This window comes from Cottoperca gobio, chromosome 16, assembly GCF_900634415.1.
Source record: "Cottoperca gobio chromosome 16, fCotGob3.1, whole genome shotgun sequence".
In the NCBI taxonomy this organism is placed as follows: Eukaryota; Metazoa; Chordata; class Actinopteri; order Perciformes; family Bovichtidae; genus Cottoperca; species Cottoperca gobio.
This window is the reverse complement of record NC_041370.1, coordinates 10,412,752-10,543,870: the sequence shown is the minus strand read 5'-3', so window position 1 is coordinate 10,543,870 and position 131,119 is coordinate 10,412,752. Positions and strand designations below refer to the sequence as shown.

Sequence of the window (131,119 nt, the reverse complement as noted above, 5' to 3'; positions counted from 1 at the left end):
CCTGTCCAGGGTGTATCCGGCCTCCTGCACAATCCCTGCTGGGATACACTCCAGCTTCCACCTTGCTGTTAAAAAATGTCTTTAAATATTAATGGATATTTCAATGACTTTTTCCAATTCCATTTTTTATTGTTTCAGCTCGTTAAGATCATTGTATTATAATCTACGTGAGGAGCCTTTGTACAACTCTACAAGTTTGATTAATTACCCTTTTAAAAGTTATTTTCTTTATTCTACATAAATCCGTCAAAAAAGGAAACGCCACTGTTTGGGATCTTTTCTCCCATTTCTCAGAAAAGGAACAATATTGTCAAACGGATGGTCCTTCATGTCTCAATTTCGAGATGGGCAACAAAGTACTGTAATGAGTTTTACTTTGAAGAAGGAGTACATTTAGCAATATAAGTAGTTATTTAATTGGGCGTATACCTAAATAAGGTACAGCGAGCAGCACTTTGCAGTACGCCTCTCTCACAGCCGGTCAAACATTTCCCTTTTGCATTCCTGTGTTTTATTTTGAAAATACTATATCACACTAATGAGATGCATTGTTACACCGGTTTATCTAAAGAACATCAGTAGTGTCTGGAGTTAATACAAAAAAACAAGAGCGTTGAGATCTTTTCCCAAAGCGTTGTTAAATTCTGGCCGGCGTCGGGCAAACTAACAAACAGAAGGAGACCAATTAAGGTCAGACCTCCAACCATATTCAGTGTGGGTGACAGCCATATGTGTATATCTGTGTTTAAATGCTGATTTGTTTATGTGTAGGAGTCAGTGTGACTGTAAATTGTCTGACTCACCGACCAGACTGCGAAAGCACCGGGAAATTCTGAGGCGATATGTCAATTTATATGTAGGTGTTCATCTAAGAGTCTCCCTTCTTCTTCTTCTTCTTCTTCTTCTTTTTTCTCTGTCCTCCCTCTCACCCGTGTGTCTTTATGTAATCGTTTATAGGGATCTGTTGAGAATTAGAGATCGAAAACCCATTTACAAAGGTTACCTACGTAAAGTCAGCCTATTTGTCTGCTGTGAAATCGAAACCTTACCCTCTGCCGCTCTCTTCCTCGCTCCGTCTCTTTTTTTCACCACTCTCAAACTGTCCCTCTCTCAACCTCTCTCTCTCTCTCTCTCTCTCTCTCTCTCTCTCTCTCTCTCTCTCTCTCTCTCTCTCGAAGGGGTCACAACTCCACAGTGCAGGAGCGATAAGAGGAGAGATAAGATGATTGGGAAGAAATGAGTGAATTTGTTAAAGATGGAGGGTTAGACAGAGAGGTCGTTAGTGAGGAATAAAGAGGAGACTGTTGAGGTGAAGCCACTTTTGATGAAGGATGTAGAGCATGGCCACATAAAGGCGTATGCTTAGCTTTTATTTGGTGCTCGACACCAAGCGGATGATTTTCACCCTAAAAACAAAGCTGGATACATTTAAAACCAATATACAGTATTTGGCATTGAAAAAGTTTGAGTGCCTCCTTTTACAAACACATATAGGCTGTCTGATAAATTAATATATTTTTCAACGTGAGATATTTATTGAAAATCTGTGTCCAAAATTGCTCCCTACGAGTGTGAAATATACGCGCTTGTGCTTTAAAACATTCCCAAAATGGAATAACATCTAGTGTCTATGTCATTATCTATCCCACAATGCAATGTGTCACATTTTATGGATGTGAACAAATTCAAACACCTGTCAGTGATGACACAAAATGATGATTTGTAATTATTCAAAATCTAATTGAACTGTTCAATAAAAAAACATTGAGTAATTATTATAGAGAGAGTAATGAATGAATTAACAAGAGAGTTATTTCAGACACAACCCAAGATGTAGTTTAAGTAAATCACTCTTTTGCGGACTCTTAGCTTAATTAACTTGAGTTAATGGTGTTGTATTCATCGCAATATTATTTTGATCCACATCCCTAACCCCTGCATCAGCAAGGCAGCAACATTAAGCAGCTAACTGTCCATTCCTTCGGAATTTCTCTGAACGTTAATTTTCGTTAACAAGCATTGCTGAGGATGCAACACTGGTGTGTTATTGGCATATCGTCAAGTTCACGTCGTCAGATGATGCACAAATAAAACATTGTGTGATTTGATTGAAGCTGCGCAGGATTCATCGAACCCGTCTCTCGGTAGCAGCATCTATGACTCTGCTTAATGTCCCCTTGAAAACACAGATGATAGAGGGGGGGGGGGGGGGGAATTTTGTTTTTGCAAACTGAAAGACAAGGATGAGGAAGAGATTTAGTTGTTTTTTATTGCTTCAGTAAATCTTCAGAAAAAGACACGGAAAATGAAAGTGTGGATGGAAGCCTGCCTGGGACAAACACTGTGTATATCAAATATATCTGCATGTGGTCATGGCTGAAGTGAAGATGGGCTGGAGGGGGGGTGAGAGTGTGTTATTAAATGATGCGTGGCGACCGATGGGTGGTGGTGGTGGGGGCGATTTGAGGATCTATGTGAGTGTGAGAAACGAGAGGTGAGCGCAGAATGATGGAAAACAGGATTAGATAGACAACGCTGTGGGGAAGTGGTTCGGGCCTGTAGCGAGGAGAACTGTGAGGGAGTAAAGTGACAGACAGAGCCAGTGTACGAACGTGAGAGAGGGAAGACAGAAGAGGCATAAATGAGTCAAGGTAGGAGAAACAGAGAGGATAAGCCGGACCTGGGCGAAACAGGACGAAGACGACGATGTGTTGGAGAGAGGGGTGAGGCAGGGAAGGGAGAGAGAAAAGCAGAGGAGGGAGACAGAAAGTCAGTGTAACTGTAACAGAGTCTGACACAAAGCTCCGACCTAAGCTAATAGCCTGTCTATTAATATCCCCTGCTAATGACTGCCACTCCCCGTCACACAATGGCAGAGAGCGTAATCCTTATTCATCAGTTTTTAACTTTTACTTCCTGAATAATGATCCTGATAAAGTCTTTAAATATGGAGGAGAACAGAGCGACCCTGCTGAGTGATAATCATTCTCAAAATGACACCGGAGCTGCAGTATCCTGGACCCAGTAAGAAGACCGGCTGGAAGGCTGGAAGGTTGCTGGTTTGAGTCCCTGGACTGGCAGAACATATGTAGGAGAGGATAGTGATGGAGTACGTCTAAGCCAGCGACCGAAAACAGCAGCACATTAAAGGAACAGTAGGCTAGTAAGATTTTCTTGCCGAGGGTCAGATGAGAAGATTGATGCGACTTTCTTATCTGCCTGTTAAATATGAAACTATTATCTTAGCTTAGCATAAAGACTGGAAACAGGGGGAAACAGCTAGCCTGCCTGTGTCCGAACTTAACAAAATCCACCTACCACTGACTCTAAAGCTCTTTAAATAACGTGTTACATCCGACTTGTTTAATCCATACAAAAAACACAAGACTTAGCTTCATAGTTAAGTGTATTTCACAAAACGTTGAACTATTCCTTTAGAAAACAACATAAGGAGTTGTTAGGTTCTGGTAAAACAATGAAATTCAATCCAAAGGCAAGACAATAATCATTTTGTCTTTCATCTCATACAAAGAATAGAATTACTACATTCACTTTACAAAGTAATGTACCAAGAATGTGCGCTTGCATATCTTTTTATTGGACAATGAATGTTTCCAGATGACGATGAAGTTGAGCCAGGTTCAACTTTGGGCCAGATGACTCTGGTATTTGGACAGAGCCTTGTGTAATTGCAAATCCTGCATTGGGAAATGAAGAAGGGCTTGGAATTCTTCACACAGTGTTAATGTTGGTCTAATACACTCGACTTGCTCTACTCCCACGTAGCAAACGCTGTTTGTATGCCCTTAAGCAAGGCACTTAAAGAGTGATTCCAGGTTTTTTTTACACATATTTTCCATTCCTTTATTGTTTTAATGCACATCGTTAACTACATTTGTTAGTACTTCTTGCCGTACAGGCTCATTAATTCCCATTCAATTACAAACGGCACAGAAATCTCCAGAGACGTCTAAATTCAGTCAGTGAAGGTAATCAGTCCGTGTGAATGAGAAACCAATAATTGTTTTTTTTAAAGTGTTGCATCAGCACACCAGCAGCAGGCAACACAGCTCTGCAAACAACACATTCAGGTCGCCTCTCCTTAGAAACGTACACATTTAGGAAAAGAGTGAATAAACACAACACTGAGGAACACTGAAAAAAGGAGACCTGAAGTTCGTGTTTCATTGTTAGTCAGATTTCTTAGTGGACCTCAATTCATTTCTAGGTCACAGGCTGGAGGAAGGAAGACAGACAACCACCTACGTTACAAAACACTTCCAACAATGTGGCATTTTCCTTTAAATCCCAAAGAACGGCTCTTTTACCAGCAGTCCCTTGAGAATTAAAGATTCAAAATCTTTAATTAAAACATGGCCACAGTAGATTAACCAGTGCATCAAATGGATGCTGTTATTCTCAACATCATTAGTTCACAGAAAGTTTGATTGCAAAATGTGAAATTGCACATGGTTCAATGAAAAGGACAATGGTAATAAACAGTAACCAATTAGGCTTCACCCACCACCTCCTTTCACTCATTGTATCCACCTTCCCACCATTACCCCAAAAATCTTTCATTGGATTATTTTTAATTCCCAGTTTCTGCTTCCTCACGTCCTTCACTTTCATCCTTTCCTTTCTCCTCGAGAGAGATGTGAGGCTACTCGGTTCAACACATGTTTGTTAAGTGGGATGTCTTTGCTCAGCCGAGCGTCGTTGTATACGACACAACATCCAATTAAAGACTTCCGCACAGGATGCAGTTGTGTGTCCCTCTCATTGGACTCCCCTGGGAAGCTTCACCCTCTGAGAAACAGTTTGAATGACCTTGGAGGGTGTAGATCGATTTTCAGCACGCAAGCTCGACGTTGGAGTGTGGCGGGGCTGAAAAAACAAAATCTCTCCTTCCTCCATCTTCACTTCGCTGTCCACACGTCCTGTCTCTCTCCATTTCTTCTGCATATCTCTCCCTTAAATTATCTCCCCGTCGATCTGACCCTTGACACACACGCACACAGGCACACACGCACACAGACACACACACACAAGGGTATGCAAAAGCCAAAACACACACGCTGTAATGTTTTGCTGTCTCTGTAGCTGCCCCACTTTGCTCTTTGCACAGTGGTTATGTAAAGACAGGACTAGTGTGTTTTACTGCTAGCATTTACACACACACACACACACACACCATACATACTGTAGAGTACCATTGTCACGTCACTGTTAAATGGCGCATTAAGCCCTTTGTAACGTGCAGCGAGGGGAGCAGTGAGATGTAGAAACGACATCATATAGGCAGAGTTGCGCCGGGAAGACATGATGACGTGACATCACCGTTCTCTCTCTGCCATAACGACCGCACAGAGAGGGAGGCTAGGAGCGAGTGGGGGAGAAATGGAGGAGAGAGTGAAGCAGTGAGAGAGGAAAATGAACAAGTTGAGAAAGAGAGAGAGACGAGAGACAAGGGGGTAATAAAGGGAAGGCAGAGACATGAAGGCTGACACTGCACATTCATACTCAGCGGGAGGTCCAAAGTGTTTCTGTGTGTTTCTTACACCTCTGAAGTTTCTTTGTCTCATTTAGTCTCTCATAACACAACAGTGATGTGTGTGTGTGTGTTTGTTTGTGAGACCCATATCTGGACCGTCTGCTGCTGCATTTAGGGGCGTGGAGGATCTTTAGAGTCGCCAGGGTGGTATAACACACACACACACACACACAAATGCCTGCTACATATAAATGTAGCAGCAATCTGTTCCTTGTTACAGCTCATATGACTCACTGTAACGGAGCATTGCCTTAGACAAAGGGTCAGACACACACACACACACACACAAGCTTGAAGGTATATGCCACTGGAGACCAGAACAGCCCCCCCCCCCCTTCTTTTTCTCCCTGACCTCTCTGGCCCCTCGTCTCTTTCTCCATCCCTGACCACCCTCACTTCCTCCCCCCATGTCTCGCTCCTTCGTTTCACACGTCACTCACTCTCCCCCCTTTTTTATTTATTTTTATTTTGCCAATTTCACCACCAGCATTTTTTAGCTTAAGGTCTGTTGTTGCAATCAGCAAACAAACAGACGCAACAACAGCGACACAGTGCCTGGTGCACATGCAGACACACAACATAAACAAGGATTTAATTTGTGTGTTTATGCAAAGCCAGCATTTGCTATTCAAACCAGCCGACCACAACCAATTACAACCAATCCAATTACCTTCTACATGCAACACTTGATATCAAGAAAAGGTCCGCTTAGACCTCAGTGAACAATGCTGCGATTTCAACAACCGTGTGTGTGTGTGTGTGTGTGTGTGTGTGTGTGTGTGTGTGTGTGTGTGTGTGTGTGTATGTGTGTGTGCACATGTGTGTGTTTGTGTGTGTGTGTCAGCTGACCCGCAGGTTATTCCCTGTTTGGCTCATCGTCATGTTTGATTGGCTGCCTGCCGGTTTCATCACATTGCACCAGAGACAGAAACAGACCTCATGGCCTCTCACCCGCAGGTTTCTCTCTTTCTCTCCCTTCCTCCCTCTCTTTCCCTCTCTCTCCGACTGAGCCGAGCTCAGAGCACGGCCGGCGTTGGCTGACTTTGGTTTTGTCTGGCAGTCGAACTGTAGGAAAGCACTTTGATTGAAGAGATAGAACAAAAGCTCACACTGCCATCTTTGAAGCAGCTGTCCCACGCACACACAGATAACACGCACACACGTGCCACACAAATCCATGTAGATACACTAACTGACACACACACACACACACACACACACACACACACACGTAGGCATACACATATGGGGACGAGTCAGCCTGCAGGAGCAGCTGTGAAACCTGCAAATGTGTATGTAACCTGTGTGCCGCTCACACGTATTAGCAAACAAACTTCCCTTTCTATTAGCTTCCCAACGCACACACGCTCATACACACCATCTGCTTATCTTCTCTGCGTTAACAGCTAATGTTGCTTCATTTTCATTTGCTTCAATATTAGAAGCTGTTCAGAGCAACACTCACGTGTCTTGTTTTGACATGAAAAAACAAACAAATATTCAATACACAGTTTGCTTGAAGAATTATGAATTATCAATATAGTTGGTGCAGATTAATTTTCTTATTGATGGACAGGCAATCATTGCTGCCCATCTTAAAATAGTGGAATGTGACGGCTAATTTGAAATCAGAACAGCAATATAAATGATGTTCTCTGGTAAATTTTATTTAGAATCCATATGTGGATTTCTTTTTTAAGGGGATGCCAATTAGCAATAGCAATAACAAAAATATTGTCATATTTTAGAATAAATACCTTTAACTTATTTAGCCCATGAGATAAGGGAAATAAACCCAGGGTAAGTGAATCAAGGACAATGGCGTATATAACCAAACTATTTATTGACGAATAAATGAAATATAAGCTCACAAGAAAACCTCAAGAAACTGAAAACTACTTTCCCTAATAATAATAAGAAGAACGCAGCACCAAGTTAAACAAAAGAAAACCCACAAGTTAAATATAGATCAAGACTACAACACAGGACACGCTCCCTCCAGAAGGGAGTTGGATATTACCGACAAGCACACCGACACTCGAGCAGAGATGACACCGAAACGCAGCACAGAACAGCCCACTGACCCCGACTGCCTGCCTCTCTCTTCCTGATGAGCAAGTGAGCTCTGGTGTGTTAATGAGGAGGGAAGGGCCGGTACCTAAAAAGAGACACAGGGAGAGGACAGAGCAACACACCAAACTATAGCTATAAAAGAGGTTATGATGTGGGGATCGTCCCTTTACTGTAATGCTTTCAAACCAGGAAAATGTCGACTATAACCAAATTGCAGATAATATTGAACCTTTCCGACCGAATCCTCAATTCCTCTTCTCATTGTGTCTGATCCACTTTGCTGTGCCCCTGACGAGGAAAATAAAGAAAATAATGGTGTGAACACGTCGGAGCAGAAAATGTGAGAAGGTTTGGTTGACAGGTAGAAACAGAGGAGAATAGATGGAGGTGGCAGAGGGAGAGAGGAAGGAACGCAGATGCAGCCTGTAGGGGAGCTAAATGCAGGTGTGTCGGAGCATTTAGAGTGAGTTACCTCTGGCTCTGAGAGACAAACTAAGTTCAGAGCTGCTGGTAGCTCGGCGGCAATGATAAACATTACAGCAAACTAATGGATGGGCGAGTCAGAGGCCGCTGCCTCTGATGTTGCTTTATCTTCTCTCTGAACACCCAACACCAGATTGCTCACAACCTCCACGGCCTCGGACAGCATCGTGTGCTAAGCAAATCGCCGACCGCACGGGCCGGCAATAAAGCTCAGGTTTGAATTTCAATCAGCCCGTGACCGGGAGGAGGGATGGAAAAATGGATGCGGGCAGGCAGAAGGAGAGCGCTGATGAGAGGAGGAGAGATAGAAGGTTGGAGGGAAAGAGGGGAGAGATGAAGGGGTCAGCCCGGTGAGATAAGGAAGGGCAGGGAATGGAAAGTATGAAAGTGAAAGCAGATGGAGATATTTTACATAGAGGCAGATAGATGGATGACAGGGGGTGCGACGAGGGGACAGGGCGGAGAGATAATTACTAAGATAGAGAGGGAAGTAAACGACAGGAGAGAAAGAGGGAAAGGGATTACGACTTTACACCACGGTGGATAGATTGGCAGTGGTAGACGGAGAGCGAAAAGGAAGACAGAGAGATGCAGGAGCTGGGAGGAACAGGTGATGTGAAACAGAGGCAGAAAAGACTGAAATACAAAGTGTTTGAAGGGGAGTAAGGACAGTGAACGAGGGAGAAAGTCCTTGCCAGAGGGGACGAAAACCTCAAAAAGCAAACACTGTTGATTCATTTGTCTTGTGTATTTTTTTTGTTTTGTAATGTCAGCTGTGCCCATTTGTGTTCTCTCCACTCTTACACACATCTGTGAAGGCGTACACACACTCGCTCACCAACTCACACGGCATCAATCCTTACCCTAACACACACACACACACACACACACACACACACACACACACACATACACACACACGTCGCCATTCTTAAAGGCACCACAGCGGTTTCCCAATACATGACAGCATCTTTTCATATTCCTGAAATTGGCTGAATCAAAGTGCTGTTAACAAGGCAGGGAGTCAGGCTGTCAAAAGAGCTCCACAGCAGCTGAGGTGAGCAGGTGGCACATCTGGTTTCAAAAGAGATATTTTTAAATCTCAAACCAGAAAGCAGCGATATACCAATCGCAGTCCCTGAGTATTCCTGCTTTCACATTCTGAGCAGTATCCAGTGCACTGCAGGTACACTGGAGCAGACTGGAGGTGTATTGTATCCCAGAGGAGGAAGGTGGTTAATTCTGAGAAATAGAGTCGTGTAGTGGGAGGAGATATTTTGGGCGTCCAGGTTTCCGGAGGCAAAAGTCTTGTTCATTTTGTGTATAGGAAATGATTGGTGACTATCAGCTTGGGTGGGCTTAAAACTATCCTGGTTGAGTCATCAGTACAAAAGATGAGCAACCAAGTTAGCAAATATCTGGTCAAACCATAGACTTTATATAAGAAGTGGACGTAGTCACCTGTTGGTTTGTGAACTACCGCTTTGAAGACTTGAGTTTGGCATGTTAGCCGCCGCCTGTTTTTTTGTGATTAACAATTGAGACCATAAAGTCGTCAGGAAAATGTTTACTTAGGTCATAAATCAAGTGAGACGTCATTTTCTCATAGACCTCTATACAACCTGACTTCTTTTTGCAACCAATGGAGTCGCCCCCTGCTGGATATTACAGAGAATGCATGTTAAAGGCACTTCCGCATTGCCTTGGGTCAAACATACAAGCCTATACATAAAAGACGAGATTGTCAACTACGACGTCCAGTATCCAGTCATCGAGCTTGAAAATGAGCTGTGCACGTTGCTAATGGGGAGGCTAATGATTGCTGTGGGTTCCGACAGAAATGCGAAGCAAATTTTACAGTTAGTTCTTTGGCTGTTTGAGGCAAACATATTTGGATGAATATTGCTTCTGTGGTGCAGCGTTTTGTTGCAACAACAAAGCGTTCTGACTGCACTCCTCCAACTTGCTTCTTTTCCATAGCAACAGCAGTTGAGGCTCATGGGTACTGTAGTATTTAGAACCATAACAAATTGATGGGGGGAAAAAAAACACGTCTAAAACTGTTAAATGATCCAGGACTCTTTGTGTATAGCAAATGGGAATTGGCAGTGGAGAAAAATACTTCCCCCAACCAACTTTCCACCTCTATACATAAAGACCTAAATGATTACACCTGCAGGTATAGAGCTTGACTACACATATTGAATTTCTCCAGATTCTGCCCTCTGCTGTGAAGGTGAAAACTGAAGGTGGCAGTTGGAGAATCCTGGAAAGTCCAACTCTCATTCTTGCTTCATTCTTACAAAAAATAAAAGAGAGCTTTTCACCAGGCTTTTTAGGCCACAGTGTGAACTAATAAGCGAACAGTGCCCATTAGCAGATTGATGTTAGCTGCACCTGGGCTGACACGTTTTAGGGGAAGTGGGATGGAGGGATAAGGAAAGAACGGCTGAAGGAGTAAAGAGATTAGATAAAGACGAAGCCCGTCTTGTAGCTGTCCTGTTTGCGTGTGCTCCTGTCTCTGTCTGCATGGATGATAGGATATGACGCTGCCTTAGTGTCAGACTCTTTGCTGACACATAGTGTAGTTAGAAAGAGATTAAAGAGATGTGAGAGAAAAACGAGGAGGGGTGGGGTGAGACAGAGAGGGTGAGGGATGGAGAGAAAGAGATGACAGAGGACGGATGCCTCACCCGGTTGAAGTCTGTGTTCTAAGTTGTCATTTCTGTAAGAATCTGAGTGAATGAGAATTGACTCTCTTCCTGAGTCATTCTGTTTTTCTTCTTCATCTCCACCTCTTTCTTCTTCTTCAACTCCAACCTCTTATTCTTCTTCATCTCTCACCTTCACACTCACACTGTCCATCCCTTCATCCATTCCTCCTTTGTTCTGATGCTCGGGTAACAGTTCCCCTGACTTTGCTCTGTGTCTGTGTATTTGTTGAAAAACCAACTAGCCATGAGTTGGGCTTTTTCAGATTTACCGTCACTGTGACTTTGACTTTCTCTCTCTCTCTCTCTCTCTCTCTCTCTCTCTCTCTCTCTCTCTCTCTCTCTCTCTCTCTCTCTCTCTCTCTCTCTCTCTCTCTTTCACTCTCCTTGTGAGTCTTATATACCATTTGAATTCCCTGCAGTAGAGGGCCAGATAGCCTGATAGTGACAGAGCCTGACAGAGTCATGGTAAAGAAAATATAGACTGAGTGACAGCTTGGAGTTGTGGCATATGTTTGTGTGCGTCTGTGTGTGCATTAGATAAAGAGGAACAAAGATATATGTTCATGTTTCTCTATGTCGACTATTTCTCACTCTTATTATGCCACAAATGTTTGTAATGTATTTAGATTAAGACCAGAAATGTGAAGTGCTTTCCTTGCGCATGTGTCCGTTTGAGTGCGTGTGCCTTTGCCTGTTGTTGCGTGTGCTCTGTCAGCAGAAAGTTGGCACTGAAAGTGATAAAACATTATGCACGATGTGGGAGTGCATGTTAATGTGCCATTTTGTGTGTACATGTGTGTGCAAGCCAGCCTGTGTGTATTAGGTTTAATGATCTTTTTTGATGGTCTGGTGTAGCGGATATTGAGATGGATGGTCCATATGCTCTTTATGGGCCATGCATATTTCATATTCCAGCAGCAAAGCAGAGCAGAGCAGGCATTGCTTATATGGCCAGGATGTTGCGCTGGGACGTGGGGTGACTTTATGAGAGCTCATATACACATCCCACTGCTTTGTCCCCTTTGAATAAACGCCCAAGTACAAATAAATACAACGCAAATTCATAACATTTCCAGAAAGATACCGACAAATCCATAAACCTTAATGTCACGCACAGAATGTCAGATCTTAAAAGGACCCGCGTGACCACCCGCTTTATGATTCACTGCTGTTGTCACTGTTGCATGTCTGCATGAAGGAGTTAGTTAAAGTAATAACCCGCGGTATCTATACATGAATAAATGCTAACTTTGCTACTCTCCATTCGCTTTCATAAAACACAATAGCGATTCAGCCGATACCTTTTTAATTTCCTGTTCTTTCTTGAGAAATACCCCTAGGCACAGAAAGTGGTGTCTTTTTTGTTTCCGGCAGCAGCAGGAGTTTGTTTTGGAATAAACAGATGAAGTGTTCAATAGTTAGAAGGAAATAAAAGAGTGAAACCTGCAGAAAGTCAAACCACATCAAAGGAAAAGTGAAATGACAAAAAGGCATCGCAGCGTTTCATATTTTGCTGCAATATTCCAGTGAAAGGATAATGTTTATTTTTTTGGTTAGTGGGGGGAGTACAGGGCCAAAGCACCCACGGTAAGCAATGATCAGTTAGCGTAGTAGATGTTGCTGAAATAATAAAAAATAAAAAAGGTATATGTGGAGTACCTCTTAAATTAAAGCAGTAAGTCACAGTGAAGCTGCAGTGTGAGCACAGACCCCTGCAGTACACCCACATACAAACACAGATGGGGGGGGGGGGGATCCTTTTTTTTGGCATGGTGAAGTTGCTTTGTCAAGTCCATGATACACTTTGTTAGAGGTGGTTTGTCACCTTCCACTGACTCATTCCACATGCACACATTCCCAGAACTGGTTGTAAACTTGTAAACATGAAAAATAGATTTTCTTTTGTTTCTGATACCTGAGCATTTGTTCCCTTCCCCACACAAGCTCACATGTAAGGTCCACATGAATGCACATGTTGCTGACTTGTCTTATGATGATTGACAGGTGGCCACCACATGGAGAGACATATTGACTTCGAGAGAGAGAGAGAGAGAGAGAGAGAGAGAGAGAGAGAGAGAGAGAGAGAGTGAGAGAGAGCAGATTGACAGGCCTGTAGAGGAAGACAGAATGGGAGGGAGAGGTGTAGGAGGAGGAGGAGGAGGAGGAGGAGGAATGAGAGGACGTCAAAAAGATTGAACCTGAAATGAAAAATTGAACGAGAGACGGATGGAAGGACACTGATAAGGATGGAGAGACAGAAGAGGAGAGGACGGCAGAGCGAGCGAGACAGAGACAGGAGAGAGAGAGGTGAGGGAAACGGGAGAGGGATGTTCCACTGATAGACTGTCGAGTCTGACAGAGTCTGCTCATGTTCAGTGGAGAGAGTCGGCCACATCATGAAACACTGACACCCACAAACACACACGCAGATACACGAGCGTGTAGAATCAACAGGATTTAAAGCTTAATGTGCGTAATCGTAAACAGGTTTCCTCAAACTGCACCTCCATTAACTTACATTTTAATTGCCACGCGAGGACGTGGCACGTGTTCTGTTGTCGCCTGGCCTCGAGCTAAGTACGTTTCTTTGCAAATGATTCCCTTTTCATCATTATCCTGCTCGTTTTTCATTTTCATTATTGTTTGTATCGACTTTCGCGGGCTTTGCAGAGTTGTACGTTTCTGACAGGTAATTTACTGGGGTGTAGGGGGGATAGCGTGCAGCGGGCCGGACTCAGAGCCCAGTGTTGGCGGACTCTGGTAACACTTCCCCAGGCCTGGTTAGGAGGAATAATTGAAGATGGTGGGGTAAAGCTGTTTTTCAGTATAAGCACCCCACACACAGACAAATCAAATGAAATCAAATTTATTTATATAGCCCAATATCACAAATTACACATTTGTCTCAGTGTGCTTTACAGACTGTACAGCACACGACACCCTCTGTCCTTAGACCAGGGGTGTCAAACTCATTTTAGTTCAGGGGCCATATGCAGCACAATTTGATCTCAAGTGGGCCGGACCAGTAAAATCATAACATAATAACCTATAAATAACCAAATGTTTCCCTTTGTTTAAGTGCAAAAAAGTACACGTACATTCTGAAAATGAGCTATCTTTTTACAACCTGAAATTTCTTAAGAAAAAAAGGTGCAATTTCAACAATATTATCCCTCAGTTTATCATTTACACATGTGCATTACAACTTACAGATCACAGCGTGTCTACAAAGGTACAACACATTTTGTCACAGGTATCACAGTATTTTACTTTATGATCAAAACAAACTATTTTTACACTTTGCAAAGTCATCCCGCGGACCGGATTGAACTATCTGGCGGGCCGGTTTTGGCCCCCGGGCCGCATGTTTGACACTCCTGACCCTCGCATCGCACAAGGAAAAACTTCCTAAAAGAAACTTCATAATTAAAGGGGGAAAAATGTAAGAAACCTCAGGGAGAGCAACTGAGGAGGGATCCCTCTCCCAGGACGGACAGACGTGCAATAGATGTCGTGTGTACAGGATAAACAACATAGTACAAATACAACATTTAACAGAAATTATGTTGTGACACTGTTTAGCGAAACTCTGCACATCCCAAAGTTCCACTCTGAGTGCATCACCACTAGTCACTTGTAAGCCTATTGTGTGCAGAGTTAAAATCTGGCATTGATAGATTTTTGGCTCATTCATCACCCAACAGAATCTTTTTGTTTCTGTTATCACTTTGGCCCGTGCATTGTGGAAGGTCTTAGCACTGAAGCATCTGTGCTGTGCTTGTCTTTTATGTTCTGCTTTGATGAAGAATAAAAATAGAAAACTCTCGAGATGAAGTGAGGCTGAACATTGTTAGTTTTTGAGTGCAGGCTTTTTTATTTTTTTATGCTTTCATTGTTTTATTCCATTGATTCCAGGCAGCAGAATTATTTTCCTAAATGGGTAATTGAGCTCTTATCGCTTAGATTAGCATTGTGTCTCAATCAGTATGCTTTACTTTCAGGCCTTTGTGACCAAGTACGTATATGCGGATGCATTTATTTAATTCACAGTGCATTAATACAACATCCATAATGCTTGAAATGTTCAAGCTCAATGTCATCTTCTATCTGACAAGAATACCCAGACGCATTTAAACACTTAAAGACTTCATGCTGATGCCTGTCCTACCAAGTCTGCTATTCATCTCGCTGCTCTTTCGTGTGTGTGCATGTGAGTGTGTGTACGTGTGTGTGTTTATCCATCTGTCATACCCTGAGAGTAACAGAGCTACTATTAGCCCTTAAAACCCAAGTGCTCTGTTTCTGCCCTTGTTGCAGTGTGTTTTCATCTCTTTCCGAGCAAATTAAAAGCTTTGAGAGTTGAATTTTTAGTAGTGACAACGTGACATTCGGTGTTTAGAATAATGCTTCGTTTTTCTGAGCAATGTTCACTTTAGTTCCTATTTCACCTTTGGATGTCCCCTCTAGTATCCACATGAAGTCCCCCTGCACGTCTAGCTGGTCACACAGTATATGACCAATCCACATTTTGCCTGTAGCCCTTAGTAACACACCCCTGCTCCCTCCTGTCTGCTTTTAGCCTGAATTCTTTGTTCCTTTTGCAGCCAAACTCAGATGCAACAACAGAGATCTCCTCCTGAAAACGGTGTGACACAGAATTTGCCACAGTAATAGCTGATGATTTGTGATAATGTGGAATAGTAATAAGTGGTACTTAATTAGCCATTAGAGAGACAGAGGGGAGATGGTGGATAAAGGGGATAGATGGGTTTTCGCACAAAGCAATGAACCCCTGTAGCCCCTTTTTTTTTGTTACAATAGCTGCATAGCTAGGGCTTCTTCTGTCGTCATGGAGACTAATGTTGAAAGCCAGCTGTGGTTTTGTCTCTGGAAGCCCATTAGGCTGGAGCTCAGTTGGCACTCCTCTCTGTCTCGCTTTTCTTTCTGGCTTCGCCTTCTTGAACTCACAATGGGCGAAAATATCCTCTCTGTGTTTAACTTGTCTGTGATATCGGACATGGGTCAAATAGCGGTTGCAAATTATTCCGAGCTTTTGTTTTACCCTGTTTGAAGTGCTTGATCGAGGATTTATTTTTCTCATACAAGCCAAGTTAGGCGCACACACAGTTTGCGGCACAGACAAAAAGGAAAGTGAGTTTTAAATAGTTTTCTTTAGTAGCTGATATATTTTATATGGTAGACCCCACACACCTTGCAGATCAAGTAGGGTAAAACAAGTGCAAGCAGATGAGGAATTAGTTGCATAAAGTACCTGACCTACGTCTTCTTGATGGATAGCACTAGTTCTATTACACCACATTGTCCTTCTGTCTGGAAGCACTGTTTCTCGCCCCGGATCCCTTATTAAATGTGGCTCAGGAGAGGGATCTGAGTAATGTTGTTGTTGTTGTTGAGAATGGTTTATCCCAGCGCTGGAGCTCTTTTCCCCGCAGTCCTGATATTCAAGCCTTGAGACCCTGACCCTAACACATCAGTCAGCGGGACAGGGGTGCCATGTGACTCGGCCAGGAAGTGGGCTGAGACAGGCAGGGAGAATGATTGTAATGCAGCGGATTGATCAGGTTTCACCAGACACCGCCAAACTATCAATCTGTCGGACTGTACACACAGACAAGTGTGTGTTTTTGTGTGGTTTTTGAGTGTTTTTTGCACGGGCAGGGTCATGACTAGTGTTGTGTGTTTGGGGCAGCCAATGCAGAGAATCAATAGATGGGTCAGAGGGTAATGTCTCACTGAGTGCTGAGTCTATACACAGCCATCAGACAGGATCACTATCAATCATTGCTCAGAGCTTAGGGAACATACACTCCCTTTCTCTTCTCTGTGTGTCTCTTTGCCTCTGCTGGCCCAGTGTCTGATGGGATCACTATTGCTCATGTAAGGGCTTTGGGAGCAGAGACAGCGGGAGATGTAGGGAAACCGAGAGATAGAGTGGCCCAGGAAGGATTGATGGGAGCAAAGTGATAGAATAAGATGGAGAGATTGGTTGGTATTGGCACATACTTGGTGAATGACACTTGAGAGGTAGAAGAAGCCTTGAAGTGAAGAAACCCTTGGAGCGTAAAATAGGGGGGACGGCTGTGAAGTGGGCGATAAATTAAAGTTGAAAACAAAATCAATAAACACGCAAATTAAGGTAAAGACCACAACTCCCGGTCTCACTCGCAGGTTAAACAACGTTTTTCTTAATCAAAGAGCACCGTCTTCCCTCCTTCCCGTTCTTATCGTTCATCCTTTCATCCACCCACGTCTCTGATCTCCTCTTCCTCTCGCTTTTTCTCTTTGTCTCCGCATTCTGCACATGTTCCGCCATCTGTTGTTTTAATGCAGTTGTTCATTTTCATTTCCTCACATCCATCCATCTGTGTCGTGCGTGTTCGGACAAACCCCACTAAATAAAGCGTGCGTGATTGATTGCGATCACGCACGTGCAGGAGAACACGTTCGACGTCCACGTAAATGGGTCGAACATGGCTCTGTGTGAAAGCGAGACAGCTCAGTTCTTAGGGCTAATAACACCTACCATTAAGTTTCATGCTGCCGGAGCACTCTCTCTCACACCACATAGTCAATATCTACAGGCAGAGAGAGGAAGAGAGAGGGAGAGGATGATGGATGAGGATGATGAGGAAGGAGAGGAAAGAGAAAGAGTGCTTAAGAGCCCGAGAGAAGTGAGACAAGAGCAGAAAAATGGAGCAAACGAGGTAGAAGATGTAAGAAAAGGGTGGAAATAGAGAGAGAGTGATTCGGAGAGTGCAGCTCGTGTTATGGGATCATGTCAGTGCTGCGTGTGAGGCCGCTTGGCAAGAAACCCTGTTAACTGTAATACTTTGATCAATTACCAATGATGAACCATCGCTCTGCAGGGCAGAACTGCGTGTGTGTGTGTGTGTGTGTGTGTCTGTGTGTGTGTCTATGTGTAGCGGCCTTGAGAGAAGGCAGCATATTCCAGTCTGTTGGACACACGCTAGACAGGTATTGATTTCAATGGGGAGAATTTAGAACCTACTCAACCACTACACCATATCAGACACACACCCTCAGACGGCCCCACACACACTCTCACACACTTGCGCGCCTACAGGCATGTTCCTCGAGTGGTTCAAGGAGATATGATGGAGGGATGAAGAGGAGAAGACATTAAAAAAAGGAAAAAGATGATGAAAGCGAAGGAGGGTATCCTTATTCGGCAACCAATGTCAACCAATATTGAATTAGATGTCTTCAATAAGGGGCATGTACGTATACACACTCAAGTTCTTCTTTTAAATACTCTTGTCTGAATGCTTCCTCTCAGAAACAGAGAACACATGGAGGTACGGAGACAAAAGAGAGAGGCAAAGCAGAGGGAGTGGAAAGAGGATAGAGTAGGAAGGACTCCTGCTTGTGTTTGATGAGGGCCTCATTGATGCTACAGATCTGTGGGAGTCTCCATTCAGCGGGGGAGCCATTCAATTATACCTACCGCTCCGCTGGCTGATTGGAGTCCTCCCGCAACAATGTTAGCATCTCTGTACCGAACTGAGATGGGATTAAGTATTCTGGCCTCAGGAGGAAGAGTGTCTTTTAAGTCCTGATTGGCAATCATTTGCAACACTGCTGGACAAGTTTTAATCCCGCCCAACCTTGTACCCATCAGCAGTGACTCCTTTGATTTCTTTAACCTTGATTTATCTTGGCATGCATGTTTTTTTTGGCAGTTACACACACTTAAACTCTCGCAACCCAATCAGCCACCCGTGGTTTTCTACTTTTTTGATCGTTGAGCACTAAGTAGTTGTAAAGAATACAAAAAACACCTGTCCATGTGTGCCCTGAAGATCAAGTCCTCAGATGCTCCATGCTAACATGTTAGCATTCACTGTGCTAAGTCACTGTTGGCAGCTAGCGTTAATCTCTCATGAGAAAGTAAGTGAGAAGCTCAAGAATCTCTGAAGGAAGATTTTCTTAATGATCTTCAATCTTACGAGGTCGTGTCAGGTCAGGTAACATTACATGATGTCACTTCTGTGAATGAAACACCCGGAGAAAACACACACAGCGTTATCAGACACAGTGTCTGAAGTATAGCAATAGACAAAAGATAATTAAATAACGAAGGTAAATAAGCGGAGAATTGCTAATATACATCATGAATGCGATTCCTAATGTACCATAAAAAGTGCAATTAAACAGACACACATCACCTAACAACTATATATGGAACTGTCTAATGACTGTTTCCATTTCCTAATAATGGAAAATCAAGTAATGGATCTTTTTCACAGCAGTCATTTAAACTTGTCTTGCTCGGAAGGTACCACAGGTGTTACTAATAGCCTCAAGGATGGCTCTGTTCTATTCTCGAGTCCAAGCAAGCCATGATAGTGTGGCAGTGAGCCAGCATGAACAATTCCATGTGGTATATTGACCAATGTGCTATTGTTGCAAAAACATGGTGTGTATTCAGTGTAATACCATGCTATGACTCCGCTTTGAGCTTCCAGTCCACCTCGGTGAACTCCCCCCCCTGCCCCTTTCTCTGCAAAGTCTGCCATCTTACCAACAGAGAACAGCAGAGTAAGCTGGTCCTCCAAGCTCTTGTTACAAAAAGGAATGATTGCTCTTACTGTCAACGTGTTTTATTGATGTACAGTTCTCCAACAGGCCAGCCAGATAATAGGCAGGCAGTGGGTAACTCTGTGGCATTATGTTGCCCACGACTGATTTATATAGGCAACATACCCTCTCTCTCTCTCCCTCTCCCTCACACTCTCTGATGTGATTTTACAGTAGTGACATTGATCCAGGCCCACTTTGATCTTGCTCTTAGCTGTTGCTCCCTCCCGCTATCACCCTCCGCTCCCTGGTGGCCAGACTCTGCAGCTTTTAACCCCGACTACCTCTCGTCTCATCTTATAAAGCCTCCAATCTTCTTCTTTGTTTTCCATCCTTCTATCGCTCCATCCCCTGTTGTTCTTTTGCTCATCGGAGCCTCCGCTGTGCTGAGTCGTTTTTGACGATGAAACGTCCCGCTCCATCTCTCGGGCTCTCCCCGCGATCAGCTTCAACTAACCAGGTGTCACGTACGAGGGAGGAAATTAGTAGTGAGCCTACACAAAATGAAAGGGAGGCATCAGGAGAGAGTCGAGTTAAAGCAACACATCATGACAAAAGCTGCTCCACCTCTTACTTTGGGTATCGCTGTGTCTCTCCAATCTAGTTTGTATTTGTATTTTTCAGGGAGCATTACTATCCAATAAAGTCTAATAGAATAATAGAATAAGAAATCCTCCCAAAATATGTCTCCACACATTTTGGGATAAAAGGAGAATCATGATTTCCTCAGTCGGAGTGGATTTTCTCTCAAGATTCTTTTGTAATTTGTATTTTTTGGAGGGCACATTCCCAACAGACAGTTTATAGCCATTTTCTTTTTATCATTTAGAGCCTTTTTTTATTAATGGACTTTAGGAGTACATATTACTTTACTTAAAACGGACTATGACCAATCCAAGTACCAATCCCATACCAGGGCTCTTATTTTCAATTTGAAAGCTGTATATCTGTGTGATTCGGATCATTCTTCTATCCATCTCATTTGAAAGTTTAACAACACATAATGCTTAACTTAAAAGGAAAACATTCCATCCTCGGGTAATTTCAGGATAACAAATTGCTGTTTCACATCTAATCATATCACCCTGCAGTCAAGCAAGGCTCGTCCATTTTCCTGATTGCTAATCAAATTAACTCCCAACACCTCGCACCTCGACATGACACAGTATAAATCATGAACTTTTAGCTTGTCATGAAACAAATTAAAAACAAATATTTCAGACTAAGGATAAATGTCTCGTTTAACCTACAGTACTTGACGGGAGACGTTTGTAGGACCTTTTTGTTTTGTTCTCACGCACCATAATCAGAAAGCTTCTCTGTGCGTCACTACAAAGAGACTCCTTGTTGTTTTAGAGGCTGAGGTGTTTGCAAAACCTTAATAAAGTATTTAAATGATCACATCATCCGGATACATTTCAGTTTAAAGTGTCTGCATTCAGTGCAATTGGTACAATTATACAGTATTTTTTTTTTTTTACCAACTTTAATAGGCCTGGTGTTACTAATAATATTAACTCTGTTCAATTTAAGAGCTGTATCACTGAACATAAATTAGTACGCCTAAATTCCTCACTTCCTCATTCCTCTGTATTAAATGTTGATCGGTCACTACTGGCCGACACTTGATCCACTAAAACCCAGTAAAGAGCCGGTATGTCAGACGGGCTGCACAGAGTCCGATACTGTTGTATTGGATTGCATTATGCTGTACAATGTTTTCTACGTCCCTGGTCAATTAATGCACATGTGATGTACACACTGGTATACAACAGCAGAGGTATGATTAAAAATATGTGCCGCTTTAAATACTTTTAATTCTCTAAAACATGCTCTCTTCAACACAATCTCACTCTTCAATTGTCTATTTTCTGATTATACACAGCCCGAAGCTGAAGTGTGATGTGGTCTTAGACGGATTATTCAAACTTTCAAGGATCTCCATTCCCCTTTTACATGATGCTGGAGTTACTTTTAACACACTTTTATCGTATTCTATGTAAGTACATGTGTTGGCAGGTGAGATGCTTTGGTGTCTCACACAAACCTGTTCAGAGACACACACACACACACACACACACACACACACACACACACACACACACACACACACACACACACACACACACACACACACACACAGTGGGAATCCTAAAGCCAGCTTTTGTTTTAGAGAAGTGATTTACTTTCAGATTACTCAAGATGCTGCAAGTTGCCCTCCCCCTCATTTTTCTCTCTTTCTTTTCTGCCATTATCCCTTCATCTCGGAGAACTTGCTTTTCTTTGGTAGCGTAAAACTCTCCAACCGCCTCTTTTTTTTTTCTGTCTTCCCTGTTCTGGCTCTCTCTTTTACTAATTTTGCATTCACGCCTCCCTGGTGGAACTAAACTCATCCCTCACTCGTGTTCTTTCTCTCTCTCTCTTTTGCATTCACCATAAATATAGTTCCCTTGAAGCATTTTACACTTTTTTTTTTCTTCCACTAACACCCTCTGTAGGCTAGTTAAATGATGTGAGGAGAGGAGAGGAGGAAGAGAGCAAAGGATGAATGTTGAACAATTAATCTTCCCTTCATGTTCGTCTGAAAGATAGGGATGAGAGAAACGGAGAGTAGGGGGAGAAAGCCAAATTCAGGAAGGATTTGACGAGAACGGTAAGAAGTGATGGAGAGAGGGACACATTGGAAACAGTGTTCGATCTTCATTTAATAATTGAATAATAATCCCCCTTGAGACATGACCTAGAACTGAGAGAGTGAGAGAGGCAGCATCAGGCTGAGGATGACACACTGCTGCCCCCTTGTGATTTTATGATATCACCACTATAACATCTGAGGTTGTGTGTGCGTGTGTGTGTGTGCACATGCTCATTGGCGTGTGTATGATTTACAACTGCAACCTGTCTCTGTCACACAGATACGGGCCTGTGTCTGTGATGGGGAGAGAAAGAGGGCTTTTGGATGTCAGGAAAGAATCTATTTCACTTTGTCACACAAACTACACACACATACACTCCCAGAGACAGGTTCAGACCTTATCTTCCTGTCAAGTCGAGACTTTTTTGGGGTTGACGCTGATATATGAGCTTTTGGGGGAGGAGGAGGGAAGGTGGCCAGGAAGTTGACGACTGACGTGAGCGCAACGTTGCGCTCAGGTTGATGTACGAGCACTGGGGTTAGGGGACAACGCTGCGCTGACACCAGGAGAAGGAGCTGCGGCCCTGGGGCCTTCAGTCCGTACTGAAGAGCCAGCTCCGCATTCTCTGCAGCCCTGCAGCCACAAATACACACACACTCTTACACACACACACACACACCTGCTTTCTTTGTGGTATTAATAACTCAATAACTCTCAAAGAAAGATTTATTTGACCCTGGATGAACATTCAAGCTGAAATGCATGCATCTATGTTGTCTCCGCAGTGATGTATGTGAGTGTTGCGTTAAGGCCCAGAAAATGTGCGTATGTAAAAATGTTGCACGCATAATTGGGAATTAGAGCCGGTTCACAGCATTCATGTTGACGCTAACAAATAGTGCAGTTGGAGTCTGTGTGTGTGTGTCTGTGTGTGTGTGTGTGTGTGTGTGTGTGTGTGTGTGTGATTGGAGATTTGCCCTACTCAGTGTGGACATATTCAAATAGAAGTGCTGTTATTCAATGAAAGATATTGTGTGTAATATGTGTGTAGTGCGAACAAAGTTTTAACTTTTTCAACGACATTGTTTTTAAATACACTTTGAAAAGGATAAGGGTACTGTTCATCATTTCTATCCAATCGTATTAGTTTTCCAGAGGAAGTTTAGACAACATTAGTCAACATTTAATCAGTGTAATATTAATGAATATGCTTATTCAGCAGCTTTGTGATTGTACTCATTCTGACTGTTTGCACTTGTTGTCTCTGTGTCCAGTCTGCGTAGGGAGGGCTACACAATGCAGGTGAACGTCAACGACTACCTGGACATCTACTGCCCTCATTACAATGACAGCCAGCGCATGGTGGGCACCGGCGAGCAGTACGTCCTCTACATGGTCAGTTACCGTGGCTACAGGAACTGCGACCCCCAGCTGGGCTTCAAGAGGTGGGAGTGCAACCGGCCTCACGCTCCCCACGCGCCCATCAAGTTCTCCGAGAAGTTCCAGCGCTACAGCGCCTTCTCGCTGGGCTACGAGTTCCACGTTGGACAGGAGTACTACTACATCTGTGAGTGGAATCAAACCAGCATCATGTTAATACATATTAATCATGTCCTCGTATCATACCTGCTATATCATATATGTATGTAATGGATGTTTTTTAAATGCATTTATTTTTTGGGCCTACAAGAAAATGACACATTTTATACATTATTATATTAAATGTGGCAATTAAATAGCCCAGGTAGTTTATTATTTATTTATGTAAAAATTGTTACATTGTTACGCAATTTATTAGTCTTGTAACAATTATCTTTAAATGTAGTGTCAACAGGTGTTGATTCAACTATGTGTTGATCTTAGACATTATAATTTGTGGTGCGCCTGGATCAGATTGTCCTCATTATAGGGTCTTTCCAGTGATTCAGTATTGCAACTGCATACAGATTGGGAACTTTGGAGAGATAATTGATACAATAAAATCTTTCATTAGACCCTCCCTGACTGAAACCATGATACATTAAACACTCCTTTTAAGATTAAACATGTTAATATTTTATTGTTAAGTGGATTAGATGATTTAGACAATCCTCAGGTAATTTCAGGATAACAAATTGCTGTTTCACATCTAATCATATCACCCTGCAGTCAAGCAAGGCTCGTCCATTTTCTTGATTGCTAATCAAATGAACTCACAACACCTTGCGGCAATATGACACAGTATAAATAATGGACTTTTAGCTTGTCATGAAACAATTTAAAAACAAATATTTCAGGCTAAGTATAAATGTCTCATGCATTAAATGGCTATATAATGAGTGCAGCACTTAAACTACAGTGCTTGACGGGAGACGTTTCTAGAATTTTTTGGAGTCAAGTGAAGTATCAATTTAAAACATGTATGAACGTGGCACAATTAGTTGGTTACATTATTTAAATTAAAGACATTTGACTAATTTGAATGTATGCTTTTTTTTTCCCACAGCAGTAGGATTAACTGTATGTTTTAGTAATAACATGTTTTAATTGTATTATATTATAAAGTACTCGCCCCTAAAATAAGTCAAATAAAGACTTAAATGAATGAAAATCAGTGATATATTTTGTCATAAATCACCAAATGTTGCCTCACAGCAACCCGTTTTTTAAAATGTTCATCCTGTATCTGGGGTGTCCTATTCCATCGTCCACTTTTTATATACAGTCAATTAAATGCACTTCATGTGCACTCATGTGAGTGCTGAACGTGGTTAAATGCACCCACAGTTTGGTTATAAACAAAAGTGTCAAAGGTATTGCATATCAGAAGTCACTACCTGACATTTTCAGGGAGTCACTATCAATTTGGAGATTTTAATTTGCTGAACTGTGCAAAACAATCCGTCTAGACAACAAGTTGTTGTCCACATTACCGAACACATAAACCTACATTAGTGTTGTATGTGTTTCACGTAGAGGGACAACAACGTTTCCAAATTCTGTGCTATTAACTATCCTCCACATTTAGTAACCTGCATAAAAACCCTCTGTAAGCTGTTTTCGGTAGGAGCAACTAAAACTAAGTGCGTTTCCCTCTCGTACACAGAGTGCTCGTTTCACTCCGCAGTAAAATGTTCGATACAGTTTAAGACTATCTAAATACAGTTGTAAGTCACAAACAGTGGCTGTATAATGGTAGCTTGTATGCTCCAGTGCATCCTGGGATAGTAAAAATAACCCAAGTGTAGTGATGCACATAACATTTTATGTTGTGTGCATGAAATTGTATGTTAACTATGTTTAATGTGTAACAGTCACGTCTGGCTGCGATCCGTTTCATGAGGTCAGTATCAGCGCTGGTACTGATCCAGTGGTTGGGATTGGTACATTACTTTTGATATGTTGTAAGCCGCAAAACCAAACATCGGTCTGTTTCTATTTGGGAAGACCACATAATTGAAAGCATTAAACGCATGTGAATACACATATTTATCTTTTGTGCATTTTGTTTTATTACAGCCACGCCCACCCACCATCACGGCCGCAGCTGCCTGAGACTACGAGTGTACGTCTGCTGCTCCACGGGTGAGTCTTTGTGTGTGTGTGTGTGTGTGTGTGTGTGTGTGTGTGTGTGTGTGTGTGTGTGTGTGTGTGTGTGTGTGTGTGTGTGTGTGTGTGTGTGACCTATAATGCAAGGCTTGGACCTGTTTGCAGACTGTACCTGCACCCATCTGGCCACTCTACCCATCTGGCAGGCACCACCCGCCAACCACAAACACACACGCTTATTACTCACACACTCACCGGCTGCATACAGATGCATACATAATCCAAATACAGTCTAAAACAGGCAAAGCTATTAATACTCCTGCTGAGTTTCCCCTGCAGCATTTTCACTCACAGCACAGAACCCCCCTTGCTCCTCTTTTTTTATTCCGTCTCTCTCTCTCTCTCTCTCTCTCTCTCTCTCTCTCTCTCTCTCTCTCTCTCTCTCTCTCTTTTTCTGTCTCTCTCTTTTTTCACTTCCTGCTCTCCCTCCACAGCAGAAAGAAAGGCGCAGCTCCAGCTTTGAAGGCCCTCACCCCCGCCTCTCCTCTCCTCCCCTCTTCTCTCCTCCTCTTTCACCCCTCCTTCCTTCACTCCCTGTCAGAATCCATTTATTGCTGTGTGCGGTCAGTGGGTGGCTATGTATATGTAGTGTTAACCTTTCTAGCTTGCTCTCCTGCCTTCCTTCAATCTCTCGACCCTCTCTCACTTACACACACACTCACACACAGAGACTTTGATCCCTGGCCTGTCCGGTCCTTTTAACTTCCACAGCCCTGTAGTATTAACCTCTCCTCCCTCTCACCCCCCTCCATCGCTCTCCTTCCCTTTTCACACACTGCCTCTCTTCTGTTTGATCTGCCTCACCTCTCTCTCTCTCTCTCTCTCTCTCTCTCTCTCTCTCTCTCTCTCGCTCTCTCTCTCTCGCTCTCTCTTTCTCTCTTTCTCTCTCTCGCTCTCTCGCTCTCTCTCGCTCTCTCTCTCTCTCGCTCTCTCTCTCGCTCTCTCTCTCGCTCTCTGTCTCTCTCTCTCTCTCTGGGATGCTGGTGATGTTGTGGCTTGTCAGTCTGTCTGCTCCAGGGTATTTTCTTTAACCCGTACACCCTTGCCTTGCTGCTCTCTCGCATGTTTCGCTCAAGATGTCAAGTTGAATCTAATTAAAATCTTTTGGGTTGGAGCAATGGTTTAACCCATACTCCCTCACCCTTTCCCTCCTTCTTTTTTCTGACTCACTCAATAACTTCTCCCTCTCTCACTCTCTCTCTCTCGCTCTCTCTCTCTCGCTCTCTCTCTCTCTCTCTCTCTCTCTCTCTCTCTCTCTCTCTCTCTCTCTCTCTCTCTCACACACACTCTCTCTCGCTCTCTCTCTCTCTCTCTCTCTCTCTCTCTCTCTCTCTCTCTCTCTCACACACACTCTCTCTCTCTCTCTCTCCTCTCTCTCTCTCTTTCTCTCAGCCTCTGACGTGGATAATGAGCCAGAGCCTACAGAACCAGACTACACGCTTAGACCAGGCCTAAAAATTGATGATATTGGTGAGTCATGAACAATTACATCCGGCCTGTCTGAATTCATAAAAACAGACATAGACTCATTTTTGTCATTCAGATCAGATCATCCTCAAACCATGGAAACTATATGATTCACACCTTTCAAGCTGTTCTATTGAAGTCAAAGCATAATTATTGTTTTTATCTTATATTCAACAAATGTGTTAGTCCATCTCTATCAATTCTTAAATAATTATTTCTTCTCTTTGTAGGAGAATATTGTGTTTTTACAATGTCACATGTAAAGTAGCTCCACCAATCAGACAGCCTAAGCACATATTTGTATGTGGAAATAAATGAACACATTTTTAGTGACTCAAAACTTCTCTAATTTCTATCATGACAGCTGGAAAATATGAAAGCATTGATCGGACAGATTATAGTGAGTCACGCTTTTTATGAAGCTTTAAATATAGATAGGGTAGACAAAAAATAAGAAATGGAAAAACCCCAGTGTAAATTAATTATAGGACTTATTGACAATAATAATTGCCTTATTATTAAAATACTGACAGAATATTGATCATTGATATTTGATGGCAGAGCGACTTGTTCATTGACCATGCAGTGTCAGAAGTGGCCAGCTCAAGTGAAATGTGCCGTTTTCAAAGGAGACCTTCAGCACAGTTAACTTCACAGTGCCAGCTGGCTTGGCAAGCTGCTGATCCTGCTAAACAACTACATGCATATTCATTTCACACTCGCCATTTTCACCCGGATATGCAAAGAACACAGAGTTTCATGGTTACTTACCAAAAAGAAAAAAAAATCATTCAGATTTCCTGTAGTTAACTTCTAGATCTTGGCAAGTGCTTCCACTTCCCCCTTATGTTGCTCTCATCGGGATTTACAAAACTTTTGAAATCATGGGAATCATGCTAAATCTGTTATCACTGGAACTGCGTGAAATGTTCAGCGAATTTAAGGGAGAAGCTGTGCAGTTAATCAATAAGTGACAGGCTTTAGGATAATCTCTCAGATGATCATGTGGTTGCTTGTTATGAGCAACACAATAAAAACATGTACACTTAGCTTGGCCTAGCTACCCATTACACAAGCAGACGTGTGGGGATCAATCATCATCCTGTCTTGCTTTCACACACTTCTCCAAGGTAGCTTGTAAAATATGGTGCTGTGTTGCTGTTAATCTGTGTGTGCGTGCCCGCTCGCATGCGTGCCTCTACGTTATAAATCAGTCTGTCCTCATAACTGTCATAAGAAAACTCATCACTGGCTGCGGTGAATGGCTGCATGTCATATGAGTTTGTCGAGATACCTCTCACTCACTCCATCTCCTTTCTCCGTGCCCTCCTCATCCTCCCGCTCTTTAATTCCCATCCTCCATTTTTCCTCCCAGAGCACAAGGAGGAACGCAGTGGAGGGGAAAGCCACCAAAACTCAGTTTATTCATCTTTTGATGTGTGAAATTGAGTTTTTACCACTTTTCTAAATTCTTTTGTTTGATATTAATCTGAGGCTTTTTAGTATGCATTTATGTTATCACAGTGATCTAAGCTGTAATAATATGGCTTTCGGTAAGCACGAGTTGAAGTTAGTTCACCAATACTTTTGTTTGTCACGACGTGTACTTTCTCATCACGTGCCACGAGCCAAAATATGCTCCTTCCAATAACCGAAGACATTCCGTTTTATTCAAAATCGCACATTTCGTACTTAATTACAAGTTACACAGTAGAATATACAGAAAAGGTTATTTCCACAGGAGAATAGTGGAACAGATAAGGAATGTAAACTACATGAAAATGCTGCTAATATTAAGTGAATGGCTGACACAATAGCAAATTACCCCAGCTCCTATGGGTCATTTTCACCTGTAGTGCTGTGTTGCCAATTAAATTAATAGGATAACTCAAGTGGTGCAAGAGGAAGTGAGTGAAATCAGTAGGGAGCTGTGAAATGAACTGAAAACAAAGAAGCAGTGCAGTTTCCTATTCCCCTCCCTCGTTCTCGGTCCTCCTGACTGACGATTAGACTCATCACATCGTAGTTTTAATTACTGTTATTCAAAGTTCACATCAGCACATTCACACAAACACGATGCATTGAGCAAACTGCTCAGTTGAAATCTGCCTGATTACCGTGTCTGAAAATGTTTCACTCAGCTGAATGTCGCAGGCTCATATTGTAAACCACCCGTCCCTCTCCCCTTCACTGCTCACAGTTTATTTCCTGGGCGCTGCCCCTTTCAATCAGTGTCTACAGCTCAACAGTGGTTCCCTCCTGAATACGGCCTCTAGTATTAGATTTCATTTAGATCTCATTTACAACACAGATGGAATGGTGCTAGCAGCTCCCCGTGCAGCCATGTGATTACTGATGGCTTTCAGTGGGAGGACACTCATTTACCAACCCTGTTGGCTCAGGTTACTGCATCTGACGATCAGGTCTGGCCATTAGTGGAGAAAATCACAAGCTCTTTCTTTAATGGGGTTTATTGTAGAAATTAGCTCCCCTTTAAGCGACAGCGTGCTTTGGTTACTTTGCAATTGCCACATCAGCTTGATTATCAGTAGGCAGAACAAAGCTCAAACTGAACATCGCCTCTGCTCTCATAACATTTTTAGTTTTAGTTAAAAAATATCCCATATAAAAGGTTTAGGAATCATATATGTAGTAAAAATGTATAATTTGAGTATTAAAATAATTACATTTGTGTATTTTATCTTGCCAAATTAGGATATTATAAAATGTATACATAGGTACATGCTCATTTAAGACCACATGCTCATTAGGAAGCAAGTGGATCCACTAATACTTCAAACGTATAAGAGTAAAATGACCTTAAATAGGACATTGTTGCCGTTTCAAGCTTCCTGTTTTACTTTACAAACCACCAGGAAGAGGCATCATCAGCTAATTAACACCAGGTGTGCCAGCTGATTGCCCAGGTGCATCAATTAGGCTGATGATATCACAACCCTAAACTGCTTCTGGAGGGAAAATAACCACCCGCTGCTCTCAACAACATGCTATTAACTTCAGTTCCTCAGAGGTTAAATAAGTGCTGCTTTATTTGTTTGGTTGTCTCCCTGACGCTTATTAGGGACATGACATGGGACAATATTTTACAATACAAAAATGTGACATCATGGGGTTAAGAAAGTGGACTGCATGTATCAACTAAACAGTTATGATGGTTGGCCTACTCATTATTTTTGCTGACATACAGTATAGTAATATAGTAATACGCCAGACGGGTGCAGTTAAATTACACAATATACAGGACTGTCTCAGAAAATTAGAATATTGTGATAAAGTTCTTTATTTTCTGTAATGCAATTAAAAAAACAAAAATGTCATACATTCTGGATTCATTACAAATCAACTGAAATATTGCAAGCCTTTTATTATTTTAATATTGCTGATTATGGCTTACAGCTTAAGAAAACTCAAAAATCCTATCTCAAAAAATTAGAATAGTTCCTCAGACCAAGTAAAAAAAAAAGATTTATAACAGCCAAACAAAATCAAACATTTGAAAATGTCCATTAATGCACTCAGTACTTGGTTGGGAATCCTTTTGCACGGATTACTGCATCAATGCGGCGTGGCATGGAGGCAATCAGCCTGTGGCATTGCTGAGGTGTTATGGATGCCCAGGATGCTTCAATAGCGGCCTTTAGCTCATTAGCATTGTTGGGTCTGGTGTCTTTCAGCTTCTTCTTCACAATACCCCACATATTCTCTATGGGGTTCAGGTCAGGGGAATTGGCAGGCCAATCGAGGACAGTAATGCCATGGTCAGTACACCAGTTACTGGTGGTTTTGGCACTGTGGGCAGGTGCCAGATCATGCTGGAAAATGAATTCCTCATCTCCATAGAGCTTTTCAGCAGACGGAAGCATGTAGTGCTCTAAAATCTCTTGGTACACAGCTGCATTTACTCTGGGCTTGATGAAACACAGTGGACCAACACCAGCAGCTGACATGGCTCCCCAAACCATCGCTGACTGTGGGAACTTCACACTGGATTTCAAGCAACTTGGATTTTGCTCCTCTCCAGCCTTTCTCCAGACTCTGGCGCCTTGACTTCCAAATGAAATACAAAACTTGCTTTCGTCTGAAAAGAGGACTTTGGACCACTCTGCAACTGTCCAGTGCTTCTTTTCCATAGCCCAAGTCAGACGCTTCTTCCGTTGTCTTGAGTTCAGAAGTGGCTTGACCATGGGAATACGGCTATTGTAGCCCATTTCCCGGACACGTCTGTGAACAGTGGCTTTTGATACCTGGACTCCAGCTTCAGTCCACTGTCTTTGAAGCTCCCCCAAATTCTGGAAGCGACTCTTCTTCACAATGCTGTTAAGGCTGCGGTCATCTCTCTTGGTTGTGCAGCGTTTCCTGCCACATTTCCCCCTTCCAACAGACTTTTTGTGGATGTGCTTTGAAACTGCACTCTGTGAACAGCTTGCTCTTTGAGACATTTCTTTTTGTGTCTTACCCTCCTGATGGAGGGTGTCAATGATGGTCCTCTGGACAGCAGTCAGATCAGCAGTCTTCCCCATACTTGTGATTTAGTTTACTGAACCAAGCTGAGTGTTTTTCAAGGCTCAGGAAACCCTTGCAGGTGTTTCGAGTTAATTAGACGATTCAAGTGATTCGTTGAACACCCTACTAGTATACTTTTTCATGATATTCTAATATTTAGAGATAGGATATTTGAGTTTTCTTAAGCTGTATGCCATAATCAGCAATATTAAAATAATAAAAGGCTTGCAATATTTCAGTTGATTTGTAATGAATCCAGAATGTATGACATTTTTGTTTTTTTAATTGCATTACAGAAAATAAAGAACTTTATCACAATATTCTAATTTTCTGAGACAGTCCTGTATATGAACCCTGTGAACCTTTGGATGTTTTACATGTTGAAGCCAATTTACCAGTCACACGGAGGATTACTCATCATCTTAAAATAGTAGTGTTCTGTGTTCTGTGTTCTGTGGCTCTGCAGGAGTGTTATTAAGTTTAGAGTTGAAAGACATGGGTAAAAACCAGTCAGGGAGGGTCTAATGAAAGATTTTATTGTATCAATTATCTCTCCAAAGTTCCCAATCTGATCCAGGCGCACCACAAATTATAATGTCTAAGATGACCACATAGTTGAATCAACACCTGTTGACAACTACATTTAAAGATAATTATTTTCATGAAGTTTTTGTTACAAGACTAATAAATTGCGTAACAATGTGCAGGGCATTCTAGGTCAATACATTTTACATAAATAAATAATAAACTACCTGGGCTATATAATTGCCACATTTAATATAATAATGTATAAAATGTGTCATTTTCTTGTAGGCCAAAAAAATAAATGTATTTTAAAAAAGTACGACATCCATTACATACAGTTTTATATTTTAGCGCAGGCAGAAACCACTACAGTTGATGGCTACTGACACACACACACACACACACACACACACACAAACACACACACACACACACACATACACAGATACTCTCACAAACACAATCAGAGACTAAGATATCTCCCTGTTCTTGTCAAAATTACATTCAAATTCATAGACGCCTCTAGGTGTCTGAGCTTCCTAATAACAGGCGGATGTTGACTGCTTTTCTGCTCCAAAATATGGCATGCACACACACACACACACACACACACACACACACACACACACACACACACACACACACACACAAACACAGTAATACGCACAGCGTCCTCCTGTGAGCTGATGTTTGGCATGGTAACATGTCAGAAGGTCATGAAGCACGTCACATGGCACAGACATCGTGCCAAGAACACGCGCCAATAAATATGTGTTTATCTGTGACAGTTAGTGAGAGACAGAGTGCACTGTATGTGTGTGGTGATTAGAGCCGCATTTTAGAGCCGGTTTTGCAAGATGCTCCGCAGTCTGCTGTTTGCGTCTTAAAAACCACATTTCTCTGTCACTCAGCGCCAAAGTAACAGCGTCCTGACCCCTTCGGCTGAATGCTCGGTTACAGATCGGTCAAAGCATTTAACCTGAGCTCCACTGCTGCATAGACCTCATTAGATTGGCCAGCAGAGCATACCAGAAGAGGCCATCTCTAAAACCAGGTGTCAGCCAGTCATTACTCTGCTGTCTAACCCGCAGAGCAGCTGGAAATATTCTGGAGCTAGATATGGCGCCGAGTGGAAATACTGAGAATATCCCTACTTCACTTCAATGTCATCGGACCATTAACACAATAATCAGCATCATCCGTCCTGTGTACAGACAGAAAATTGTTCTTCTGTCTGGCCTCCAGTCTCATTAATCACCTGACTACAGAGGGTGTGTCGGGCCGCACGTGTGTCTCATAAGTGTATGCGTGCAGAGAACTGTCTGGTGTTTTTGTACAACGACTAGACATCCCGTGGGGGGGGAGGGGGGTGTTACAGTATATACAGTGTGTCTGTGTGTAAAAGTATGCAAGTACATGATTGGGAATGTGTCACTTTATCAGAACAATAACAGCCCTTGGATAACAGCTGCAGCAGTGTTCCATGGCACTGCTGTTGTGTTCTTTGTAGCGGACTTATAACATTTAAGTGGGAGTGTGACTTTGTGCTGTAAGCTTCCTTTTTTTCAGTCAGTCAGTTTCATTAAAAAGTGTTTTGCTAAAAGCCTTGCTGTGTAAGCAGATTAAAGTGCAATTAGAAGCACAGATAAACCTTTTCTTTCCTTATTTTCCTTTCAAGTATACAGTAGACAAAAACCTCTGGTAGCACAGTAATGAGTTTATATAAAGACATCACTCTGCCTCATTCGTTCCCCTTTCTTTCTCTCTGTTTCTGTTTCTCCAGATGAATTTAACCCTTTTGTTCCCAAGCTGGAGAAGAGTGTCAGCGGAAGCAGCCCATCCAGGGATCGCCTTCTCCTCACCGTGACAATGCTCCTTCTGGCCGCTCTCTTCATCTCCTAGCAACGGCCATCCCATCAGCGTCACCATGCCAACAAGCCTTGGGAGGGTGTACAGTATCAGCGGGTGGGAGAGTTTAGGGGGGGGGGGGAGAATCAGAGAGGAGAGAGAGGAGAGTTAAGATATCACAAATAGAAGAGAAGGCAAGAGGAGCAAGAAATTGGAGTTTTCAAGCATCAGTGTGAATGTGTGTGTGCGTGTGTGCGTGTGTGCGTGTGTGTGTGCGTGTGTGTGTGTGTGTGTGTGTGTGTGTGTGTGTTTGTACAGCTGTGTGTTTGAGGGAGTGTGTGGTTTCTGTGGAGTTGAAAGACCTTCAGGCACTCGGTGACACAGACTGAACCGTATGTTGCAGTAAAGTCGGCCTGTGCATACAGATGCAGGTGTGGTAGACTCTGTGTGCGTGTGTGTGCGTGTGCGTGTGCGTGTGCGTGTGCATGTCTCTGAACAGGCCACAGGTTGCGCTTGTTGAATCATGCACACCACACAAAGCATTTATACACCAGGAGAGGCCGGGCTGAAATCCCAGTAAAAAAGCATCAAATCAACCCACCCAATTGAAAACCATTTGAAGACTTTCCCCTGGATCTGATTGGCTGAAACACTTCCTTAGGGCTAGTTGCCATAGTTTCTTGCAACAAGAATTAAACTGAACTCAAATGAACTGAATCAGATAGATTTCATCAGAACTGAACTGAAATTGCCTTTTTTTGTTGTTGTTGATGTTGATGTTGAAATTGATGCTGGGAAATTTTCCCAGTACACGAATGAAAAAAAAAAAAAGGAACCAGCTGGCGAACTGCGCAGGTCCTGTGTAGGAGACTAGTCAAAGTAGCTGATAGTTCATAAACGCACCCTGGGACTCCAGACGCCAGTGCTTTAGTTGTCATCTCCACTCTGTCTGCTATGTCATCCTGTGTTCACCATCAGTCTCCAGCACGTCTCTGATGACGGGGTCAGGGGGAAATACAGAGCATTTAAACAATGAATAATTCACTCAAACGAAAGAAGAAGGATTTATGTAGATGTGCAATCACACCGAAACTGCAAGGGGTTTGTTGACGTTATAAGTTGCTGTGTACTTTTCTGTCCTCCACTTGAAGTACTTGGTTAGTCCTCTGTCATCTCTGAGGTTAAAGAAGCACATGATGGCTACAGAGCAGCCATCGATACACTCAGCAATACTGCCCTCCTCTCAACCCACTGCAGGCTGTATGGAGGAGAGCAAGAGGAGCAAGGAGGACGGACGAAGGGGGAAGGACAGTCACTCACACAGGCATCTATGAACAGGTCAAGTCTCGGACGATAACAAGCTCACCACTGATCAATGTTGGTGCAGCAGCCGCCTCTACCAATCTCGTCTCTGTAAGCCCATTCGTCAGATGCCACATGTAAACGGTTTTCTGTTAATGTTTGAGTGTTTTGTGTGTGTTTGAAAGAGAAAACATATGTCTGAGTGTGTGTGTGTGTGTGTGTGTGTGTGTGTATGTGTGTTTGAGATTGAGAGAGACTATCATAAATGGTACTAACGGCCTGAAAATACATCCACATTATGTACATCTTATAAGTATGAAAATGCAAAAATAAAATAAAAATAAAAACACAAAACTAAAGCAACAAGTAATACAGACAAATCAAGTGCTTTGGTGGGGAGGTACTCAAACCGCCGTCCCAGTCGGTTGCTTCAGAATAGCGTTTCCATAGCAACTAGCACCTTATTCACCATGGTTACCCCACCCTGCCAACGATGGACTCTAGTAGGGCATGGCTTACCATAGTAGCTGATAACAATGATGATGGTGAAGATTATACTGATGATAAGGATGACGATGGACTGCGAGCTGACCGTTGGCCCACCAGGTCACGCAGCGGCTCACCCACCGGCATGTGAGGCGTTCAAGTACTCGTGTAAATGTCATAACGGACAAAGAATGGAATAACAATGTCTTTACATTTGCCAAGGTGAAATGTGATGTAAGCATTTTTACAAACTTGAAGCTCAGTTTCCTTGTGGTTGGTTGTTTTTTTTTATACGTTTCTGTTATTATTTTGTTGAGTATGCTGTGGTGTATTTTCGGTTTTCTTGAGGGGGAAGATGGGGTTGAGCCATATGTAAACCTGGGCTGCACTTTGTGAGTCTCACTTTAAGGTTAAGCTTTTTGTGTATTTCCAGAAAGATCAATATTGACAAATCACATATAGCCGTGGTTCCCATCCCTTTTGCCTTGTGGCCCCTTTAAAGGACACTTCACCAAGTATACACACGAGGATGAGAGTACGCATCGCAAGGAGTACTAAAATTTGAGCTCTACTGATGTCACTAGGGTTTGGATTGGAGTCCAGTTCAACCAAGGGATAATTGTACTTCCTGAACAGGTAAAAGTATCGAGTAATTCTCAAGAAGAACTGGAGAAAGATTGGAAATCATAAAGCAGAACTTGTATTTACTGCTTAACGATCTCATGAGTCGTCAGATTTGTGTTGCCACCCCCTCAGGGGCTCCAGTCCACCAGGTTGGGAACCACTGATATATAAAACAACAAAGTCATTTCTTTACATCACTGTGTTCTTGTAAATAATGTGGCTTTTTTTCCCCAAAGGTATGTCTCAGTTAGCTAGATTATTTTCTCGACAAAACTTTGGACACGATCAAAAGCACACATTTTTAAATTCATATAAATGTAATAGCTCTTGTCACCCTAGACAAGAGATTATACCTGTGGAAATAAGCGATGATGATTTAGTTCTGGATCATCGTTGAGAACATTACAACCCATGTGTATATATGGCTCGTGATGGGAGGGCGAGGCTGGAAGAGTTTTGGGTTGAAGAGTTGTGAGAGAGGTTAAATCACTCCTCAAGAAGTTGCACTTATGAACTTAGACAGGAGAGTAAGAAAGTGTGTGTGCCCGTCTGAATGTGTGTGTGTGTGTGTGTGTGTGTCAGGGAGAGTAAGAATCAGAGCTTATTTCTGTTTAATCACTTCATGTCTGTGTGCAGGAGCTTTAGCGTGAGATGCTGTCTGTCTTTGTGTGTGCTGGTGTCAATGTGTACATGTGTGTGTGTGTGAGTAAAGGAATGGGTGAGTGTGTGAGCAACAGTCTCTTTGTTTCTGCTCTTCCCAATGTGCGAATAAGCGAGAGAGTGTGACCGATTGTTGTCTGGCAAAAGAAAAAAAAGCATTTAATAGTGTTGGAAACAACAATTACAATCATGTTTACCTTTCGACTGGAATGACTTTAAATGAACTTGAAAATAAAATGTAAACTGAACAAACCATAACAGAGGTTATAACAATGAACATGATAATGAAAATAATAAGCTTACAAATCTTACTTTTAACAAAATGTGTGTTCGGCTCTTTATTTTCCTCCCTTTTCTAACCCTCCCCCCCCCTCCTCGCCCTCCCTGCTCTCTCTGTCTTTGAGGATCTGAAATAAAAGGGGAACAAGCATAGAGCTAATCCAAGACAACAGATGGAGGGGTTGCGGGAAAGGTTTTTTCCTGGTATATTGAGTTCTCTGTAGATAATGTTGTTTGGGAGCTCGCAGATGTGATTTTCCATATCAAAGTTAGTGTGGCGACGCTCTCCCTCAGCAGTAATACCTTTACACGCTCCGATTAGGAGAGATAAGCGCTTCATTCACCAGCCTAACATTTGAATGACAATGGGCCGGGCCAGCGGTGTGTCGCTGTCTGTGATCTTATGCAGCAGGTCTTTAGGCATCCGGGAGATATCTTCGACTGAGTGACGGGACAGCGCGATGAAGAAGATCGACGGATAGAGGTCAAGATAGTGATGTTCACGTAGACAATCTTCTGGCAGCAAAGTCGTGCATTTTGAGGATTGGGTGCTGGAAAGAAAGTAACTAAAAGCTGATGTGAAACAAAGTGATACGTTACACAACATGCGTGTTTTGAATATCTAACTCTCAAGAGGCTTAAAAGTTGGCTGAAATGCGGATGATACCGAATTATATCTATCAATTAAACCAGATGAAACCAATCAATTGGCTAAACTTCAAGCATGCCTTAAGGACATAAAAACTTGGATGTCTAGCAACTTTTTGATGTTAAACACAGACAAAACTGAAGTTATTATACTTGGCCCTAAACGCCTCCGAAACGCATTTTCTAATGACATAGAAGCTCTGGATGGCATTAACTTGGCCTCCAGCACCACTATAAGGAATCTTGGCGTCATCTTTGATCAAGATCTGTCTTTTAACTCCCACATAAAACAAATCTCAAGGACTGCCTTCGTTCATCTACGTAACATTGCAAAAATAAGACACATCCTGTCTCAAAATGATGCAGAAAAACTAGTCCATGCATTTGTTACTTCAAGGCTGGATTACTGCAACTCATTGTTATCAGGTTGTCCCAAAAAGTCGCTTAAGACTCTTCAGTTGATCCAAAATGCAGCGGCACGTGTATTGACTAGAACAAGGAAACGGGATCATATTACTCCTGTATTAGCTGCTCTGCACTGGCTCCCGGTAAAATACAGAATAGAATTCAAAATCCTTCTCCTGACTTACAAATCAATTAATGGTCAGGCTCCAGCATATCTTAAAGATCTCATAGTACCTTATAAACCAACTAGAGCATTACGCTCCCAGACTGCAGGGTTACTTGTGTTCCTAGAGTCTCTAAGAGTACAATGGGAGCCAGAGCCTTCAGCTATCAAGCTCCTCTCCAGTGGAACCTGATTCCAGTTGGTGTTCGGGAGGCAGACACACTCTCCACATTTAAGAGTAGGCTAAAGACTTTCCTTTTTGATAAAGCTTATAGTTAGGGCTGGCTCAGGTTTGCCCTGGATCAGCCCCTAGTTATGCTGCTATAGGCTTCATCCATACTTTCTATTTCTTTTTTTTCCAACACAACATAATTTCTGTCAAATGTTGTATTTGTACTATGTTGTTTATCCTGTACACACGACATCTATTGCACGTCTGTCCGTCCTGGGAGGGGGATCCCTCCTCAGTTGCTCTCCCTGAGGTTTCTTCCATTTTTCCCCCTTTAATTAAGGGGTTTCTTTTAGGAAGTTTTTCCTTGTGCGATGTGAGGGTCTAAGGACAGAGGGTGTCGTAACCTGTACAGTCTGTAAAGCACACTGAGACAAATGTATAATTTGTGATATTGGGCTATACAAATAAATTTGATTTGATTTGATTTGAAAAGGTTGTGATTTCACAATGGGGGGGGAGAAACTTCTCAAACCATTCCTGCAACGTAAACCACTTCTCTGTTGACCATCTTTATGGTTCCAGTGTAGATCTGAAACTATTAGTGAATCAATCTGTTCTTAGACAGAAGGTTCAGCAACTATGTTTTCTAATCAAGTCATCGTTTCACTGGTTTAAGATTTTAAATTGTGAGGATTTGTTGCTTTTCATAATCTCAGTCACCTTGAGTTTTAGGAAATTGTAACTGAACATTTGTATTTTTTCACAGTCTAAACCAAATGGTCTGCAGGGAGTGTTTCCTTCTCAACAAACATATTTTGGCTGCAATGTTTAATGAGATATGAACACAAAGTTCTAGTTGTGGCTCCAACTGATAAGGGATAAGTTGAAAGATGTAGTCCGCTTGTTTGCGTTATTAAGATTGAATCAGTGTCTAGAAACTGTACTGTTCCCTTTATTACATTTAGAAAAAGTACATTGTTTTGAACTCTTCATTAGGTACAGGGGTATGTGGTCCAGATGTTTGTTTTATTAATACTGTAATTAGGTATCCTGATAATCCTGCTGATCTAATGTTTGGGAAGTATCATTATCATTTCTATTTGGAAACAGACACATCATCAGCCCAGAGGAAGATGATCCGGGCAGTGAGTCAGACATTTGTGAAGAAAACTTGATGGATGCTGAATGCTATGACTGGCACTACCCAACAAACCATATTCTGGCAATATTAAGTTCCAAGAATCACCCTGACTCACTTCGGATGACATCAAGCGACCTGATATTTTTGAAGATTTTTTTAAAATACTCAAAACACTCTCTGCCTTATTATTTCAGGCAATTATTCTTCACCATGCTTGCTATTGTCACTGGGTTGAAATCCAAGCCTTTAGGATTTAACACATTAACATAATTAGCTGGTCTGAATAATTGATACAGTTTAATTGAGGCAAAAAGCTTTTCTGTTCTTATATCCCCATCTTGAAGCTGAGGCAGCCACAGTTTGAAACTTAAAGGTGACTGAAGCTTGAAAAAAAAGATTTTGTAAAAGGCCCAAAGTTTGCAGCATAAAACATTGAGAATTCTCCTATTTCTTTTGGGTCTCATAAAGATTTGTACATTTCCACGTGTCAGTAACCAGTGCTGACCACTTGGTGTCGCTGTTCAGTCACATCTCTGCTGAGTAGAGGTGCTGCTCCCTGATGCCCCTGCCTTGTAATCCTTTATCTGAATACATAAATCCATTAAAGCCACAATGGCCATTGTGTAACTGGAGTCATAAGGATTAAACATGCAGATGTATTTTTACTGGGTTATGATATAACTGTGTAGTTGCAGCATGTTGAATCAGGTTAGTTCATGGAAAGGGTTTCCTGTGGCTTCCTAAAGGTTGAAATGTGGCCGTAGAGAACAAGGAAGTGTACTTTTGCATACCAACCATTGAAAAATTATGCAACAATGCATCCAGCAAATTCTTTCAGTCACGGATGTCAAGGCAGCGTTTCCGTCTGCATTCATTTATCACAATGAGTCAGACTGAAGAGAAAATGTTCTGCCTACTCTGATTGTGTTGGTTTAACAGAGAAACCAATGTTATGCATGGGCAGGCTTGTAAATATGAAGCTGTTTGCAATAGGTTTGATCTACCAATATCTGAAATACACAGATTGTTGCCATCTGACCTATTGGTTATGATACATTGTACCCACAAAAGTATTTGCCGAAATCACAAAACGCAGAAACTTCCCAAAAAATAGTTCCAGTGGGGCAACAAATACTAGTGGTCAGACAAATATACAAGATGTAAACCAAAGGGAACACACCTACAAGGATGGTAATAATGCCTCATTACAGGGAAACAAGTAAGGCGAGTACGGAAGGTCAAAGTTTGAACCACAAAGTCTGGCTGAAAGATTTAGTAGATGTTAAAAAAGGAGAGTCTGGGCTGTCATGTTCACCTTTGTTTTCTCTAACATGGACATCTGTGGTCATCTGTCCACTCACACTTGCCACGTTCTGAGATCTCAACAATTACTTTGGTGAGTAACGTGTGATCAGAACCAATAGAACCAATGACCTGAGCTACACATTGTAATAAACTGCAACTTTTGTTTAACATATGGTCTTGATAATGTATTAATCATCATCCTCTCCACACCCATCCATCTACAACACCCAAAGACACGTCAGCAGAAAGAACGACCACAACACATATGAAACGGATGATATCCGCCTGGCTCCCCGTGCTCTCTTAGCGACGTCTGCGTGGTGATGAGCCCTGGGACTGGCACAACGATGAGGCAAGATAAAATCCTCCTACTCTTCCTCATGGCTCCTAAAAAAACACGCTCCTCGCCAAGTGAACACAGGTTTCTGTCTGCACGTTATTAAGCCTTGAATACTGTGTGCCAATAAGTCAGAGGCATTGCACTGAGCATAAGGGTATACAGCAGTAGGTGCTTATTTATGTGGTGAGCATGTAACATGTGTGTATTGGGGCGTGAGTGAGTAATGCAGCATCTTTCCAGAGCCACAAAAGGTGTCTAGCTAAGTCACCGATGTCACGTTGTGGTGGCACATGGTGCCTCTCACCCACCTGCTTAACCTTCAAGTCGGTGTTGATCAAGTGTTAAAAGGAGATTCAGTAAAGCCCACCATATCTCCAAGACTGGGGGACATCAAGGATTCCTTCAACAGTAAGAGCCTTTTAAAAAATGCTTGAATTCATCAACTATTTTGGAGCTTTTCCATGTTTTTATCTGGATAAAAATAAAAAGCAAATATCTAAAAACCTTGTTCTTGTCTTTATTTCTCAACTCTGCAGAAGCCTCACACAGGTTGAAGGTCTGAGAAGAATCCTCCCTTGTACACAAGGCCCATAACTCTGGTCGCAGCTCTGCCTGGTTGACGCCAAAACAGCTCTCACTAGTGGTTGGGAGGGATCCCACCGGGTGTCAACGACGCAATTTCATCACTGATGCCGATCATTCCATTTCTCAAACCTCATGGCAAAAGCATTAAGGCTGAAATAAGTCATTTCATTGATATTAAATCAACTCAAAACCTGTTTACGGATGATTTCACATTTCATTTAAACTTCAGGAAATCCTGGGGAAATGTTCCTGAGCACAGGGAGTGATGTGTCTTTGTTTATTGAAGTAACACGAGGGAGTTCTTTGGAGTAAATAGAGCAACATTCAGAAAGTGTGTTGGAAGTCACCATGGCTGGGTACATACTGAAAAGAGAAACAAGCTGCAGCACAATAAAATACAAAGAAAAAGAAAGAGATTCAGAGTTGGAGCGTGTCAGCTCTACACACACTGCTGTACTTGTCTTTTTTGACGTTACTTGATTCAGGATTTCTGTGTCATTTCACTGAAATATGTTTTACATACCTTTTTGTGTTAACTGCCGACATCGTCACTCTTTCACATTCACACTGTGAGCAGCACTGGGACGACATGTGAACAGCCCACGAGCTTCTCCACTGAGACTTTGGACACGGCTGAACTTTTCATTAGCCCTGAACAAGTAGTCAAACTTTTGTACCTCGTTGCATCTGCACCGATGTAACAACGTGTGTTCCCCTGCAGCTTGCAGATTTGAAGGTCCGTGGAATTTCACCAGTGGCCGAAGAGCATCGCGTTAAATAAATATTATTAGTGTTCAATTATGTTCTGTGCTCTCATGACAACCTTTATTTTCTTATTAAGTGAAATATTTTCATTCTGAAATTCCCAGCAATTTTGCTATAAATCGTGAAGTGATGACTGATCTTGCCTCTGGAGACGAAAACAAATACAGCAAAAGTACATTTCTTTGCATACACTCAGACAGATATGAGCACATTTCCTCCCCGCAGACCAACAACCACATCACCCCTACTTAATTACACGGTGGATATTTTTAACCAACTATGTCAAAGTCTTTGATGAGATGTTATGACAGTGTTGAATGTTATAAGTTTCTCTCTTTACATCTTCTGTCCATCACGCCCCGTCTTCCTTATTTGTACATTTTCCCGATTCCTCATCCCTCACGTGGATGCAACGTGCTTGGCCCCATCACAATCTCGCACTGACTCTTTTGACGTGTCTCCATTTCCTCATCCTCCCCTTTGCACGGCTACTCTGACGCTGTCAGTCGCCCCCAGATTTATGCTTTTGGTGTTAGTCACTGCTTGTCTTTCTCCCCCTCGTCCTCTCATCACATGTTGCCCTCTTCTCTAAGTTAAGTACTAATCCTCTATTTCTGAGACAGCATCTGTACAGCCTGAAACAGATGCGAAGGTTATAAATACTCTTTCTCTCTGTCTGACACATCATTTACACAATACACATTAACACTGCACTTAGATTAAAATGCACACTGGAGTTGAATGACTCATTAACTCTTGACTAGAGAGTAAATATGTAAATGTGTAATTCGAATCCCTGAACTCATCACCTGTGTGGTTATCAGGCAGGTAAACATTAGAAACACATACAGTTTATACATAATGCACCATCTGTGTTTTCACATGCTCATTAAACATACGGCTCCTCTGTGAGTATCATATCTAGATATTAGTCTAGAGGTCTCACATAGACCTATCTATCTCTAGTATCAGATAGACCTAATGGATTCAGATCTAATTGATTAATCAGAGCGGTTAAGCTGTGCTGTTTAAATGTACCTCTAACCAGTCATGTCTTCATCTCTTATCCTCTAATCACCAGATTATCTGATTTAAGATTCCCGGTCGTCATTCTGGAGTTTTTGAATTTCTGACAACAACAACAACAACTTGTTCAGCCTACAATATTTCCCTATCTGCGACATTGTGTATGATTTCTGAATCTTTTCTTATATGTTTTCCCGTAACTGATAGTAGTCACTGTTTCCAAAGAATAGAAAATATAACTTATTAAATCTATTTTAAGGCACAAACTGTCCAAATGTAAACAAAAGAGTTGACCTAAGACCACAATGTACTCATTACCAAACTGATTGACAGGTGTTTTCATACAAAGCAATGCGACTTAACTAAATCTAAAGCTAACTCAATTTTAAAATGATTATTATTTGACCGAAAAAAGAAAGAAATCCCAACTCAAGGTCCACTTACTTAGTTCTTTTCTAGAGCTTTCAACTCGGTCTTCATCAGTTCATGGAGTTTAGGCTTAATTTATAGATGAAATCATAACAGCTACAGAAGTCACATGTCAACAGATCCATGAAGACCAGATGATGTGGATGAAATCACCACTTAAAAAGCTATTGTTTTGTCAAAATACTATTTTCAAGGTAAAGGCCAACATTCACGGGAAACGAGTCCGACTTACTGCCGAGTATCCGGACACAACTCTCGCTTTGGGCGTACAGGGATTGGATGGCCCTCAAAAGTGACCCCCTCACCCCATACTCCCGCAGCACCTCCCACAGTATCACCCGGGGGACCCGGTCATACGCCTTCTCCAGATCCACAAAACACATGTAGACCGGATGGGCGTACTCCCAGGCCCCCTCCAGGATCCTTGCGAGAGTGAAGAGTTGGTCCGTTGTTCCACGACCAGGACGGAATCCGCATTGTTCCTCTTCAATCAGAGGTTTGACTACCGGCCGAACCCTCCTTTCCAGTACCTTGGAGTAGACTTTACCAGGGAGGCTGAGAAGTGTGATACCCCTGTAGTTGGCACACACTCTCTGGTCCCCCTTTTTAAATAGGGGAACCACCACCCCGGTCTGCCAACCCCTAGGCACTGTCCCAGACTTCCACGCAATGTTGACGAGGCGTGTCAACCAAGACAGCCCCTCAACACCCAAAGCCTTCAGCATTTCTGGACGGATCTCATCAACCCCTGCGGCTTTGCCACTGTGGAGTTGTTTGACTACCTCAGTGACTTCCATCAGGGAAATTGACGATGATCCCCCATCAGCTTCCAGCTCTGCCTCAACCATAGAGGGCGTGTTAGTCGGATTCAGGAGTTCCTCAAAGTGCTCCTTCCAGCGGCCGATAACCTTCTCAGTTGAAGTCAGCAGGGTCCCACCCTTGCTGTACACAGCTTGGATGGTTCCTCGCTTCCCCCTCCTGAGGTGCCGGATGGTTTTCCAGAAGCACCTTGGTGCCGACCGAAAGTCCTTCTCCATCCACTTTTATCGTATTCTATGTAAGTACATGTGTTGGCAGGTGAGATGCTTTGGTGTCTCACACACACCAAAGCAGGCGCACACACACACACACACACACACACACACACACACACACACACACACACACACACACACACACACACTCAGTCCGTGATAGATTTCTTCACACATGCAGAACACGTGCACACAGAGTACACTTGCTGCACCCAGTATGCCCTCTGTTAATAATTCATATCACACATTATAAAAAACTATGTTTACTTCACAACCTGAATGTCAGCTCAGGATGACAGAAAAGATTATCCGATACATAACTAGGTGCAGGTTTTCCCCCCCCTTTTATTAATGCGTTAATTAAAACGTTACTTTAATTTACATTCTTCTCCCCTCACAGTGTCACAGATGAATAATGAAAATTATTCTAAACCCAAAATACATATGTTAAGTGTCAAAACACCTTTAGACTTAAAAGGTGGCTTCAGTACGTTTTTAATTTCCTTTTGTGCAGTTGGTTATCACAGATTCCCTTATGCAAATGATCGTGGTGGAAAAAAGTTTTGATAATGTTCATAGAAACTTCTCGAACCAGTCATGCAGAATAATTTACTCATTGTTTTTACAGAGAAATTGGCTGTTGCTGAATGTTGCTTCTATTGTATCCAGTGCACTCTAGCACAACATGGAAGCTGTGTATTTAGCCAGAAAAGTGGATTTGAGAAGTTTCTAAAGACATTTTCATCCTTTTACACTGCTATGAAAACGTGTTACAGTCTATGCTAAAGCCAGCTGTAGTATAATTTACCAAAATGTCAAACTATTCCTTAAAAGCATTGAACTTTCAAGACTCGGGGTCAGTTTTTAATACGTTTTGGGGCGTTTTCACATGTACAATTTCTTCTCCATGAATTTCTGTGAATCCATTTGTGCTTTTGAAAGAATGAACTAGTTCACGTGCAATTTTTTCATCTGGAAATGAGGAACAAAATAAAAGGATTAAAGCTTTACTTTACTTGTTGTTTTGCAAAGTTGAGCTTTGAAAACCCACGGGGTGCACATAAGTGCAAGCTGGACTAAAGCGACGGATAATGGGCCATGGGGCATATGGTGTCGTCTAGTTTCAGATTTGTCCCTAGATTTCCTCTTAATCTCATTTCTCGTGTCTCATTTTGATTCTGTCTACTTTTCTGTCCTGGATTTTTTTTTACTATAAGATTCCCATGTGTACTTTTATCCACCAAACGACTTTGAAACAAACAGTTGAGCCGTCTGCACAACACACACACACACACACACACACACACACACACACACACACACACACACACACGAGTTGATGAGCACGACTGAAGCTGTGAGCACACTGCAACTTGCTGAGTACTGCTTGGGCCAAATAGACGAATTAATGAGGAACAAATTAACAGGCTGTCCTAGTGGGACACTGTGCCAATATAATACATCTCTAAGACCCCAGAGTATTTACTGCATTGGATTTTTTTATTTGATGTTTCATTGCTGTTAAACATTGGATTTGATTTGCAATAACTGTTCTTGAAGCTTCTGCTCTTGTGTACTACATTGGCCTTATTCTTAAGCGATTAAGTCGCCTGGAACTTTAACTTTTGAATTCATCGCCTGGTTGTGGATGCTTATCTGACGTGGAATGACATCATAGTGTAAGTCTAATTGTAAAACACAACGCATGCTAAATATGAGACTGAAACTGAAAATAAATCATTTAACATTTCTAATGTTCCGTAGATAATGTTATGCTGTCAAATTGTAATATGCTTTTAAATGAACCCCAGGTCTTATGAGTTAATTAAAAAAGCTTATCAGTTTCTGCAGCGGGGAGTGATTTCAGTGCGCCGCTTCTTTCAAAGTGATTCCGCCACCGCACCTTTTCATCCATGCTTAATTCAATCCAGCGAGTTTAAAATTCTCGGAAATGCTTGTTTGTCAGTTCAATTTTGAGGCGAAAACGCTGACGATACATCGTTTGTCATTTTCCCCTCAGCTCTCCTCTTTTCTGTCTTCTATTCTTCATTTGTCTCTCAGTGTCTCCTCAAATCCAAATTGTACTGCATCATTTCTTCTTGTTCCAAATGTCTCAGCTGCAACAATACTGCAAAATCAGGTCTAAACTCAAAGCTTTCCGGTTGACTCAGTATAAATTCAACTGCCAGTGCCTCTCTCTCTCTCTTTCACACACTAACACACACTCAGACACTGATTACTAAACATCTCCGGGGCTGCAACCTGCAACATCGTGACGACAATGTAGGTTATTGTGCATTGCCAGGTGGCAAAAACGATTGATGAGAAAATATGTGTCAGTACGCTTGCACATGTGCGTGCTTATGTGTGTTTGGTTTGCATGCCTCATTGCACATGTATTTGTTAGCAGACAGAAGCGCACAGAGACACGTCCTCCCTTGTCCACGATGCTACAAACACACAGCGCAGTGGCCTAAGCCTGTAAAATGAGTGTATCATCCCGTGCCTCATTGAGTCAAGACATGCACTAAACCCTCACTCATCTTCTTATCTCATGTAATTACAAATCCACAATGGCTTAATGCAGCAGGAGTTCCATGTTGAGTTTCTCAGAACTGTTCTTCTTGCGCCCCAAACCACCCTGAAATCAACCCTCAAGTTTTACATTTAAAATCTCTTTAGGATTCGGGGTTTATCTTGAGTTGTATTACACATGATCTGTGCCCTTTGTACATTCTGAAATAAAGTTGTGCTATCAGGGTCAACATTTTAGCATGTGAGGATGAATGCCAGATGTTAGAAACCTACATTTAGCAAAATGGAGATTTAATGTTTTTCTAGGTTTCTAGTTATGTCCTCCAGTTACCGACATTTAAATACGTTTAATGATCTGCATAAATCCTCTGACATGTTTATGCGAGTTGCTTCTTCATAATGGGATTTTGTTCAAGCGTATGGCTCATTATATACCGGTGCTTTCATAACTCAGACTGGGCTTTTCTCCCTGCTCTGACCTACTCTGCTCTGACCGTCGACCTTCACATCAATCAAATGCCGCATGCAAATACACAAACTGTTTTGATAATGACAATGAGAAAGTGGAGTATTCTAGACATTTATTGTTTTTATTGTGATGAATCTCTTTCGGTACAGTAGATGTAACCTCTATAGACACGGGGAGTATTCAGGTAACAGCATTTCATAATATAGATCACACAAATCCTTATCAGTACTTTCTCATACCACAATGTGCTGAAATACAGCGCCACTCACTCAAAGGTTGAATGTATTAGAGACATTTTTTCCCTCCCTTTTCACAATCTGTCAAACGTAACCCCTGTCTCTTGTATCCAGATAGGGCCTCAGGTCACTCAATGTTCAACCTGCTGTACAATTGATCCTTATTGTCGCTCGTTAAATCAAAAGTGTAAGTTTTCCAGATACATCACAGCAAATGTGACTTTTGTCAACATCAGGTGTAATTCTCTTTTTGTTTTTCAAGTGATACAGTTGCAATATTTGAGTTTCCCTACAAGCTGCTTTCTAAAAGAAGCTCATTACTCACAACGCTCACAAAAGCAACCCCTTCAGTTCTCCGTCTGTAATTGGGATTTTCATATTTTCTTATGTAGTGTATAATGTAGTGTGCTCAGCTGTTGTGTCGTTTTCTGTGGATCAAAAGATGCGCTTCTGCTGATGCTACCTTTCTGTCCTGGGCTTCAGGGCGCTGTTTGCACGCCGGTCACATATTAAATACAACAGTCTTTATAAAAGTGGCAACTGCATCTGCAAAATGTAATATTTTTTTTGCCTGCACACATGTCATATTATAAGGGTTGTTGTGATGCAATTTCAAAATCAAATATCCCAAACAGTGTGTGTGTCCCCTCCTTAAGTCAAGACACATTTAGACCCTTCAAAATCACATAAACCTTCACAGAAATAATTTCACCAGCAGATACATTTGCTATGCTAGAATATGAGGCAATTCTTACTAATATTTCTTATCTACGACTGCTGACAGGATATGTAAAGACGTCCCCTTTCATAGCCTTCCAAAAAGCAGCAGCTTTAGGAAAGGTATTCAATTCCTATCTGCAACCTTTGATTTGTAATACACTGTTATGTTTGCCTCATCCAGTGTTTGTCATATAAAACCAGCAGCAGGCTTTAAAAAAAAATGTTTTAAAGTACAAAAAATAAACATAATGTCTTTTGGTACTTTTGTTGATACCAAGTTTATCTACTTCCACAAAGCCTTTTGTTTTCCAGAGAGCTTTCAGATGGTAGTATCCAGGGGCGGCTGTGGCTCAGGAGGCATGTGGAAGGTCAGCGGTTCGATCCCCTGTGGTCAACAGGTCGAAGGTGTGCTAGGGCAAGATACTGAACCCCAATTTTCTCCCGATGGCATGGCCAGCGGTGTGTGAATGTGTTTATTGTTGCTGGTGAGCAGGTGACACCTTGTATAGAAGCCTTCTGCCTCAGTTTGAGTGTGTCTGTGAATTCTGACTTTGTGTGGTCGCAAAGACTAGAAAAGTGCTTTATAAATGCGGCCCCCAACCTTTTTTAGACGGACTGGTTTCATGTCAGACAATATGTTCCCGGACCAGGGGGCGGGGGGGCATAAAAACAAATATAAAGTGCATAAAAAAACTCACCATTACGCTGAATTAGTGGGAACCCTGAGCTTGTGTCTCTGCAACGAGCCGGTCCAATATAGGGGTATGAATTATTCACCAACAGTAAAAGGTTTCTTCTCTTAGTAACACGGTTAGTCACTAAGTACAACGCTCTCAGTGTACTCGCATGTGTTGATGTGGTGACCATCAGTAATTGTTTATGTCCTTCTTGTTCATGCTTTTTTCTTTAAAACAACTCCAAGGGCTTGTCTTTTAATGCCGGGTGCCGGCGTTATGAAGGCTTCGTTGCCTCATTAGTATATTATGCAGAGCGGCGCATGTAGCGATAAACACGTATTGAGGTGTTTATCGCTACAGGTGGACTCCTGATGTTGTCTTTTAAATGTCTCCTCATTGGGTCTTTTCCCTTTTCCAACAAAGCTCTTTAAAGACGTTTGTTTTCCACTCATTGTTGCTTGTGAGCTTATTTTTTTTTAAGTAAATTATCACGTGACAGACGAGCGTCTTGACATGTGTCAAGAGACACAGACGCACAGACAGATGTATCCGGTACCAAATGACCCACGGACTGGTGGTTGGGACCACTGCCTTACACCATTTACACTGAACACAGGAGTTCAAACATGTTTCCACTCATCCTCAGTCTATCGTGATTCAAATATTTCTGGGTCGGAGGTGCATTAGTTCAACAAGCCATCTCCTAATTAAACATTTATTTCTATTATTGGTCTATTTATTTCACGTCAAGTCAAAGTCAGACATGCAAACAGGAGCATAGCTGTGTGTTGAATTGTCCAGTTTATGCAATGATCAAGAGTATCAATCAAGTGTTTAATCAGCTTATTACCTTTGTTTTGTCTGCAGTCATATTATTGTGCATGTATATAAAGCCATTAACTCAATGCAGCCTTTTTTTTTTTTAGTTGCTTGAATCTGTGTCAGACATCGCATTTATCAATAATGATTTTCTCCCCATCAATGTATTTTAAGTAAACCAGTGCGACAATTTTGGTTATTAACTTACCAAAAAAACAAGCAACACAGGGACATTGTGCCTTCTCCTTGCGTTGCGTGCGATTGGTTCGTGAAAATGGGTCCCTTAGTTTTATCTGGCACACATGATAGTCATTTGAAAACATCTATTTTGAGTTGTGCATAAAAACAGGTTAATTATACACAACTTCTTAATGTGATTTAATGCACTAGGGGAGAGTTGATGCCATGTTTTCCCTTAGGTCTTCACTAAGGACGAACATATTAGTTTGTGTACCACACTCCCATAGACAGACCCAGATAAACAATGCATGGCAAAGACACACATACATTGACACACATATAGATCTGCACATTACAATGAATTTAAACGCCTCTTGAACACACACGTCATTCATGTTTAGCATCAACAGCATGTTCACACATATGTCTATTTGGAGGTTGTACCATTCTAGTTTACAGGCTATAAATACACTCATGCTTTCCACAGAAGAATTATACATGACAAATCCAAAAATACTTGTTGTATTAGAGATGAGATTAAATGCTAAGAGTGATGGACAGACGAATACATGATGAAGACACGGCCTAGGGGAGAGAGAAAGGAGATAAATGGTGGGGATTACACAAATCAACAGCAGTAAGTCAGTAGGGCAGGACAGATGAGGATGATAGATGATGGATGATAGAGAAATGGAGAGATAGAGAGAGGAGAATAACAATCTGGGAACATCTGGACAGGCCGGCACAGAGGTGGTGTTTTAGACTGACAAACGCATAATCATAGAGTACATACGCACCAACACGCATCCCTTTTTCTATCGTCCTACAAACAATAACTTAGTTTTATTACATGACTCAAAGAAAATATATTGTTTTAGTTCTCCACCTTGCAGTGCTGTACTGGATATTGTTCTTACTGTTGTTTTGTGTGTTGAATTAGACTTCTTGTCTAATTCAACCCCCAGTCAATGATTTCCTACATTTCCCAGAACCACTTTCATCACCCTGCAGCAAACATGCCCGGACTTATCCAGCGTTTGTTTATATATGTAGGTGTAGACCTCAATGGGGATAGTGTGGAGGTGATAATGATAACAGTAAGAGTGAGAAGTGAGAGTCTTTGTGTCCATTCCTCAAAATATGTGTTGGAAGGAAGGAATAGATATGTTTTGCTTCTTCTTATCCACAGAGGATCTCTTCCTGTTTGGCAGTATAGAAAGTCAGTGAAACATGGTAAGTGACCTTGATCTGTATTTTCTGACAGGGTAACATTAGACAATGTATATGTTTTTCTCTTTTCATTTTTGGCACATTAATCTCCATTGCATCTATAGGCCTACTAAATATTTTATTATTTCATTTCCACATTTGTTATGTTTTGATGCTAATGACAAAGATAGATACTAGCATACATACCACTAGCTATACATCATGTGGCCTGTTTCAAAGCAGACATTTTTGGACTTGTCATGGTAGAAAAAGCACAGGTGTTACTAATTACATTAATGACGGCAATGCTCTATAGACAGGTTTCAATTTACAAACAATCCGGGATGCAGAGGGGTAGAAAACACAATATCATGACAACTTAATCATAGACATTTCTGGAAACCAGTCAAAATACCCCCCCTCCCTTCATTTTGTGAAATATTGAATAATTAATGTATCATATTTTTACCAAAATGAAATACCGTGAGGAGTTTAGATGGAAAATCTCTCTTTGGTGGAACTGTTCACACCTCATAGACATGTAAAATGTGCAAGATGTCCCTGACTAGACACTAGACACTAATGTCCAAAACATTGATCACAGAGTGTGACAAACGTTTGCACAATTCTCTAAATAGCCATGAAAACATTTGAACAGTTTGAGCTGTCTTACGTTAAAGCAAGAGTTTCTTCCTCCTGGCTTCCAGTACTTTGCACTGGTATGTAAAATTCAAGGCCCGGGAATTTTAACTAATAGCTTAAAATGCTGCACTCTGAGCTAACCTGTTGTGGGTGTTTTATGATTATTCTGCCTACTCTGTTCACATTTGGCTGCTGCATCAGCAGCTATGACTGGCAGACATATCGCTTCCCCATTATCTGGACAGGACGCCAACGCACAGTCTTGCAGTCTCTACCATATAATGTTTTACTGATTTTATGAGAGAAATATTATTCACCATCACTGTCGAGTAGCCAAAAAAGAACATGTATCAATATATGATATGATAAATAGGTACTAAGATGATATTAGCCATGTAAATACAACAGAGCAAAATCATGCGTTACTACATTAATATTTTTTAGGGAATTTAGAGGTTACGTACTAAAGTGTGATATTTATAGTAGTACACTGTAAGTTACTAAAAGAGATATTATCGGAATAGCATTATACTCTTAAAAGGATCAATCGTGAACTGGTGTTCCCCCCCTCCCTTCTGTCAGCTGGCCTGTCCGGCCCCTGTTGTCACAGTTTGAGAATAACATGGTGTGAAAGGATCTGATTAGTATCATCAGTTCCATCACGTGTAACATCACATGCATATCACTTGTAATTAGCAGCGATATTCTGTCACACGTGTGTTCAAGTTTGTGTGTTTGTATCCACTGACTCAAAAAACTACGATTTTCCAGCTGACCAGTGATCAGCAAAGGTTCCACAATCATTAAGCCCAAACAAACTTTCGCCCTCTCTTTGTTTTGAATTCCTCTCTAGTTTTCTTTCTCCCACATTAGTCTCAAATCTCTCACTAATTTCCTTTCGCTTTATATCGTGTTTGATCCTGTCTTGCTTCTAACAAATGGCCAGTTAATGAGTTTGTTCAGTGACAGCCTTGAACGCCTGCTCTTCTCACATTGGTACTCACTCCCACCAACCCAGACTCACAGACACACACACACACACACACACACACACACACACACACACACACACACACACACACACACACACACACACGCACGCACATTTAACTAATTGTTTCCCATTGGACACAAACAGCAGAGACAAACAGAGTTTTGACAGAGACACAGAGAGCGCTGTAGTACGAGGAAATGGCAGCAAAGCCAAACAGAGATTAGGGTGATTGATGAAAGTGTGAAATGATGGGGAGGACGGGGAAGAGACGAGCAGAGCCTGTGATATGCTCTGACCTAGAATCGAGAGTTGGGCCACACTGGTTCCTGTAGTGTCAGACTTGCAGTACGTAGATGCAATACAACTCTTTATTCCTTCCCAAAAAGAGTCTAAAAAAAGGTATAATTTGAGCTCTGCTTTCCTACCGTATGTATCATGTGTTTCAAGGAAAAGTTGGACATTGTGGATACACGCTTATCTGCTTTCTTGCTGAGATCTAGATGAGACGATTGACAACAAGATTGATATCCTGACTGTTACATTGTGTGCTTTAGAGGTGCTAGGAGGCAGATTTAGATTTAGATAAAGATTTTTAGCACCTCACAGATTTACTGCATTTGAATGTTTACTCAGCTCAGTCTTCTTGTCTCCCGAAACCAAATCAAATGTCCAATAACAAAGTCTGAGCTAACAAGAACAGACAAGATAGAATGTGCAGGTAGAGACTACTAAACGGGTATCGTGGACCGTGGCGCCGAGCAGAAGGTTTCAAGTTTCAGTGCCTGGAATAATGCTGACAACACCTATGGCATCACACAGGAGTGGACAGATGAAGGAGAGCAGAGCAGGTGGTGAGGTAAACAGGAGTAGTGTTTCTGGGTGGTGTAAACAGTGTAGTATCAGTGACCCGTCTTACCAGAAAGCATGATGTCACCTTGTTTAATGTGCGGTAAGACAAAAGGCCACGTGGAGCCTTGGATAACTTTCTTTCCTTTCTTCCGTTCTTTGTATCTGACGGAAAATGTTCACTCTATTTTTCTGTATTCTTTAGCTTCACACTGTCTCACATTTTCGCATCAATGCGCATGTTTTTTTTTGAGTCTACTGACACCAAAGTCTATGAGCTCCCTCCCCTAAGACATGTTCGCATGCCATCATGCATGCATACATAAACCCACATGCTTATATACACTAACAGATACCTTCCACACACTGGTGCACAAGGCAATAACTATGCACATGCATGCACACACAGAGACAATGGTGGTCTGAAAAAGGGACAATAGTGCCTGTGTAAGCCTCAGCGAGCAGTGCTGTGCCTGGCTCTGTGGGAGTTAAATGGATTCCAGCCAGACTCACAGAAAGAAAGGTTTCAGAGCTGAGTTCACAATTTACATCGTCTGTTCAACCAAAACAACCCAACTTTCAAAGTCCGTTCTTGAGAAACAGGTGTGAACTTTGCACGTACACTTGTAAGATAAAAGTTTTATTGAGTTATGATCATGATTACAATTATTCAGGCTCTCCTTCTCTTGTCTTATATCTCTTTCTCCCTGGCTTTCTTATCTGTTCTGGAACAAGGTGCACACACACACACACCTGGGTAATAGGTCTCACAAATGTGGAGCCTGCCATGACCCAACGCACGTACACTTACACGTGTGATTAAGTATGACGATACGTCATGTGAACGTAAGCATGCAGCGAGTGATTTCTCACGTACGTGCTCCCATCTATAAATCCTGCAATATTATATTCAGCATTATCCTCATAAGTGTTAGTGTTGAGTGTGATAGCAGCTTGTACTATGTGAGTAAATTACCAGTTATACATCCCACAATACCAGCAAGCTGTGTCTGTTGTTGCCAAGGTAACCTAAGGCTGGCCAGTCAAAAGCAGGACCCTAACTACAATATGCCGTGACGCACTCTCTCCCCCTTTTTGATTCTCTACATCCTCCCTTCTCTGCCTGCATAAACCTCCTCTATCCTCCCCTCTGCTCACAGCTCAGGCTTGACAGAAACAAGAAAATGTGTCTTTTTGATAGATATGTGAGGCAGAGTGCTTACTGTCAGCTCTTTCGGTCTTTGAGGCATCTGTCAATTAAATTCAGTCCGTCTGAACCCCTCTGATCCTCCTGACCCGCATAGACCAAGCAGGCCGATCCAGGTTCGACTGTAATAACCGGTCCTTACTTTGCGGGGACTCTAGTGGACTGGAATGTCTATTAAGCACATGGGGATCAGCGCTGAATGTCTGGGAAAACTGCCCTAAATACAGTTTGCTGCTTAATTCACACAAGCAAATGTGCAGTCTTCATTTTCTCCGACAGCTGTATTAACACTGTACTAATGGCCCTGGACCAGGATCCTTTAAGCTGTAATAGGTGTCGTAGTGTTGTTCATAAGTAGGGCTTAGCCTACTGTTAGCTGTCTGAAACTATGGACAGTAAGATGTAGGTCAAGGCAGCAGCGCCTGAGATGGACACTGACAAGTTGGACACACTGTATGTGTAGTGTACATACACCCTTTTTATTTTTTCCATCCAATGTTTTCTTAAGGAGGTCAGACAGACAGAGTGCTGCTGGTCATGTGTAGACTGCTGTATGTCCACACATTATGTCATTCGCTGCAGAAAAGTCAACACCAATCCTAATAAAACATTGACAGTGCCAACAAGCACACACAGACGTACTTCAACTAGACTCAAAACGCCTTGTTGCTCAACCCCGAAGCTCACGCACCCCACCCAAACACTCACAAATAGACCACCCAGTCCCCAGAGACAACTATCGTCCAGAACGTTGTGTGCTTTGGGTGTTTACCTAAAATAAAACTGTGATTTCATTGACCTTTTGAATTGAAAGCACCTGCTCTTCCATGTAAACGTGACTTCTGTTTTTGTTTTTGTTTCTGTTTTTAGCTGCCATATTGATATTAGTTTTTTTCCGAACAACAGCTGCGCATGTACATTTTCTGTTGTCTCGCTGTCAATCATTCTGTGGCAGAGCAATAATTGGTGCAGTATTGGACTTCACCTAACGTCTTCAGACAGGCCAGCGGGCTATCTTAGTCCTCCACTCGTTCAGTCCCCTCTCCTCTTTCACAACTCTCTTCCTTCCTCTTTTTGTACTGTAATATTGTCATCTAGTTCCCATTTCTAATCTTACAATTTCTTTTCTGGTGTATCTCCTGAACCCAATCTACATATTTCTACCTCAATTACTCTCTCTCCGACGGTATCAGAGTCAGACATTGCTCTTCTCCCACGCCCTGTAGATCTGCGTAGTGACACGGAGCTGTTTCTGTTACCCTCAAAAATAAATTTGGCTTTATCAGGATAGAGATCAGGTTACCCCCCCTTCACCCTCACCCTGCCCCTCTTTCCTACTCTCTCCCCCTCTTTCTCTCTGTTCCTGCTTTCTCTTTAATTCTCCACATTTCCTTGTATCTCTGGAAACATTTATTTTCTTACCTATTTCCCCCATTTTATTTCTGCATTTAAAATTCACCCTCATGCTCATTTCCTGAGCTCTCTGGTTCCCTCGTGGACTGGAGCGCAGTAAAATGAATGGCATAATTAGAATCACACACTCTTAATTGGCTCTTTCCCAGCACCATTCATAACGACTCTATTTAAAATCCCACCCCTGTCAGGGCGCCGGGGTCTGCGTGTGTGTCACTGGAGGCAAAAGTGTGAAATTAAGCTTGCCAGAATGCAGTAAAAGCGGTGAACTCTGGACACAATGTGTGTGTGTGTGTCTGTGTGTGTTCCCAGTGTATGTGTGTGTAGCGCACTTATTAGCCCATGTCCTCTAATGAGAGCCACGGGTGGTTTAACACCTCGGCCCTATAGACGGGGTCTGGCTATGCCGGGTTGAATACAGCCTGATTGTAATTATGGCCGTCAGTCTGAACAGACTACAGTGAATTAAAAGCCCTCTCTCTGTTCTTTAATTAGAAAAGTCACAGCTGACCTATTATCTATCTTTGGCCATTGCTCTGCCCTGATTCTACAGAGACATGGAAGACAAACAGCTGGAGAGGGAATTGAACCGGCAACCCTGTTGGCAACTATTTGCAGTGAGGGAATCATTTCCAGTGCGGTCATGATGAAGTGGAGGCCAGCAAAGAGGTGACGCAAAACTACAGGGATTGGTCCAATGACCATGTGTGTGTGTGTGTGCATGTGTGTGTAACAGAAATAGAGAGTAGTGTGAGCACACAGTGCAGCTCTGAAACCACAGTGAGCTAACCACAGTGAAGGACTGCAATTAAGAGAATTTTGAGAATAGTGAGAAAACAGTCAACTTCTGTACTGACCATAAAGCTTAAGCAAACACACATCTCAGTGTGTGCTGCACATGCCAAGCTACACTCCTTCTCTCTTCTTAGATATAAGAAATGCCACTTCAAATGTCTCTGAGAAATATGCAATTGCAAAGGCAGTTTACCGTCGACTCGCTTATCAGCAAACATACACACCTCGCAGAATATGACAACCTTGAGAGAGCTCGACTTGAGAGCTTTTCCGAGCCGTCAGGGTTCACTGATTAATTTGGCATTCATATCATCCGCCAAGCTTACTTTAATGAAATTTCAAGTTTGCTACATTTTATTTCTACCAATCATTTAAGCCGCTAAAATACACAGTGCGGAGTGTAGGCTAGCAGTACAAATCAATTTCAAAAGTTGACATTTTATTGAAATCCCTATCAGTATTTCTTGGTGGATCGCATGAATGCTAAATGCACCTGTGATCACACTCTTTATTCAGGTAGGGTAACATTAAACAGTAAGAATGATCATTTTCTTTGACACAAAGAGAGGCAGAATTGCACGTTGTAAATTTAAAATAGAAAACGTCTTCAGACAATACAAGAAAATAAGAAAAAAACACGTCTTAAATACATTAAATGAGATTATATAGACAACGTAAAGTACCAAAAACCTGAGAAAGAAACATGATGACAAACAGTGAACAGAGTTTAAGTGTGTTTATGAAAAACACATTCACATGATGCTAATGCAAACGTATTCGCACACACTCGTAACACACGAGCCTCAAGACAATACATCTGATAGTTTGTTGTTTGCAGTAATCACTTCCAAATCTGACAACTTCCTTTGACTGATTCAGGCCAATGCACTGACATACTCCATAGTGTTTTCATACCAGAACACACTGTAGCGTGTGCTGAATGTACACTCAGGTTCACAAACATGCATGTATCCCTGTGATAGGCATAGCCACTGACGTTAACCCACTTAAGTATAATATCCAGTAATAGGATTAGATGCTTTATTTCATTGACAGAGAAGACTGGGTGGTGATGCCCTAGTGGTCTAGTGGTACGCCTTCCAAACAAAACACTAGAAGGTTGGGAGTTCAATACCAGGCTGCCACCATTGTACCCCTGAGCGAGGTACTTAACCCTGAGCTGCTCCAGGAAGACTGTCCCTGTACTTAGTTCAATGTAAGTCGCTCTGGATAAGAGCGTCTTCCAAATGACCTGTAATGTAATGTAAAGAGTAAAGAGAGGAAGGGGTCCCACACGTACTGAGACGACCATAAAATCAATCCTCTGTGACGCCACAGGATTCATTCTAATACTCAATTTCTCCTTCTCCATATCCTCTCCAGTTTAAGTCGAACCAAAAACAGATGTGAGATTATAGAAGTGTGGTGCTGTAACAGATTAGATGACAAATATTGAGAGTTCAGAGAGAAGATCCCAAGTGCTCTGAAGCTCACAGCCCGCAACCTTAAGCCTGTTATAACCAGACTTACTGTGTCTCCTCTTCATACCTTATCCCCCTGTATAGACGTGGACACTGTAATGTGATTGGTTTTAATCGTATAAGAGTAAGAATAGAGACATTGAGGAAGTAAGTAATCTCATCCGGTACTGTTCTTTTATTGTTCTTTTTCTAACCTGACCTTTGGCTGGAGGACTGTATTACATGACACACTTCCACTGCACAGACGTTGACCTGTATGATGAGGTGTAGGTACAGTAGGTTTCAAATGGGGGCTTCACAGAGTCTTTTTTTCTCCTTTAATGTTACTGTAAATATGAGAATTTATTTTCAAATGTTACTGTAATGAAGTAAAGGATATAGGAAAGCTACCAGTGGATAATCCTTCAATATCTGAAGTCTTGGGTCAGTGTACACCCAAATCAGGGACGTGTCTGTGATTCCGTGTTTCCAAACGATGCCAACATTTCGACAGGTTTGGCCAACAAACCTACACAGATGGGATGGCAGTGAAGCCAAATATGACCACAACGTTTTTCATTTTGCCTGCACGCACCGATCTGATTTTGATTTAGTCTGGAGTTCACTTCCAGACCTCCACACATCAATTTATTACAACATATCACATTCATTTTTTAGACTGCCCCGCTTGTGCATCATGCAACAATGATTAAGACAAACTTGGTCGTCCGCATAGTCTCTCTCTGACAGTCCTATCCACATTTTATTTGAATGACTAGAGTCCCTGATGAAAAGGCTTCTCCAAAAGAACCTCCCTTTCCTTGATAGTGAATGATCTGACAAACATCCTTCAGATCCCCATGAGCCTCTTTCCTTACAGGATCAATGTGTGTTTGTGCGTCTATCTAACTGAATCACAGTATTTTATCCCATTAGCCCATTCTGGTAGAGGACACCATCTGCTAGCTGTTAAGAGCTTAGGAAGAGACCACCGCCCCAACTGAACTTTGCTTCACTGCCTGTTTTAACTCTCCCAATAACCTCCGAAACCTTCCCTCAACCCATCACCTGCTGTCGTCAAAACTGGACACACAACCGGTCCACACTCAACTAACTTGGATGATTTGAGTGCATGCACGTCCATAAATGTGTGTGTGTGTGTGTGTGTGTGTGTGGTGTGTGTGTGTGTGTGTGTTGCACGTCCAGAATGTGTGTGTGTGTGTGTGTGTGTGTGTGTGTGTGTGTGTGTGTGTGTGTGTGTGTGTGTATTACCCTCGTGCTGGTCAAGTTTGGCAGCACAGTTCCTGAGATCATCTCTCGAAGATTCCAAAAGGGCAAAGAAGGTCTAGTTGTAAACAAAACCTAAAATCCACAGACAAATTTGAAAAAGAAAAAGAAGGCAAACATTTAAATCTTTACCCCTTCCTTAATTGCAGATGGCCATTTGATTGTGCAGATCTTATATTTCAACCTTGACCTTGCCTTTATATAAGTTGTGCGTTTAGATTTTCTGTGCATTGGGAGATTTAAATGTAACTGAGCTGTTGGGTGTGTTAACTTTCACCTCAAAAATTTGTGGTTTAGAAAACAAGGCTAAACTTGAACATGCAGAACTGCAGTCGGGATTTTAGAAATACTGAGATCCTGAGTGCAAATTCATTTTTACAGTATTACAACAACAAAAAAGTCTGAGAACTTAGATTTCATTAATTCATTTCAATGATAAATTATATATTTTATGTGCATTTTATCGCCCTCTCTTATGGTCAGAATGTTGATTTAAAGCCTTCTCCACTCAGTCAGGTATGTCTTTTTTTTATTTGACAAAAATGATGCGTTCCATCTAAAAAGCTCAGAAACACCCTCATAAAACCCAACATGTCCAATATGTAGTATGTCCTCTTTGTGTCTGCCCAAATAAACTGCCCACATTTCAAGAAACCAAGAAAATGACCTTTGTATGTATGTTGTAATGCTTTGGCCCAGATCTGATCACTAATGTTCCTTGCCCTGCTGGACTGTGGTTTGCCACATCCACATATCTACACAACTAATGATGTTTGAAGTAATATCATAACCAACAGGATTTATTATAAAGATAAATTGTAAAAAGAAATGTAATTTTCTCTAAGACCTAGTAGATAATTCTACTGTACATAGTGCAAAGCTCTCACTGGTACAGAAACATATATAGAAAGATTTATGTGTACATATATGTTTGCCTTTGTGTGGTAATGTGATAGCCGGACTAGACATTGCTACCACCCACTTGTGTCATTTAGGAGACCCCGGTTTCGGAGATCACCATGGTGACTCTGCCAAGATGTGCACGCACAAACAAATACACATCTCCTGTTTGACTAGAGAGCATATCCATTATTAATGGACTCTGCTTACTAAATTCATTTCCAGCCTAGCATTAAACAATCTCTTCAATGATCAAATCTGTGCTCCCATTCTGAGTCGTATCATTATCAACATCTGCACAATGCTGAAGGATCCTTTACAGAAGATGTTACCGTACAGAAACCTGCAAGAAGAAGCTGCACACAAAATCTAGCACACGGAAGAGCATAATAAGTGTATGTGTGGCTGAGTGGCTGAGTGTGGGTGGATCTGTCAGTGTTATACTGGAAGTTGTAATACATTTACATCTACAGGTGTTGTTCTAGTGGCACATTAGCATTGTGCAAAGCCTCTACTCAACATTAGAAAACAATAAATGCAGAGCTAATGGTTTAGGTAAAGCCAGTGATTGATTTAGTGTGCATGTGTGTGTGTGTGTGTGTGTGTGTGTGTGTGTGTGTGTGTGTGTGTGTGTGTGTGTGTGTGTGTGTGTGTGTGTGCGTGAGCTCCTGGTTTGAGCGTGTTTACGTGTAGAAGGGAACAGGGACAGCCCCACAAGTGCCAGACTGAGCGTTCTTGATAAGTAAGCAACTGTGCAATTATGCAAGGAGCGTGACCATGCCAATGATAGACAATGAAAGAGCATAGAGACAGAACAGGAGGCAGAGAGAACAGCGTGACTGAGTTGGATGGATTCATGAGAAAAGAAAAAGAAACACCACTGAAAGAAAATGAAAAAAATGCATTGCAGTGAAGGATTTAAAGATCAAGTTGAGTTGTTTGGTATGATTTCGCTGTTTGTTGGATAGAAACTTTTATAGTGTTTAAATTTGGGATTTATGCTACTAGTGAGCATGCAGTAAACTATTTTTGGAGGGGGTCAGGCTAATGTGTGTATGCATTTAGAGAATGCTAGCGTATCCATGACACACATGGATGCACTTTGCCCTTGCACCTGTAACATTGTAACCTTAGCAGACTGTGTGTGTTTATGTGTGTGTGAGTGTGCACCACGGGACCTAAACTTGGTTAGCAGAAGGCTATTAACGTTTTACCCTCTCTAACTTGTTGATCCTTTGGGCCTTTCCATGAACACATTCAGCTTAGCATACATGTTAGAAGGGTCACTTAACCCCCCACCCGCCAAAAAAAGAGAAAGGAAATATAAATCATATTGCTTAATCACTGACATATTGATGCTAACATTTGCAACATAAGCTATTAAACCATTAAAGGAGTAGTTCCACGTTTTGAGAAATATGCTTTCTTGTGGAGTGTTAAAAGAAGCAATTGATACTTTAAAGGTTCTCTGTGGAGTTTTTGACCTCTAGAGTTATGGAGCTGTTATTCCAGGAGTGGGTCGCATGTTTAATACAATACACAGTCCTACCAATGGTATCATACTACTCCACTGATCAACAGATTGTGGTAACACGCCAAGATGTGCTGCAATGCCGCAGCTTATGCAACAAAGAATAAGTCTGGTAACTAGTTACCATGGATGTTAACAATTCTGGAGTCTAATTACAAATCGGCTTTTCAAAATGGACACCAAACAGTTACTGATTTGTGATGTCATAGAGAACTTATATACCAGCTTCTCGAGAACAAAGTTACATTTATTTTGAGGAAATAGAAGTTGATCAGATCATCTATGAAAGGATCATCCGTCAAAAGACATCATGGCTTTGCAATGTTTTTGAGACAAAATAATGATTTGTGTCGTTTGGGTTTATATTTCTAAAATCCTGCAGCAGCTTTTTCTAAATTAGGTCACCAAGTAATTACATTAACGAGACAAAGGTGCCAAAATATTACTATTACCAATAAGCAATAGACATGACAAAGCTATTGTCCTGTATTGAAGTGATACAACGTTAAGTTGTTCTTTCAGAGCTGTTTATTTTTAGTTCAGTTTGTCTGTTTTATATTAAAGTTAAAGTGCAGGAGGATCTCGTATCCCTCACTTTGTATTTAAAGGAAAGCAAACTTACATCCTTTCTCAGCTGCAGTCTGATCAATTAAAATGTTGGCTTTCTGAAACAAGGTTAAGAGATGTATAGCATCTTACTCAAATGCTGATATGAACACATGTAGACACATACTTGCACATATGAACACAATTATGCTCACGTGTACCCAACAGCCATGCATGCACACACACACACACACACACACACACACACACACACACACACACACACACACACACACACACACACACACACACACACACACACAACCACCCACACACACCCTTGGAAGAAGCAACTCACACTTCGCCCCCATAGAGTACATGTCAGTCCATCTGGGATCATTAACACTATGTTAATGAATATAGGGCTGGGGCCAGGAGCATGTGAGGAGAGAAGAGAGAGTGAGAGAGATACAGAAAGAGATGGAGAGAGAGAGAGAGATACAGAAAGAGATGGAGAGAGAGAGAGAGATACAGAAAGAGATGGAGAGAGAGAGAGAGATACAGAAAGAGATGGAGAGAGAGAGAGAGAAAAAGGACAGAAGGTGGGAGGACGGAGGAGGATAATGGATTCTCTCCTAACAAATGCACTGCCCGAGGTACTTGTAGAGGGGGGGGGGGGGGGGGGGGTTGCAGGGATAAGAAGTGATTGAAAGTGAGGGGGGAGAGGCAGCAAGAAGAAAAAAGGACAACACCAAGACAGAGGAAGTAGGAGCTGATAGGGAGCAATAGAGCATAACAGAGAGTAAAGGGGACGTCCGAGGGCTAGTCAATGTGAAGAAAAAGTAAAGTAATCAGGGAGATATGTATCAAGTATGTTCTGGCCAGGGGCTGATGAGGGCTCTGTGGAAATAACTGAACAGATGAACAGAGGAAAGGGAAGGAAGGAAAGACAGCAGAGACAACAGATGAGCTGAGAGAACAGGCAGGGTGACAGAGAAGGAGATACACTATAACGAATGATGGCAGAGGCAAAGCAAGATGAGTAGCGTGGTTAAATATTTCACCGGGGTTTGTTTGTGCTTTTGTGTGTGTGTGTGTGTGTGTGTGTGTGTGTGTGTGTGTGTGTGTGTGTGTGTGTGTGTATGAATGGGAGTGAGAGTCCCTGGGAGACAGAAAGAAAGACAGAGTGGCAGGGAGGGAGCGAGCGAGTGAAGTGTGTCTGTTGACTGGGCAAGTTAATGATTCCTGCGTTCTGAATAGCGACACAGTGTTAGTCCAGGAGGGAGGGAGGAGGCTCATTTACCCCCTACTGACACACACATGCAACATTGTTTTAGTTTGTTTGTATGCGTGTCCTTGGCTGGTTTTGATACCCTGTTAGCTCATGTGTTGCACGTTTGGGAACAGCTCAGCCTCCATGGCGACTTTCCAGAAGATCCTCAGAGCATGAACACCATCTCATTACGAGCTCGCAACTGCAAGAATCACTATTTGCCCCCCAACTGGGCTAAATCTAGACACATGGAGCGCTATTAAGCAGAAGTGTGCCTCCCTGTGTTTCAATGGAGCGACCACCTGTATGCAGATGAATGGCTGTGAATAGGGGTTGGGAGACATGCCTTTGTGGTGCCAGAGAAGGAGCAGCTTGTCGGAGTGTGCTGCTATTAGCCAGAGGGGGGCAAGGGCTCGGGAGGCCGGGGATAAAGGGACAGAGGGCAGCAGGGTGACAAGCTGTCCATGTGTAGATGAAACAATGCCAAGTGTTAACAAGCCTAAGCTAGAGGTAATGACAGAGGTTGGGTGAACAAAAGGCAACTATTTGAAATGCAATATGTGATCAACTAGAGCCAATAAGAAGCATATTACAGTGATTTAGCCCCTTCAAGCCCCTTTGAGCCCCTTTATACCCTTTTCAATGTATCGTAATGTTGATGTTCCCTATGACCTTTTTTTTTTTCCCAATAAGAGCTATGGTTATTCTCTGAGGGAGAGGCACGAATGGCACATCAGCAGCTGTGGCTCGAGGGCACGACGAGTAATGGCGTGATAAGTCAGGGCAAAAAAAGTGGCAGAAATGTATTCAGCAGGATAACATCTCGTTCTTCCTAATGCAGCAACAATAGAGGCAGCAGCAGGGATCAGAGCACTCCTACACAGCTTAAAACTCCAATAAAAACCTGTGCAAGCACATGCATGTGTGTTTATTCATACACCCGCCTGAAAAGCTGCTAAGCAGTTTCCCTACCATTCCTGTTTGGTTCTTGTTATGTTTTGGTGTGTCTGACGCCCATGTGTTTCCATGTATAACACCCTTCTTCTCAAAGTTTCACTACGCCTCATTTTGATTTATTCTCTCGTCTCCGTTAAACACTCCCGCTTCATATTTCTGTGTGTGTCTCAGGAAACCTCTTCAAATCTTGAGACAGAGATCCGTGACCATCTCTGATCCCCGCCTGAGGCCGACAGGATGAGTGGAGAGGAAGAAGTGGAGGAGAGAAGCAAGACTGAAAATGTTATACACTGAGGGGACTCTTTTTTTCTAAATAGCTGTCTCCGACATATCCTTAACCTCTCTCATCAAAACATTTATTCTAGCTGAGCTGATACCGTTCTTCTTTCTCTGACACCATCTGTCTTTGTTTTCATGTATCTCTTCACTCCCCAAAACTCCTCTACATGTTCCCCTCAGATAGAAAACATGCATTTGGTAAGGTGGAGAGAGTCAGTAAGAGAAAATCAGGCATTGCCAGGCACAGCTAGCACTACACACTCTCTGTCTTATCTTCTACTTAATTACGCAAGTTATGTAATTGCTGGGATTTCCATAGCATGTTGAACAACTCGTGGCAGATACTGTGACGCCTGGAGACAAGTACCTAGGAAACAAACAAGGCAATATCCTTTTGCTGAGAGGTTTGTATAGCTGTCAGGTCTTCCCCAGACTTCCTTTAATCCACTTTTAGAGCTGTCGAGCTTTCCTTCGTCCCAAACACTTTATCTGTAAGTGTCTTTTTTGAGTCAAGTTTTCTCCGCTTTACTGTCATTTCGAAGAAAGTAAAGTCTTCTCTGTCTGTGTGTATCTGTGTGTGCCGGTATGGGCTGTGGGAGGATTAAGTCTCAAACTCAGAGTCAAACGTGGTTTCTATAGCTACGACAATATCGTAAGAGCTTGCAGAGAAGACTTAAATGTTTGTTTGCACGTGTGTTTCTCTCTGTGTGTCTGTGGACATGTATAGTATGCATACATAGGAGATCCCAGCCACCTGGCGCTTGGCTGCCGCAGCCGAGAGGAGGTATATTTGCGGGTTGCGAATTGCTAAATATGTCTTTCTATGTTGCTACTCGGTTGGTTATGTGTTACATGTATCGTGAGGAGATCCCATGTTAGACCAGCGGAACGAGGGAAACTGACAGCCACTCTTACTATGTTGTGTAGGCCTGAGTTGGAACTGCGGGTTCCTGTTGCTGGTAGTCTGAAGCCTGTGAATCACTGGCTAGTTTTGGAGCTGCTGCAACCGTGTTTGCATTTCACTCATTCCTTAGAGGAAATCAATACATATCTTTAAAGCAGTTTCTAGTGTCAGTCGAGCTAAGTGAAAGAAGGTGGGCATTACAGGAATAGCTGCTTGTATATATGAAATCATCCAGAGGTTTTACATAAGGAGAATTTATTGTGAACTAGACTTGGTCCCATTACTTCACTTCCTCACTCCTTTTCCCGTAATTTTATGGGAGACATTATAGAACGGAAAAGCACCCTCAGCCGTGATTAACTCACGACCGCCTACGGTACAGTCAGTGTGTGTGTGTGTGTGTGTGTGTGTGTGTGTGTGTGTCTGAGTGTGTGTGATCCTCTCAGTGCCAGGACGTGTGCCTGCTTGCCCAGCCAAGCCTGGGGACAGTCAGACAATCAGACACTCAGACACTCAGACACACACACACACACACACACACACACACACACACACACACACACACACACACACACACCTGTTTCCCTGCAGCTCTGGAGCTCTAACCAGCTAACCCAGGCTGGGCTCCATCCCTGCCCGAGGGAAGCCCTCTCCTGCTGGGGCCACAATCCCGCTGACACCCTGTGGTCTGGACTTTATCCACTCCATCTGGGAGTTTTTTTTCTAAAGTTACCTGTCTGGAAACACGGCTAAGCGGAGACCAGAAGATTAGACTGGCTGATAAGACGATAATAATTCTCTACTATCTTACAAATGCAATCAGTACTCGAGCATGCCTACACAACAACAACCTGCAAGAACACACACACAAACACACACACCTCTCTGCGGAGGGTTCTCAAATGACTGGGACAACCAGAGCCAAAATCTGATCAGTATATAATATATTAAAGTTATGTCTCTGCAGCATTAGTGCAGCAATATATTCAAAGCTCAGTTTCAAAGTCCACGACAACAAACCGTGCTGAAGAATGCATTTTATTACACGACAAAAAAATGTTGACAAACTTGTATTACAATGCATAATGACAAGCAAAAACAACTCAGCACAATACAATTGCAACATAAAGTACGTCACAACACAACACAGCACTGTGCAACACCGCACGTTACAGTGTTACAACATGAGAAACACAATTATAACAACAACAACAGACATTTTCAGTGGTAGATAGTATCTTATGCTTCGTAATCCTTCTTCTATATTTTACATTTTAACACCATTGATTTAAAAACTATAGTCACTAGTTTATTTTCAGATTAAGATTCTATGATAAACATATAAAATGTGTATAAATGACACATTGGTATAGATTAAACCACACAAGCTGTTAAAATATGTATTTACACTAAACCTCTACTTACATGTTAATGCATCAATAATTATACAATAGCATCGTATTATAATACTGACAGAGGCCATTATGCATTATGAAACTTAAGAATAATAATACTGATACTTTAGTAGGCTACCTTTCAATAGGCCTACATATATACTTTAGGCTACGTTTTGTTCACAATATGTTATGAGTGCAGGACTAAATAATCCATCCCCTCTGCCATTTTTATAATACGGTTTTATCCTTCTTGTATGGTACCATAAACATTCCCTTTTAGTCTCAGTCTTATCAATATGTAATTGTTATGCTTCTACGATGTTAATATTATAGTTCTAGCAGAGTTGTTTTTGTGTTTTTTAGTGTTCCTGGTGTAAAGTGCGAGCAGCTGGAGTCGCCTGTGGCTGCGGTGGGCGGGGCATTCATATTACCTTACTGCTATTGGCTAGCACCATAGCGAGGGGTGGAGCCACTGCCCGACAAAACAGACAAGTTGCGCTTCTCTGAACCAGTCAAGAGTTGCGACAGTGTTTGACGAGCTGCATCACTTTGAACTTCATTACTACTCTAGGAGATTAAAATCCTCGGGTTTATTTTTCCCGTGCACGTATTTACGCATTTAAATCTTCAATAACAGAACAATTTGTGTTGTAGTATTGCTTACTAGTTGAATTTAAGGTTCCTGTCGAGAAGAGAAGATATGGATTTGGTGTGCCTGGTGTGTTTGGCGCTGAGCATCGGTGCTTGGTTCGCTTGCGCAGAGAGACACAGCGTCTACTGGAACGGCTCAAACCCAAAGTAAGTGCTGCTCTGTGCTTTTGTACGCTATATGTCGTGTGCTTTTGTGTGTGTGTGTGTGTGTGTGTGTGTGTGTGTGTGTGTGTGTGTGTGGCTGAAGTTGTATAATGTGTAGGTAGTTGTAAATGGTCAGTCATTCACTACTATGTTTGTGTTGTTGTGTGTATTTCCCTATGTCTACACAGTGGATGTAATTTTCTACTTTCTTGTCAGTCTCTATATAGCCCGCATTGTGTCATTAAGGCCCCGGGGCTGATCACGGTCTCAAACGGCAACAACGGGCGAAGCTTGTTGTTGTTTTCATTCATGTGACAATTAAAGGTTTAGGACGTTTAAGGTGTGAGGTTTACCTTTTTAACTTGCCTAACAGGATTAAGATCAGGGTGTTAGACTGTTCAGCAGCAGTGGGGTATAAAAGCAGAAGATTGTGAGCGGATGCCTAGACAGATGGACATATTCACCACTATATTTAACCGCAACACATACACAGACATACTCCAATAGTAGAAAATAGACTGACGAGTATGAACTTGGCCAGTGACGCTGTCTGTAGGGTTTGCACCTGTGTGTGTGTGTGTGTGTGTGTGTGTGTGTGTGTGTGTGTGTGTGTGTGTGTGTGTGTGTGTGTGTGTTGTGGAAAGTTTATAAATTAAAAAGGATCAGTGGGTTAATTTAATGACCAGCTTTATAGAGGTACCACATCAAGCCTGTCATAATGTTGAACGTGTTGAACGTTTTTCATTGAGAGAGAGAGAGAGAGAGAGAGAGAGAGAGAGAGAGAGAGAGAGAGAGAGAGAGAGAGAGAGAGGGGGGGGGGGGAGAGAGAGAGAGAGAGCGGCACATATTGCTGATTATTTTGTTTTGAGGTCAGAAATGTAACACTATATGACCACTCAGTGGGATCGATGGAGCTTGACAGACGCGCAATATCGCAGTGCGATTTATTGAGCTTTTAGCGTGGAGCGAGTGATCCCCACGCTTGAAATACAGTAATATTTTATCACCGAGCTGAAACAGAAGGACGGTCCCCGGCCGCTCCTCTGTTGCCGAGATAGGTCGATTAAAACCCGCCACCGAGACTAAACAAGGGCAAAAGCCATTATGGCCTTTTAGTCTTGTCTTGATTACATTACTGGCTCAGGCTCTCTAATTGCCCTTTAAGAATGACAATAGACACGGGGATAAAAAAAGAGCCCATGCAACAAGGAAAACAATTGTTCTGATAATTGGATAAGAGGAGTCTAATGGAAAGTCCTGTCGTCATGAGCAGTGTTTGTGTCATGGGTTAGTCCATGTGTGACTCACTGGCCCAGTTTGACCCACCTGAGTTTTACACCTGAGTCACCACACACAGAGGGAGAGGAACTCTAGTTCAGGTGAGACAGAAAGGAAATGTGAAACCAGAGCTTCAACCTTTAGTCCAAATAAGAAAGGATGATGATGATGATACAAAAAGAAGGCATATATGTAGACTGTGGTGGTCTGTTGTCTGTCTCTAATCCGACCCTGTACTATTTCTGGATGTTGTATAACCAGAAGAAACATAGACCCCGACATAGGCAGACATAAGCTACACGCACTTCTGCTTGTACTTATGTTGAACTCAGACCTTTCGCTTTCTCATTCTCCGTTGTTCACTCAAGAGGATAATGGCATCTAAAAGGCACAATGAAAATATAATCGGCTGAACCCTACATGCCACTTGTATTAAATATTATTTTTCACAATTTACAGTCTAATCTCCATAACTCCTCTATAATCCCTCATTTCCCTCCTTCACCTCCCCCTGTCCATAACCCCTCACTTCTTTCTCTTGTCTTCTCTTTTTCCATCAACTCTCTTGTCTTCTGGTTTCCTACTTTCTGACCACCTGCCCCAAACCGTTCCCCGGTGATCAATCAGTCACCTGTTCGGAAGGATCAGGTTGATCCATCAGCAGGGCTTTGACTGCAGTGAGCCATTGAAAATTGATGCTAATTGATTCTGGGTCTGATTGAGCAGCAGTGATTTGTCTTAGTTGGAGGACAGTGACCAGATGGCATCACTCTGCCCATTCATGTTGAGGAGTACAGAGATGTGAAGTACACTGGCAGCAGCTGAGGTGTCTGTCTGTGTGTGTGTGTGGGTGTGTGTGTGTGTGTGTGTGTGTGTGTCTGTGTGTGTATGTGTGTCTGTGTGTCTGTGTGTACAGTTTTCCTTCCTGACAGGTGGAGAGTCATGTTTTTCTCCATTTGGTCCGGTCTTGTTTTAACACTACGTGTCTCTGCCTGTGTCGAGTGTGTGTGCGTGTGCGTGTGTGTGTGAGAGAGAGAGAGTTTGAACTGTTGCTGCCCTTTACCAACCTTTACGGGAAGTGATTTTGTTTTTGTTTTGGACTGGAGAGTACGTGATTATTAGTGTGTCTTCTAGTGTGAGTGTGCTCCAACGTCAGAGTAAAAAAAGGAGTGGCCCTTACCGTAGGCAGTCTTACCGAGACATGATAAATGTGTGACTCACACTTACACACACTGGGGGGCAAGAGAGGGAGGACTTGTGTGTTAATATTAGCTACAGCCAGCATTCCTCCCCACTGTTACTATACTCAACTCTGTCAGCTGTGTGTGTGTATGTTTCTGTCACTGTACCTGTCTGTTCCTCTCCCCATCTCCACTCCCTTTTCTTCTCTTTAACAGCCGGGTCTCCTCCCAGACTGGCCGCCCTCCATCTCTTTTTCTCTCTACTTACTGATTCAAGTGCATTCAAGATCTCCGCTTTTCTGCACAGATGTGGAAGCACAGCCTCCTTTTATACCCGCTATCTTTGTGTTGTTTGGCGGCCTTCATCCATCCAGAGTGGCCTGGGTTTATTTCCCATGCTCCCTGCTATCAGTGCAAATATCTTTATCAGGAGCCTGGTGTAATATTCTGTTTATCTCCCTCTGTGTCTGGCTCGGTCTGCCTTTGCTGTTATTGAAGCAGGGGGCCTGCCTTGACACGTACATGTAGCCTGGAGGATGAGCCCACCCCTTACTTAACTTGCACATTTTATACATTTTGTAACCTCTATCTGTCTCTCGTTTCAATCACTATTACCCCTCCCCACGTCCCATTCCGTCTGCTTGTTGGCCTCTAATCTCACCAGAATGAGAACACACACACACACACACACACACACACACACACACACACACACACACACACACACACACACACACACACACACACACACACACACACACGTAGTTTACAGACGGCTTGTAATCTGACCATCTGACCCATACACAGAAAACCACTATCCTGCTGGCATCATTCTATATATATATGTATGCCCATGTGATCCTGTGATGTAACTTCTGTCTGTTTCATTACTTGATGTCCACTGTAGTCTGTGTATGTGGGTTGGTGGCTTACTGTGTAATCATTAAAATGTATATAAATAACTTAATAAAGCTGTAGATGTCACAGTGGATCATTCTGACCATAATCTCCCAGATGAAATCCGTCATACAGCAGAACAATTAAATTCAAGTTCTATAGAACATCTGCATTTAGCTATGCATCCTAACAATTTATTATCAGCAGGCTTCGTGTGTATTCCCTGTTGATATAACTGGCCTCTTACCTAGCACGCTTATAAATGCACACACACACATACCTCCATGCATCATTGCACCCAGCAGCACCTGGGAGTTTCAGTGACACATAAACTACAGTTTATACTTGATATATGTGTCTCAGATCTGTTGGCACCGTCCTCCCCTGTCCCAGTGTCCAAGCACCTCTGTTTTCTCTCTGCTCTTCCTCTCGCTTCCTTATCTGTGGTCCAGACTTCCTCCTCTCCCTCCATCAGTCCCCCTCTTTCTCACAGGCCTTCCTCTGTTTTGGCCCCAGTAGTTTTCCACCGGCGGAGGACGGAGCACCTCTCAGCCTCGGCTCTGCTAACATTAGAGAGGCCTGCTCTTGCCTAGTGGTATTGTAGTATATGTGGGCAAGCATGCATTTGCGTATGTGTACACTGCTCATTCATAGCATTTTAGGCATACTGTGGTGTCCACTCACAGCCCACCATCGCCCCCTAAAGGGCAGAATTGGCAACATATTTTTGTGAGATCGACTTCTGCTCGAGTATTTTGATGAAGTTTTGCCTCGGGAATTCAAAACTTTTAAAGTGGAATATTAAATCTAAATGCTTAGAAGTTACTGAACCTTTCCCCTCATTCTCTCTCAGCTAGACAAGACAGACAGAGGCACACAGATTAACTCTCTGTGACCCCAAAACATATTAAACCAAGCATGATACCATTTGGCCTTCTTCTATTCATCACAGACAGAATGAGAGGCTACAAAACGGGAGACCGGGTGAAAGGATTTTGGGGGCAGAGAGGAGGAGGAGGAGGAGGAGGAGGAGTAGAGGCCGGGGTGCAGGGTGAGAGAAGGGTGAACTGGAGAAAGGGATTTGTGTTGAGAAATTAGCCAGATGAAGAGTGCTGGTATATTATGTCAGCATTAAGAGACAGGAGAAAATAGAGGATAAGGAGAGGGGGGGATGGGCTGATTTTGGAAGAATAAAAGAGAGGCTGACGGAGGGAGGAGAGAGTGGACAGTGATGGATGAGGGGAGGGGGGGAGAAGTTTAGAATTGAATAAGTGAGAAACGGCAGGTTTGACCATTTTAAAAAGCTCATCTTGCTAGGGCCATAAGGATTCTCTGTGTCCTAACTATATTATGCATGAATATATAACAACACGCATGTATTAGAAACTACAGAGATGCTGGATTTGTAATCCAGGAAGGGACAGAAAATTGTATTGGTGCCTTGTGGAGGAATAATTCCCACTGGGTTTCTTATTGCGAGATGAAGGATGACTGGAGCTAGATTACATTGGAAGCTAACATAGAAAGACTTTTCGATGTATATTAGATTGGCTCAGTAATAGGGTATCACACTAGTGAGCAGCTAAACCAGTTAGAACCACTGACAGCTCCTCAGCCTGTGTGAAAGGAGGTGTGAATCTGCTATACCACAGCAAATTAATAGGGTATTAAATGTACACGTCAAAGTAAAAGTGTGTGAGTGTGCAACTGGAAATTTGATGAGTGCGCCTTGTGAGAACATAGTAAACCCTTTAAACCGCAGCCCCCCTCCTCCCCCACATTCCAGAGTGTGCACACTTACTACTGATTACCTGCGGAGCAAATGGTAGGGGGATGCATCTGTTTAGTGTTTCAGTGGTGCTGACTCGCTCCGTGTGTGTGAAACAAATATCTTCAGCGCTGACTCGGTTGGTAGCGTGTGGGAAAAGTTGCGACCCTGAACTCTAACCCCTCGACCCAGCTGACAGTTTGAAATGCTCCCCAGAGGGACTGTGAAAGACAAAGTTCCTGTGTCAGTTGTTTGACCAAAACCAGTGTGAGTTCGTGGAACAAACTGCGGGAGAGCAGGGAGAAGAGGAAAAGGAAAGAGGGATGGCAGGGGCAAATAAGAAAAGAAAATGAAAGAGGTGGTAGAGCAGTGCAAGGACAATGGAAATACTTCAAAGCTTAAGTGAGGAGGACAAGTGTTGAAGAGCTCACCTACTGTCATAACTATTTTATACCCTTCGTAACATTCACACACATACAACTTGCCGCTGACGCAAAAGCAAGAGTAACTCCTTAGTGAGAGATGACCTCTTTTTGGCAGAGAGGAAGAAAGACTACAGTCACCTTCAACCCTTGCTGTTTGCCCACACCTCAGTCACATGCAAGAAAACACACACTCACACACACACACACACACACACACACACACACACACACACACACACACATTCACACTCACACTCACACTCACACTCACACTCACACTCACACACACAAACACACACACTCAAACACACAAGAGGCTTTAGTAGGCCTTGATAAACAGATGTGCTCATGAGCCTGGGGCATGAAACGCCCTGAATAAGGGTCTTCAGAGAATCCCTGTCCCATGAAAACACACACACACACACACACACACATAATAGAAATCAACACACGGGAAGTAGACTCTGTGTTGAAAAGTAGGTTTGCAACAACTCACACAACTGGCTCTCACTCTCACATACGACATGGCTATCAAGTTAACGCAACTCTCACTCACCCGAGAACTGTCAAGTCAGAGGCGAGAGAAGACGCGGGGAGATACGAGAGTCTCCAGGAGTGGAGGGCTTTGATGAGTGAAACGTAAAGTAGAGGGAGCGAGGAGAAGGGTGGAGGGAAAGACATTCTGGATGAAAGTTTTTCCAGTTCCTTGACTTGTTGCCGGATAAAGATAACAAAATCCACAGCAAAAAAAGACACATTGAAGCATAAATCTGGACAACCCAAATGCAACTGTGAAAGCACAACAACACACTGATAGTCATATGAGCACACGTATAACACACATCCACACCAGTCAGGGTAGTGAAAGCTCCACATGGGGTAAGGTACAGGGGTTGAAAGGGCCCTGTAGCCTTCAGGCGGTCTGTCTTTGGGGAGGGAAAGGGTATAATTACACCCCATTCATTCCTCCTTCCCTCCTTTTCGAGAGAACACGTTGGCCCCAGACCCCTAACAGCTTTTAATTAGCCAAACCAATGGAAGAGAGGAGGAGGAAGGGGGAAATGAGGAGGTGAAGAGAAGGATAAAAGGAGAGTTTTCTTAAAAGCATGAGTAGTGAATGAAATTAGCAACAGAATCTTATCTGTTTTTGTTGGCTTTTGACAAGCCTGTGTTTCCATCCGGAGGTCGGCCAGGCCACTAACAAGGACAAAGTGTGGGAAAAAAGGTGTATCCTATACAATTTAAAAGTACTCTTTACTTCAGAGGAAACAACTAGAGATCTCCAAGTGCCTTGTTTTCTCTAACTCTGTTATTACTGCTCTGACTCAAAGAAAACAGAGCAGAAAGGAACAAGATGAGAGATTATTTTTGCCAATTAGGCAACTACAGGCTATGTCTGTTTTCCTTTCACTGAAACACGTGCACTCACAAACACACGCATACATATACACACGAACAAAGGCATGCACACCTACAAAGGAGTGTACAAACATACAAAGAACCTTTTCGGGGAGAGAGCGGTGATAGCAAGTGGAGGTTGATCAGCCTGTTAGCCCTGGATAACAAGTGTTGAGCTGTGCTCAGCTAACAAAGCATGTTTTGACAGGTATAGGTTAGCGCTAACCGACACACACACGAATACATAGGCAGGAAGGAGGGGTTAGAGGCCCACGTTTGGAGCCAGTGTGTCTGTGACATGGCCAGGGGGTCCTAACAGGAGCCACAACAACAGGACAAGGGGGGCTGGGGCCACCACGTCCCATGCTTTGATGCCGGGGCACACACATAACAGCACTTACAGCACACATAAACAATTGCAGACATACAGGAGCTGTTTTCTTGTCACTTTCACTCTCCGCCACACGCTAAAAACAAGCGTCCACAAGCATTCATCATCATCATTCAACATACAGGTTACCCTTTTGCCCCCAACAAATCAGTTCCTCACTGAGTCGTAGCTACTTTCTAACAATAAGTACAATTTCTACTCGGGTGAAAATGTAACAACTCCTTGTTTGTATTCTCACTTAAACTCATCACCGCAAATGTGCAGCGCAGGATTTCTACTTATTTTTCACAATCTCTCTAAACTTCATTAGGACACCAAACAAGTATAGGAAGTGAGAGGAAGCAAAGAGGAGACGGGGAGGCTCGAAAAGAGCCATAAAACTATATGAAGGGTAAAGATGAAAAGAGAGAAAGAGAGCGACAGTCTGACTGCCTCCACCCACTCTGTCTCTGTCTTTGATGACATCGGAGAGAAATTGAGAGACAGAGCTTCAGATAGAGACGGCAAATTAGTGTGAGGAGACACAACAGGAGCTTCGACACTGATGGACAAATATCCAGGTGGACAAACTAGTGAGACAGAAACAGCTGAAAAAACTGGATGGAAAGAGACACTGGGTTGAATACAGATAGAAAGGTTGACAAGCAGAGAAAAGGGAGATTGTGAGTTCTCTAAGCAGGTGAGAAGTGGATATCTGAAGGTAAACAGAGGGAAGAGAGCAGGAAGTGGTGGTAGGGCCTTATGAGATCCTAGGTGTGTTTTCTCATCTGTAAACATAGTGAACAAGTCCGACCTGATCGGCCTTTACACAAGTACACTGAAACACAACACAAACACCCTCACATGGTACCTGACCTACACCCTAGTAGCTGCGCCTGTGTGTTTAAAGTGTGTTATTCACGTGAGTAAGCCTGTTTGCTGTTGCTGCGCGTGCCTATGAGTGATTAGCCCTCATTGTTGTTCTTAATACATGTGTTGTGTGAGTCACGCTGTCAGGGTGTGTGTTGAAAATGTGTGCAAAATCCTAACGGACAACATATGCTCTGTTATCCTTGTTATTCGTTTTGCAAAGTAAAAAAATGAAACGTTTCCATGCTGGATGAAGACATTTGTGAGTAACCTCCTCCTTTCCTTCTGTCTCCCTTCAGCTTCCTGTGGGATGAGTACACAGTGGAAGTGCATATCAACGATTATCTGGACATCATTTGCCCCCACTACACCCACGGCGAGGTGTCATCGCATGCAGCTGAGCGCTACGTTCTCTACATGGTGGAGAAGGAGGACTACGAGGTATGCAAGCCTCACTCCTTCGACCAGCTCCGTTGGGAATGCTCGCGGCCGTTCGCTCCCCATGCTCCTGAGAAATTCTCTGAGAAATTCCAGCGTTTTACTCCCTTCACCCTGGGCAAAGAGTTCAGACAGGGAGAGAGCTATTTTTATATCTGTAAGTATCATTAATAAAATAAATATCAACTTATTGTGATCCTGAGAAGGTTTCTTGTATTAAAAGGTTCCCTTCTTTCTGTCTTTCCATAGCCAAGCCAATGCATCACCATGGCCAGGAGTGTCTAAGGCTGAGAGTGGATGTTATCGGGCATAACGGCGCCGGAAAGACCAATCTAGATAAATCTAAGGTGGAAAATACAGGAAAAAGTTTGGATGGAGGAAAAGTGGCATTTCCTGCTGGAGGAGTTCACAACCCGTCTAACCGGCTCCCAGCAGGTGAGGATTCTTCTAACAAAAACGCCAGACAGAAGCAAAACAGTAACAGCAGTCCCATGTCTGAGAGGAGCTCAGCTGGGTGTGTTTACCATGCATGAATGATGAAATCCAATACTGACTCTCCCTCCCTTTTCTGTTCTCAGATGACCCTGCTGTGATGGAGCCAAACGTACAGAGGAGCATCGGCAGTTCACAAACACAGCTGGTCTCCTGTTCACTCTTCTTCACCATGATCCCAGTCCTATTAGCCATGATGCTACACTAAGGCTGAGCAAGACAGAGACAATGTTAACTCAATGCCGGTCATTGGGACCATGAATGAACACTCAGAGATTTTTTTTTATACATATTTTTTATACGATGCATGGACAGTGCTGTCAGTGTGCGTTTTGCGTGTTTGTTTGCGTGAATGTGGATCGTTGATCGTTCCAAAGAAGAGGACCTTTTTTTATTACTTTATTATGAGGATCGAAGATTCTCCTTTTTCTGAGCATTTAAGATGCACTCTTTTTTTTTCAGTCATTACGAACAAAACTGCCATCTAACTGATCAAAAATACTTAATGGATTAATATCAAATTGAAAATGACAAGAAGATGACATCACTTCATTATCCTGTGTTTTCACCATTGGTACAGATTTTGCATTATGCTCCTCATCTCCAGATGTTAGTCATTTTTCTTCTTCTACATGTAGAGAAATTATTAATTCTGTGTATTGGAAATGTTGTCGTCTACTGTCAAAGTGGTATACGTTGTGTAGGATTTTTGTCATGTTGTTGTGTAGCACTCAGCTCCCTGTTGTATCTCCTCAAGCCTGTTTTATCTCCTCAAGTCTGTCAAAGCTCCACTGTGAGAGCCACACTGATACACAAGCAGTCACTGTGGTTTAGATGAACCCCACTGAAAGCATCTGATACCACACACTTCTTTCACTTTAGTTATAAGACAACACACGGAAACAAATTGTCTAATTCAGACCAGTGGGTTCTGTTCACATTTAGTTTTGGCTCATGAGCATTCAAAGTGATGCCTACTGCCGCTTGTGCAGAATAAACAAGTAACCATAAACATAAATCTATTTTTTTTTATAGTAGAAATTCCCCATGAATTAATTTGGCTCCTAGAAATATTCAATTCAATCAATTTGTTGTGTCACAAGCCCTCACTAGTTGATTACATGTTCTCATTAAGTAGAGAGCCACTCATCAATAGACATATAAATGAAGATACATTTTAAAACAAGCAGGTGTTTTATGGAGATGAGCCTCTTCAGTACTTATGGTTATTCATTCATTTCTACTGTACATGGTACACTGACTGATGTGCAGATGTGATTCCACTTGCACGCTGTCAAACCTCAAACTGAAGGGACTTCCCAGAATACATTTACAATTTTTTTTTATTTTCTTGTCAAACATGCTTGTGTGATTTTGTAAATGTATATATGTACATTTGTATATAGAGAAAACTATAAGAAACAGTTTTAATATGTGAAAAAATCTGTGAAATAAAATAAAAAACTTGATGTAATGAAAGTTTCTGTGTTTTCTATCAGCTCTGGTCGTATTCATTCCGGGTCTTGAAATCCTGCTGAGATCATAGTGAGATTTTGAAGGATGACACAATATTTTGGCAAAGATATAACGTCCGATGAAATCTCCCCTCCTCCATATTTCCACCCCCAGGTCTTTCCCAACCTCAATTCTCATCCCCTTTTCTCTGCCCTCTCCCACCTTTCATCCCTGGTTACACAGCGTGCCCTGTCTAAGATTTCACACTCTGAAAAAAACAAACATGAGTGGGGGACGATTAAGGACATCGAGAACAGGATAGTGCAGCGAGAGAGGCCCGCAAGCAAACTTACAACGGGGTGTTAAGGTCTCACTCTCGCCTCCTCTCACACACTCCCCCCCCCCCTTTTCTGCCCTTTCTTGAACTGCTCTGTACATACTCTTGGATCCATCTACACAGCGGTATGTTGGACTGAAGAGGAGCACAGTGCATACCTGCAAACCTCAGAGCTGACTGAAAACTGTCAAAAGTCACCATCCCCTGTAAAACCATGAAAAATATACATTTAAAACTGAGTTGTTTGTATTTCCATAATCACGTCATAGTTCACATTTTCCGCGGGTGATCACACGGCGTCGGAAATCACAACCTCCATGTATCTGTGTAGTTCTGTGGAGGTTAATGCAGGACTTTAACTGCCTGATGAAACAGACCAAACATGGTGGTGTTCACAGTAATGTGGGCCTCAGTAATGTTTCATGATGTCATACAGAAATGTGCAAAGATCATGAAACGCAGACTGATTGTGACTGTAAGATGTACAATCAATAACCTATAAAACCTACAATAATTAGGTAATGAGGAAGTATTCAAAATCTTTTCCTGGGTACATTAAGTAAAAATTTAAGTAAAAGCATTGTGAAATATGGAACCCATCAGAGTGTCAAGTTATTAATGCATGTGGTATATATAATATGAATATAATGAAATGGCAAGAATCCAAAACTGGAGATCCAGAAACCCTACTACAGGGGTGTCAAACATGCGGCCCGGGGGCCAAAACCAGCCCGCCAGAGGGTCCAACCCGGCCCGCGGGATGACTTTGCAAAGTGTAAAGATTAGTTGTTTTGATCATAAAGTTAAATACTGTTCCAGATACCTGTGACTAAATGTGTTGTGCCTTTGTAGATACACTGTGATCTGTAAGTTATAACACACATGTGTAAATGATAAACTAATACTATTGTTGAAATTGCACCTTTTTTTCTTAAGAAAATTCAGGCTGTTCATAATGCTTTGTAAAAAGATAACATTTGAACATTTTCAGAATGTACGTGTACTTTATTGCACTAAAACGAAGGGAAACATTTGGAGTTGTCCTTATTTATATGTTATTATGATATGATTTTACTGGTCCGGCCCACTTGAGATCAAATTGTGCTGCATGTGGCCCCTGAACTAAAATGAGTTTGACACCCCTGCCCTACTATCTCTAGTTGATGCTTTCAGATCAGTTTAAGGTATACATTCTCTAAAACTCTGCAATACTCTAGTTGCACTGTAGAAACCATAAACAGCATTTCCCTCTGCGATGTAGTGTAGCAAAATTAAACTACAAAAAAATGCACCTCAAAATTGTACTTAAGAAGAGTATTGAGTAAATAAATGTTGAGGTAATACATAGTTACTTTCATATCTGACGATTAAAAACATAAGTGTACTTCAAATTATATTTAAATATTTCAAACAATATTTGATTACTTTTATAATATGTTTGAAAGGACAGAGGGCATCTAAATTCATTTAGAAAGGCGCTTTAGGAAGGAGCCTTAGGACTTACAATTTAATAACAAAAACCAGACACAAAAGAGCATCTATGTAGAAATGACATAAAAAATGATATGAAAAAAAGCTTCAAATGTCAGATACAAACTTTGTTTTTAAGATAGAACTAAAAGAAAACGAAGGAGAAGAAGGGCAACAATCATACATCACAGAGTGTTGTTAAAGGTCAAGTTTGAGAGATTTTCGAAAAGGGTAAGTGATAAAGGGTCGGTGTAAAGAGCTTCACAGTAATCAGGCTTCGCCGCTGAAAGGCTCACCCACGTCTGCAGCCCTGATGCTCGGTCTTGACAGCTAGACACAGGATGGAGGAGTCAGCTGATCGGAGGGTCCATGATAGTGGGGGAGGTAAGAGAGGTAAACGGGAAGGCAGCAGTAGCATAAGGTTCTAATTAAAAACTTAAAATATAAATCCTCATCTTCTCTTCATCTTGTTGTAATATCCTTGAAATAAGACTTTGCAGCCTGAATGTATCAAATTACTCTGGTGCACCCAAGTGGAGTATGTTTTTAATTGTCATTTTAAACATTAAAATCATTGTTTATTTTAAAAACCCATATGCCTGCTAGCTGAAAATTCTCCTCCTACAAGTTATGATGATATAAACCAGTTGTTCCCAGCGTTGTCTGCTTGGTGGCCAATTCAACCAATTCAAGAGTGATGTTTTTCTTCTCACATTGTTTTATTTGAATACTTCTTAGGGGCATCAGGATGAAAATAATATCCAATAATATACAAGAAAGAAAAGAAGTCTAAAATGTGTTACTTCTGATTTACTATTATTTTAAAGGAATACATTTAGAATTGCACTTCCATAAAGTTGGGGATCTCACAAAAGACAGAACAAGAATCAAGAAAATCAAATAATGCCAACACGTAATGAAAGAAATGCATGCATGCACTCATTACATGTTAACATGATCATAACACAGTATAGTAAAAACTGTAATCAACTTTTTTTTAAAAACCTAATCCTATTTTGACTCCAGGTACTCTTCTACAGTCTCTTTTTCCTCTGTTTTCGTTATGTGACGCTTATTTCTCCTGCATGTAAGACTGCATTTTAAATGAATAAAGTGTCATTCATTTGAACTCTCACTGATAGAATATGTAGTAGGAGATGGAGGACTGCCAGAGGAGTACTGCCCTCTGGCAGTCCTCCATCCAACACACAAAGGTCAAAATCCATCAGCCAGTTGACTGAACCTTCCAAAATCAACTGTGTAAAGTAAATTGTCACAATGTATTGCTGATATATATATTTTATTTATATTACTCCAAATTCTTAAGAAAAAAAGCTTTTTTATAGCTGACAATAAATGCCCTCTATATTTCATTGTACAAAGAAACAGCTGTTAATAATTTAAAACATAAAACCACTGTTAGCTTTACAATACATTTATGTAACTTTTAATTTTATTTTACTTTTAGTCCCCGTGTGATCTAACTGAAGACCAGGATGAAGTTTGATACACAAGGTTTTGGTAGAAAAAAAACCATTCCATATAATTCCAACGTGATGACGTCACATGCGACGTCTGCATCGTTTCAGCACCCTATTGGAGGAAATGCAACCCACCTGCTTCATCGCATAGCCAATCAGAGCGCAGAAACACTGAGCACACTGATTGCAAACACGGAAATACACAGTGAGCCTAGTTCCATCTTTTATTGCGTGCAATTTCAGCATCTGTTATTATAAGCAGACATTGCTCGTAAAATACATAACCGGGTAGTGTGTTAGACTTTATTTTCTCTCGTTCTATGGATGTCTTGCAGCTTCTGTCATGGGCCTGCATCGTGTTCACAATCGGGATGTTCTCGACTGGACTGTAAGTTGAATTGCTCACTAATTAAATTTTTCATTCGTCATTTATTCCTGTAACTTTATTGGTTGGTAGGAAACATGAGTGCAGTAAGATGCATTGTGAGACCCATGTCAGCCACAGTGATGGTAACTTGCGAAGGAAACTGTGTTGACTGTTTTGGCTGTGTTTTGTTTCTCTCTCTTTGCCTACTTATTTATGTGTGCGCGCGTGCTTCTAGGACCGACCTGAAGAAGATGAGAGAATCCAAAAGTGCAGACAATATCCAGTTTCTGCCCTTCCTCACCACATGTCTTAAGTGAGTGTGTGTATGTTAAATCCTTCACTATGATCAGTACTGTAGCATTGCTGTCCTGCTGTCCTGGTCAGCACATCTAATGCTTGACTTGTTTCCATAGTAACATGGGCTGGTTGTATTATGGGATTCTGAAAAGAGATCACACGATCGTCCTGGTCAACGTTATTGGAGCTCTACTCCAGATCCTCTACATCATCATATACCTGCACTACACAAAACAAAAGGTGTGTTAATAAAGGTGTAGACTGATGCCACTCAGGACGGATCAAACTTTATTTGGGTGTGTTGTGTGCACAATGCCTGTCTCGCATCACATCTGTGTTTGTTTCAGAGGCGTGTGACGTCCCAGACCATAGCAGCAGGGATGGTGTTGACGTGCGGTTGGTTCTACTTCACCACGTTTCTTCCTGAGGGAGACACAAGGCTCAACCAGCTCGGCCTCACCTGCAGCGTGGTCACCGTCACCATGTACCTGTCCCCACTCACCGACCTGGTACATGTTTACATACATTACAGACAAACAGCACATACAGACTACATGTACAAAGTCAAAGGAAAAATATAAGAAGATGAAGAATGTCTTCTATCTAACAATATATGCTAAGAAGTGGTTGTAAAGTCACTTTAGTTACTAGTTAATTTGCACATTAAGATAAATATTACAAAAATATAATCAACAACTAAATAATGATTATGTTATTATACATAAGGGTACAACTTTCTTGGTCCCCGGGGGAAATTCACAAGTTACCCAGCAGTATATAAACTAATAATGAGCTCCACCTTTACCAGTTGCAGCAGGTGGAGTACACATTAATATGTCAGTAATTATAATCCAGTGAGATAATACATCATTCTAAAATGGGCCATTCTGCATCATGAGTATTTTTACTTTTGGTATTAAAGTATATTTTAATACTAAAAAAAATAAGTTTTGGTCAAATTAAAAACTTCCAGATTATTACTTGTAACAGAGTATATCTATACTGCGGTATTGCTACTTTTACTAAAAGATTAGAGTAGGCCTACTTCTTCCACCACTGCTGCTTATGTGCACATTATCAAAGTGACATACAGAAGGGATGAAACGATTAGAAGATGATTTGTCAATGGACAGATACATTTGTTATCAACTCTTCGGCCTTTTAAGTCATTTATAAAGCTAAACATTACTTTCAAATATGAAGATTTAATGCTGTTCTGTGTATCACAGTTAATTGCTTGTTCTGTGGGACAAAACTAGCTAGATAAATTAGTCAGTAAATATTGCATCAACATATTAGTTGCGACCCGGATAAATAACAAATTGATGTTCAGGGCAATAAAGAGAGTGTTTTGATTTAATCATATTTCTTCCCTAATTAGTGTCCTATCTCATTTTGTTAATTTTTTTTTATAATTTAGATGTCTTGCTTTTTTATCACAATAATTATATTAGTTATTTATCACACAATAATTATGTTGAAAGAGAATAAGCGGTGTGGTTAGTGAGTTATTGCTCAGCTCAAAGTGTACGCAGTTATTCATGGTAACTAGTCATTGCTGCTTTTCCGCCCATTAAAACCCAGAAAACATTCAAATGACAGCTGGTTGCATTTCTAAGTGCAGCTTTACGTGCAGACCTCTGATTTATGTTGTTCGTGCTTAGAAGCACCTAAAATAAAATGTAGAAACATTTACTTTTAAAGATAATTAATGTTAATGCCATTTTACCTGTAAAAAAGACAGACCGTCGTAGAATAAAATGCTTACTGTGCAAAAGTTTTTAGACAGGCTGTTATTTCTAAGCACTCGGTGTGTTGTTAAAACAGTTTTCTACATGTGTCACAGGTCATATAAACTTCACGATATTCACTTCAACACAACTGTAAACAACACATTCAGTCTTCTTTTGTGCCTTTACTGAACTTCTGCACAGTCAGCAGGCAGCATCTCCACTGCCTCATATCAAATCTGCACGTGCGGCTATTTAACAGTGAAGGAATAAATCCCCTGTTGTCTCTCTTTCCTTTTTGTCTCTTTGTGTCATCTTGTCACTCCGTCTACTATCCTGTTTGTTTCCTTCCCTCCATCTGCTTCACAGCACTGAATGACCCCTCAGTCAGTTTCCTGCCTTTCTTTCCCTCATCTGCGACTTCCTGTTATTCTCAGTCTCTGTCTGTTTGTACCTAATCCCCTTTTTTTTACATTCTGTTTTCTCCTTACATAATTTTATGTTGCCACTTATTATTCAAAGACGCGATAATCATTTAAATATGGGGATAATTGCGCACATTGTCTCCTGAAAGTCATACATAGTGTTGCACTTGTTTGTACACGAAAAAGGACAGATATAGTCATGTAGAGAATACAAAAAATAACGCTTGAGAGAGGAGTTCAAAACTTGCATACTTTGTCACATCCACAGCTGCGTGAAGTGCCCCCATTCTAACATTGGAAGTGTGTGAGGGGAAGAGGATTTACTAAAGCTGTTTGTTCATCTGACAAGAACTTCTGGAGCCCTAATGCCGCTTGTATTAAAGAAGCATGATGCAGTGTATGCATTAGCATGCATCGGCCTATTTACACGTCATGCAAACACAGTTTGTGTTGCTCTGTGTTTGCATGATGTGTAAATGCTTATGTTTATACATGCAATTGAAGTTGAGTTTCTGGCCACCTGACATGTGTCTTACCTTTACTCTCTTTTAGCTCAGTTTTGAATATCAGTCAGTCAGGAAAGTATCTGGCTCTTTTAGCTGCTTAATGCTCCACTATGTTTAGCAGCTAGTCGCTGATTTTGTTTGTCAGCTGTTTGTTATCAGGGTTGCTGCAGCTAAAGGCAAGTTGATATGAGCATTGAGAGTGATCCAAAACAATAAAGATGCAGATTTAAGATGTTAAAATGCTCCTTAGGGCTGTGGAGAAGTGTCCGTGATAATGTTTGTTTGTCACTGTGAGTGACACCTTTCACATTACATACAGTCATTTGATCCATAGAACAACTTTAACGTTTGTATTTGTCCCTCCTCTTTCCCTCCTCCCTTTTTTAGGTAGAGATAGTTCGTAGCGGTGATGTGCAGCGCTTGTCCTTCCCTCTGACTGTCGCCACCTTCTTCACTTCAACTTCCTGGGTCCTGTACGGCCTCCAGCTAAACGACCAGTACATCGTGGTAAGACGCAGTGAATATACACCGCTTTCAACATTGTTTCCTAATTACAATGAAAGCTATAGTATCCTTAATTCTTATTCCCGCTTGTGTTCATTCTAGGTTCCAAACACGCCTGGGATCGTCACCAGCCTCATCAGATTTTATCTGTTTTGGAGATTTGCATCTGTCAATCAAAGCTCCCCTGCCTATAAGTCTATGCAGATATGAGGATTTGAGAGGGGAAGTTATGAAAACGAAAAGACAGATCTGTTGACTCCATGGAGGGTTGCAGCAAAGATCTCCCATCACTTGTCTTGTCATTGCTAATCCTACGGAGAGACGGTGTCGTCATTGGGCGACAACACTGGTGAAGCGGAGATTATGTCGTGTCTTTGTGTTTAATTTCAAGGGGAGGTATATCGGTTACTCAAAAAATTAGGGGTTTTTTGTCTGCAGCTATTTGTTAAACCTGTGTCTCCTCTCCGTGTCCTTCAAGTGCCTTCTGTGAGCTCCTGTTTGCCATTAAAGATGAATGGCATTTACTGATCTACCAACATGTCAGGAGACTTGCAGTCTGTTTACAATCCAGTGAATGTGATTGAATCTTCCTCACCTCATATTCATAGCCAAAGATGTTGTGCAGTTGTAACTTGCCGGCTGCTATTTTAATACCACATATAGTGCTCTGTTAACTTGGTACTCGTGCACTGAATAATGTTGTATATAGTTTCCTATTTCCCCCCTGGTGAGGCAGTGATGATTTCATATCCTTTTAGAGTTTGGTACTCTCGCTTTTTTTTCACCGTGCAGACAGAATAGTGAGTCATATCAGTGGTGGTAAGTTATATTGGTTTCAAATTGTTTTCTGTTATATATTTTAGGTCAGAGTCTTTTTGATACATAAAATGTATGTCCAAGATCAGATATAGTCTTATATTGTTAATGCTATTTTTTATAAGCAATTGTATAACAGATAAAAATAAATAACACCATAGGCTTTGTTCACAAGAATGAAGAATGTTTATTTGGCTGGTTATCATGGGTAATGGAGCCTCGCTTGTCTCATTATTATCTGTAATGAGGACATGTTATGCAAATGAAACAGCCGAGTGTCAGTGCTGATTCACTCACTTCTAAAGTTTGTAAGATGTTTAAAGGTTCAATGTGTAAAATATGCCATAATTTAAACTTGAAACATTAAAACAATGAACTAACAGTATCAACAGAATGTGAAGCGGTAACAGTGTTGTGATGTCAAAGATGTCTGTGTGTTGTGTTGCAGAGATATCTACTGGAATTAGCAGACTGACTAGTTCCGCACCGTCCAGTCTTGTAATACCACGTGTTCCTCTAGAGGCGATAGTGAGACACTGTAGCGCCAGACCAGAGGTAGAAGAAGTATAGATGTATTGTGCCTTGCCTTACAGCCATATTTCGTGTCTGTTTTATAGTGTGTTTATTGGATTACATTCAAAGTGGCAGAAACGAGAAAGCCACACGCATCACCTCGCTTAGTCCTCACAGCTGCCAGGAGGCCGAGCGTAGCTTCAGTTCGCAGTTAGCTCGAGTTGAGCCACAGCACCGGAGAACTGCAAACTCCCTGTCCCGACCTCTCTCCTCCCCCGGCGGGCTGCTCTCCTGGCTGCTCCGCCACCGGGAAGATGAGACGAATATGCAGGATTGTTTTCTAGTTTCTGCCACTTTGGATTTAGTCCAATAAACAAACTTAACGCAACGTTACACGTACTACAGGCCCCGGTAAACATTAGTGCCCCAGTAAACACTGATTAATAAGCCCCACATGAAGATTATAAGATAGCAGATGTTTTTTGAGCGGCTCTCCGAGTTTGAGCACTTTGGTCGAATTGTGGTATTCTTGCCCACTGACTGACTGACAGGCATTACACAGGAGTACAAAAATACACAATATAAAGAGTAAATTAGAATACAATAAACATGCCAAACTACTACAACTCAAATATAAACATTAGAGAATGTATGGATCCAGTTTAGAGGTGAACTGCCCCTATTTCTTTGGAGCAGGTGGCTCAGAATTACACATTGAACCATCAAAGGTACCATGTAAATAAATGTTTACCCTAACCATCAATTACTTTTATTTGCTTATTGCTTTTTAAGTTGTGAACATGTTGGACATGAAAGAGTCTTTTGGCCCAGCAAAGTGAGAAAGCTGCACTTGATACTTTGAAGTAGGGAGAGTTGTGGTGAAGGTTTTGTTTTGGACTCACTAATGAGCTTACATGCAGATGTGTGGAGATAGTGTGTGTGTGTGTGTGTGCGTGTGCGTGTGTGTGTGTGTGTGTGTGTGTGTGTGTGTGTGTGTGTGTGTGTGTGTGTGTGTGTGTGTGAGAGAGTGATTGTGGTGGTTGTGCATGAAGAGACAAAAGCCTGTTTGATGGTGCAGCAATGTGAATGAGCTTGTTTGTGTGAGTGTGATGATACAGAGGGGGCAGTGGTGGGAAAGGCCATGCCAGACGTTCTCATCCTGTGTGTTTGTGTGTGTGTGTGTGTGTGTGTGTGTGTGTGTCTGTGTGTTACGTTGGCCTCTCTTCCTGAGCTCAAAGAGCCTGCCCCTGACAGAGAGCACAGACATAACACAGTAGAATTGAGTGTTATGTAGAGAAACTAAGCTGAGAGTACTGGAGGTGGCAGATAAATGAGCTACAGTTGAAAGAGGGAACAAGAAAGAAAAGGGGAAACCTTTGAGTAGAAGGGAAACATGTATAAATGAGACAGAGGTGGGAAACTAAAATCTGGGACAAGAAAGAAATAATTAGATGGAGAAATTTAGGTTTGGCTTTTTGTATAGTTATGTGGTAACATGATGTTAGTTTAATAAAACAAGAGTCTACGGCCATGCTAGTGGCTAGTAGGTACAATGGTGATTTAAATGCTAACATCAGCATACTAATGCCCACAATGACAAGTCCAACATGCTGTTTAGCAAGTATAATGTTTACAATGTTCCCTGCTGTATAGCGCGTTAGCATACCAACATGCTATTTAGCACTTAACACAAAGTACAGCTGAGGCTGATGGGAATGTTCATCAGGTATTTGGTCAGAAAACAAAACTATTGGACAATTTAAAATGTTGATCTGATTATGGATCTAGATTAACGTTCAGAGGATCAACAAAGTGAATACAACTCATCCTGAGGGAGACATTAATCTTAACCAAATGTCATGGCAATTCATAAAACTGTTGTTGATACATTTCTCTCTAAACTACAAATGTGAACCCTTATGGTGGCACTAGAGGAAAAGTCAGAAGATCACCAAAGTCAGTAGAATACATCCTCTGAGGACCATGAATGTCTGCACAAGTGTGTTTGCCAGTCCAACCAGTAGATGTTGAGACATTTCACTGGATAAGGGAAAACTTTGATCTGGATGTGCTAGGGGGAAAGCTTCAAACCTTCATGGTGTGACTACTGATAGACTTTGCCATTACTAGAGTAGATTCAGCGCGTTAGCATGCTAACATCTGCTAATAAGAACTTAACATAAAGTAGAGCTGAGGCTAAAGGTGAGCAGGGCATGAGAAAGCATAAGGGAAAGATGTATCACAAAGCAAAAAGGAAAACTTTGGACAAGAATAGAAGGAATTTTTGGATTTTGCTTGTTCTGTAATTAAGTTATAACATCACCAAAGTTCCATAAAAAAGTATTATTATTATTATTAAAAGCATGGGGACAGGATAGTGCAGACGAGTGAATCATCGGGTCTGATACACAAACCACATAAAGTGGGGGCCTTGTGAATAGAAATTAATCATTTATGTGGAAAGGGAAGGTGCGGGGTAGTTTAGTGGTAAGAAAAGAAAAATGAGTAAACGATGAGTCCAGGAGAAGATTAGGGAGTATTGGGTGTTGTCCATTCGTCTAGTGAAAAGAGACAGACATCAATAAGGTTGGAGGGACAATGCATGGAGTCAGATAGACTGGCCGGACACACCCCTCATTCTAAACTATGGTTTGTGAAGAGACAGCGGGTTAAGTGCTAGGCAGGAAATCAAAGCACGTTCCTCACGCTGATGTGTACACATCTTTGTTCGTCAGCCAAATAGTAACATGGGGCCTATGTTTTGTACATGAGTGTGTAAGGAGGGGTGATGAGGACGTGTAATCAGCTGAACAATGAGTCCAACTCACAAACAGGATCCCTCTGTTTCCTGATGCAGAGACTGTCTCCTTAAACAACACACACACACACACACACACACACACACACACACACACACACACACACACACACAGCTGACTCTTGTACTTTTGCACACGTCCTTAAGGACTTGTACGTACACTATGTTGTCTCCTACACACACAGAAACTCCCACAACCCCTCCCCCACAAACACCACGTGTGCATTCAGATGTCTATTTTTGGTCATTATGGGCAAATTCTGATCTATGGGTTTTTCTTTCCCCCCGTAATTACACACAACAAAGTCTCTGCTAACATGCAGTCTGCAGCCAGACAGTGTGCATACTCAGCATATAAACACACAGGATACATACAGCACAGTGGGGGGGCAGTGAGCAGCCTGTGCACTTTCTACCATCAGTAAAAGAACACCTGTCCCAGCTGCTGTTTTCAAGACAACAAGAGGGAAAGAAGGAATGTGCTTCTCTCAGTTTTCCTGTCAGCTCCTCACCCCTCCCAGCCGTCTCCGTTGCCCCCCTCCGTTAAATTGTTTATCTAATTATTCCCATGGTCAGCTCCTCTTCTCAAACACTGTCATATAATTTATTTATTTCTCATCATCGTGTTGTTTCCCTTTAACCATTTTCCATATCACATCTCTCTCTCTCATATGTCCTTACACCCTTTGTTTCTCAATGTATCAGACCTTGCATTGCTCTAAAATCACTTGGTGGTCCCGCAGTCCTTGTACACTTATTAGTTAGTCACACGGCATGTTTTGCACTCGGATCATCTGCAGTGATAATCAGGTGTGTCTCATGAAACTGTCAGCCAGTCTGAGATTTATAAAGATTTTATAAGCAGAGGAGGAGCAACACAAGCTTTGTCAAGAAGAAATAACTTCAAGCGTGTTCGATATGTAGCAGATTTCACATAAAAGGCACCAATTAAAATTCATACTGAAGCTTTCTATCATGGCTTTTTATTGGTGTACGCCTTGTTTGTAAATGCAGTTGCTGCCGTAGCTATTTATGGGGAACAGTGTGTAGTATAGCAAGTGGTTTTCTTTTCCGAGTTTTACCAGCTCCTCCACCTTTGTTTAGATTTTATAATCAGCATTTTTTTTCTCCCCCTCCCCCTCAGGTGGTTGCACAGCTGATGGGCTGCATGCAACGTAGGTAACTCACACCTTCCCCTTTCTCATACACACACGCAGACATATTTTACTATTACCAGTTGTTGCTGTAAGACCTTTGCTCCGTACAGAAATAGATTTACAGGCAGACCTCCGGTGTGTCCTAAGGGTAGATAGTGTTTTTCAGTATGTCCTGTCTCTGTTTTGCAGATTCCTCCTCCTTCCTCTTCTTGCTCCTCCCTCTGCTTCTGCCGCCCTTCAGAGTGGGAGCAGTGAGTGAAATGATATGTGGACAGCTAGTCATTAAGCTGTCAGAGGACGGCCTATGGACCAAAACACTGTCAGCACGGATGAACATACACATTTCACCTTTGATACAAATCATTTGTCAGGTATCTTCCTATCAGAGATTCAATAACTGCGCTTGATACCGCTGGACCCAACAACAGCATCGCATGTGTCAAGCAAAAAGTTTTATTTAACTGCCTTCAAAAGTCAAGGCAAACAGGTGGTTCAGAACAGTTAGGGACTTTATGGAAAGTTAATGTCTTTCCAGTCTAAAAATTACACACACTCACACATATATACTCACAGAGCCTGTGGGGCTTTGGTCCTGTCTGAGCATGCTTTCTTACTTTGGCATCCACCCAAAACACACACACATGGAAGATTTAAGATTGGAGTGGCAACTGTGTGTGTGTGTGTGTGTGTGTGTGTGTGTGTGTGTGTGTGTGTGTGTGTGTGTGTGTGTGTGTGTGTGTGTGTGTGTGTGTGTGTGTGTGTGGATTTCAGTGCAGTGACACACAAAAATGTTTTTGTTCACAAGCCTCTATGAGCAGTGGAGATCCATTTTGTTTGACAGTTTTACAGAGAGAAAAAGTGTAGACGATAGTTGGAACTTGTAAAGCTAAAATGTTGGTGGAGTTAGTGTGTGTGTGTGTCTGAGTGTGTTTGTGCAGGACGTATACGTCCGATACTGTGCAGAGGTGCTGAGGAAAGACAGGGAGACACAGCTGTTTAGGGGACTTGGAGTCTGTGCTTGCATTAGCAAATATTTCTGCAGCTTCCTGCAGTTTATGCACATTTAAAAGTTTACTACATCTCATTGCGTGTGGAACTTATTCTGCATGGCACTCAGCATTTTTGCTTAAGTCAACTCTAACACTTGAAACAAGCTTTATTTGTACAGTAGTTTCATCGCAGGTGATGATTTCGAACTGACAATATCAGCTGGTGACAGAGGATTTCTATCCATGAAAAGTGACATTTAAATGTTTGTGTTGAGATATATGAGACAGCATAGGTTTTCACTATCGACTTTATCCATCTAAAATTCTAAACAAGGTTTTCCCTGTTGTTGGTTTAGTTGCTTATTCGTCTTATCTTCTGAATTCATCATCAGACAATCGATCAACTCCTCCATCAAATCATTTTACAAGAACAAGAACATTTCACAACTAAATGAATTCAGGTGAATTTCACATCAACACACTTGCGTGCAAACACTCAGACACTGGCTTAACCTTGGTGAGGAGGAGCTCTGCCGAGTAAACAAGTGGAAACTGAGCTGTAGCTAAGAACTGATGCAACCACAAGAACCCTGAGGAGGTGGAATTAGGATTAGAGAGAGAAAACAGCTAAAGTAAAATGTTTTTTCAATGGCACATCTTGAAGTTTGACTGCATAAAGAGTGATAGTGGGCACCAATGTGGTGTTAATGTAGTATTGGTCTGTGGTAGGTTTCCGTTTTCTCTCTGTTAATATTAATATTAAATTAATATGTGACCCTCTCCAGAATTGTGCAGGTGCATTCTGTGACGGGACTACAGATGCACATGACTCTTGGCTAACTGTAGTACATCGACATTATAATTAATATTATGATTTATATACATTGTCAGTAACGAATAAATAGGTACAAACAAATGGGGGGGAAAGAGTAAGAGGAACAAGGAGAGGGAGAGAAATGTTGTTCCAGGAGTAACAAAATAATTAGTAAAGATTGGCTCAGAGGAACCAGACAGAAGCGGAGAGCTCTTAACTTGTATCTGACCTGTCATCACAGATTTGTCGGTGTTAACACATCATGCACGATGCACCTGTTGCTGACTAACCTTTTCTACAGAAGACCCGGGAAATCGACAAAGCACAAACAATGTCGCCTCCTAGTGGTTCATCTTTATTATTGCACACTCCTGCAGCAGACAGGTCATACTTACAGAGAGCTCCAACGTTGGTTTGATTGCTACAGTTCCCTGTTGATGTAAAAAAAAACAATGACGAAATGCACAACACAATCATTCTAGTGTTACACAATAGCTATACTGAACTCTTTGACCCTGTCCTTCGACTACCAGTCCAACTGGCTCACCTACTGAACCCTTCTCTCGATCGCCTTGTCTCTGTGTCTCCGTTAATGCAGCTGTTAATGCAGCTGTTCTGTTGCTGTCGTTCCGTATCAGGTGTCCTAAGTTGCATCTTGGCTCTGTACAAAATAGGTTGATTATATTTAAACCCTGTGGCACAAAAGATCCACTTTACCTGTCCATGCAGATCTGGCACACTCGAGTGATTAAGGGCACGCTTGCCCTTACATGCAGGCGTGCCCCACTCACTCATAGAGTTTTTCCATGACATTTAAATAAAGAGAGTCTGTTTTCATTAATCCCTTCCAGAGTACACACAATTACAGTCAATAGAAATATGACAAGTTTATAGCACGCAGCAATTAAACTGACTGTTGCATTTGACCAAAAACATGTTTATCGTGTTGGCGGTGGGGCGGGAAAATGACAGGCGATGACATAACAAAAATATATTTACAACCAAGAGAGCCAGACGGGAATCAAATCGCAAGCCTGTCAGAAATTCAAAACAAGGAATACATTAAATAAAGAAAAGGTTTGTCTTAAATGTATCACAGGAAGCACGTTATGAATGACATCATAAAAAAAGAGGGGTTGCTTCTGTACAAAACATTGGTTATTTATGACACAAAGTGACTCCATGTTACATTTATCAGTCATTTATTGTTTTTCTCAGGACATGATAGAAACACTCTGCCAGCCAAGGCTAAATCTAAATGAAGAGATTCTGATTTCTGGGATGCTATAGTCTAAAGTCATTCAAGTGCTGTGCTGTAACACAAGTAGAGTCTAGACATGTCATTCAAGACAGGACACACATACACACACACACACACACACACACCAGAAAAATCATATTATATATCAAAATACAGTCGGGGCCAGTCGATTTGAAAATATTACAATATAGACATCCTTTTGCAGTGAAATGATACATAACTGGGCTCTTACACTTCCACAAACATCACTTTGAATTAGTTAACAAGTAAATGAGCTACTGTCCACTGCAGTAAGAGAAAGAAAAGTAACATTTCAAGTCAACCAGAGCTCATAAAATAAACCTCTTCTCATTAGCCTACTTCATCCATCCACTTCCTTTAACGTCTCATCATTAATATATATGTGCAAGTCACTCAAACACCACAGTTTAATACTGGACAAGTAGGCCATCTGTATGGTCAACATGTAAAACACTGAAATGTATTCACATGTTATGAAGACAGACAGCTTGATGAGAACATTCTTCTTCAGAACCTTTTTTTACTTTGATATCTCTTCTGAAAACATTGAGGCAACTGTGAGCGCGTTTAACAAAATGCCACACAAGTCCTTTTTTAAATTGCAAAAACAGCGACTATATAAAATACCACCTGGGACTGTTGAGACTGCGAGACATGTGATCCTGACGTGAGCCTGCAGAACTTTACAATTCAACAAACCGAAGAAAATTCACATTCTCTAATTCTGAGTTATATACACATCGTTAACACTTGTTGAGGCTACATAAAAAAAAAAAAAATCAAGATATAAAATTAGACATACAGTACATCTGAGGTGCTTTTACAAGTCAGTCAGACAGTCAGTTATCTGCATATATGGAAGTTATGAATCCTAGTTACACTTGCATGCAACGTTTGCTGTCTAGTCATTCTGGGACAAATTAAGACAAGTGTAAAAAGGAGAGCAGATTTGTTTTCTTACATTGCAAACAGATTTACTCACCCTGCTAACAGAATTCTGCATAGTCTAAAATCACTCCAGCGTAGCATTGCAAAATTGAGAAGAAAGAAAGCCAAAAGAGAGATTTGATATTCAGGCCAAGTTCAAATGCAAAAGAAAATATTTTAATAAATCTTTATAGATCTTTATTTTAATAAAGATCTCAACGGTCAAATTGAGAGGAAAATGTTCAATCAAGAATCAAAGTTTACAGGATCAAGGCAATTATGTATGAACTCACATTAGGGGTGAATATGAACCACCTCTACAGGCATGAAAAACAACTTTGATTTCTGAGTGAACTGTGCACATAAACTGCTCTCACATCAGTTTATTTGCTGAGATTTGTTGCACGTGTTTGGATGGTTACCCTCCGTGGCGGCGGCTCTTCGATGTTCCGATTTGCCACAAGGTCCTGCAGCTGCAGGGCCCCTCCGCCGATGAAGCAGAATGCCGGACACACAGGGGCGGAACAGTCCATGTGTCCCTCCCACAGGATCCGCAACGAGTGGGCATCATAGAAGGAGATACGTCCTTTGTCACAGTCCAGGCACACTCCCAGTCGAGGTGGCAGGGGAGTAGTATGAGGGTGAGGCAGGTTACTATGGTTGCTACTGTGGGAGTGCACTCCCCCCTGGCTCTGGCTGTCCCCCTGGCTCTGAGTGTGACCGTGTCCTTGAGGAAGCAGGATCTTGCCCATGCCTATTGTGAGGAAACAGAACGGAGGAGAGTCCTGGCCGTCCTCTGCTCCACTGTCATGGCCACTGTCTGGGTCGCAGCTTTGGGGAAGCACAGGGAAGGAGAACATTAGGCTGTGCAATAACAAGAGAAGCATCTAATGTTTAAAAACGTTTGAATACAGGAATGCCTCAGTAGCCGAGTGGTTGAAGCGCATGCCATATAACGGGAACATCCTGGGTTCTATTCCGGCCTTGGGACCTTTGTTACATGTCATATCCCGCTCTCTCTTTCTCCCTCATTTCTACACTGTCCTCTGTCAAAAAAAGGCGAACAAAATGTTTTTTTAATCTGAATACAGTAGGACCTGGGTATGTGAAGTACTCCACTTCATACTCCACAATGCATTGCATTCCACCCCAATGAGAATAACATTTCTGTGGTATACCTGTATTGAATTGTTGCAACTGCAAATCATTCAAAGCTGGAAAAAACACTAAAATACTGATGTTATCAAAGAATGGTCTGAGTCTGTCCCTAAAAAACAAGCTTATTGTGCCTTTACCCCTAACCACAGCTGTTGGAACTGCTCGTTATTTATACTATTAGATTGCACATTTGCGGTGTTGTTATGTAATTGTTTTGGGACAAAAGAAACAACAGCAGTGAAAGTGAGAGAAAAATGTATATATGTTTTAGTATGCACTAACAGTATGTAGTATTCATTACTACTTAAAGTTGCACTAATCAATGTTTGAGTTCAACACTGGATCGAATGACTACATGTAATGTGAGAGGGGTCGCTCCTGGTGATGAACCCACAGGGAAGTATCTTCTACATTCCCCCCCTCAGCTCTTTTGGATCAGTCTCAACACCGTCATCAACCCAGCAGCATGTGATGTTATGTCAATGTTGTGTTTACAGGTTGTTCCACTGCACCAAGTAGCCAAACAATTCTAGAAGATCCATCAATTAATGCTTCTTTAAGTGTGTAGAAAGTAATGAATTCTGGCTGCAAACAATCCGTATAGGGGTGTGTCAATGAATGTACTTACATCATCAAGAGCTCTTTCAATCAATGTGACAGCTGTCAATCCCATTCAAACTTGCATTTGTGGTTTAGTGCATTATATTTGTTGTCATCAGAAACAGAAAGGATCTAAAGTTAAATTATATTTAGGAGAATGCGATTTAGTTACCGAGGGCTGGCCATGTCCTGAGGGAGGTGAAACCACTCTTGTAGCTTAGCCTCCTGCCCTACTCCCACCTGCAAGACAGACAATCAGAAAGACACAAATCTTTGGTCACATCCATTATGTATTTATGTATGCTAAAGCTGATTACAACAAAACATTATAATACCAAACTAACTGACCAACAAGCATCCCTCTCACCTTTACCAGGTAGGAACCAGGCTCCACAGAGCATGCCCAGTAGTGTCTGCCTTGATTGACAGCCAAGTCGGCCACTAGCAGGTCAGAAGTCAAGTGGCAAGAAGTGAGTGTGCGGTCAGCGGCCTGCAGGAGGGAGAGGCCTGGCACACTGCGGGCGTAAGTTTGGCCTTTACCCAACGCCAGCCTGTCAGCGTGCAAACCCCAGCGTGAGTGCAAGGAGAAACTCAACACTGAGAGGACGGGAAAAGGAGGCATATAAAGAGGGAAAGGAGGGGCGAAGAGGGAGAGAAATGGCGAGGAAGGTGACGGAAAGGAGTCAGGAGGGAGGAGCGGTTAGATCCTGAAGCCGTGACAGTCAGGCTGCAGCAAGTCTGAACACTTAATGGAATAAGAGCTGAAGAAGAGTGGGAGGAGAAGCAGGAGGAGAAAGCATAATAAGAGGCAGATCGAGAGAGAAGGTGTGTTCAAGAGGAAAAGTAGGATTAAGTGGCTTTAGCAGCAGGAGAAAACGTGAGAAACAGATTAAAGGTAACATTCACTCACATTCATATTGCTTCAACCGATCAGATAGTAGAATTTTGATTAAATGCTTTTTGTGAAGGAATGACTGAAGAACAGCAAAAGGGAACAATGGATTATATATAGGAATATTACTATATTATATTAGAACAGACCTTTAACGATAAAAACTGAAGCGGAAAGAGTCTGACTGGGATGAAACTGGAATGGAGAATAAAAAAAGGAAGGTTTGATGCAGAAGCTAAAATAAAAAAGTGGGAATGGAGGAAAGGAAGAGATGGAGAGAAAAGAAATAACAAGATTAGTCAGTTGAAGAAATGACAAAATCCAATTTCTTTGTTACCAATGCAAACCACCTTGTTTTCAACAATAACAATTCCAATCTCCAGGCATATTACTTATATATGCACTTCTTTGTTACGAATTCAGTGAAACTGCATAGGAAACAAGGAATGGCCTCCTTTGTTTTTAGAAGAATGGAAAGTTGAAGAGTTTTTTGTAGTGAATAAAATGTAAAAATGAAAACATTGATCATGTAACTCAATAGATGTCCATATCTCACCAGGTGCTGGTGGAGTGTGAAGGTAAACTTCTTCACTGTACTCTCCAAACCCGGCCTTGTTGCAGCCTCTCACCCTGAGCACATACACGCTGTCCATCTGCAGTCGGTCAACCACAGCATTGGTCCCTCTCACATCATCCAGACGCAGCCATGATGTTGCAGCATCGGGGGATCTGGTGCCGCCCCATGTGGCCGCCGCTCCTCCTGCACGTCGCTGGTATTCGACAGAGAAGTGCCAAGCTGGGGCCGAGTCCTGAGGGAGGCGCCAGCACAAAAACAGCTGGTCATAAGCAAGTGTCTTCTGAGTGTCAATGACTGGAGCCAGTGGGGCTGTGGAGGAGACAAAGCAACAGGTTCATTTATAGTCATTTCAGTATATATGCACATTTACATGGTTCATATCACAGAAACAAAAAGGAGCCTACCATGTATGAACTCCAAACTGTGGATGAGCTCGACCTCTTTGGATGTGTCTAGGTGAAAGTATCTGAAGGAGGGATCAGCTGAGAGAGAAAAACATTGAAGATTTTCTATCGCCTTCACCAGCCTAGAGGGCGAGAGACACACAGAAAAAAAAAGGAGATGTCATAAAGCAAAATATAACCACTTCATTCCTCTTACTTTTAGGATTCAGCTGAATAAGTGTGTGTGTACCTGCTGTGAGTGACTCTGGCAGCCTGTACGAAGCAGGGTTGATCGGTCTCCTTGAGCAGCTCCTGTGTGTAGGCCATCAGGCCCGCGTGCTCCAGCAGGCCTTGCCTCTCTGAGACCTGGGCAGACAGGGCATCATCCTTCTTGCTGCGGGATCCCTCCAGGGCCAGAGCCAAAGCTCCCTGACGCTCAGCTATAGCTGCGCCCAGCTCTCGGATACAGTGGGTCAGCTGATGCAGAGCCACTGAGCTGTTTGCCTGGAGAGAGACAGATTAGGAATGACACAGAGACAATGTTTGAACTATTGCCAGCACAGAAGTGTGTCATTGCACTGGAGCCCCAGGCCTCTAGAGGGCCCACTAATACTACATGTCCCTTTAGTTGCAGCTGTAGTTAAGGTACACTGGCAGGATAGGCTGGGGAGGGATTCCCATTGTGTTGAAGCACACTTAAAAAAAAAAAGTAAGTTCCCTCTAAACTACAGTGTGTTGTTGATTGATGTCAAAAATGTTGCTTTTTGCAAGGAAACATGGATTACATTTTCAAGCCAACATTCTGCTTCCAGCCTGTTTGTATACAGAAGGAAAGTAATGTAGCCAACAGCACAGTGTTAATACTTCAATGACAACATTCCTGCTAGCCACATGGGTTAGTCATTTCCATTGAACCCAACAAAATATTGCAGCAGAGCCTCTTCTGTTGCACCTGCACAAAGACAAAGTAAGAAGAAACAGGTAAAGCAGAGAAAACATCCATCACCTCCATCTGTTTGTTGGCAGCTTCCAGTTGTGTGATCTGACTCTGTATTGTCTCCTGGTTGGTCAGAATAAAGTTGACTTCCTTGGTAACTTTGTCCTGTAAGACCAAAAAAATAAAATGTTTACATTTCAATGCTGCAAACATCAGGATCCTAACACAGTCGAAGCAGACTCACCTTGAGGGCCTGGTAGGCCTGTGCTATAGGCAACACTTTGTGTCCATGGTGGACACGACGTAGCTTACAAAGTGGGCACAGTAACCTCTGGCAGTTACGGCAGTACCACTGCAGTCTCTCCTGCTCGTGCTCTGTGCACATTAGGACCTGGAGCACAAAAGGGGTTAAAGCCTAATAGAAGAGAAGCTAATGTATGTGATGCACAAAACACAAAAACAGACAAACCTTTGGCCGGAAGTTGTTGGTGGGTAGAATGTGTTCGTGCTGAGCTCGAGGGGTTCCCCAGGGGTGGTAGAGTTTGAAACACTCGTTGCAGAAGTTGGACTTGCAGTCAGCGCAGCCCTTTGTGGCCTCCAGAGACTGAGGAGGCTTACAGAAACCACACATAATGGCTACGCTGCCCAGACTTACTGTGTGTCTGTACCTAAAGGGCAGACAGGGCAACAGGAAGATAAGGGCAGGGCTAAAGCAATTCTGCAGCAGAAAAAATAGAACACAAAAAAAAGTTGTCCTTAAAACTAAACAAAGGGAAGATTGAGCTCTTCTGAGTTTGTCCTGTTCTCTTTTCAGTAGTTAGGAGTCCAACTCTTTCACTGCCTGACCTGGATACATCACCACAGCTGACTTGTAAGTGCTTCCTGCGCAGTAAAACATGCACCGTCACACTTTTCTGACCAACACAAGCACTGTCAGGGAAGGAAGCAGCTGCACTCATCAAACTGCTGCGTGTGAAACAGGGAAACTGCCTATCCCCACTTCAGGACGCTTTTTTTTCCAAAGCAGCTCCTCTCGCTTTGATCTTCACTATTTGAACTGATAAGAGAAGATGATTAACATTAAAGAAGGATGAAAAGAGCTTTGCTTTAAACTTCCACAACATAACTTTGGTTTAATTGGACCCTTTTGCCACAGTTGTCGTCATACAGCACACTGCAGTTTTTGAGCTATCCTAGCAATCTGCTCTTAGGGTTAGCCTTGTATCAGGAGTGAAGTAAAGATTCATTATCAAAACTCCTTCCAGCAAATGATTTCCTGTCCCTTTTATAACGCAGTATTGACTAAGCCTTTCATTCACTGCCTTTCTGTATTGCCTGCAGGATTAGTGAAAATGCTTTTCTTTCTTCATGATTTCTGTTAATGAGCTGATGATTAGACATTACCACAGGATGAAATAACAACACACCACAAGTCATGTTTGTGTCCACCTGACTGCGCCTGTGACTTTGTCTGCAACAGTTTATCCTGTATCTATATTGTGTTTGTGCCTATGTATACCTCTCCACGATCCGCTCCAGTGTGAGGTTGCGAAGGCAGTCTGTCAGGCCTTTCTCTCCGAGCTCCACATCCTGCTGACAGGAAGGACACGGGAACAACATGGGGGGATGGGTCACGTCCTTCCGCCTCCGCCCTGGGTATGTCCCACACACTGAGAGAAGGACGCAGGTGTAGAGGAGGGGAGATGAAGTAGAAAGGGACATGAATAGAGATATAGAGAAGGAAAAAAAAAGCAGAACTCAATCGTCCTTCATATTTATAAAAACAGAGCACAGTGATAAATAAATTGGTTAGTTCACTGTGGAGGAAACACCATTAGCCTACACACACACACACACACACACACACACACACACACACACACACACACACTCTGAAAACACACCTGCTCGACAGATGCTTGACTCTCTGCCTCTGTGGCCTTTGCTCTACATGCACTTAAATAAGTCATGAGATGAATGCATAAAGCTCTGGATGCACAGCAGGATACTGATGTGTCAGCTACATCACCTATGAATCTCAGATGCTAGCAGGACAGCGGCATCATGTCACGCCATCATCTTTGAATTTTTAAACGAAGATGTCGCTCTAATTTGGCTTAATGCTGAGATCATTCAGTTTCATTTTCAAAGCTCATCGCAATGCATGGCTGTCATTATCTACACTACACAATCATCGTTGCCAAAATAATTCACAATAAAGATATTACAAAATAATGATTTTAGTCAAATTCACCTTTAACTTGTTTTGTCTCTTTTTTGGCTAATTTGTGTGAGGGGCATTAGGGAAGGGAGACTAAGCGAGTACGAAAAGAAATACAAATTATTTAAGAGGCGCTGGAGTATTTACACGATATTATCATATGTGTATTATTAACATGATAGAAATATGTCATTTTTTAAATATCACAGTTATTGCCAATATAGTGACACCCGTATGGCGAGACCATTTCAAATTCCCCTCAGCTTCCTGTACCAAACACACACACACACACACACACACACACACACACACACACCCACCCACCCACCCACCCACACACGTAATCGCCACATCCTTTCTCCACCTGTTCTCAGGACCCGTTCCAGGCGGTCAGGAGTCCTGGGTGTGGGTCTTCGTGCCTGTCGTGGGGAGCGAGTGTTGGGTGTGGACGCCGGTGAGTGTGGCTCTGGAGGCAGTTCTGGAGGAGGGTAACCTCTTTGTACCAACACCTCAGCCGCACACAGCAGACACACACTGTGCTGGCATGGCAGGAGGATGGGCTGTTTCACCATCTCATCACACACCAGGCAATGTAGCTCCTGTTCCATACTCTTCATGTTGGACTGGAGAGGAAAGGGTCAAGAAGAAAGGAGTGAGGAGTCAGATTCGATAAAGGCTGAGTCACTAGAGTAAATAAAGAAACCACTGCTCTTTGCATTCTGCACCTCCTGTGACCTGAAAATAAATGTATACGAGATGTGTAGGAGTCAAGAGCGAGAAGGGGGAGCTGCAGTAGACGGTTATGTAGGCTGGGAGGGCAAATGTGGAGGAGAAAATAGCTTTCCCTGACTTCAGGTGTTAGCCTGCCTCCCTTATGATGAATGGAGTCGGCTAGCTTCCCCTTCTCTTTGAATCTTTAACATGTGGAATAAACTAGTCTCTGGCATAGAATGGTTTGGTAACCAAGTATGAGACTTATCCAAGAGAAAATGTTCAAATCAATAAAGTTAATATACCTCTCAGTTTGTGCTGCTCAGGCCTTGGTTTCAAAGTGTTGCTGGTTGTGCAGGCCCTATTCCGGTGTTGCAGCTACTAAACGCAGCATCCCGTTTCTATAGCAACGACATCATCTCTGCCTTCTCATCGTAGGTGGCACATAAGCATTAAGCTACTGTTAGCAACATATTTTGTTGATTAATAATCATCGAACATACCATGCTTCATCGGCTACAGCGATTGTATTGTGTAGATATGTTGTTTGTGGCCTTGCTTTTATGTTTCCACTCACAGTGCTGGTGCTTTGCTAAAAAGCAAACCTCTCTTTGATTGAATTGATGCCAAATAAATGCACTAATGGAAGAAATGCCTCACATTCCTTCATTACAGACGCAACTTGTGCGACCCAATTGGGGCGACAAGAAATATGGCAACATTTGGTGACTTCATTTGAAGCTGGAGGACAATAGATAATATTAATAGCCTATATGCTTTAAAATATACACACGTGGTTTAAATACATAGCGTAATAAAAATGAGCGTCATACTTACACTAATGCGAACCAATGCGTCCATGATAGAGGTAAAGGTTTGTAACTCCGCTTCTGCCATGCCTCCAGGATGCCAGTCGATACAAAAGCTAAACCGTGGGGGATTTTCTTGGGAAAGACAGGGGCAGGTTAATGTCCTCGACGGAAAGGCGACCCTGGGCCTTGACTAGTGAACTGCCACTACAGATTTGATGGAGGTGTTTTTCCGTGCTCGGTGTGTGCTGTTGCGCACACGCTGATTCTGTGATGTCTGTCTCAAAGCAGCGAGTCGACTCGTTGTAGAAATAGATGGGAGGGGTGGTTTGGAAAGGTCTGGTTTAGGCTATATCAAAGCCGCATTGCCCAATGTACAAACATGTTACATTGTTAAATGTTATCTTGGTAGTATTATGTTACAGCAATAGCTATTTCTATTGTAGTAGACTATATGCGTTTTTATTATTTATTGGACACCATTTTTATAACGGTTGATGCTGGGTATTTTTTTTATGGGAATAGGCCTACACATTTTTTTTTATATAATAAATAAATACGATAATGCGTTGTTTTCGGAGGTTCGTGTCTCCCAAAATGCCAAATTGTTTGTGGCCCAGTTTTCGTAGTACCGTTAGATGGCAGTGTTGTGCAAGACATCACAAACAGTCCTCTCTCAATTGGTGTCCGTGTCCGGAACCTTTGGATGTTGGTCGTTGGTGAAACCGAACTATAATTAGGAATGCAACGGCTTCAATTGATGATATCGGTTGTTGTAGCAACCGTCTTAAGGCGCAACAGCGTGGAAGTCGTATCTGTAGTTTCTTGTGTTGGGAGTAAATATAAGTTAAAGCCGCGATATGTTCGCTAAAAATCGAATTGTCTACGTTCAAAATCGAGCAGTGTTGTTTATGTTCGCCTTGGATAAAGTTAGCTTCAGTATCAGACCTCAGCTAAGTGCTAATTGAGCAAAGTACGCTAACCCTAACTCTGGTTTAGCTGCATGCACATTTATATTGCGGTGAATAACGCATTTTTTGCGCATTGTATTTTAGTATAAGTTACTCGTTGTCTGATTAAGTCAATCGTTGTTCACCATGTCGGCTGTCAGCAGCCTCGTCCCTGCACGGTTCTTGACTATTACAGCTCACCTTGTCATCGTTATCACAATCTTTTGGTCAAGGGTAAGTAAAACTCTAACCCATTGTTACACAATAAGACTATTGTGTTAGGTGAATTTTTATTTTTTATATTAAAATAATTTAGTGTCATTACATATCTTTACATTACATCACAGTTTCTCAACTCTTGTTTTAATGCTGAGCTGTTTGAAATGTGTCTTTCACAGGAACACAACGTGAAGGCCTGCTTGCCTTTGGATTTCACGCAAGAGCAGTATGACGATGAAGACAGGAAGTAAGAAAACATTTGACAAATCCATACACAATAACTTGTCATACAAATGCATACACACACTAATATGTGTCTCTTTGTCTAAGGTTGGTGGTGGGATTGGCGGTCACCCTCGGTCTGTTTGCTATAGAGTTGGCTGGGTTCTTCTCAGGAGTGTCCATGTTCAACTGCAGCCAAAGTCTCCTGTGTATCCTTTACACTGATAGTGTGGGTCCCTTGTTGATGAGGATTCAGATAAGATAAGATAACCTTTATTGATCCCTAAGACAGAAATAAGTACAAATAAATAGGGAAGTAAAAGAGGTATGTATATATGTAATATTATCATACATAATATGATGATGATATGGTTGATATATGTACGGAAGAACAGAAACTAATATTCATTAACAGTGGAGCTCAACACTGAATTAATATATATTGTGTAAAATGATATCCCATTGAGTGCCCTGGTAGCAGAATTGTCACAAAGCATGCCACATACTCGTAACGTCCCTGGTACAATTCCAGCTGGGGAACTTTGCTGCTTTTTTCCCACTACCAACTGACTAATAAAGACAAACATGCCAAAAATATAACCTTATAGAAAAATATATTATTTTGCCTTTGAGATGTTGATCTAAAAAGAAAAGGCAAGAGATAAGAGCAATAACTGCAATGAGATCTGCCTCCTGGAAATAGAACGGGAGGTGGGAATTCATTTTGGCTATTTTAGAAATTGTTGACAGCCTCAACAGGAGCTAGAAGATTGGTGTCAAATAAGTATAAAAAGAGATGAAGAGATAAGTGGTAATAAAAAGTCATTTGTGTATTCAGTTACAATTCCATGACTTCAAACTCCTGTTTATTTACCTCTTCGTCTACTATAGCAACAGGAGCTCATGCCAGTGCCTCAGTGGCTCTGCTTTTCTTTCTATTTGAGCAGTGGGAGTGTGACATCTACTGGTGGATCCTTGTCATTTGCAGGTTAGTATATATATATATATTGTTGTATGTTTGTTTTTCCAAAATAGTTTTTTTTCCCTGACAGATATTATACCCAGCACTGGCTGTCCACTGCAGCGCATCCGTATCCTTGTCTTTTTTTGTGTTTGAGAAGTGGGAATGCTGGACGTATTGGGTTATATTTGCCGTCTGCAGGTTGGTTTGTGTGTTGATGTGCATGCATGTATCAGTGTTTCAGAGAGCAAAGTGATGGTGCCTCTATAAATAATTAAGTATTAGTAAGTATGGGTGCATTTAAGCACTGTCCTCACTGTTGCACTGTTTCCCCTACATTTTATATCCGTCTCTCTCTCTCTCCCTACAGTGTGCTACCTGCTTTTGTGGAGATTCTTCTGTTTATAGCTGTATTTGGACTGAAGAAGAAGCCATTATAAAAGACACTCCTGATGTGTAATGCTACAAATTAGTGTGGATGTGGACATCTGCCTCACTGTATCAACAGACACTGTAGCTACAGAAGGTCTGTGATTCATTAATAATGTGCAGAGAAATGAACTGAAAAACAATGTTGAACTGACTAATGGGCATACGCTGCACCAACAAACATCATGCACATCATGCCACTCTCTGAACGTAATGTTTTGAATGATGCAGAAAAGGCAGTTACTTTGTCAAGAAATAAGTGCTCATTTGTCTGTTAACATTGATGTGGTTTAATGTTTTGCAGCCTGTCTTTCAAATTGCCATGGAAGGTCTTGTATTGTAATCCCAAATACATTTTGTACAAATTCTTTCTTAAACTGTTGTTGGTTGTCAATTATTTTTGCTCTGAACCCCTTATGCACTCGTGTTTATTTTTTTACCTCTCGGGACATCTGTTTCACAGTGCATACTGTGTACAAATACTTTCTCCTTCACCCAGATAAGCAGGCCGTTAACCCTTAAATCCAATGCCCACTCAATCATTTTGATGGTTAAGCTTTTGGGATAGTAAACAACCTTTTTTGTACTTGATGGAAAGCATAATATTCATGATTTTATTATATATTAATAAAGCTGACAGAGTATAGGCAAAAACAGCATATGTATGTTGTTTCAGCTACAGCTAATGGGGATCCATTAAATGTAATGTAATGTTACATTAGAATTAAGAATAATTGAACTATTATTAAAAAAAATCCACAAAACAGCATAAGAATACATTTAATGAAGATGCTAATGCCAATATACTCGTTAGCAGTACAAGTTGTCTTATAAATACAGGATTTAATGGATTATACACCAGGTTTGTCATGAAACAAAATAATGACTTTTCATTTATGGAAATGAAATGTAAATGAATATATGTAAAACTGAAGTAGGAGACACTTACCTGGATTTATAACACTGGTTTATTCTGCAGAATAAAAACAAGAAATGCTCTTCCTCCATTCACGACTCCGCCCACTGGTCCCACCTTTCATTTGGACCGGGTGGTGAGGTTTTTAGTTCCTAGAGCCGGAACAATTAACTGGCACAGCCAAGTTAAACCTAAATCGCCTCTGTTTCATTACAAGAACTCTAATTTAACATTAAATCATGGGTATGTATTGCACGTTTAATTTATGATTTAATTAAACTCACTTAGCGTGTTTTCATTTGCATGGACATTGTATATGAGCGCCTAGTTCTATATTCTAGCTAGCTAACGCTAACGTTTAGAAATAGATGACGCTAGGTGACTGATAGCAGTCCAGCAGCTATTTATTTACTGTATGCACTACTATACAACTGCAAGGACACACACTTTTGACTACACTGTGTATGTAGAGAGTTATATTAGCGGGATAATGCTGCTGCTTAATTTGGTTGATTAGCTTAAAGCTAACAGCAATTTGACGGAAGCGTTTATGAACGAACACTGACGTGGCGTTACGTTATAAAGAGTTAGGTCGCCAATCTCATTCAAGTGAGATGCTGCTACTTTACTGGTCTTTAGAAGTTAATGTATTCCTAAAAAGGCGATATTGCAACTCAAATGGTGTTGCTTTGCGTCAGAGAGTCTTTCCAGCACCTAAGTTACTCTTAAAACCTATTGGATCTAGTCTTATTAGCGGAAACATTACATTACAGTTCATTTAGCTGACGCTTTTCTCCAAAGCGACTTACAAAAAGTGCAAACGAACTAGATTAAAAGTTAATGTTATACTTCTGTAGTCAGCCTGTTTTTCACCTACATGTGTTGATATGAAATGTCTTTATTTCTGGTGAGGTCAAGCAGAGAAAAACTTGTATCAGTTTAGTTGCAGCTGAAGTGTCCTGTCTTTTCCGGTATATTATTGCACCATACTATTCCAAACATGTCAAGATTAGATTTTCTTGATGAGATATTTTAAGGACTTTACATCTGTATTTGAATTATACAATAAAACAGACTTTCTTTGCTTTGCAGCGGTGAACACAGGCACCTCTCTAGTACTGTCCAGTCTGTTCTCAGTGCTGGTGTTTGCTGGGATGCAGATGTTCAGTAAGCAGCTGGGATCCACTGAGTGGCTCACTATCCTGGGAGGTTTCCTGGGCTCAGTCCTCTTCATCTGCTCCCTCACTGTATCCTATTGAACTGCTTCAACCCATGTTGCTTATCATTAAACTACACAATTATTTAGTATTTCCTTCTTTGTTTAAAATAGCTTTTTGTTAATGAACGTCCCATGCTGGTATTTTCTTGAGTGTCGGCTACACATTGTCCAGCATAATGTTGCTCCCCATTTTCTCCCCAACCTGATTTCTCTTGAGTAACCTGGTTTCTTGTGTACATGGGAATATACAGATACCACTGAGGAGTGTTGCACCTTAACTTTCATTCCAGGCATTTAATAATCTGGAAAATCTGATTTTTGGGAAGGGATTCCAGGCCAAGATATTCCCAGAGAGTAAGTAGTGAAAGCACCAACATCAGACTGCTGTCCGTTGTTTTTGATGACATGATGTTTAGCCTAATATTTCTCCCATGATGTGCAGAGAACGAGCGTCGGCTCAATTTACACTGAAACATGAGCCTTCCTGAACATCATATACGAACATCACCATGCCTCTCTTAAAATTAGATACGCAGTTTGCCAGTTCAGTAATGTACCATCTTACAAACAGCATGTGCACATTATCTGTTATATTCTTTGCTATATCCTCACTTGTATTATTCATTCTCTCAACTTCCAGTTCTGGTGTGCCTGTGCCTATCACTGTTTGCCTCTGGTCTGGTACACCGTGTCTGTGTCACCACATGGTACGTGACGATTCCTCTACAGATCACAAATACCTACGTAAACTTCATACAACAGTTAAATGTATTCTGAAAATGCATTTTATTCCATTGCTTTTTATTTCCTTCTATTCCAGCCTGATATTCTCCCTCTTCGCCCTGTACTACATCAACAAAGTATCTGCCGCCCTCTACCAAGCCTCTGTTCCCGCAGTAACACCAGCCAAGGCTGCCAGCAAGGGCAAAAGGAAGAACTGATGAATCTGTTGGATTCCATTTGCATCCTGTCAATTAGTTAAAATCACCATGGTGCTGATGGCAAGTGCAACACAACAGTTGCATATTTTCTAATATTGTCTTAAATCTGAAACCCTTGGTGTATTTCTCTGGGCTTTTTAAAGATTACTTGGAAAGTGACGACCACTTCAATGACTTAAAGTTAGTCACAGTTCTTCTATTTTTTTTTTTTTTTACAGTGATCTCGAATTGAAGGTCATAACAGCTGTCAACATTCCATCGATAACCTTTTCCTCAGCACTCTTTTTACACTGATTGCAAAGAGATTCAAACGTCCCACGTTACCTGTGTATTCATCAGCACATCAAGTTGCTTCTTTTGTTTAATTCATTTTGTAATTAAACTGTAAAATACTTTGAATGTGTTTTTTTTTTATTCTATAAATTCAGTTTGTAAATGTCAGTCTATTTGTTGAGGGAGGTGTGGTGGTATCCTTAAACCAATGTGAGCTGAAATGCTCACATTTCACAAGGAGGGGAGTGAAGGACACCATCGCTTGTTTCTCTCCCTCTTCCACCAACTTTGTTCAGAGGGCCCTGAAAGAGTAACTAAACCACAGCTGCTTGGTGGTCATCAAAAGTAGACGGGTTATGGTCCGACCCAGGTGTGTGAATGTGTGCAGTTACCGAATGATCGAGGACAGGCAAGCTGCACAAAAGTCTAAGTAGGATAAATGGATTCAGACAAAATGTATATCAGGAATGTATAATTGTAATGCACACAGCATATTCTTTTGCCATAAAAAGTCATTTTTTTCAGTGCTTAGAGATGATATCGCCATGGCGAGTGAGCGTTAAAAACTCAACACCAACTCTGACAATGTGAACATGAAGGTACTTGTTGGTGATGTCACTATTTGCTTCAAAGAGGGTTGTTGGCTGAGTGACGCTCTATGGGGTGGTAAAAGGTACCAGTGTGCCATGGATTTCCAACTTTAATTTTTAATAATGTTTTATAGATATTAGCTTGATTTATGTTTTGTTCCAGTGAAGCTGCTCAGTGGCTAACACGCCCGGCTGTGGTTGTACTGGACAGCTTCCAGGTGTGACTGTCAGTGTGAATAGGGCGTTCCAAAAAAATAAAAAGAGAAACTTCCTTAGATAAACAAAAGCTTTAAAAAAACATGTTTAATATAACATCACTGTCTATCTTATCTTAATCAATGCCATCGTAAGTCTATGTCATGTCAGTTGGCTTTTTGAAGAGAGGACCTAGAAACACATTTAATTAACATGAATCTAATACACGTGTATATTTGATTATTTCAGACACAAATCTGTGTTTTTTGTTTGTGATATACAGTATATCTCAAGGGAAACATGTTATAAAAAGCTCGATCAGAAGAAGTAACAAGAGCCATAAACACCATTATGTTGCCTGCCGACGGATCTTGACTCGGGCATAAGAGGTCCAGACCTGCCCATACTCAGCATGTCCCAGCATAATATTCGAAGATGTGTGTGTAATTCGTCTGATTTGCGTCATTGTGCTGTACCGTTGCCCCTTTGATTATGATTCATATTAAAACAACTGAATCACAGATTTTCTTTGGCAGATTTTCAAGAGGTGGAGGTTGGACATTTTGTCTAAATGACATCATCTTAAAACTATAAAGGAAAAAATATTTGAACTGTTATTTAAAAAAGTGCCACATTTAAAAGTTCTAGGTTAATCTGCATCTCTTGCGGTGACAGTCTTGTGGGAAAACATGGGCAGGGAAAGTATTTACTGACGGCTTTTTGACGGTATTTGCTCTCCTCTCTCTCTCTCTCTCTCTCTCTCTCTCTCTCTCTCTCTTTCTGTGTCTCTATAACCCTCCCTTTTCCTCGCATCATATTGGGCGTCGCCTTGTGGACTATACATTCTAGAATAAACTTCCAGTGAGCCCCTGCAGTCTTCACGGTATCTCCAATTACAGTTTCTGCCTCTTTGAGTCCCGGTAAGTTCTTTATAATTAGGCTACTTTAACACATACTTCTCTGCTTTCACTGTTTTCTCACGTTGTTTTCTGAATCGTTAGTTTAAACGGATACTTGATCGTTTATTATGAAGATTAAAGATCATTCATCTCGGTTGCTCTGGCCTTTGTTGTTTGAGGCTACATAAAGCTGTTTATGTCATTTAAGGTCCACATATTTTCTTGGTGGGCTCGGGCGTTGTTGATTACGCACGAAGTAGCCGGCCCGTCATCTGTCTGTTATCTTTCCCTTAAGTTATTTCACTCTTCTAAAATGGAAGGGAAATGCAGAGGAAGTGTACCAGATGGTTGTGAGTTCAATACCAGGGCAGTGCCCCTGAGCAAGGCACTTAACGCTGAGTTACTCCAGGGAGACTGTCCCTGTAGGTAGCTCACTGTAAGTCACTCTGGATAACAGCATCTGCTAGATGACCTGTAATGTAATGTAGTGTAATGTAGTGTAAAATAATAAAAGAGATACTTATTTGCTTTCAACCACTGAGTAGCCTCTACTGCAGCTTTACCCTTTATTTAAGTTTATGTGCACTGTCAAAATGTAAATTGTATTTCCTTCTTTCAGCACCCACTTCTGCAGCCATGACTGAGTTAGAGAATTGCATGGAGAGCCTGATTACATTGTTCCACCGCTATGCCGATGAAGATGGTGATGGGAGTACCTTAAGTAAGAAGGAACTGAAAAAACTGATGGAGAATGAGTTGCCTACCTTCCTGAAAGTAAGAATCCTCAGCCTTCTATTGGATCTCATCCTCAGTGCTGATCAGTGTACATATATGTACCCTGTTGTACTTACTTTAACTTTGCACCCTGAACTTGTCTCTCTCGCTAATGTTCTTTCAGTGCCAGAAGAACCCCAAAACTGTGGACAACATCTTGAAAGATTTGGACCAGAACAAAGATGATAAGTTGAGCTTTGAAGAGTTTCTTCCTCTCATCGTCGGCCTCTCGATGGCCTGTGAGAAGTGTTACGTGCTTCATCAAAAGAAGAAGAGCAAGAAGTGATGGGCTGATGATGATAAGGAAGAATAATGCTGTTAAGTTTTCTTTTTTTTAGAGTAAGATAATTTGTGTCTCAAATGTGTACCAGATTCACAAGTAAAAACGACCATTGACAAGTTTCACTTTCTGTTTGTCCAGTTACTTTTTAAGTATGTTGGGTACAAAATAAAAATGTTCCTCCTAATTCATAAGGACGCTTTATTCTGGTTGCATCTATTTCTTGTGCACATGGAATCATGAAAGTCGAGAAGAGTTCTGCCAATGACAGAAAAATACCTCAGAAAGTAGAGATATTGATAAGTTCACATCTGAAATGCATCATTTCACCCATAAATATCGATGTTCTATTGATGCAGTAGTAAAAGGTTCAATGTGGGAATGTGCTGGTATCAGATGTTCCTGTATGTCATGAGTTAGGGGTTGGGGTTATGCCAAATAAGCATGCTTATGCTTACAATATTTGGTGTGGTTTGAAGGTTTATGGTTTTTCTCTCATGGCCGTCCTCCAGTTTAGATGCCAAATCATTAATTCCCCTGCTTTTCCAACTTTCATGCACACTCTTCTGTCATCTCACACATGTGGCACTGGAATGCTTTTTATTCCAAGTATGAACATCCTTCAAGTGTCTTCACACCACTTGCACCAACCAACACAGAAATCCACAGCAAGTATAAGAAGTAACTAAAAGACAACACAAGCATTAGGTCCAATAATCAATCAGTAAGTACATTTTTTATAAGGCCTACATATTAAAAAACAGAAAGTAAATGTGATCTTAATTATCAAGGAAAGAATATTCCAAAGCCTGTGGGAAATGATTACAAAAGCCCTCTCTCTCTCTTTTCAGATTGATTATTGGGAGTTGGTGTTCAACTGCGGTGATTTTTCAGTGAGAATGTTGACTAGTGCTTAGAGATGATATGACCATGGCAGGGTGAGTGTAACTATTTGACGGTATGTGCTCTCTCTCTCTCTCTCTCTCTCTCTCTCTCTCTCTCTCTCTCTCTCTCTCTCTCTCTTTCTGTGTCTCTATAACCCTCCCTTTTCCTCGCATCATATTGGGCGTCGCCTTGTGGACTATAAATTCTAGAATAAACTTCCAGTGAGCCCCTGCAGTCTTCACGGTATCTCCAATTACAGTTTCTGCCTCTTTGAGTCCCGGTAAGTTCTTTATAATTAGGCTACTTTAACACATACTTCTCTGCTTTCACTGTTTTCTCGCGTTGTTTTCTGAATCGTTAGTTTAGACGGATACTTGATCGTTTATTATGAAGATTAAAGATCATTCATCTCGGTTGCTCTGGCCTTTGTTGTTTGAGGCTACATAAAGCTGTTTATGTCATTTAAGGTTTAGACTGTAGCCTATTCCACATATTTTCTTGGTGGGCTCGGGCGTTGTTTGCGCATTACGCACGACTTTCCTCTTCTGACAAGTAGCGGCCCGTCATCTGTCTGTTATCTTTCCCGTAAGTTTTTTTTCCACTCTTCTTTGTCTGTTGGATTTCTGTATTCTTCTGGGGTTTTCTTTGGAACTCAACAGGAAAATGGTGAAATGGAAGGGAAAGGCAGAGGAAGAGTGGGAGGTTTGAGATAAGGATTTTAGTTTATGTGCCAAGAAATGATGTGTAATAGGCAAAGAATTTGCTTTGATGGCCAGCAAGACCAACACCCACAATCTCACTTAACAATATGTTAGTTTTGGATGAAGACCCCTTCGTGGTGGAAGAAGTATTCATATCTTTTGCTTAAGTAAAGTAGCAACACCACAGTGTAGAAATACTCTGTTACAAGTAAAAGTCCCTTATTCAAAATATACTTAAAGTACAAAAAGTAAAAGCGGTCATTATGCAGAATAGCCCAATTCAGAATAATATATGTTATATCATTGCATTATAATACACTGATTTATGCATTAATGTGTACATTACTTTAATGTTGCAGCTGGCGGGGCTTATTTTTGATGGTAGCTTGAGAATTTCACCAAGGGATCAATAAAGTCTTATCTTAACCATTATAATACATCATCATTTATTTGTTAATTGTATTTTGTATTATTAATCTGAATGTGCAAAGTAACTAAATGTGTCAAATAAATGAAGTGGAGTTAAAAGCATCACAATTGTAGTAGAGTGTATAAAGAATAAAGTAGCATAACATGGAAATACTCAAGTAAAGTAGGCCTACAAGTACCTCAAAAATGTACTAAAGTAGAGTACTTGAGTAAATGCACTTAGTTACTGTCAACCACTGAGTAACCTACTGCTTTATTGCAGCTTTACCCTTTATTTAAGTTTATGTGCAATGTCAAAATGTAAATTGTATTTCTTTCTTTCAGCACCCACTTCTGCAGCCATGACTGAATTAGAGAATTGCATGGAGAGCCTGATTACAATCTTCCACCGCTATGCCGATGAAGATGGTGATGGGAGTACCTTAAGTAAGAAGGAACTGAAAAAACTGATGGAGAATGAGTTGCCTACCTTCCTGAAAGTAAGAATCCTCAGCCTTCTATTGGATCTCATCCTCAGTGCTGATCAGTGTACATATATGTACCCTGTTGTACTTACTTTAACTTTGCACCCTGAACTTGTCTCTCTCGCTAATGTTCTTTCAGTGCCAGAAGAACCCCAAAACTGTGGACAACATCTTGAAAGATTTGGACCAGAACAAAGATGATAAGTTGAGCTTTGAAGAGTTTCTTCCTCTCATCGTCGGCCTCTCGATGGCCTGTGAGAAGTGTTACGTGCTTCATCAAAAGAAGAAGAGCAAGAAGTGATGGGCTGATGATGATAAGGAAGAATAATGCTGTTAAGTTTTCTTTTTTTTAGAGTAAGATAATTTGTGTCTCAAATGTGTACCAGATTCACAAGTAAAAACGACCTTTGACAAGTTTCACCTTCTGTTTGTCCAGTTACTTTTTAAGTATGTTGGGTACAAAATAAAAATGTTCCTCCTAATTCATAAGGACGCTTTATTCTGGTTGCATCTATTTCTTGTGCACATGGAATCATGAAAGTCGAGAAGAGTTCTGCCAATGACAGAAAAATACCTCAGAAAGTAGAGATATTGATAAGTTCACATCTGAAATGCATCATTTCACCCATAAATATCGATGCAGTAGTAAAAGGTTCAATGTGGGAATGTGCCGGTATCAGATGTTTCCTGAACTTGGGTGCAGCACCACATTCCTGTATGTCATGAGTTAGGGGTTGGGGTTATACCAAATAAGCATGCTTATGCTTACAATATTTGGTGTGGTTTGAAGGTTTATGGTTTTTCTCTCATGGCCGTCCTCCAGTTTAGATGCCAAATCATTAATTCCCCTGCTTTTCCAACTTTCATGCACACTCTTCTGTCATCTCACACATGTGGCACTGGAATGCTTCTTATTCCAAGTATGAACATCCTTCAAGTGTCTTCACACCACTTGCACCAACCAACACAGAAATCCACAGCAAGTATAAGAAGTAACTAAAAGACAACACGAGCATTAGGTCCAATAATCAATCAGTAAGTACATTTGTACAAGTCCTATAGACCTAGTGCAAGTAATAGGACATATTAAAAAAACTGAAAGTACATGTGATTTTAATTTTCAAGGAAACAATATTCCAAAGCTTGTGGGAAATGATTACAAAAGCCCTCTCTCTTTTCTGCCTGATTCTTCGGAGTTGGCATTCGACTGCAGAGAGATCTTGCTGTTAAAAGAGAACACACAAACCCTCAAATACATGGCAGAGGGGAAGAAACACGCCAATAATGCTGTAATAGTTGTACAAAATGATTTAAGTCAGTGGCTGCAGGAGTGTGTAAAAAGGGGCAGCAGAAATGTTAATGTATCATAAAGGAAAAGCACAGGTGTTGCTCGTCTCATTAACGATGGCTCTGTTGTATAGAAATGTCCCAGTAAGTCATGACATGTGACAAGAGAAAAACTCAAAGCAGCACTTTTCAAGCACAGGTGAAATGAATGAAGGCTGAGTGCCATTGAGCTGCTGTGATTTCAGGGCCCTGGTTTCGTTAAAGCTTGCTCACTGTCACTCTCACTGGGACACTTGAATAGAACAGAGCCATTCGTCAGTGTGGTCAGTAACACCTGTGCTCTTCCAACAACACTTTATAATGATCATAACTAATTTATAAGCCTTTAGTAATTAATGCACTATACATACGCATAATGCAGTATACATACATATATCACAATTGTGTTGAAAGTCATCTATAAACCTTTAGTAAATTGTGAATTAATCATAAATTATTAGTAGCCTAAATGATTAATAAGTAATTAATTGATATATTATGAATCTTTATGAATTTTCCATCCCTTCTCCACCCAATACATAGCATACAACTAATCATCTTACTTAGTCATTGCACATGGTCCGTTTGTCAAATGCACTACAGTTGTTAGGAACGTGACACAAAGGCTTGAACTCTAATGCACGACTCAGGACAAGGTTTCAAAAATCCAAAAAGGTATTTACTGAAGGACACAAGGGGGCGGTATCGGAGACAGAGCTTAAGCCTAGTCCCAGACAAAAGTGCCTGTTTAAGTTGTTCTAACTCTAAGCGACCTGCACAGACTCATCTTAAAATAGTCCTAGATTTAGCTTGTTCTGGATTAAACTAAACTGGTTGCAAGAGGGAGGATTAGAGCTACTCTAGGACTAAATTGAATCCTAAATGAATCCTTCAAGGAGGCAGGTTTAACCTCTGCTTAAGTCCAACTGTTTGTTTGTGAGGCAGCATGGACTTACTTGGAATACCTAAATGAAGATGAAAATGCACAGCAGAGGCCAGCTGGACGAATACTTGTTGATTGGAGTAATCCATTAAATTACTATGATGAAATAACTTTTAGAGACCGCTTTAGAATGTACAAAGGAACTGCATTACAAATAATATATTTGCTTGAGCCTAGCCTTCCCTCAAAGAGGAAGGCCCTTACCCACTTCGCACCAAGTTTTGCTCACTTTCAGGTTTTTGGAACTTTTCATGGGGAAACTGATGATTTGTGTGGCGTCAGTGAAGCAACTGTTTGTAGAATAAGTTCACAAAGTCTATAAGGCCATTTGTGAATTGAGGAGTATTTATATAAAGTTCCTTGATGCTGCCGCCCAAGCCAACTATAAAGTGCAGTTCTATGACTATGGCCACTTCCCAGGAGTGACTGGCTGCATAGATGGATGTCATGTTCCCATCAAGTGTCCATCAACCCCTGATGCTGAGGAGTACAGGAACCGTAAGAACCGGTTTTCCATCAATGTCCAAGGTGTATGCAATCCTAATTTAGAGTTTACAAACATTGTTGCCCGTTGGAAAGGTGCAACTCACGATTCTAGGATCTTTCATAACTCGTCTTTGTGTGCTCAGTTTCTAAGTGGACACCATAGTGGACTATTACTTGGTGACAGTGAGTATGGCCAGAGTAACTTTTTGTTCACTCCCTACTTAAATCCCACGACAGTGGAGCAACAAAGGTACAACAGAGCTCATATCCGCACATGAGGGATGGTTGAGCGGATGTTTGCCATATGGAAAAGTCGAATTCCAGTGTTTGCGCAATACACTTCGTTTCAAGCCAAGTAGATGCTGCAAGGTGATCATTGCTACAACCCCTAGTAGCTGTCCTGATCCTCCAATGGAAGATCAGGATCAAGCAGATGTGCCCACGGTTGAGACAGGACATTACCAAAGAGGACTGGCACACAGAGTCGCTTTCACGTTGCAGCACTTCAGCTAGGTGAGATGCATGTAAATATGGAATATATTCATAATGGGATATCTTACCTTTGATAATGTTGGTTTCAAATGTAGTTTGTGGTGAGTAAAATACGAACACTCCAAAAAATGTAAATGACAAAACATTGTTTTATTTATCAAATGATATCACCATGGCTGGTATTTACATTTGTATATGTTTTCATCATATCTCTCTCTCGTTCTATTTTCATATCCAATTCAGCCTTTAGGATTTTCATTTGTATGTCATGCTCTTCCTTTAGGTATTTCATTTTTTGCTTATGAAACTCTCTTGCTAACTTTTCATGCATGGTCATCTTTTGTGTGCTCTGCTGAAAGGTGGTGGCATCATCTTCTCTCAGAGATGCTACAGCACATGTGGATTGCACACACACTCACTGTGCCCTGGCTCTTCCAGCCCATTCAGATTACTTTCCTCTGGGAAGAGAACACCATTAGAAACACAAATATAACCATATGGTGCACAGTCATACTCGTATAATAACATGAAATGAGAGGGAAAGGTAAGTACAAAATAAAACAGGAAGTGCAGACGAGACTAGACATGAGTGACTGTAACTTAACAAGTGAACAATGAGACATAACTAAACATAAATCTAAATCTAAACAGACTATAAACTAAACATGAAACATAAACCTGATAAACTTGACATAAAATTAACGAGCATGACGAGATGTTACAAGAGTACAGAGAGTGTAAACAACTATAGGCCTATGTCTTCTCTAACACACATGGAGTCCCCAGTGTCCTCTTTTCACCTGTTTACAAGGAACTTTACTAGCAAGTAACATGTTCGGAGGTTAAAGTTATTCCCCAGATAACATTGAAAAGTGGTGATTTGGTCCTTTAACTAGGAGGTCGTGTATTGTCTTTAATCCACCACTAGATGTCACAATACTCTTTAAATAAAAACCTTTGACAGTTTGGTTCACGCAGGAATTCATCCTCTGGCTTCTCTCCAGTTCCACCACTTGAATGAGGATCACATTGTTTTATAAAAGCAAATGTTGCCGGTGTCAGTGAGGGTGTGTTACACCAGAGTTTAACATAGAAATACACAACGTACACTGTTTGTTATGTCCAGACAAAGCACATCAGTTGAATGGAGGCTGTACATGAAACATATTGTGCTGCAGAATGTGGTGTAGATGTGGTGTAAGTGTGGTGTTGATGATGGTGCAGGAGCTGTGATGAACTCAGTGCTGAGACGTATTCACTAGACTTGCTCTTTTCTATCTGTCCACAATGTCCGTCTTGAAATGGGAAAAAGGGCTTTAAGGTTTGCTGCTCCTGTGGTTTGGAATTAGTTTCAGATTGATTTGAGTGTAGGGGAGCTGGTGTCTTTAAGTGTTTTTAAAGTGACCTCCTTTAGAACGAGTCTGTTTTTACCACAATGTAGAGAAACCTGTTCCACACCCACACAATAAAGACAATGCAATCCATTGCTGTGTGACTCATGGCTCTGAAGTTTAAGTTTTTTTATTACAACTTTCTGCTCTTGTTTATGTCAGTTGGACAGGTGGTGACTTACCTTTTTGCTTTCGGGTGGATTATATTTATTACAAAGAGAACACAGCAACAGCAGCATACAGCTGTAAGATTATAACAATCATTTATTATACATCTTTAAAACATTCACATCTGAGACTGGATAGTAGAATACATATTAAGAAGGGAGTATCAAAATATTTCTATTTCATTTAAGATTATTTTCTTATATGTGCTCGTGTTCATGATCTTACTTAGTTACTGCACATGGTCTGTTTGTCGTGTGAACTACAGAGGGTGTAGACAACTGCATGTCTTCTCAGCTTCTTCTTTTCACCTGTTTACAAGGAACTTTACTAGCAAGTTATAACATGTTCAGAGATTAAAGTTATTCCCCAGATCACAGTCATTCATAATGTATCCATTCAATACTTATTAAACATCGAATAATGATTTGTTTATGATTGTTTCAGGATTTACTAAAGATTTAGAGATGATTTAAAACACATTTGTGACATGTTAACAAAGCACTTATAAAACATTTACTAACATATATAAATGTTTTTTGCAGATTAGGAGACGCACAGGCTGCACAGTGCCCTCTGCAGTAATGTCATTTATTGGTGGTTGAACATAAGAGCTCTATGGTGTGATGTTGTTCCACTTCTGTAAAGTTTGACATTTAATGCAAATGATCTAGTAGTCTATGGTGATTTAAAATGTCATAGTAGTCACATACATCATCGTATATATCAACATTATTTCTTCCTTGTCTTATTTTGTCCATTTTAACCGACCTACTTTAGACTTTTATCAAAGTACATTTTAGCACCACTTAATGTATTTATAATCAAGTAAAATGTCTTTAAAGTGACAGTACTCATACTTAAAATGATATTCTAGCACACTTTCCATCCCTGGTAATTTATCATAAGCATTGTTTTTCTCCAATAAGTAGTCAAAGTAAGTTGGATGTAACAACAAGACGTTCAATCAAAATATTTCTATTTAATTTAAGATTATTTTCTTATATGTGCTCGTGTTCATGATCTTACTTAGTTACTGCACATGGTCTGTTTGTCGTGTGCACTACAGAGGGTGTAGACAACTGCATGTCTTCTCAGGTTCTTCTTTTCACCTGTTTACAAGGAACTTTACTAGCAAGTTATAACATGTTCGGAGATTAAAGTTATTCCCCAGATCACAGTCATTCATAATGTATCCATTCAATACTTATTAAACATTGAATAATGATTTGTTTATGATTGTTTCAGGATTTACTAAAGATTTAGAGATGACTTACAACACATTTGTGACATGTTAACATAGCAATAAGATTATATAACAAATACTAAGATGGTAGTATCAAGATATTTCTATTTCATGTGCTCATGTTCATGGTGCAGACGCTCTCCAGCAGTGAAACTGTAACTCACACCTCAGCCTGCAGAGTGTGGAAAGATGAACGTTTTTGTAATTAACACCACATGATCCTTCGTCTCTTTTCTCTTTTCCTCCCCTGCAAGGAGAATCTGATCGTATCCAATAAGGGAAAGTAATAGGGCCAAAGTGAAGAGAAGCGGGTGCTGAATGGTTTAAACTCAAAGGGACTTGGCAGGGGGCATGTGAGAGGAAGAAAATGTTTCTCTTCTTCCGCCTTGGAACAGGTGAGTGGAAAATGGAGGATGAGTTATATAATGGGATGAATGAGGTGTGTCCCGTACTGTCATCAGTATAACACATGTTTAAAAGACACTCCCACTGATATATTTAGAGACTTATATCAAGCAGACTTGTGCTGCTGGTATTATTTAGCTAAGTTGAACTGAAAATAGGACATTTACAGTTCCAATAACAAATTGCAAAATAAAGTATTTAATTTGTTTCCATTGTGATTCTAGATGATGGCAGAAGTACATGCATGCATGCACAAAGTATATTCAACTTTATTCGAATACTTGCATGTTTAAAACTGGCACTCCGAAAACACATACTCATTTCTTAGCTGCTCAAAAGAAAGAGTTTAAAAAAATAAAATAAACTGCTTTTAACATGGTGATGGTAGCTACAGTAGCACTTCAGGAATGTACTACAACTGCTACTGTTTCTTGTATTGTTCTGTTTTGTCATGTTTTTTTTATCATTTTGTCATGTAGCTTAATGGACTAAGCTACAACTGCATTTTGTTACCCTGTGTTGCATAATGACAATAAACAAACACACACACAGAGACACACACACACACACACACACGCACACGCACGCACACACACACACACAGACACACAGACAGACAGACAGACACAACACACACACACACACACACGCACACACACACACACACACACACACACACACACACACACACACACACACACAGAGACACACAGACAGACAGACAGACAGACAGACAGACACACACACACACACACACACACACACACACACACACACACACACACACACACACACACACACACACACTTATGACTTTAAACTCACTACTTTGGGTTTGGATGAATCCCACTCACTGTAACTTTCCATTCACTCTGACATATTTTCTCCAGACGGCTACACTGAGCAGCTCCTCAATGAAGAGCCTCGCCTTAAATGATCTACTCCAACTCTTGACCAACACTAACACGCGCACACATGTCGACAAGGGTAACCATTTTCTCTACACAACACAAACATAAACATTGAGACAGCTATTTTATGTGGAAAGGGGAACATTTCCAGTGCATGAATCACTGTTGGTATGGGTGTATACAAGCCCTTATGTGTGTGTGTGTGTGTGTGTGTGTGTGTGTGTGTGTGTGTGTGTGTGCGTGTGTGTGTGTGTGTGTGTGTGTCTGTGTGTGTGTCTGTGTGTGTGTGTGTGTGTGTGTGTGTGTGTGTGTGTGAACTCTTTAAGAGGAGGGTTGCCCTCTCAGTCTGACAACAGTTTTACTCGGGACAGCTGGTGACACAGACGTGATCTCTCTTCATCCGGGGAACGTAAACTCTAAGGTGAGTACTGATAATTATTGTTATTGTTGTTATGAATTAAAAACATTGAGAGTAATATCACCCCATTGTGATGATTTTGAACCTCTGATTTTTACATCCTCACTGACTCATGCTGCTTTGTAGGTTTGACAACACAGAGTCTACAAGTGTTATGTACCAACAGTATGATTTAAAAGTATTACCTCCCACCTCTGGTAATTACTCACACTCTTTGTCTCCAGTTACAGCCATGGCTCGTCTGGAACAGGTCATTATAAACATCGTGGACATATTTCTGGAGTATGCTGATGATGAAGGCAAGAAATCCCAGTTAAACATAGAAGAGCTGAAGAAAGTGTTAGAGCAAGAAATACAAAGCCCTGAGTTAAAAGTAAGAGACTCAACCCACTTTATAAAATACATGTCATCCTGCTTCTTATTCACCATTCAGGTGTGCTTTTGTGTGTTTCATGCTGTTATTTAACCGTAAGGATGTGTCCTACAGGATAAAATTAATCCAGATGACATCGGGGAGGCCATGGGGATGTTGGATAAAAACCACGATGGCGAGGTCAACTTCCGAGAGTTTTGTCGTTGTGTGTGTGTCCTGGCCAAATGCTACTACCAGAAGAAGACAGGAAGGGGTGGCAAGAAAGGCAAGGGCAAAGAACAAGAAGGTGAACAAGAAGACTGAAGAACTGTAAATTCTTTAAATGTTTGTAGCAACATAATATGACATCTAGGCAACAGTATGTATATGTTATTATGTGACACAACTGACCCTGAAAACAGACGCTGCTGGTATTAGGCCATGTGCATATCCATTATGAAACTCAAGCTTGTTATTTGTGTTTTAAACTTTTGTGCAAAATGTGATATTCACTGCCTTCGTACTTCTGTCAACTCGTTTGCAAAGAGCTGTCCATTCCTGAAAATAAACTTAGAAAAATTAAGTTTGATTTGTTGTGGGTGTCCTTTTCTGTTTATCGCAATCACTGCACATGTAGTTGATAGGTGTTTGGTGTCACTGCTGTGGAAGGAAACCAGAACGGGCTCATCAAACATTCAACAGACATCACCTGCTATGGTTTCCGGTGCACATATCTCTGTCAGTGCTTCCTCAATGGAAATGTCTGCTCAATTCTTTGCAATACTACTGACTGAGGTACCCGTCAGGTTTAAACTCTACTGTATATATTGTACACAAGAGGCTTGAGGATGTCTTTGTGATCTCTTTTAGTTCACCCCTCACCTATCCTCCACTCTGTCTCTGACTGTAGGTGTGTGTCGCCGCCCTTCGCGAAGTACAGCGGAGGAGTTAATGTGAATGACAAAGTAAAAAAGAAAAATTGTAATTAAAACCCCCTGTTGAAGACCTAAGGTGTAGGCAGTGTCACATATGCCATTTGTACATTTTTGTTTTGCACATTATGACAAAAAAAAATTCAAAGGTTTTATCGTCAAGTAAAGTGAGTGTGTTGAGTTTTTGAAACACAGAATGAACAGAAAATATAATTGTCAAGATTTTTTGCAGACACTATATTGTCAAGCCTTATGGAAGGTCTTGATATTTGTGTTGTCCCAAATGGTCTAATGGTCAGACCACCAGGTTTACACCCATATAGATAAAAGCTAACAAAACTAAAGTCAGAAGAAGCTCAACACTGAAGGATGAAGGGTGACAAATGCTCAGAGCAAGTTTTGTGTGTGCTGTAGCACAGAATGAAGCTTTAGATTATTAATTATGCTGCCAGTTTACAGACGGTATTTTATCATTTCCATTGCATGTTAGGCTTTTTTTAAACCACAAAACATACTTGCTGAGAACAATGCCTGTAAGAGCAGAGGCACAATGTCTGACACTTGTACATACATATTGTACAAAGAAAAGAGATCTAGCCTACGCCCCACAAACCAGTATTATGAGTCCTTTTGTGCAACACAGACAAAGCATTTCATTAATCGAATGTGTACGAAAGTTCATGCATCGATGCATGTTTTGGTTACAGGTGGAGTACATAATCTTACATAAGTTGCAAGGTGGGGCCTTGTCATTATTGAAATACATAACCTTTACCAACCCTAACCCTAACCATAACTTTTACCAAAACATGGATACAAATAACTTACTTCAGAGTAGTCTCTATCATCTTCAGGAATAATTATGTCTTTGTGGAGTAGGATAGGGATTAGGGTTAATTTACACTTTTTTTGGTAGCTTTGCTTCTTTCGTATCTGGAAGGGGGTTTAAACTCACCATTTTTAGGCTGGGATGAAATCTACTGTATAGCTTACTATTTACATATATTTTTCTTACAGCTTGCAGCTCTTTAATGTACTTCAGCTGTAACCAAAGCACTTTACATATCAATGTAAACTTACAAAACACAAATAAGCAATGTCAACGTGTGCAAATACAACACAAATGTGAATCCACCCACTGAACAATGATAAACAATAACTGGTAAAGCTAGTTTACTGGGGAGTGGGCCAGATTTCCAGTATGTGAATCATCAATTGTGTACCATTTATTTTGTATACAGCTGTCAGAGATTGTGTGTCTGCTCTTATAAAAGCAGCCTTTGTCCCTCAGTCCAACATCAGTTTCCTCTGGGACCAAATTGATGACACAGACATTATCTCTCTTCCCCTGGTGAACGTGAACTCTCAGGTGAGTGCTGATGGAAAGCAACACATAGAGGCAGTTAGTTTTGTGGAAGGAAATAAAAAAGCTGTAATATGTTCAGATACTGCGCATGACGTGTACAAAACTGTCACATGACACATGCAACAGAAATGACAGAATATAGTCTGTAAACTGGCAGCATAATTATTTAATCTGAAACTTCAGAGTAATTGAATTTGCACTTTGCACATTGTTCTTTCCTGTACTTTAGTTGAATCTAATTTAACAATATCAATATCCACAAGACTTTACAATATAGTCACAGCAAAGAATCTTGGCAACAACTTTATTTTCTCTTCGTCCCCTATGTTTTAAAAGCATTAACTCTTGTGTCTCATTTATTATTACTCAAAATCCTTATACATCTTTGTTTCAAGCTACAGCTATGGCTCGTCTGGAAAAGGTCATTAAAGACATTGTGGATATGTTTGTGGAGTACGCTGACGATGAAGGCAAGTTAAGCAAGGAGGAGTTGATGAAGATGTTGGAAAAGGAAATTGAATGCACTGAGATGAAGGTAAGAAACTCAACACACTCGCTTTAAATGACACGGTTACAATAATGATGCACATCTATACATAATACATTATGTTGCTATCCTGCTTCTTCACCACTCGGATGCATTTCATGCTGTTAACTGTAATAATATGTTCTCCAGGAGAAAATGAAAGCAGCTAAATGTGAGAAGAAGACGGAGAGGATGGGCCGCGATGGAGAGATTGACTTCAGTGAGTTTTCTCGTTTGGTGGGTTTCCTTGCCAAATGCTGCTACCACAAGAAGACAGGCAAGGGCAAAGACTGTGGAGGCTGCTCAGAAGATTGATTATGAAACCTTTGACACCGACAACAGAAGCTACAGATTGTAACTTACATTGTCTCTCTGTCAATTGGTTTTCAAAGTCATGTCCCTTAAATACATGCTGAGAATAAATAAAAACTATGAGTTTAAATCAATGTGGGCTTCTTTATCTGTTTCTGGCTTTATGGCTATCACTTGCAAAGTAGTATTCAATGTCGTTGCTGTGGATGATTACAAGCATGATGATGTACTACCCCACAGGCTTGGCTGGTATCAATAATACCTTTTTGTCATCAATTTCTCTCCCCATTAAGAGTCATCACACCTCCCAGTGTAACTCTCACTTTTTCTCTTAGTTTCCATCTTTTCGTGCTAAACCACTTATCTTTGCCTGTTTGCATCTATTTGTTTGAAAGCACTGCCTTTATGAATCGGTCAGCCACTTGAAGCTGAATAAATATGTAGAATGGAAACGGTCACGTATGTAATTCAAAAGCAAGGCATGATGTAAAGCAAACTGCTTTTTTCCGTTTCAGTCAGAAATAATCTCTGTTGAAACATGTTGAATTCTCTCAACTGCCGAATGCACAGGAGATTTATTTATCTAACTGCTTTGGCACATTTGGTGCCTGCAAAGATTCCCCAGCATGGAGTCTCTTGACCACGCCCTTCTTTTGTTTTTGTCTTCCTCCTGTCTGTACTGGTGTATCTGTCTCTAATTACATTAACACCACCCACTAACTCTGATCATCAGATGTTTCAGCATTCAGCTGATTCAACATATTGTCTGGGCTGGCAGAGACAACTTGTTGATTATCATGTACTTGTTGCTTTTTTCATTTAAACTTGTATTCACATTGATGCATACAAAGGTTGTATTAAAAGCCATGGAGACATAAAGTTGGGCTGACATGAAGCAGTAAAATAAATTAAGACAATATTATGTTATGTAATGAACAGTTCTGTTAAATAAATTGTAAGGTATACTTAGTATGTAGCCTACAAATTGTTTGAAAACACAGGCCTACTTGTGCAGTAGCCTATTGACGTGCTGATAGTTGTTATATGTAGTAGCTTACTTTAATTTACCATGCTGGTAATTATAGTATTTCATGAACTTAATGTCATTTAGCGATTGAATAATATTTATTCTACCTCTTTGTCTTTCCGCCATTTTTTCCTGTGCTTTGTGAATAACTTTTATCTTTACCAGGATCTAGTCTGAACTGTAAGAGGACATTCTTATCAAACCTCATATTTATAAGAATGTTCCTATAATTTCACTTGGAACATTTCTTAGTACCAGGAAGCTTTATGGATACGGACCCTGACATTTTGTAAGCTTTTCCGGAATGAAGAAAGAAAGAAAAAAGAAAAAAGGGAGAATGAGGCGTGAGGGTTTGGAAAGAGGGTGTGTCAACCTCTATTATAAAAGGTTTTTGTCCGTGCTCTCTTCACAAATCCCTCTCTTCCACCCTCTACACAAGCTTTCATACTATTTGGTAAGTGGAAATATTTATTTTAATCTTTTTTGACATAGCATTAACCATTTTGCATTTAATTTATCGTTAATTAATAGTAGCATTATGTGGCATGAGATGCATGGAAGAGCTTCTGGGTTTGTGTCCTCTGTGGAAAACTACATCTGAATAAGATTCAAATTGCAATCTATGGAAAGATTATAACAATTCTAATTTGAATATTATAATAGCAACGATCATGAAATTGGTGAGGATTCAGTAAATTAAAGCCACCAAGGATTCTGGGAAAAAACAATGACAAGTTGTTTAAAAAGGCATCCATTAGGATGGGAAAACTGAGATTAACTGAAGGAGAAACAAGCAGTAAAGGGAGTGAGCAATCAGACCTTACTGGCAGGATAGCGTTTAGATGCCTTGAATTGTTTTATAAAGATGCAGACTTGCCTTCCACTCCAAACTACAGATGTGCTTCTCTGTTGCAACAGCCATACAGCACTTTATCATGTCTCTTGTTTAAAACCAATGGTAAATGTAGTGTTTACCCCTTAGGTACAGAGAAAAGATTAGAAACCAAAGAATCAGTTCTATTCATAAGACAAATGAGAAAGTGTGTTGGGCAGTAACTTTCCTGATCGTAACAAGCCGCTCATCCAAGAATCCAATCCTTAGTTATTATAGCCTGAAGCATTACCACATTACTGCATTACCGCCATGTAAAATGAATTAATAAATGAATGAACACTGTGATACACAGTCAACAGTATTTTCTCTCATTTTCTCATTTCAGCCAAAATGCTCATTGAGGCAATAACTCTCTTGCACCAGGCCTTCGATGATTACGCTGGAAAAGAAGGAGACAAAACTACTTTGAACAAGAATGAACTCAGTAAAATGCTCCAGGATGAGTTTAACATACCAGTAAGTAACATATGTGGCACTTTTGCAATAGAGAGCTTTGACATATGTTCATGTTTTACAAATCTAATCACAACTCCTGATGTTTTTCTTTCTCTAGTCCAAATGCAAGGAGGCAGAGCAATTCTTCAAAGATCTGGATCATGACGGTGATGGTACCGTTAATTACCAGGAGTATGTCACTTTTGTAGTAGTCTTCAGTATGCTTCTGAAAAAATGAATTTGGCCACATTGCCTCAGAACTTTTGGCCCAATTTAATTTGTACTAAATGTAAAAACTGAGTGATCCAACTTCACCAGTAATACAGTAACATCTATAACATGTACATGTCATTATGTGTTCTGAAGAGGAAAACACAAATTAATCATAGATGGGTTCTTAAATTGACTCGAGGAACTTGAAAGGTGCCGACTTTGAACATGTATCATAGATTGTGAATGCCAGAGGTGACTAAAGAAATAAAAATAAATGTTGTCACATTTTACGGATGTTTTGTGTGTATTCCTAAACAAAATAGATATTGTGAAAACTCAGGCTGCTAACCCTCTCTACTGTACATCTGGCAGAAATGCCTTTTCAAATCTCTTAAGCATTAAGCATTAAACTCTTTTGAAACATGATGAATTATCTCAACTGCCGAATGCAGAATGCACAGGGGATATATTGCTTAATGTCTATTATAAAAGAAAAACGATGTAAAACTCTAAGACAGAAGCTTATACAAAAGTGTCATAGCCATATTTGCAGAGAAATTCTATTTTAACCAGACTATAATCAATAAACTATTTTATATCGTCAGTTAGCTGTTGGCAACTATTCCCTTCAAACAACGGGAATGTGCTCATATCACTGTTCCGGTGACATAACATTTGCATTAAGTCACATGGATTTTCATCCACTCCCAACAGGTTAACTCACTCACAGTCTAGCAGACTCAGGGAGCTGCTGCAGGCTTTAACATTAAGAAATTATTATATAATATAAAAGCATCCTGCTTTCAAATGCAGCTTACTCTTAGTGACACATACAAATTTACACATACAGATTAAGTTAATAAGCGGTCTGCAAGGTTACTGTCTGCAGAATCAAGCTATACCAACATTACTGTCAACCTAAATTAATCCTAATGCCTAATCCACAAATCCATATAATGAATCCTGAAGACCAGAAGAGACTACACACAAGTAAATGAACTGAATGAGTATTTTAGTACAACATATCACTTAAAAACTAAAACCAAAAGAAACTCCCACCTGCATCCTGTCTGTGTGCTGAGCGAGAACATGTCATGGAGATATGTCTATATTTATGAAATCATAGGTGAATCACCTTCTCCTCTAACACTTGGTAAGACTTCAAAATATTT

The 131,119-nt window shown here is 41.3% G+C and overlaps 10 protein-coding genes and 1 long non-coding RNA gene across 20 annotated transcripts in view; 10 read left to right on the top strand and 1 right to left on the bottom strand.

The window, feature by feature from the left end:
* Window positions 1–34,144, top strand: part of efna3b (ephrin-A3b) — a 53,829-nt gene extending 19,685 nt beyond the window's left edge. For 2 of the 5 annotated variants that reach the window (XM_029452455.1, XM_029452456.1), the window contains exons 3-6: window positions 23,354–23,646; window positions 25,578–25,643; window positions 27,060–27,137; window positions 33,967–34,144. In XM_029452455.1, the coding sequence (XP_029308315.1) occupies window positions 23,354–23,646; window positions 25,578–25,643; window positions 27,060–27,137; window positions 33,967–34,085 (556 nt within the window). In that variant the 3' untranslated portion in view covers window positions 34,086–34,144. Of the gene's footprint in view, window positions 1–13,029; window positions 13,132–23,353; window positions 23,647–25,577; window positions 25,644–27,059; window positions 27,138–33,966 lie in introns of those variants that run through there. The other 3 variants (XM_029452459.1, XM_029452457.1, XM_029452458.1) reach the window with 3 other exon arrangements.
* Window positions 34,145–69,192: 35,048 nt separating this feature from the next.
* On the top strand, window positions 69,193–80,057 carry efna1b (ephrin-A1b). Its single transcript, XM_029452024.1, has 4 exons — window positions 69,193–69,469; window positions 77,953–78,248; window positions 78,341–78,526; window positions 78,670–80,057. The coding sequence occupies exons 1-4, from the start codon at window positions 69,372–69,374 to the stop codon at window positions 78,789–78,791; spliced, it is 702 nt and encodes a 233-aa protein (XP_029307884.1). The 5' UTR covers window positions 69,193–69,371; the 3' UTR covers window positions 78,792–80,057.
* A 3,434-nt stretch (window positions 80,058–83,491) lies between these two features.
* On the top strand, window positions 83,492–88,356 carry slc50a1 (solute carrier family 50 member 1). The gene is made up of 6 exons (XM_029450641.1): window positions 83,492–83,714; window positions 83,929–84,006; window positions 84,107–84,230; window positions 84,338–84,499; window positions 87,039–87,158; window positions 87,258–88,356. The coding sequence occupies exons 1-6, from the start codon at window positions 83,647–83,649 to the stop codon at window positions 87,363–87,365; spliced, it is 660 nt and encodes a 219-aa protein (XP_029306501.1). The 5' UTR covers window positions 83,492–83,646; the 3' UTR covers window positions 87,366–88,356.
* A 6,958-nt stretch (window positions 88,357–95,314) lies between these two features.
* On the bottom strand, window positions 95,315–105,332 carry trim46a (tripartite motif containing 46a). 3 transcript variants are annotated; one of them, XM_029452623.1, is made up of 12 exons: window positions 104,788–105,319; window positions 103,604–103,862; window positions 102,538–102,688; window positions 101,488–101,686; window positions 101,263–101,409; window positions 101,088–101,183; window positions 100,332–100,585; window positions 100,103–100,224; window positions 99,678–100,007; window positions 98,597–98,826; window positions 98,402–98,469; window positions 95,315–97,302 (listed from the first exon to the last, which is right to left on the bottom strand). In XM_029452623.1, the coding sequence occupies exons 1-12, from the start codon at window positions 104,845–104,847 to the stop codon at window positions 96,855–96,857; spliced, it is 2,364 nt and encodes a 787-aa protein (XP_029308483.1). In that variant the 5' UTR covers window positions 104,848–105,319; the 3' UTR covers window positions 95,315–96,854. The 3 variants fall into 3 exon arrangements, 2 of the variants coding, with proteins under 2 accessions (XP_029308483.1, XP_029308484.1); XR_003833765.1 differs by lacking the exon at window positions 95,315–97,302 and having other exon boundaries at window positions 98,597–98,780; window positions 104,788–105,331; XM_029452624.1 differs by lacking the exons at window positions 95,315–97,302; window positions 98,402–98,469; window positions 98,597–98,826 and adding an exon at window positions 98,837–99,356 and having other exon boundaries at window positions 104,788–105,332.
* A 1-nt stretch (window position 105,333) lies between these two features.
* On the top strand, window positions 105,334–107,917 carry tmem107l (transmembrane protein 107 like). Of its 2 annotated transcripts, none has more exons than XM_029452626.1 (5): window positions 105,334–105,943; window positions 106,108–106,175; window positions 106,259–106,359; window positions 107,042–107,138; window positions 107,482–107,917. In XM_029452626.1, the coding sequence occupies exons 1-5, from the start codon at window positions 105,857–105,859 to the stop codon at window positions 107,549–107,551; spliced, it is 423 nt and encodes a 140-aa protein (XP_029308486.1). In that variant the 5' UTR covers window positions 105,334–105,856; the 3' UTR covers window positions 107,552–107,917. The 2 variants fall into 2 exon arrangements, with proteins under 2 accessions (XP_029308486.1, XP_029308485.1); XM_029452625.1 differs by lacking the exon at window positions 107,042–107,138 and adding an exon at window positions 107,216–107,312 and having other exon boundaries at window positions 105,342–105,943.
* A 644-nt stretch (window positions 107,918–108,561) lies between these two features.
* On the top strand, window positions 108,562–111,015 carry krtcap2 (keratinocyte associated protein 2). 2 transcript variants are annotated; one of them, XR_003833766.1, is made up of 6 exons: window positions 108,562–108,699; window positions 109,549–109,703; window positions 109,966–110,029; window positions 110,316–110,382; window positions 110,496–110,676; window positions 110,835–111,015. XR_003833766.1 is itself a non-coding variant. In XM_029452627.1 (5 exons), exons 1-5 carry the CDS (start codon window positions 108,696–108,698, stop codon window positions 110,614–110,616), a joined length of 411 nt encoding a protein of 136 aa, XP_029308487.1. In that variant the 5' UTR covers window positions 108,562–108,695; the 3' UTR covers window positions 110,617–111,015. The 2 variants fall into 2 exon arrangements, 1 of the variants encoding a protein (XP_029308487.1); XM_029452627.1 differs by having other exon boundaries at window positions 110,496–111,015.
* A 1,423-nt stretch (window positions 111,016–112,438) lies between these two features.
* LOC115021888 (protein S100-A1-like) lies at window positions 112,439–113,821 on the top strand. Its single transcript, XM_029452631.1, has 3 exons — window positions 112,439–112,594; window positions 113,193–113,347; window positions 113,472–113,821. Exons 2-3 carry the CDS (start codon window positions 113,210–113,212, stop codon window positions 113,631–113,633), a joined length of 300 nt encoding a protein of 99 aa, XP_029308491.1. The 5' UTR covers window positions 112,439–112,594; window positions 113,193–113,209; the 3' UTR covers window positions 113,634–113,821.
* An 813-nt stretch (window positions 113,822–114,634) lies between these two features.
* LOC115021887 (protein S100-A1-like) lies at window positions 114,635–116,595 on the top strand. Its single transcript, XM_029452629.1, has 3 exons — window positions 114,635–114,792; window positions 115,967–116,121; window positions 116,246–116,595. The coding sequence occupies exons 2-3, from the start codon at window positions 115,984–115,986 to the stop codon at window positions 116,405–116,407; spliced, it is 300 nt and encodes a 99-aa protein (XP_029308489.1). The 5' UTR covers window positions 114,635–114,792; window positions 115,967–115,983; the 3' UTR covers window positions 116,408–116,595.
* Window positions 116,596–122,476: 5,881 nt separating this feature from the next.
* On the top strand, window positions 122,477–124,659 carry LOC115021886 (protein S100-G-like). The gene is made up of 4 exons (XM_029452628.1): window positions 122,477–122,550; window positions 123,798–123,892; window positions 124,114–124,262; window positions 124,377–124,659. The coding sequence occupies exons 3-4, from the start codon at window positions 124,122–124,124 to the stop codon at window positions 124,563–124,565; spliced, it is 330 nt and encodes a 109-aa protein (XP_029308488.1). The 5' UTR covers window positions 122,477–122,550; window positions 123,798–123,892; window positions 124,114–124,121; the 3' UTR covers window positions 124,566–124,659.
* A 1,818-nt stretch (window positions 124,660–126,477) lies between these two features.
* On the top strand, window positions 126,478–127,475 carry LOC115021889 (repetin-like). Of its 2 annotated transcripts, none has more exons than XM_029452632.1 (3): window positions 126,478–126,542; window positions 126,935–127,074; window positions 127,216–127,475. In XM_029452632.1, the coding sequence occupies exons 2-3, from the start codon at window positions 126,943–126,945 to the stop codon at window positions 127,378–127,380; spliced, it is 297 nt and encodes a 98-aa protein (XP_029308492.1). In that variant the 5' UTR covers window positions 126,478–126,542; window positions 126,935–126,942; the 3' UTR covers window positions 127,381–127,475. The 2 variants fall into 2 exon arrangements, with proteins under 2 accessions (XP_029308492.1, XP_029308493.1); XM_029452633.1 differs by having other exon boundaries at window positions 126,514–126,542; window positions 126,941–127,074.
* Window positions 127,476–128,811: 1,336 nt separating this feature from the next.
* Window positions 128,812–130,237, top strand: LOC115021891 (uncharacterized). Its single transcript, XR_003833768.1, has 3 exons — window positions 128,812–128,858; window positions 129,625–129,755; window positions 129,853–130,237. It is a non-coding gene; the product is annotated as an uncharacterized LOC115021891 (long non-coding RNA).
* Window positions 130,238–131,119: the final 882 nt, after the last annotated feature.

Coding starts and splice junctions, on each gene's coding strand:
- efna1b (XM_029452024.1), top strand. CDS start 69,372: ATGGATTTGGTGTGCCTGGTGTGTTTGGCGCTGAGCATCGGTGCTTGG. Junction 78,249..78,340: donor AGAGAGCTATTTTTATATCT/GTAAGTATCATT, acceptor GTCTTTCCATAG/CCAAGCCAATGCATCACCAT. Junction 78,527..78,669: donor GTCTAACCGGCTCCCAGCAG/GTGAGGATTCTT, acceptor TTCTGTTCTCAG/ATGACCCTGCTGTGATGGAG.
- slc50a1 (XM_029450641.1), top strand. CDS start 83,647: ATGGATGTCTTGCAGCTTCTGTCATGGGCCTGCATCGTGTTCACAATC. Junction 84,007..84,106: donor TTCCTCACCACATGTCTTAA/GTGAGTGTGTGT, acceptor TTGTTTCCATAG/TAACATGGGCTGGTTGTATT. Junction 84,500..87,038: donor TGTCCCCACTCACCGACCTG/GTACATGTTTAC, acceptor TCCCTTTTTTAG/GTAGAGATAGTTCGTAGCGG.
- trim46a (XM_029452623.1), bottom strand. CDS start 104,847: ATGGCAGAAGCGGAGTTACAAACCTTTACCTCTATCATGGACGCATTG. Junction 103,863..104,787: donor ACGCATTGGTTCGCATTAGT/GTAAGTATGACG, acceptor TTTCCTCTCCAG/TCCAACATGAAGAGTATGGA. Junction 101,410..101,487: donor CCAACAACTTCCGGCCAAAG/GTTTGTCTGTTT, acceptor TTTGTGCTCCAG/GTCCTAATGTGCACAGAGCA.
- tmem107l (XM_029452626.1), top strand. CDS start 105,857: ATGTCGGCTGTCAGCAGCCTCGTCCCTGCACGGTTCTTGACTATTACA. Junction 105,944..106,107: donor TCACAATCTTTTGGTCAAGG/GTAAGTAAAACT, acceptor TGTCTTTCACAG/GAACACAACGTGAAGGCCTG. Junction 106,176..106,258: donor TATGACGATGAAGACAGGAA/GTAAGAAAACAT, acceptor TCTTTGTCTAAG/GTTGGTGGTGGGATTGGCGG.
- krtcap2 (XM_029452627.1), top strand. Junction 109,704..109,965: donor TCTTCATCTGCTCCCTCACT/GTATCCTATTGA, acceptor CTTTCATTCCAG/GCATTTAATAATCTGGAAAA. Junction 110,030..110,315: donor GGCCAAGATATTCCCAGAGA/GTAAGTAGTGAA, acceptor CTCAACTTCCAG/TTCTGGTGTGCCTGTGCCTA.
- LOC115021888 (XM_029452631.1), top strand. CDS start 113,210: ATGACTGAGTTAGAGAATTGCATGGAGAGCCTGATTACATTGTTCCAC. Junction 113,348..113,471: donor AGTTGCCTACCTTCCTGAAA/GTAAGAATCCTC, acceptor ATGTTCTTTCAG/TGCCAGAAGAACCCCAAAAC.
- LOC115021887 (XM_029452629.1), top strand. CDS start 115,984: ATGACTGAATTAGAGAATTGCATGGAGAGCCTGATTACAATCTTCCAC. Junction 116,122..116,245: donor AGTTGCCTACCTTCCTGAAA/GTAAGAATCCTC, acceptor ATGTTCTTTCAG/TGCCAGAAGAACCCCAAAAC.
- LOC115021886 (XM_029452628.1), top strand. CDS start 124,122: ATGGCTCGTCTGGAACAGGTCATTATAAACATCGTGGACATATTTCTG. Junction 124,263..124,376: donor TACAAAGCCCTGAGTTAAAA/GTAAGAGACTCA, acceptor TGTGTCCTACAG/GATAAAATTAATCCAGATGA.
- LOC115021889 (XM_029452632.1), top strand. CDS start 126,943: ATGGCTCGTCTGGAAAAGGTCATTAAAGACATTGTGGATATGTTTGTG. Junction 127,075..127,215: donor TTGAATGCACTGAGATGAAG/GTAAGAAACTCA, acceptor TATGTTCTCCAG/GAGAAAATGAAAGCAGCTAA.